The 144,179-nt window shown below is 34.9% G+C and overlaps 2 pseudogenes; one reads left to right on the forward strand and one right to left on the reverse strand.

Annotated features, from left to right (window-relative positions):
* Positions 1–30,856: 30,856 nt before the first annotated feature.
* On the reverse strand, positions 30,857–33,822 carry LOC115513007 (annotated as a pseudogene).
* A 17,703-nt stretch (positions 33,823–51,525) lies between these two features.
* LOC115513008 lies at positions 51,526–112,389 on the forward strand (annotated as a pseudogene).
* The last annotated feature ends 31,790 nt before the right edge of the window (positions 112,390–144,179 follow it).

Below are 144,179 nucleotides of genomic sequence, written 5' to 3' on the forward strand. Positions count from 1 at the left end.
CAGAAGAAAGCATGATCATCCCGTGCTTGGTATTCGAGATCTTCCACTGTTTGGCCAAAACCTGGATTGGCTGTGATTCCAGATAAAATTTTGGTAGAACCCCAGATAAAATGAATTTCTCCCTTATCCTTCAATAATAACCTGGTTGTTTTCCTGTAGCTCTTTTTCAATCTGAATTTCATGACTTTACACATGACTGATCATTAGGGAATAAATCAAGGGCATAAATTGACTCAAAGTCACTGACTAATAAAGACTTTGCATGTAATAGATTCTCAACAATTTGTTTGCTGGTTAGATTTAGGAAAAATTGTAAAACTTTGGATGTATACTGCGTGATGACACTCATTCAATTAAAATTCCAATTCAATCAGGTAGTATGAATGTTCAGAAATATCTTACTTTCAATATTTGTCCCATATTTTTAGATCTCCACCGTTGTTTAGTGTTCTATATTAATGCAGTGGTAGGTCTTTATTTTTATACTTTATGTGCTTTGTTAGCCCCCTGTATAAATCTGAAATGTTGAAAAAACATGGAGCATATATTTCCTTTGCTTATGATTATGTATCTGTCACTGAAAGCAATTTGACATTATTTTTATGTAATAGACTATTGCTCTTGAGTTGCTTAGAAGGCATTAATTATGACTAGGTCAAACATGAAAAGTAAAACCTTCCCTAAACTCTGAGTCTACAAGTAGCCTTATGAGCAATGCCTTTTGTAAATTTAGGTGTGTAGTTTCAAAAGCAAATAATAATAATTATAATAAACAAATAATTATAGACAAATAATAAACAAATAATTAGACTGGATGGATACTTGAAAAAAAAGTTTCTTACAGTTTACTTGTATTTTAACTTTAGATATTGACTTTTAAAAAATGATAGGGTTTGGCACACCGGAATGGCTCAGTTGGTTAATTGTCTGACTCTTAATTTCAGCTCAAGTCATGATATCTCATGGTTCATGAGATCGAGCCCCACATTGGCTCTGTGCTGACAGTGCGGAGCTTGCTTGGATTCTCTCTCTGCCTCTCTCTCTGCCCCTCTCCTGCTCACACTCACACACTTCCACTCTCTCTCTCAAAATAAAAATAATAAATAAATAAAATAAATAAATAGATAAATAAATAAGTAGGGTTTTGCTGACCCTTGTTGTTTCCCCCAAAATGAATTTTGACACCACATATTTGCTCAAGGAAAACACATTCTCATCTTAAATTTTTATTTCAAGAAAAATAAGTCAAGGAATGGGGTGAACAATATACATTATTATGTTTTTTGCTAATCAGCAGTGGGGAACAATAAATTATTCTTTGTTTATGTCTGATCTCAGTTGTTCTACACCTGACAGTATCTGAAAAAAAAAGTATATGCTAATGATTCTAATCATAAAAATATAGCGAAAGATAAAGTGAAAATGAGGGGAGGAAATAATGTGGAAGACGCTTCTGATAGTTTATAAAGATTAAAGTATTTATTTCTGCCATATGTATGTATTTACTTACTGAAGAATAAAACATGTATCACTTGAATAAATAATATGCCCAGTGAAAATAAAATATAGTGTTTGTCATTTCACTTCTCTCCCTATTCTTAAAAATCTAGGGTTTTAGGGGCACCTGTATGGCTCAGTCAGTTGAGCAGCCAACTTCGGCTCAGGTCATCATCTCACAGTTTGTGAGTTCGAGCCCCACGTGGGACTCTGTGCTGACAGTTCAGAGCTTGGAGCCTGCTTTGGATTCTGTGTCTCCCTCTCTCTCTGCCCATCCCCCACTCACACTCTGTCTCTAACTCTCAAAAATAAATTTCAAAAAAATCTACGATTTTATAAATTTATTATATAGTTGCATTTCCAGATTTTTATAAAACGTGCAAGATCTGTTTTATGTAGAAGCTTTATGAAGTGTAATTAAGAATTCTCTGCATAAAACTCTGGGTTATTCATCACAAACCGGATTTTATTTTGATTACATAATGTCAGAATCCTTCCATCTTGAGGGAAATTAGAGCTTTTCTTAACACCTCTATTAATGTATGCTTGCATTGAGCAAGCACCCCCCTATCCCTACCTTCAATAAGCAACATGGGAATGTGAATCAGAATAATTATTCCATGTTTTATTCTGAAATTCTACCCATGAATCAGTTAATTTATATGGAGATCTGCTAAGCTTATGGTGCCATTTGTATTTCTTAATCCTTCTTTTATTAGCTATACTTATGAGAAAATTATACCATTATTTTCCTACAAGCCTCAAGCCTCAACTAATTTGCGTAGTCAAAAATATTTTCAAGTGGCCTTTCCTTCCAACCTAAGAATTATTCATACTGTGTGTCTCAGTTTGACTGAATATGTCTCATTATTCATACATGTGCACTTTACTCTGCTGGTAAGAATAAGCACTCAGGAAGCATAGTATTAACAGTACTTGAGGCTTGTACTAGTCAGTTGTTCTTGGCCTTTATTTATCTGTCATTGCTATGGCCTTTCTCCGTTTGTGTGTTTGTGGTTTTGTTTCTTTTTTTGTTTGTTTTGCTTTGTTTGTGCTAGTCATTCATTAACATTATTTTTATAAAGACAGTGTTGATTTATGAGTAAGGGGAGACAGACACTTTCTCTTCTAAACTCTGGGATTCTGGCAACTGATCTGACAGTTGCAGAAGTTTTCCAGCATTATATGGTAACAATAGAGAGGGTATTTGGAAAACAAAATTATGCCCATCAATTATTAATCTACATGCTTTCTTTCCCCCTACACAATGAGTCTCTAACATTAAAATTTCATTTCCTTCAATATTTGTGAAAGGTAAAATTTACAGAGTTTTGTTATTTCAACTCTTCTCCTTGAATTCTAATTTTATAAAACCCCAAGCTTCAAATAACACTTAAAACAGCATTTTATTATTTCATTGAAGTTGTTAAGTCATAGCTTTGAAGATATTCAAATTCTGAGTCTCAGTAAAGCTGCAGACGCATACACTTTTAAGGAGGTCTGAATGTGAAAAGTGGATATTCATGACAGGATTGTCAAATGGAATCTGTAGATCTCCAGGGGAAAATTCCAGGCAAAGGCATGCCCATTCAGCTCAAGAAGATGTTGCCTGTGATGAGGAAGAACACAAGGAAGAAGAGAATAATAGAAATTGAAGGCAAAATGGTTAACTGGGATCCAATTTTTGAAAGCTTTTTAGAGTATTGCAGGATCATTTGGCTTTAATAAATCATACAGGAAGATGTTAACAAGTTTTTAGGATGCACTAAATTATGTACTACCAGCATCCTTATAGGTTGTGAACGCTGTGATGTTGGTCGACTCTAGACCAAGCAAAATATTGCTTTAAGATATGGCAATAGTCCAGGTGAGATGATGGTGGCTTTTAGTGTAGAGGTGATGAGAAGCGGTTGGGTTCTTGTTAGTTTTGAAAGATTTGCTGATAGATTTTCTGTGAAATATGAAAAAAAAGAAGTATCAAGGATGAATTTAAGAATGTTGCCCTGATGAACCAGAAGAATGAAATTGCCATTTGTGTAACAGGAAAGGCAGTAAGACCAGATTGCATCTGGTAAAGGTGAGAAGTTCAGTTTGGAACGTGTTAAATTTAATTGGCCTGTTACTTAACTATGAAAGTATGTAGGTATAAATGTTGGCATATATGTTTATATATATATATATATATTCAGGAAAAAAGTCTGTGGTAGAGTTATAAATTTTGAAGTTATCTGCATAGATATGCCATTTAACTGGAGCTGGACGATATCACTCAAGAAGACTATATATATATATATATATACACTATATATATGGTATATATATATAGTGTATATATATATAGTGTGTATATATATATAGTATATATATATATACACTCTATATATATAGTGTGTGTATATATATATAGTATATACTATATATACTGTATATGTATATACTATATATATATATACACACACTATATATATAGTGTGTATATATATATATATAAAGTGTATATACTATATATAGTGTATATATATATAAAGTGTATGTGTGTGTATATATATATATATATATATATACTATATATATAGTGAGAGAGAGTATCTGCGTGTAAGAATTGAGTCCTTGAACATTCCAATATTAACTGGTAGGAAAGACTAGAGACCGAAAGGAGTGGCTGGTGATGTTGGAGGAAACTGAGGACAGTAGTGTGATTGGAAGTGATCAAAAACAGTTAAGTCAAGGAAGGGTTTAAAGAAGAATGGAGTAATCTCTGGGATGAAACAATGTATACACATTAAATAGGTTGGTGACAGAAAATAAATTACTATTAGACTTAGCAATATTGACTGATGACTTGTAAAGAAGTCACACACACACACACACACACACACACACACAAGAATTTTGGTGAACATATGGCTAATAGAAGCTATTAGAATGGTCTCAAAAGAAAACAAGAGAAGAGCAAGTCACATGGAGACAGTATAAGTGACACTTCATAGGAAGTTGACATAAAGGGAAAGGAGAAAGTGATGTCAAGGGATTTTTTTTTAATCTAGAAGAGAAATAATAAATAATAATGACATGTCTGAACGTTCATGAGAATTACTCATAGAGAGGTAAAAAAGAAGCATGAATCACTGTTCTTATATAACAAGATAAGGTGGAATCCAGAGGACACAAGAGTATTAGGAGCACAGAGTTCATCCATATCCACAGGACGGTGATCAGAATTTTGTGGACCCCACTTCTGGCACATGGGTATATAAAGTGATGCAATTTAGTGGCGATTTTTTTCATCTGCTTTCATTTTATTAGCACATGAAAAAGTGTGTTCCTATATATATTAGGAATATATAATGTGTACAATGTGTATAATAAGTTGAGCTCTTGCTTATGTTATTATATAGGCAATAAATATCTGGAAAGAGTTTAACCTCATTTAAAAATAAATATATTCAGTAAAGAAGGAGCTCTTCCATCAGCGTTGCTGACAGAAAGAACTGGTACAGGGGTGGACTCACAGTGAAGTTAATAAAGTTTGAACTTTAGGAATCTTTTCTTGTCATGGGCCCTACTGTGGGAGTGGCCCTATTAATTTTGTATTTGCAGTTTTATTTATTTTCCTTAAAGAAAAGTTTACTTACAAGAAGATTTGAACATCCTTTTGCCCATTTATCATCCTTTAACTGACTTGGGAAAACAATCCTCTAAGCCTTTTCTGTCTTACAAATCTCAAGAAAAATCTCTTGTTGACTGATTCCAACCTGGAATCTGGAACTATACAGAGAAAGAGATTCTGGGAAATGTAGTTCTTTTGCCTTTGAAGAGGCTACGGATGATGCTGGTTTGACAGGAGACTATCCAAGCATATCACGCTAAGGAAGAAAATGCAATTAATTGATTAGGAGATTAAGGAGACTTTAAGCCATTCAAGGGACTAGAGCTTAAACTAGGAGAGCATTTGTATATTAACACATCTGAAAGTGGATAACCGTGAAATAATCGAATCGTGGTTGATGCTAAAAGGACACAGAAGGATAACAGTTAGTTTGCAATAAAAAGGCAAAGGAAAAAAAGAACAAAGGATTTTCAGGATGTCTCCAGAAATGTTCAGGGAAGAGGGTACTCTGATTGTAAGGCTTGTTTGGCATTCACTAATAACGTATTCAACGCATTTATTAATAATTCATATTAGATACTATCATTTAAAACAAGACATGAGTCGGGGCGCATGGGTGGCTCCGTTGGTTAAGCGTTGACTTCAGCTCAAGTCATGATCTCACAGTTTGTGAGTTAGAGCCCCACATCAGGCTCTGTGCTGACAGCTCAGAGCCTGGAGCCTGCTTTGGATTCTGTGTCTCCCTCTCTCTCTGCCCCTCCCCTACTCATTCTCTCTCTCTCACTCTCTCTAAAATGAATAAACGTTTAAAAAAAATTAAAACAAGACTGGAGTGGACCCTCTCTTTAAAGGGCATATAGTCTAGACCATCACTGTCCAGTTGAAATAGAATTCCAGCCCTAAATGTGAGCCGCATATGTAATTTCAAAATTTCTAGCAGCCATAACAATAAAGTAAAAAGAAGCATAAAATTAATTGTAATAATTTTCCTTGACCTGATATATCTAAAATATGTATTATCATTTCAATGTTTAATCAATATAAAATTATTAATGATATACATTTTACATTCTATTTCTTTTCTGGTACTTTCTTCAACTTCTGCTGTGTATTTTACACTTACAGAATACCCCAGTGTGGACTTGCCACATTGGAAGTGCTCAGTGTGGTTAATGGCTACAGCATTGACCTGCACTAGTCTTCTAGACAATTGGAAGTTTATCCTGAACAATACTTCAGGAGTCCGTTATGAAAATGTCCTGTACTTGCAATCTGGACCACACAACAGTCTGTGGTGATCCCTCAATATAATGCTACCTGTTAGGCTGGCTTGAGCTTCCTTTATGACATAAGAAATTCAGAATTTCTTAATTCTGAAAATTACGACAGTGTGTCCTTTAATTCTCTAATGTATTGTGATAATTGGGGACAGGGTGCTTTTCAAAATCAGTGAACACTGGTGTGTCTTATGTTCTAACATCATCAACTAAATATGCCACAATTGGAAATAAAGTGATAACTTGATTGGTAAATAAGCTAACTTACAATATCCAATACAATTTATAATTTACAATATTTACAATATTTACAATATCACCTTAAGCCGCCATTGCCTTTGCAAATGTACAATAGTTTTTAATCTTAATATATACTGGCATACCAAACTAAAAATATAAGCCTCCTTCCTTTCTGTTAAGGCAAATATGAGTTGGGTGGGAAATTAACTATGACTCAGCCCTTCCCTATGAGAAGCTGGATTGGGGGTTCAGAAAACGCTGCATTTCTGCACCTAAAGTTATTAAGGGTAGGGCAAAAGCAATTATTGAGAAGTTTAAAAAGCAAATTTAAAAAACCTTGACTAATTCAGCAATTTGTTGATTTCATATAAAAGTTCCACCTTCTGAAAAAAAAGTAAATAAATAAAAATAATGTGAAATTGGTTCTGATGAAACAATTATTGAGATTTTGGAATGGCTAAATCTATCTTACATCTTTATAAAATCAATTGCTAAAAATTCCTTTAAAATCTCAAAATATACAAAGTGTCTGGGCATTATTTCGTTTAATTGTCTAATTTATTGTGATAATTGAGGACAGGGTGCTTTTCAAAATCTGTGGAACACTGGTGTGTGTTGTGTTTTACCATCATCAACTAAACATGCCACAACTGGAAATAAAGTGAAAGCTAGTTTTGAAAAAACTATCTGTCATCTCAGGCACAAAAGAAAATGGGGTGAATACATAGAAAAAGAATCTAAACTTAAACGTAATTCAATTTTATTTTATCTATAGTTGTCTATCTATCATCTACCTATTTACTGATCTCTTCCCCACCCTCTCCTGGTCTTTTGTTAGAAATTTAAAACTCCGGATATTTCAACTAGCATGATTTAGGCATGTGTGTGCGTGAAGTGGTTGATGTAGCTAATTGGTCTTCTCAAATCATTTATTTTCTGTAGTAAACTGAAGAAATTATATTTAAATTTCTTTGTGGGTGCATATTTATAAAGATTGCAAGGTTACAGCTAACTGCCACTTGCATTTGCTTAGTAATGCTCACGATTTAGGATAGAAACTCCATCTGTTTTAGTATGTCAAGGGCATAGACAAATACAAGTGTTTATAAATTAAAAGAAGAAATGAGAGCCAGAAGTCTGGGAAATTGTAGAAAGATTAATAATATCATTGGAAATCCAATTTGCCTGAACAGAAAATCATATTTTCTGGGAGAAATATTAATACCAGAGATGTCTAAGTGGGTTATTTAAAGATTAGATTTCAAAGGATGGGGGAGTAAGAACATAAACAAGGTCAAACAAATAAGGACTAATATTGTAGAAACTTGAGATCTTACTGAGGATTGATTGCCACCTATTTAAATACCTTTTGATGGTGGTAAGATACAAAAATTTGAAAGCATTTGTGGAGATCATTAAGTATATTTTGTTCAAATTAGGCCAGAGATGTTTAAGATACCATATGGTGTCAGATAATGGGCAAGTATTAGAATAGAATGGTATGTGAACTTCACATACAGTTTCTCAAATCCTGGCTCTACAAGAACAACAGTGGAGGAGTTCATTGCTACAGAAAAGACAAATGAATAAAACCATCTACCATTTCGTGGGATTTCATTCTTCTTAAAATGTTAGCATATTTTCAGGAAAATTTATGCAGATATTAGATGAAATCTTTCTCAATGTTCCCATATATTGTAAATATATAAATATGGCATCAACATTCATGTTAAGACAACTCTGCAGCAAATTTTAAACACTGGGCAGATTATGTTTTTCTTTTTATAACTTCTAAGTTGTTAAAGAAACTCCATCTCTCCTCAAATATATATTTTCAGGAACTGTGTTCATGATCAGCTTATTTTAAATGTAAGGTGGAACTTCATTTTGTAAGTATTAGTGTGATCTTTCATTTTTCTGATCCGTGTCATCTAAGTATACCAAAACAATTCATGAGACCTTGTTGAAAAGTTATCCAGAAGTTCCTCTGCTTTCAAATCTGCTCAAAAATAGAATGGTAAAGATACTATTCCATAGATAAACAGCATGGGGGGCTGGTTTTTCTACCATATCTTAGTACATATGGCATTCTTTTCCAGGAAAGTCTTTGATTATTATACCCACGCAACTTCTACCTATATTTTAAGGCCAATATCAAAACCTTTGCTAATTGCATCAGATTTAATTAGAATGAGCTTCCACTTAGTAGCTCTTATTTCTTATCCTTATTCACTCTTTTTGTGGTGGTGGTGGTGGTGTTTTTTGAAAATTCTATTCTATTTGTAGTTTAGTATATTTGGATTTTTTTGTCTCTTTACCTAGATTTTAAACTCCTTGTATCTAAGAACTACGTTTTCACATTGTATTTTTCTTACAGTTTCCAATAGCTAGAGTCAATTGATTAGCTATCAGGTTTTTATTTTTTATTTTTTTATTAAAAATTTTTTTAACATTTTTATTTATTTTTGAGAGACACAGAGAGACAGAGCACAAGTGGGGGAGGGGCAGAGAGAGAGGGAGACACAGAATCCGAAGCAGGCTCCAGGCTCTGAGCTGTCAGCACAGAGCCCGATGCGGGGCTCGAACTCACAAACTGTGAGATCATGACCTGAGCTGAAGTCGGACGCTCAACCGACTGAGCCACCCAGGCGCCCCAAGGTTTTTAATTAATATTTGTTAAAAAATTAAGGCTTTGTATCAACAGGTATGTGTGAGGGGATAATGAACTGTATGTGATTAGTTTTGCTAGTATGGAGAAAATGAAATAAGATACTGCAATTACAAAATAACATTTTTAGTATAGTTGATGCATAATGTTACATTTGTTTCAGATGTACAACAAAATGATTAATCTACACTGCATTAATCTGTTACCAAACAAGGCTATTCCAATGCAACTGACTATATTCCTTATGCTGTACTTTTTATTCCTATGATTTATTCGTTCCATAACTGGAAGCCTGTATTTCCCACTCCATTTCACCCATTTGGCCCACCTACCTCCCCACTCCCTTTGACAACCATCAGTTTGTTCTCTGTATTTACAAGTCCTACTCTGCTCTTTATTTGTTTATTCATTTGTTTTTTAGATTCCATATACAAGTGAAATCATACGGTATTTGTCTCTCTCTGTCTTACTTATTTCACCTAGTATAATCCTATAGGTCCATCCATATTGTTGCAAATGGCAAGATCTCATCGCTTTTCATAGCTGAATAATAGTCGTGTGTGTGTGTGTGTGTGTGTGTATGTGTGTGTGTGTATCATCTCTTCTATATCCATTTATCTATTGGTGGATATTTGGGTTCCTTCCATAACTTGGCTATTCTAAATAATACTGCAATAAACATGGGGGGGTGCATATATCTGTTTGAATCAATGTTTGTTTTCTTTGGGTAAATACCCAGTAGTGGAATTATTGAATCATATGGCGGTTCTATTTTAGGTTTTTGAGGAATCTCCATACTGTTTTACACAATGATTGCACCAATTTACATTCCTACCAGCAGAGCACAATGGTTCTTTTTTCTCCACATCCATGCCACCCCTCGCTATTTCTTGCCATTTTTAGTATAGCCATTCTTACAAGTATAAGGTGATAATCCATTGTGGTTTTGATTTGCAAAATAAAAAAATAAAAAAATAAAAGCACATTTTTATGAGGATTTAATAAATGTAGTAAATAAGGAAATGTAGTAATTAAGGAGAGTTACCAGTAAAATGATTTCCAGAGTGTTTTTGGGTTTGGAACCTGGAAGAATAGTGATATTGCTAACTTAAATGATTTGTGGATGAAAATTATTTTATTATTTTTGTCTGTTGAGTTTTTGGTGCATCAAAAGGATCAGAATTGATTTTAAGGTTAGTAATCACCAGCAAGAAGGACATGTTAAAGTTTATATTAAGTCACAGCAACATGTGGAGAGAAATGAGAGATAAAAGCTACTGGAAAGGATTATGAAGCTCGCCTATGGTATGAGGCCAGGTTCCAATCTCCTCATTTGAGATCTCATTCTTTTTATTAAAATAGTTGTAAAGTCATCTACTGAGAATCCACAATACCATCATGAGAATAGGAAGAAAAGAGAGATTATGACAATCATTTATATTACAAATATGAAGCTTAATTATAAATACCAAATACAAAACACTACCATCATCAACACAGTATTATTAAAATTAACATTTATTACCTGTCATTCTGCTAAGATTTATTTTATTTCATTCTCACAGTGTAATCAAGTAGGTATTGTTGTTTTCCCCATTTTATAGATGACACGACTAGGAAACAGACTACTGGAGAAGTTGCCAAATGTCTCACAAAAAGCAAGGGATAAATTTTTTATTTGAATTTCAGTTAAACTCATGCCTTCACTTTTAATATCCATAAAATATTGATATAACACAGTTTACAAATATTATCAGTTTTTTCCCACATTTTAACTGTTTTTTTACTCTGTACCCTAAATTGTGAATGTTGATTATTATTTCCTGCAACCAAAAAAGATAAGTTAAATAAATATAGACGTTCCACCTCTCCCTCCCTCCCACCCTCTCACTCTCCCTCTTTCTTTCTCTCTCTCTTTCTCTCTTTTTCTACCCCTGTCCCTCTCCCTCACTCCAAATCTCTCGAATGGCATAAAAGGAAAGGAAATTAGGTAAAAGTGTTTAAAAGCACAGTGCAAATGTCTCTTTGGGAATACCTAAACAACATTATAGGTATACTTTGATTATTTACCTTAGACATTCCATTGAACACAAGAAAATTTTATGTATATTATATGTGTTTCTGTGACATGTCTTCTTGACTAAGAAGTAAAAATGTAAGAAATAAATGAATGCTACTTTAATATTTATATCTAGGCAGAGAGAAGTCTATATTTAACAGCACAGTGTAATTTAACCATTCTATCAGAGATGCTAGTGATGTAGAAACTTCTGAAGTTTTATTTTTACTGTTATTTTTGTTTGTTTGTTTTGCTCTGGTCTAAGCACATGAACTTGGAAAAATGTTTCCTTTAGACGATACAACGGGTTGATCCATTTCTTCTTGTAACTTGTGTTAGGGTTTATGTACTTGAAAGATTGTAGTTTTTAAGGGTTAAGAGTGCAGGTTTTGAAGACAAATTGAATGGGTTGGAATTTCATCAGCATCATTTACTTAGAAAACCTTAAGAAAATGTCTTAGCATCTACTACCTTAGTTTCCTCACTTTTAGTTTTTAATGTTTTATTCTATTTTTTAATTTATTTATCTTAGAGAGAGAGAGAGAGAGAGAGAGATTGAGGCAGAGAGAGAGGGAGACAGAGAATCCCAAGCAGGCTTCTCGCCGTAAGCACAGAGCCCAACTTGGGGCTCAAACTCATGAACTGTGAGATCATGACCTGAGCAGAAACCAAGAGTCAGACACTTAACCAACTGAGCTACCCAGGCACCCCATTTTCCTTATTTTCAAAATGTAGCTATTAATGATGCTACTTACTCTACACATTGCTATAAGGATTAAGTGAGCTAATATAGGTGTTATACGAGTGTCTGGCAGATACTAAGCTTTAAATAATCAAAGGAATATTTGGTCATAAATAATGGATGTGATCAAAATAGAAAATAATGCTATACTAAAGGTCCTGAATAGTACGTCCCAATAAAGCAGCCCTTTATCCCAGCTTTGGTAAATCTCCTATGGACTGAGATTCTTTCTTATTACTACATCAAAATGTTCTGTTTGCTTTCTGCTGGCATATACGCCCAAGTGATAGATATGCTGTGCTTTGCAAGCCACACAAAGTGGTATAACCTTTCTCATGAACCAGATTCCTAGGGAGGAGGGGCCAGCCAACTTGACATATGTTAATGAGACACAGCAAAATAAAATTTAGGCTTTGAAGGGGAGTCTCTATTTTTCTCAGGATTTCAGTCACAGTGGCAGATGCTAATTTATACACAAGTCTCACATTCTGATGCCATGAGATTTTATTTCAGGAAGATAGGAGGGTGTTGAAAGGGTAGGTCATCTTTCAGTATGGGAATCAGCACCCATGTTGCATTCTGTGATATTTATGCAAGAATATGGTATTTGTTTGTCTTTCCCATCCTAAAGCACCTAATAAGATAAACAAATAGTATTTGTTGACTTGAATTCATCTTTGTATACTGTATCTAATCTTAAAAAGAATAACGAAATGCTATTATACTTTTAGAAACACTTAAGGTAGCGGAAACAATTCCAGACTAGGGACACCTGAGATAATGACACGAAGAAGGCAAGATCTTTCTTGTATAGATTAACAAAATAATAGGTAATTTTTTTTCTTCTGGAATCTTTTTGGCTTTTCTTACATTCTTGTTATTTCTCTTCCAGTATATGAGGGTGAGGCCAAACCATGAGTGAAGAACTTGTCTGAGTTCATTGGAGAGCCGTAGTTCTGTCGACACACTGTTGTGCTTGTTTTAGAAAAGTTGATGGTATGCAAGGATGGCAGTGAGTGAAAAAGTGATGTGCAGAGACCTCTAGAGACTGGAACGCTTAACTACACTTAATACTCTGCAGACATGGTTCAATGCTATACAGTAATTGAATTACTAGGGGAGCTATAACACAGCTATAAAGAGAACAAGGTACTCTTCTATTCCTAGTGATGTGGTTAAAATCATTGTTCTCCAAAGCCTTATGCTTTTGGCTATTTTCCCCTTAATGAGTTAATTAAGGTAAAATATGCTTTGCATTTGCTCTACTGTAAAAACAATGATTAAACAACAGATGTTCATACCCCCCAAAATATAAATTATCAATGTGTGCAGAATATTTATTTTTAGAAAAACATAGTCAGCATTTACCTGCTGCCATGACATAAGGGTATTTTATTTACCTTACTGTTTATTTGTTTTGAAAAAAAAAACTGGTGTGACTCACATTTATTTTCCTTTCCTGATGTATTGGACTGTCCCTTTTCATACCTTTGACTTTGGCTGGAAAATTTCTTTAAATGCCTATTACTAGTCCTATAAAATTTATTAAAATGAACATTCCAGGTTACAATATTATAAACACACTTTATAATCAGTTGTGTCCTCCTGTTAACTGTTTTTCCTCTGTAGAGTAAGTTGTGAATGGTGGCTATTTCTTATTACAAAGAAATAGATCAATTAAACAAGTATAGCTTCTCCATAGTTCATTCTCATTCTGTCTCTCTCTTCCTCCCTCCCTCAATCTCTCCCCTCTCCCAGCAGATTTCTGTGTACTAGTGTATTAGTTATAGTCCAAAAAATCAGAATCAGTAGGAAATGTATGTGTGTGTCTAAATGCATCACACACACACACACACACACACACACACACACACACGTGTGTGTGTGTTTGTACTCATGTGTGAGAGAATAAGTGAGAGACTGATCGATTGACTAATTAATTTTAAGGGATTGGCTTACTTTATTATGGGGCTAGCATGTCCAAAGTTTGTTGGACAGACTGACAGACTGAAGGCCCAGGAAAGAGTTGATGCTTTAATCTCTAATCCAAAAGCAGTCTGGAGACAGAATTGCTTTTTCTCTTAAATCTTTAAGTCTTTTTTTCTCTAAAGGCATTCAACTGATTAGATAAGAACTGTCCACATTATGGAAGGCAATATGCTTTATATAAAGTGTGCCAATTTCTTACATCTAAAAATATCCTTCCAGCAACATCTAGCCTGGTATTTGACAGGTATTAAGTTGACACATAAAACTGACCATCATACTGCATAATTCTATAATTATTTTATGCAATTTGACTACTCTAAATAAACCAAAACAAGCCAGAGCGGTCAAAACATGAACACAAACATACACACAGACACATACAATTGTGTAATGAGTAGTGATTTTTTAGTTTATTTGTATTATAAATTCTATATAGTTACAATAAAATGTTTCTCACGATGAAGTGCAGAATTGAGGAAATATCTTACAGTTAAAGTTTGCCGGTACTTGATGCTCAGTCCACCCCAGTGAAAATATTCTCTTACAACTGATTTCACTAAAAATAAATCAGAACTAGGGGCGCCTGGGTGGCGCAGTCGGTTAAGCGTCCGACTTCAGCCAGGTCACGATCTCGCGGTCCGTGAGTTCGAGCCCCGCGTCGGGCTCTGGGCCGATGGCTCAGAGCCTGGAGCCTGTTTCCGATTCTGTGTCTCCCTCTCTCTCTGCCCCTCCCCCATTCATGCTCTGTCTCTCTCTGTCCCAAAAATAAATAAAAACGTTGAAAAAAAATTAAAAAAAAAGAATTTAAAATTCAATTATTGTTATAATTCATACACAAGTGCTGTTTTTTTTTCAACATTTATTTATTTTTGGGACAGAGAGAGACACAGCATGAACAGGGGAGGGGCAGAGAGAGAGGGAGACACAGAATCGGAAACAGGCTCCAGGCTCTGAGCCATCGGCCCAGAGCCCGACGCGGGGCTCGAACTCACGGACCGCGAGATCGTGACCTGGCTGAAGTCGGACGCTTAACCGACTGCGCCACCCAGGCGCCCCACAAGTGCTGGTTTTTGAAACAAGACATTTTTCATTGGTTACCGTTTCCCCCCACCTTGTGGAAATGTAGATTGAAGTATATTTCCTCTATATTTTAAATATGGTTTGAAAGATACCAAATGGCAAATATGTCACTTATTACTGAGTAGGTAAAATAAGAATAAGAAATTTGCTAACACGTTTTTTTTAAACCTAATTAATATAACAAGAATTTTTCTTTTATTGATACTAAACATGGTGTCCTTTTAGAGATTAGATTTTAGTTGATATCAACTGTGGAAAATACTTAAACTATATAAAGAGCTGTCTCCAGCCACCAACATTTATTTATTTATTTATTTATTTATTTATTTATTTAATGTTTTTTATTTATTTTTGAGACAGAGAGAGACAAACAGAGCATGAGCAGGGGAGGGGCAGAGAGAGAGGGAGACGTAGAATCGGAAGCAGGCTCCAGGCTCTGAGCTGTCAGCACAGAGCCCTACGCGGGCTCGAACTCATGGACTGTGAGATGGTGACCTGAGCTGAAGTCAGATGCTTAACCGACTGAGCCACCCAGGTGCCCCTACCAACATATATTTAAATATGAGCATAATATAGACTACTCACTGACTTTGGCTTTTAAAGTTTGTTAACACTATTTGTAAATCAAAGTATAGCATATTTCTAGAGTACTTTCACTAGCATTCGCTTTTGGAGGGACATTTGCATTCTCTTCATATGAAATGAATAGGATATTACTGCTGAGTCACTTGGCTAATTAAAAATTATTTTTTTCATACACAGGAAGTAGTTTATACAAGGTCATAGCAATTTAATGGCACAACCAGAGATAAAATCTACTTTCACCAGTTTCCAATACAATGTTATATAATCACTTGAAATTTACTAAATAAGGATCAGATAACTGGGGAAAAAAGTTTATATAATTTAATTTCACAAAGACTTAAGAAAATGGCAATACAATCTTTAACTATATATTGTTGACACTAATGTATTAGAATCTATATAGATATTTGATACAGCTTATTTAATATATCTAGAAAAACCCATAAGATAAACATCTGAACAACAGTTCTTTGTTTCATTTTGTTTAAAAACAATGTAGATTAGTTAAAGGGTGAATTGGATTCATGATATATGGTTAATAGTCTGAGTTTTCTTTCTTTCTGAATCTAAATGTAGTAATATCTGAATGAGAAGTACTTAAATGGAAAATAAGCAGGGAATCAGCATTAGATGGCCGGATTAATCTGAATACACAAAAATGTTAATTTAGAAACTAAAACAAAAAAATACATAGAAGAGAGCACAGTGAAGATAAAAGCAATAATAAAAATTATTGAGGCACTACAATTTGTCAACGTGACAAAGTAGACGATCAGGAAATAGACCAGTTGTGAGGGATTAAGATCCAACAAAATGACAGTAACAAAGACTCTTTCTCTTTCATACAAAAATAAGATGTATTAAATTAGCTTATGGAGTATATGCCCAGAGTAACTGATAATTGGAATAAAGGATCATCAGGAGAAACAGTTTGCAATAATCACATGTTTTATGATAACTTAAATCTGTTTGGCATTGCTTAGGCAAAAAATACTGAATTTGAAAGAGTTCATCTTGATATAAATTCAGACAAAGGTATAAATGATAAAGAAAAATTCATTTCTGAAATCGGACACATGAGAGAACACAAAGAGGTCTTCCAAGGAATGAGGGACCTACAGGTGGTTCCTGATGGTAGAAATAAGAAAAACTTTCTTTACTAACCATGTTGCTTAAGCTTTCCCTTCCTCAGAGTGACATGCTGCTCCCTTTCAGGGAAGATCCTCAGATGTCTTATTTGCATTCAAACAATTTGTTTGATTTTCGTATCTGGTACAGAGGGGGAAAAATTAAAAAAAAAGAAGCAGGAAGAAATTTATTTTGAGAGATATTAGCCAGATTCTAAGTACACACATATACATATTTTGGAGAAATCGTAACTATGGTTCTCATATGCTGACATCTCCAGAAAACTCCCATGCTGCTGGAAACACACAGAACAATTCTGACCCTCCAAAGTAAACATTTTTATGTGACGCCACTGACTAGTTTTCACTCTTCTTGCATTACGAATTAAAGATGCAATAATGTTCCAGTTTCTATTCATTTATCAGCTTCAGAGGTATTCAGCAACTATAATGTATAACAACCAACCAACCAAAACAAACAAACAAAAACTAGAATAACTAAAAGGGGTGCTTCTCAAGTTTATACTATCAGAAGAAAACAAGGAGGCATGATCAGGAGAATAAGGGCTATCACAAAAATAGAAAGTCATGGTTTCTTGTTGTGTTTCCAGATCTGAAGAAGTTTTGGTACCATTATCCACTAATTTATTTATTTATTTAAAAAATTATTTTAATGTTTATTTATCTTTTTGAGAGAGATTGACAGAGTGTGAGCAGGGGAGGGGAAGAGAGATAGAGGAAGACACAGAATCTGAAGCAGGTCCAGGCTCTGAGCTGTCAGCACAGAGCCTGATGCTGGGCTCAGGCCCATGAACCCATGAACCGTGAGATCATGACCTGAGCTGAAGTCGGACACTCAACCGACTGAGCCACCCAGGCGCCCCTCATTATCCACTAATTTAAAGAGAGAATAGATTCCCAGGAGAAAGAACCTACAACACCATAGCATACATGCACAATAATGATTCCCCCAGTTGTTCCCCAAAGGTGCCTGTGTTAATTTACTTGAATAAATACACACTGAATGAAAGGGACTACTCAAATATTTTGAAGACTATGGATTACAGGGTCAGAGTTGACATTGATACTCAGCTACTCCAAGAATTGTCATGACCCGTTGGTTAGAGTAAGAGCATATGAGAGGCAGGTAATAAATGGAGTCCAGGTGAATCCTGGTGGCAGCATTGAATCTACAAATTACCTGACCCCTGAATGAATAATAGGTACAGACATGCTTTGATGTTGGTACAACTCTCACATTCATTCTTTGGCCTGTGGGGTAGGAGCTATCATAGTAGGCTAAGTGGTAGCCTTGGGAATCAACTTCTCTATCTCCAGCTAGAAGAGTAATTCATAAATAACATCACCTTTCATAGTAGGGTGTATTATAGAAATTAAGGCCACCTTTAAAGACATAAAAAAAGACTGGCAAGGGTGATAATCCCTATCATGTCTCCATTTAATTTCCTAGTCTGACTCCCGCCAAAACAAGAGAGATCTTGAAAGATTTTAGACTTTATGCAAACTTTGTGATTGCAAACTCTAGGTGTAGGCTCTGTGGCAGTTACCATGTTGGATGCAGCAGTATCTTTGCTAAAGCAGGTAAATAAAACCACAAGTATATAATATGCATCCATTGAAGTGGCAAATAATCTTTTAAAATTTCTGTCTGAAAAAAGTCTCTGAAATAATTGGCTTTAATATGAAATACACATGGTTTGCATTAATGTTTTTTTCCAAGGTTATGTGAAATCTCCTATTATGTCATAATATGGTTCAAAGAGGTTTGGATCTCTGAACATCCTGTAGACTTTCATATTTGTCCACTACATTGATTACATAATATAATCAGGATGGATAAGCAGGAATTACCTAGTATTTGGAAGCCTTGAAAAGACACCATACATTTTGGTTAGTAGGAGACCCAAAGAGGATTTAGGAACCTTCCATATCAATAACTTTGTAGAGGTCTAGTTGTTAGGAGCACACTTAACTTATTATCCAAAGTAAAACTATACCATTTTCCACCAAATCATGAAGCATAACTCTTATTAAGCTTATCTGGTTTCTAGGGACAGCATATTCTATCATATTGTTCTTGATCATAAACCAGGTTAGTAAAAGGCTACAAGCTTTCAGTGGGACCCAGAGTAGGAAAATTTCTGCATCAGATTCATGTTGCAAAGTCAAGAGCCCTTCAACTAGGTCCCTAGAACTTCACAGACTCTACTGTATTAGAGATATTAGTGGTTGATAAAGTTGCCATAGAGAATCTATGACCTGCCCCAGCACAGAAATCACAATGCTTTGGGAACAATGGAATGCCACTTGAAGTAGAGAATTATACATGTTTTGAAAACAACTTCTGTTTTTCGACTAGGCTTCTTGAAATTTAGAACACTTGGTCATGGGATACAGATTTACTATGGTTCTGGGATTGTCCATCATGAAATGGGTTCTGTCAGCTCCATCAAGTCTAGGTGGGCCCAAGAATAATACATTGAAAAGTGGGAGATCTACATCTAACTTTGAGTATGAGCAAGACCGGAAGGCCCAAGCAAACTGCATGTGTAGGAAGCCCAGACTCTGCATGTAATCTACCCCTATTTCCTTAGCTTATACCTACCTGTGGCCAAACAAAAGGCACATCATAACCAGTTGACTGAGGAGGAAAATGATCCATCTTGTTTTATACACGAATTAGCTGAAATGTGGGAGCAAGGTAAAAATAATCAGCAACTTCACTACAAGCTCATTCAGGGTTGGCCTTGAAAGACAGAAGCAAGGGAAGTATATCCAAATGGGTAGAGATTTAGGCTGCACATGCAGTCATTCATTTAGTGTGGAAGTGTTTAAAGGTTAGAATATATACTAACTCATTATTAGTAGCAGATAGTCTGGCGGGGGCCTGGAAAGAGAGCAGTTAGGTCAGAAGCAAAGTTGTTTTGTTTTTTGTTTTTTAAATATTTATTTTGGGGAGAGAGAGAAAGAGAGAGAGTGAGCATGGACGGGCAGAGAGAGAGGGAGACAGAGAATCCCAAGCAGGCTCCACACTGTCAGTGCAGAGCCGATCACTGGGTTCAATCTCACAGATAATGAAATCATGACCTGAGCCAAAATCAAGAGTCAGATGCTTACCTGAGTCACCCAGGTGCTCCAGGGATACAGCTGTTTAAGGCAAAGTCATGTAGATGGACATATGGGGGTAGAAAATAAATGTGAAGATGCTTGTATATTATACTTAAATGGAGTCAGTCAGCTTTTGTCATCAGCAATCCTATGTCTGACATGACATGGTAAACACATTTTAAAAAGTGGTCACAGTGGCAGATATGGAGATGATACTCAAACCTAACAGCATGGGCCCTCACCTGCCAAGACTGTTCTAGCTACTGCCACCCCAAATGTTTAGCCTTTCAGCAACAGAGAGCAATACTAAAATCCTATAATAGCATCATTCTTTGAGGAGGTCAATAAGCCATTTTGTGCCAAGTTGACATTTGGGGTTACTTCCAACCTGGAAGCTCAGAAATTTATTCCAATAGGAATAGATACAATTTCCAGATATGATTTTGCCTTCTCTATACTCAGTTTTTCAACTACCAACAGTATTTGAAGACTCATGAAGTATTTGATTCACCTGCATGGGATCCCCCATATCATTGGGTTTATCCAGAGAAGTCACTGTAGAGTGAAGAATATGGTGAATTACCCCACAATAACGGAATCCCCTGGCTTTATTATATATCACACCAGCTGAAAGTTGCCACATTGATAGAGCATTAAGAAAGCATGCTGAAGTCACAGCTGAGTTGTCACCTCTGAAATGATTATTTAAAAGGAAAGAAAGTCAGGGGCTTCTGGGTGGCTCAGTTGGTTGAGCGTCTGACTTTGGCTTAGGTCACTATCTCGTGGTCTGTGAGTTCAAGCCCCATGGCGGGCTCTGTGCTGACAGCTCAGAGCCTGGAGCCTGCTTTGGATTCTGTGTCTCCCTCTCTCTCTGCCCCTCCCCCGCTCATGCGCTGTCTCTCTCTCTCTCTCTCTCTCTCTCTCTCTCTCTCTCTCTCTGTCAAAAATAAACAAACATTAAAAAAATAATAAAATAAATAAAAGGACAGAGAGTCATTCTTCAGGATGCAATATACCTTCTCACAAAGACCTTTATGTAGTTCTTAGACCAAATAGGAAGATTATACAGGCTTCCATATTAAGTAATGAAAACAGTAGTAACCCTAATTATAATCAGTATAAGCAGTCCTAATAACTTTCTTAACGAATTTGTCTTCTTGTCTTCACAGCATTAAAGGTCCTAGTTTCCAAAGGAGGGACATTTTTGCCTGGAACACAACAAAATTCCATTGAGCTGTGGCTACCACTTGAACAGAGGCTCATTTTTGTCCACAAGTCATCAGGCACCAAGAAGAATGACCATTTTCCCAGGTGTTTGATTGTGATACTTAAGAGAAGAAGAATTGCTAGAAATCAATGGAGTCAGGGAGAAGTATGTCTGTACCCAGACAATCTGCTTGTGTACTGCTTAATATCCCTTCTCTAATTTTGATAGTAAATGTACAATTATCATGAGGATGACATGGTGGCCAGAGTCCCAGACCCCTCAGGGATGAAGATCTGGTTCAGCCCATCAGCTAAGCCATCAGCGGTGGTAATGGAAGGTAAAGGGATGGTAGAGTAGGGCGAAAATAAGTATCACCATGCCCCTGAAATGAGCTGTCGTCATGCGGAATGTGGTTCATCCTCCTTACTTGTCTAAGTTCCCTTCAAGAAGAAAGACTCAACAGTCTTAGAGAACTGCTTCCTGAATGTATATGTAGAATTGGATCTGAGTGGAGTAAACCATGGAGGACACACGGATATACTACCCAAGATCCCCCTTCAAGGAAGGGTTTGTTGCCACAGCTTCAGGGAGTGTTGGCAGCAGAAGGCTGTTAGCTACAGTCTGTTCAGGAATTACTTCAGTTGTAGAGAACGATTTTACCCTGTCATGATCGGAGGTGGTAGCCCAGACCCATCGAGTAGTGGAGGTGGGAGTATAAAGAATACCTTAATAGGGACAACTATTAAATGCTATTTCAACTTCATAACCTCTCCCCTGCTCCCATGGTACTGGCTGAAGCTGTAAGGCCTGAATCTAACTTGACTTCTTTGCCTTTTTCAGCTTTTTCTTCCTTCCTTCTAGGGTCTTCCTTAACAAATATTCTAAACATGAAATTATTTCAGAATCTGCTTTGCATCGAACAAAACCTGCAACAAATCCTATTCTTTGATCCATACACTTTTGCCTCATATATTTTCAGGTTATGTTATTTAACCTCAATTTTATGAATAGTATATACTTAATGGGAATTATAAATTTTATCCTTGTTAAATGGACATCTTTATTCTCTCTGGTGATTTTATCTTAAGTTGTGCTTTGGCTGAGATTAATTTTACTACCTATGCTTATTCTTGTTTATGCGTATTTATCCTTTTCTTTTTGAATACACATCTCTGTTTTTTTTTATTATTTTATTTATTTTGAGAGAGACAGAGAGAGTGCCAATGGGGGAGGGGCAAAGAGAGGGGTGGGTACAAAGAATCCAAAGTAGGCTCTGTGCTGGCAACAGAGACCCCATGTAGGGCTCAAACTCACAAACCATGAGATCATGACCTGAGTCGAAGCCAGACACTTAACCAGCTAAGCCACCCAGGAGCCCCTTACCTCCATTGTTTTAGGTGTATATTTTGTAGGCAGCATATATTTAGATCTTTACAAAATCCAATGTAATAGTGCCATTTTAAAGGGGGAGTTGATTTTTTTCTTTATTTTTACAGTTGTAATTTACATACTTGGTATTAGTGACTTTATAATTGTGTTTCTTAGGGCACTTGGGTGGCTCAGTCAGTTAAGTGTCTGACTTGGGCTCAGGTCATGATCTCGCAGTGTGTGGGTTGGAGCTCCGCGTTGAGCTTTGTGCTGACAGCTCAGAGTCTGGAGCCTACTTTGGATTCTCTCTCTCTGTCCCTCCCCCGCTTGCACTCTGTCTCTGTCTCTCTCTCTCCAAAATAAATACATAAATAAATAAATAAATAAATAAATGTGTTTCTCTTATTTATTCCTTTTTATTCTTGGATTTTTTTTTCTTCTATCTCTTGCTATGTGACTTATGTTTAAATTTTGTTCATCTTCTCCAGTGCTTTGAGAGGCATATGCCACTCTTATATTTGGCATCAGTTAACATAAAGTTTAAAGTAGGCACCTCTGCTTTTCAAAGTCTGGCAGACAATATGTGGGGAAAATAACTTCATAACCAAAAGAGCATAAGCATTATATCTCTGGTGCATTTTAATTTACACTTGATCCTAAGAAACTCATTAGAGGAAATGAGTTTTTAACAGTTCTTTCTCAGCAACATAAGGCAATGAGGAATTTAGATACACAAGAACATTTTACATTTTTGGATCCAAATTCTGTGATTTTAGAATTTTTTGTTTACATTTTAAAAATGGCTAACACTGAACTAACTCAAATGTAGTTTGATGTTGAAAGGAATTTAGTTCAGTTTGTGAGTATTTATGCAGAATCCCTCTTGAAACCAAAATAATTTCACTGAAATCAACCATAGTTTACTTAACAACACATTTAGAAAATACTGTGTATGTTTTCCCAGCAAACAAACCATTCAGAACCCACAAATTTGATGTTTCTGCTAACCTTTTCATCAAAAGCTGTTTCAAAGAAGATGTGAGAAGATTAGCAAATGATTAGTTTAAACTTTCTATTTTAGTGTAATCAAATAGTTCACATTTCTAGATTCCTTTTTTTTTAATAGAGCAGTATTATTTTCTTACTCAGCCCAGATGTTTTTGACAGACAGAATAGTGCAATTTGGGAAGAAGTGGCAAGGGAAGTTTATAATCCGACTACAGAGATGGAAAATTACCTCCAGTACCAAATACGTGGGGAATCTACAAAATAGAGGTGAAGTGATATGCCAAAATTCCCAGCAGTGGCATGTAAGAACTGGACATGGGGAGCACCTGAGTGTTTGCTTTGACTCTATCACGTAGTGCATTCTAATTCATTTTTGAATTAAGAATTTGAAGTTTGCAAGTATATTATACAATATAACATGTGTTTCTGGCATTATCAACTAAAGACTTATGTCTACCTATTCCATAAGTCTAGTCAATATCATTTCTGTTTTTATTACTCTGAACATTACAATAATCATTTGATATGCTCTAGTCCAAGTCATTAATAACAAAAATGGTCAGACATGGAAATAATTGACTCAAAGCTATCATCAGTTATTATTTCTCTAAATTTTTATAGTATTTTATTAAAATATGTCTGATTATATGTTTTCTATTTATTTTCATATGGAAGTCAAGCATAAAGTCATGCATAGAATTATATTGAAATCTATTTTTCTGTTCCATCAATAAGTAGAAATAATTGCTACTAATAATTGCTAGTAATAATGCTAATTTTAGGGTCATTATTGACAATTCCATCCAAATCTCATTTCCTGCCAAAATGTTTTTCAACAGTTAGATGTGGAGTTCCATATTTATACACAAATCAATATATGATTTTTCAATTATTTTATTGTGGTGAAATACACTAACATAGCATTTATGATCATACCATTTATAACTGTATAGTTCAGTGGTATGAAGTACGTTCATATCGCTCTGCGACCATCACCACCATCCATTTCCAGAAACATTTTATCTTACAAACCTAAAATGCTGTATCCATTAAGCAACTCCCCATTCTCCCAATGCCCCAGCTGATGGCCACCACCTCCACTTTCTGTCTCTGTGATTTGACTGCTCTAATTACATCATGTACGTATTTAGATCAGGCCATATTTGTCTTTTTGTGACTGGCTTAGTTAACTTAGCATTTTCAAGGTTAACCCATGTTGTAGTTGAACATGAGTGCATAAATATCTTTTTTGAGACCCAGTTTTCAATCTTTTGGTATATAACCAGAAGCAGAATTGCTGGATCATATAATAATAATTCTATTTTTACTTTTTTTTTTTTTGAGGACCCACCACACTGTTTTCTGCAAAGGTTTTGCCATTTTACATTCCCACTAATAGTGAACAAGGATTCCAATTTTTTCACTTCATAACCAACAGATTATGTTGAAAAGACTATCCAATCCTCAAGGAATGGCCTCGGCATTCCTGTCAAAGTAATTTGACTATATACGCAAGGGTTCTTTTCTGGGATTTATTTTCTATTCCATTAGTCTATATATCTATCTTTAGGACAGTAGTATTTGTTTTGATTATTAAAGAGAAATGTCTAAGTCCTTTGCTTATTTTTGAATAGGTTATTTGTTTTTTTGCTGTGGAGTTTTAGGTGTTCTCTATTCTGAATATTAATATCTTATCAGATATATGATTTGTAAAAATTTTCTCCCATTCTATGGTCTCCTTTTCATGCTGTTGATAGTGTCCGTTGATGCACAAAAGTTTTTTAATGATTATGAGGCCCAATTTCTCTATATTTTCTTTCGTTGAAAGTTACTTTGATATCATCTCTAAAAAATTATTGCCAAATCCAATGTTATGAGAATTTGCCTTATGTTTTCTTCTAATAATTTTATAATATTAGGTGCTACATTTAGATCATGGACTAATTTTGAGTTAGTTACTGTATATTGTGTTAGATAATGATTCAATTTCATTGTTTTCTGTGTAGATATCCAGATTGCCCCAGATCATTTGTTGAAAAGACTAATCCTATCCCCAGTGAATGGTCTTGGCATTCTTCTCAAATATCATTTGACCATATATGTGAAAGTTTATTTCTGGGCCTCCTATTCCATCCCATTGGTCTATATGTCTATCTTTATAACAGTACTACACATTGTTTTGATTATTGCAGGTTTGTAGCAAATTTTGAAATCAGGAAGTATGAAGCTTCTAGCTTCGTTCTTTTTCAGGATTGTCTGGCAATTCAAGGTCTCTTGAGATTCCATGTGAATTATAGGATGAGTTTTTCTATCTCTGAAAAATATTTCGTTGGGATTTTGATTGAGATTGTACTGATCTTTGGACAATATTGACATCTTAGCAATGTTAAGTTGTACAATGCACATACATGGCTTTTTTTTCATTTCTTTATGTCTTTAATTTCTTTCAGTAATGTATTTTAAATTATGCATCTCTTACCTCTTTGGCTAATTCCTGTTTTATTCTCTTTAATACTATTGTAAATGGAATTGCCTTTCTAAATTCATTCACAGATTGTTCATTGTTAGTAAGTAACAATGGAACTGATTTTTATGTGTTGACTTTGTATCATGATACTTCACTGAATTTTTAGTTTTAAATTCTGTGTGTGTGTATGTGTGTGTGTGTGTGTGTGTGTGTGTTTGTAAACCCTAGGATTTTGTGTGTATAAGACATATCATCTGCAAACAAATAATTTACTGTTTCCTTTTTAATTTGGACAATTTTATTTCTCATCTTAGACTAATTGGCCTGGCTAGAACTTTCAGGGTTATGATGAATAGTGGTAAAAGCTGAAATCCTTCTCTTGTTCCTGATCCTAGAGGAAAAAAATTCAATTGCTTAGCATTGAGTATCATGTTTGCTTTGCGTTTTTCATATTTGGCTTTTATTGTGTTCAGTTAGTATCCTTTTAATCCCAATTGGTTGAGTATTATTATCATGAAATAGTGTTGAATTTTATCAAATGCTTTTTCTGCGTCAGTTGAGATGATCACTTCTTTTCTTCATTCTGTTTCATATGGTATAGTTAATTGATCAATTGTTTGATAAAGTATCGTATCAAACTTTTACTATGTACAGTAGACTAATCAATCAGCAAGAACTTATATTAGCTAATTCTATGGAGACAGTAACTAGAGAAAGAGGATTTTGAGTATATATTGTGAAAAAGTGATTCACTATTGACAGCAAAATAGGAATGAAAACAAGATAAAAGGACATTTTTGAGGGCCTTACAATATTTAATAAGTTTTGACCCTACGAAGTATTTTTTTAAATGTTTACTTACTTGTTTTGAGAGGGGAGAGGGGCAGAGAGAGAATCCCAAACAGGCTCTGCACGTTCAGTGCAAAGCCCAATGTGAGGCTCGATGTCATGAGGTGTGAGATCATGAAACTATGAAATCAAGAGTTGGATGCTTTAACCAACTGAGCCACCCAGGTGCCCCAGCCGATATAATATTCTTAAATTTTATTCTTTTTCTTCTTTGCATTTGCCAATAACTGACATGCTAATATATTTGTTTATTTTATTCTCCCTAACTAGAACAAGAGGTCTGCAAGGAAAGGATTTTTCTCTCATTCACTATTGCATCTCCATGGATTAGGTTCTGGGAAGATATTTTCAATGCATGAATCTAAAACAGGTACACTTACTCAATTCAGTGTGTTTATACACACACACACACACACACACACAGATATATGTATATGTATATATATATATATATATATGAAATTTAACTATTATTTTCTGTTATAAAGTTAATATTTTGTTGACAGTGGGAGAGAACCAAAATTCATAAATCATTTTTTTCTACCCTAGATTTTTTTTCCATTTTATTATTATGCTTATTGAATATATTTCGCTTACATTTATGTTAAAAGAAACACTGTTTTCATGAACTAGGTTTAAATAAGGGAAAGGATGTACCAATAAAACAAGTGACACCGGTAGAGAACTTTCCCTATTTTTCTTATCCCATGAAGACTGAAATGTCTAACAGGCAATTTCTCATTCAATATAGAGGATTACCACAATTTGATAAATGTCATATCCTCAGAGGTTATATAAGAGTTTTTAATAGTATGAAAATTAATTATTAATTTAAAATATATTAAAGATTAAGAAAATGCAGTGTTTTATTCCACTTATAGAAGTAAGAGGTTGTATTTTAGGTCTCTTATATCATGCAGAATTGAAATCATGTTTATTTCTTCATTAGGCACCAAATGCTACAATTTCTTCTTTAGAAAAAGAGAAATTAAGGGAGCCTGAGTGGCTCCATCGGTTAAGTGTCTGACTCTTGATTTCAGCTCAGGTCATGATCTCATGGTTCGTGAGTTCAAAGCCCCACATCAGGCTTTGTGCTGACAGTATGCCAAGCTTGCTTGGAATTCTCTCTCTTCTCTCTCTCTCTCAAAATAAATAAATACATAAAAGAAAAATGAAATTATTAGTGTTATATACAGAGGTCATATTAATAAAAGCATTTTCAGAGTATACTGGGATAATTAATATAATTATCTAGCATACTGGAAAAGATTGAGACAGATTGCACTTTGATGAACATCCAGAAACTCAATTCAAAATCAAAGTGTGAACATGCACTGAGAATGTCCTTTGAAAAGAAATATACTAAAGAATTGTGTAAGACTCATATATGGTTATTATACTGTTTTCCACCAATTGCAAAAGAATCACTATTTTATTTCATTCTCCCCCGCTGAAGCTCTATTTAATGTCTTTCAATTAAAGAAATACATAACAGTGGAAGACTAAAGAGACAGGGTACTTTCAGATTTTACATTACCCCTTACTGAGTAACATCATATTTGAACAAATTTTTATATCTCTCCACTTGTGGGAAAACTAGCTCATGCATGTATTAGTGACAGAAAGGAAGGTGTCATACTGAGGACAAATAATTTCGTGTGAGACTCACAAAAAAATAATTTATTTAATGAAGAATTTAAAGGTCACCTGTAAGTTTGAGGTTTTTGGAAACTTAAAAGTAATTGCAGTATGTAGCATTTATATTTATTTGATTATTTGAATATGTAGAAAAACCTTTATGTTGGTTTTATAGTACAAAATCACATCTACTACAAGTCAGACTCTGCTTTAGAAAAAAAATAACTAGTATAAATGATAAAAATGATTTGGAGGTTAGCAAAATAAAAATACATATACACATGGTCGATGACTTATGATGGTTCAACTTACATTTTTTTTTTACTTTATTATGGTGAAAAAATGATACACGTTCAGTAGAAATTATCCTTCAAATTTTAAATTTTGATATTTTTGTGGGCTAGTAACATTTGGTTCTTTCTCATGATGCTGGGCAGTGGCAATGAAGTTCAAGACCCAGCCAGCCATGTGATCATGATGGTAAGCAACCAGGACACTTAGAAGCTTCCATACCCACTGCGTGTTTCACTTTCAGTATGGTATTTAACAGATTACATGAGATATTCAACACTTAATTATTTTTTTAATTTTTTAATGTTTATTTTTGACAGAGAGAGAGAGAGCGCGCGCGCATGAGTGGGGGAGGGGCAGAGAGAGAGAGAGACAGACAGAATCTGAAGCAGGCTCCAGTCTCCAAGCTGTCAGCACAGAGCCCAATGAAGGGCTCGAACTCACTGACTACGAGATCATGACCTGAGCCGAGGTTAGATGCTCAACGACCTGAGCCACCCAGGCGCACCAACATTTGATAAAATAAGTTTTGCATTAGATTATTTTGCCTAACTATAGGTGAATGCTAACTGTTCTAAGCACAATTTAAAGTAGATTAGGCTCAGTATGGTGTTCAATAGGTAAGGTATAATAAATACATTTTTGACTTTCGGTACTTTCACTTACTATGTATGTATGGGTTTCTTGGGATATAACCCTAATGTAAGTTGAGGAAGATCTATATACAATTTTATTTTTGGTATTTCATAGGCTCATGGAACTGAAAGGAACAATAAAGGTTACCAAATTCAAAATTCTAAATTTTCAAATAATAATCAGAAAAGTTTATATAAATACTAGAAAATGTGCTCACTGGGGCATCTGGGTGTCTCAGTCAGTTAAGTGTCTGACTCTTGATTTTGGCTCAGGTCATGATCTCTCCCAGGTTGTGAGTTCGAGCCCTGCATCAGGCTCAGTACTGACAATTCAGAGACTGCTTAGGATTCTCTCTCTCTCTCTCTCTCTCCTTCTCTCTCTGCCCCTCCTCTGCTTGTGCTCTCTCTCCCTCAAAATAAATAAAATAAATAATTATCAATTCATAATCATAATCATAATAAAAAATTTGCTCACTGATGGAAGCCATATCCATAATAACTTAAATACAAGCAAAATTTGTGGTAAATTTGTAGTTTGTGAAGTATGTTTTAATTTGTGTGTTTTTCTACTATAGGTATTTTTTTTTATTTTAACAGAGTTTTTCATCTAGTTTTTGTTTTTAAGCCTCATGCTGTCTGCTGTGTGGAAACGTTCTTCTTCATTGCCCATGTAATTCTTATTTCTCATTGGAGGACCAACTCCTATGTGTCATTCCTGCCTACCATAGGGAGTTAATTGCTTCCTGCTCTGGGTTGCCATGGAACTGTGCTTAAAACCATAGAATGATGCATGCTATTTTTTTTTAATAGAATGAACAAAATTTCATATTTTTTTGTTTTAGATAATGCTTATATATTACAAAAGCTAAAATTTTTAAATTTTAACTATGTTGGCTGAGTTTTTATATACTTTATATTTACACAATAAAAGAAAATTAAAGGACACCTCAGTGTCTCAGTTGGTTAAGCTCCTGACTCTTGATTTCAGATAGGGTCATACTCTCATGGTTGCAAGATCGACCCCGAGTTGGGCTCATGCTGTGTGTGGAGACTGCTTAAGATGCTCTCTGTCTCTCTCTCGCTTTGCCACTCACCTGCTCTCTCTCTCTTTCTCTTTTTCTCAAAAAAAAAAAAAAAAAAAAAAGGCGGGTCCCTGGGTGGCTTGGTCGGTTAAGCCTCCGACTTCGGCTCAGGTCATGATCTTACGGTCCGTGAGTTCGAGCCCGGAGTCGGGCTCTGTGCTGACAGCTCAGAGCCTGGAGCCTGTTTCGGATTCTGTGTCTCCCTCTCTCTCTGCCCCTCCCCTGTTCACGCTCTGTCTCTCTCTGTCTCAAAAATAAATAAACGTTAAAAAAAATTAAAAAAAAAAACAAGAAAAGAAAAAAGGAATTTATGACTCAAGGATTTTAAATCCTAATGTTATAGGCAAAGCCTCATTTTTATGGAAAATAAAACACTCTTTTTCTTCCACTTCTAGTAGCTCATTAAGAGAAGCCACTACTAAATCCTGTTCCTGCTGCATTTCTTTGTAGCAGGACACAGCTCTCACAATCCTTCCTAAACACTGTTCAGGAGTGATGGAGTGATGAGCTTCATGTCTTGTACTTCTGGCATTGCACTTATTCTAGGGATCAGGACAATCTGTAATGTGATCCCAGGATGACTGTCCTGTTCTGCCGTGGTTATTTGGGAAGTTGCTGTAAACTGTTCTCTTTTAGAGAAAGACAAGACTTTTCAGATTCTGTCTTATTGGCCAGCTACTCTACTGATGTTGTATTTGTTTTAGTAACTAAAGAGTCAAAGGTAACTTCTTCAGTGATTCTGTTTGGGCTTTACAAAATATTAAGAACAAATTCTCATGACTCTTGTATAGTTGTTGCCCTATTTCTAATGCCCTCTTTGTACGGCCCAATAAAATCAAAGGTATCATTATTTGCCAACAACTTGGTTTTGCAGATCCAGAATTTAGCAAATTTTTTGGCCTCAGGAATACTGGACAATATGGTAAGTATATCATTAGAAAGTACACTCCCTTCAGTGAACTGCAGACATAATGTTAGAGTGTTGTTAATTTTATAGGATCATTCAAGTTGTGCTTTCTTTTCTTCATCTTCTCTTTCCACACTCTTCCAAAATGAAATATTCATTTCCTCTATTATTTCTATTTTTAAGTTCCAAAGGATGCTATTTATAGATTTTCCCCTTAGATTTCAGACATGCTTCCAGTTGTTTCCTTTCATTCTCTGCTGTGTTCTTCTTAATAAATGGATTAGTTTGGGACTTTTCTTTCATTTATGGTTTTGTCACCAGCCTGAGTTTGGGAAGGTATCATATTGAGAAAGTGGTTCTGGGAAAGAGTCTTTTTCAACTTGGAGTCCAAAGTCTGTGCATTTTCTTGATAGCTGTTGCTGCATTTATTCCCATTGGTTCCATTTACTGTTATGTTAGGGTGCTTGGAATGACTGAATTCAAACTACGAAGTGTCAAGTTGGGCCTTTGGATCATGGGTTTTGCCTTTGGCAGTGCACCTGATGTCTGACGTCTAAAACAAGGTTGAGTGGATTTCTGATCTTGCTTAATGTTTGGATGTCTGTTGTTACAGCCTCCCAGAAGCACACTGGGGCATGTCCAGGGTTTGGTTTGTTCTACTTTCTGTTCAGTACCAGTGGGTGATTGTAACTTAGTTTCATTTGGTCTTTCATATTTATCCTTATTAACCCTTATAACCTTTATGTCCTTGACGACAGGTTTCTTTGATGCTTCAGTCCTACTAAGGTTCTGAACTAGTGAGAGGGAACTGCCCTTGGGAGTTTTTCTCCTGGTCTTGAAAGATGTGTTCCTCTAGAAAGTGGCTGTGACTTTACTGGTGGAATCTTAATTTGTGTTTCTCCAACAAATTGTTTATTAAGTCTGTCTTTCAGAACAGCACTATTCCCTGAACTTTTGCCCAAGGTTTCTTTAGGAGTCAAACTGCTTTAGGTTTGATTATAAGAATTAGTCTTTGACTTACCTATTGTCCACAATTCAGAATTCAGCTTCCTTTCAGAGTCTGGTAAAGTTTGGGGCAAATTTTCCTTGTTCATCAGTTTCAGAAAGCTACCCAAGTATTCATTTCAAACACGATTACTGTCTACAGGGTCGGTGCATTTAGCATTTCCTTGATCTGCTACCTGTTGCTTTGCAGTTTTCAGTTCTTGTATATTAAGTGACCCCACAGTTTTTCTAGACAGTTCTTTGGTTATATATGATCCAGCTTCATGCTTTTGCTGACTGTTGCTGGAAGGCTTACTCTTTGAGTTAGAAGAAATACCTCCTGAAGTCAGCCTTTTGCCTAGAAGTTTTGGTGGCTCCAACTCTGGCTTCTGGGATCCTGTGATATTGGCAGGCGTGGGCCGGAGTTTAATGCTGATGGGTCTTGTTGTTGATACCAAGCAACATGATTGGTAACATCCTTTCTGGGCACAATAGTAGATTTAGAAGGTCCAGGATTCAGACAATTACTCTTGACTTTTAGATAAGGCTTAGTGTTTTGACACTTCAGTTTTCGCTTGACTGCTAAGTAGTCCTGGAACTTTCTCTGCCACTCTTTACGGCTTCGAACCACTCTTCAGTGGTAGCACCATGAATTTTCCATGACAGTTTTTCTTCCACTATTTTTTTAAAAAAATTAATTATGTAGTGTATCCTCCATGGTACCATCAGAAGGATCTTCCTGAAAAACATTTGATCCTTACTTTAAGAACCAATTTTCTTAATTTTTTTTTAGACAGAATAAATTTAAAAGGGAAACCTGAACTGAACCTGTTTAAAAACCTGTTTTTGGTGCCCAGCATCCTATAAAACAAACTTGTAAATCTTTGTATGTTATCAAATATTCCATATCTGTTCCATCTTGGTTTCTGATTTTTCTTGTACAGAAATCCTGTTCCTCACATTCCATCTAGTCATGTCTTGATAACTTTGACATGTTATTTCCTCTCAACTCTGCCTACATTCCTTTCTCTAGAGATTGTGGTGAATGGGCTTTTACTAACACTTCCAGGCCCAGATGAAATGTGTCTTCCTTGTTGAGAGTGACCTCATACACTCAGGTAAAGTCACAGTTTTGTTCCTCATATTTCCTGTTACACTTTTAGTGAAAGTCAAAATCTTTATAATGGTCAATGGGACCCTACATTATTTACAATTTTCCTGTCTTCTCCACACCTTTGACCTCATGATCTTATCTTAAAGCTTTTCCTCTAGTTATCCCTCCATCTTCAGTGACCTTAATGCAAATAGTCACTTGGCTATCTTCACATCCTTTGAAGGTTGTTTAAATAACATCTTCTCAATGAGGCCTGCCATGACTGCCATGTTTCAAATTGCAATTGCCCTACCAATCAGCTTTATGCTATATATATATTCTTTGTGGTATTTATCATCTTATAAAAAATTATAAACTTTATTTATTTGACTTATTTTTTTTTAATTACTATACCCACTGAATGGAATGCAAGTCCCCATGATGGCAAAATTTTTTATTTTGTTTTGTGTTTCCATTCATATGTACCAAACATCTAGAATAGTGCCTCCATAATAAATATTTATTAACTCAGTGAAAAATAAATCTTGAGCAAGTCACTTTGCCTCTTTAGCCTCTACTTTCTTTTTTGTAAAAAACAGAGGTCATAAGAATTCCTAAATGAGAAAGCTATTGTGATTAATAAATGAGATGATGCATGCAAAACAGTTAGCATAATGCCTTACTCATCATGCTCAATTAATAATGTCAACTCCCATTATTAATTGTTTTATTATTTTCTGGGTTTTTAAGATTCAAAAGCTGAACTGTTATAACTATTAAGTTTACAGAAGTGAAAAAGAAAAGTTCTGGAAAAGAACCCAGGAAGAGAGGCACCAGGTGGCTCAGTCAGTTAACTGTCCGACTTCACGCAGGTCATGAGCTTGCGGTTTGTGAGTTCAAGCCCCTTGTTAGGCTCTGTGCCGACAACTGGGAGCCTGGAGCCTGCTTCCGATTCTGTTTCCCTCTTTCTCTGCCCCTCCCCTGCTCAGGCTCTGTCTCTCTCTGTCTCTCAAAAATAAATAAATGTTAAAAAAAATTTTTTAAAAGAACCCAAGAAGAATGTTTGTAGGTGGACTTTATTATATAGTTATATATTTTTTAACTTCAGAAAAATGATAAATTACATTTTATAATATAGAAATAACCTGAAATATTAAAACATTAACATAAGTATTTTCTAGATATCTTAATTATTCTCTTCTGAAAGCAATATAATGAAATTTATCAATTTTTAAATATTCAGAACTGTTAGTTTAACACCATTTTTACCGAATCTCATCTAAAATAAATAGAGTGCCATTAAAAGTTAGGTCATTTTTTTTTTTTTTTTGGACAGAGAGAGACAGAGCATGAACAGGGGAGGGGCAGAGAGAGAGGGAGACACAGAATCGGAAACAGGCTCCAGGCTCCGAGCCATCAGCCCAGAGCCTGACGCGGGGCTCCAACTCACGGACCGCGAGATCGTGACCTGGCTGAAGTCGGACGCTTAACCGACTGCGCCACCCAGGCGCCCCAGGTCATTTTTTTTAAAACTTATCAAAAATAGATCAAAGTGATACACATAGTTTTAAAATAAATAAATAAATAAATAAATAAATAAATGCAAATGGTATTGATGGAGTTAAGACAAAAACTCAGCAATATCTTACCCTGACCTTCTGCATGCCCAACTGTACTCACTAAGACTTTAATGATTCCTGTTTAGAGCTTTTCTGGTGCTTGCCTTTAGTCATTTAACATACATGTGTGTACTGCCATTTTTTAACTCGTCAAATGTAGATTTTTAAATTGTCTTTTAGATATGATATATCAGCTATTAACTTATTTCTCCACCTCCAACTCTCTCACCCTTTTCCTTCTTCCGATTCTTGGTAGTTCTAAGACTTTAAAACTTTTCAATTGATTGTTCTTGTTCGTTGTTTTAAGTATTGAAATTTCTAATTTCAATGTAAATATTATCTTTGGAATTTCCCTTTTGTAAGATGAGCATGTCATTACCTCTATGCTTCCTTACCTTTACTTTCTTTCTTTTTATGTTTCAATTTTTTATTTAAATTCTAGTTAGTTAACATGTAGTGTAATATTAGTTTCAGGAGTAGAATTTAGTGATTCATCATCTCCGTGTAACACCCAGTGCTCATTGCAATAAGTGCCCTCCTTATTGCCCATCACCCATTTATCCATCTCCTGCCCACCTCTCCTCCAGGAAATCTTACTTTGTTCCTCTTTTATGGTTTGACTCCTCCTCTTCCTCTTTTTTTTTTTCTTCCCCAAATGTTCACTTTTTTTTAATTGCACATATGATTGAAGTCATATGGTATTTGTCGTTTCTGGTTGATTTATTTCACTTAGAATAATACATGAGAGCTCTATCCACATTGTTGTAAATGGCAATATTTCATTCATTTTGAAGGCTGAGTAATAGCCATTACTCATTATATTATATATATATCAGTAATCATATATATTATATATAATTTTATGGATACATATACCACCATTCATTAACCATTTATCAGTCAATGGACATTGGGGCTCTTTCCATAATTGGACTATTGTTGATAATACAGCTATAAACATTGGGGTGCACGTGCTCCTTTAAATCAGTATTTTTGTATCTTTTGGGTAAATACCTAGTAGTGCAATTGCTGGGTCATAAGGTAGTTCTATTTTTACTTTTCGAGGCACCTTCCACTGCTTTCTGGAGTGGCTGCATTCCCACCAACAGTGTAAGACAGTTCTGCTTTCTCTGCATCCTTAGGAACATCTGTTGTTCTTGTTTTGCTAATTTTAGCCATTCTGACAGGTGAGAGGTGGTATCTCATCATAGCTTTGATTTGTATTTCCCTGGTGATGAGTGATGTTGTTTCATGTATTTGTTAGCCATCTGTATGTCTTCTTTGGAAAAATATATTTTCATGTCTCTTTCCCATTTGTTAGCTGGATTATTTGTTTTTTGGGTGTTGAGTTTTATAAGTTCTTTATATATTTCAGATACTATTCTTTATGCAGAAATGTCATTTGCAAATATCTTCTCCCATCACAAATGTTGTTTTTTAGTTTTGTTGATTGTTTACTTCACTGTGCAGAAGGTTTTTATCTTGATGAAGTTCCAATAGTTCATTTTTGCTTTTGTTTCCTTTGCCTCAGGAGACATGTCAAGTACAAAGTTGCTGCAGCCAAGGTCAAAGAGGTGGTGCCTGTTTTTTCCTCTAGGATTGTGATTGTTTTCTGTCTCACATTTAGGTCCTTCACCCATTTTGAATTTATTTTTGTGGACAGTGTAAGAAATAGCTCCAGGTTCATTCTTCTGCATGTTGCTGTCCAGTTTTCCCAATACCATTTGCTGTCATTTTTCCATTAGTTACTCCTTCCTGCTTTGTCAAAGATTAGTTGGCCATACATTTGTGGGTCTATTTCTGGGTTTTCTATTCTATTCCATTGGTATATGTGTCTGTTTCTATACCAGTACTCTACTGTCTTGATGACTACGGCTTTGTAAATATGGCTTGGCGTCTGAAATTGTGATGCATCCAGCTTTGTTTTCCTTTTTCAAGATTGCTTTGGCTGTTTAAGGTCTTTTGTAGGTCCCTTCAAATTTTAGGATTATTTGTTCTAGATCTGTGAAAAATGCTTGTGGTATTTTGATAGGGATTGCATTAAATGTGTACATTGATTTAGGTAGTATACACATTTTAACAATATTTGTTGTTCCACTCCATGAGCTTAGAATGTTTTTTATTTCTTTGTGTCATCTTCAATTTATTTCATCAGTACAGCTCTTTTACCTCATGGTTAAGTTTATTCCGAGGTATTTTATGGTTTTGGGTGCAATTATAAATGGAATTGATTCCTTGATTTCTCCTTCTGCTTCTTCATTACACGTGCACAAAAATGCAACAGATTCCTGTACATTGATATTGTATCCTGAGATTTTACTGAATTTGTGTATCATTTCTAGCAACTTTTAGGTGGAGTCATTCAGGTTTTCTAGAGTATCATGTCATCTACAAATAGTGAAATCTAACTTCTTCCTTGGTGATTTGGATGGCTTTTATTTCATTTTGTTGTCTAATTGCCGAGGCTAAGACTTCTAGTACCATGTTAAATGACAATGATGAAAGTGGACATCGCTGCTTTGTTCCTGACCATACAGGAAAAGTTCTCAGTTTTTCCCAGTTAAGGATGATATTTGTTTATCATATATGGTCTTTATGATGCTAAGGTATGTTCTCTTTATCCCTACTTTGTTAAGGTTTATAAATCATGGAAGCTGTATTTTGTCAAAGACTTTTTCTGCATCTACTGAGAAGATTATATGATTCTTATGCTTTTTTTTTATTAATGTGGGGTATCACATTGATTTGTGTACATTGAACCACACTTTCATCCCAGAAATAAATCCCACTTGATAATGCTATATGATTCTTTTAATATACTGCTGAATTTTTTCTGCTAGTATTTTGTTGAGAACTTTTGCATCCATGTTCATCAAGGATATTGGCCTTAATTCACCTTTTTAGTGGGGTCTTCGTCTGGTTTTGCAATCAGGGTAATGCTGGCTTCATATAATGAGTCTGGAAGTTTTCCTTCCATTTTTAGTTTTTGGAATAGTTTGAGAAGAATAGGTATTAAATCTTCATTATATGTTTGGTAGAATTCCCCTGGGAAACCATCTGGCCTTGGACTTTTGTTTGTTCAGAATTTTTAGATTACTTATTCAATTTCTTGCTAGTAATGGGTCTGTTCAAATTTTCTAATTCTTCTTATTTCAGTTTTGGTACATTATATATCTAGGAAATTATCTTTATTATTTCCCTCTTTCTGCTGGCTTTAGGCTTCATTTACTTTTCTTTTTCTAGTTCCTTTAGTATAAGGCTAGGTTGTGTATTTGAGAATTTCTTGCTTGTTGAGGTAGCATGTATTGCTATATACTTCCTTCTTATGACCACTTTTGCTGCATCTCAAAGGTTTTGAAACATGTTTTCATTTTTATTTTTTCTATGTATTTTTAAATTTCTTCTTTAATTTCCAGGTTAACATATTCATTATTTTTAAATGTTTATTTATTTATTTTGAGAGATAAAGAGAAAGCATGAATGGGGATGGAAAGAGAGAGAAGGAGAGAGAAAATCCGAAGCAGGCTCCACACTGTTATCATGGAGCCTGACATGAGGCTCGATCTCATGAGCCTTGAGATCATGATCTGAGCCAAAATCAAGAGTCAAAACCTTAACCAACTGAGCCACCCAGGCACTCCTAACCCATTCATTTTTTAGTTGGATGTTATTTAACTTCCACATATTTGTGGTCTTTGCAATTTTTTTTCTTGTGATTGAATTCAAATTTCATAGCATTGTCGTTATAAAATGTACATGGTGTGACATTAATCTTTTTGTATTTGTTGAGGCCTGATTCATGACCCAGTATATATGATCTATTTTTGAGAATGCCCAATGCTTATGTGAAAATAGTACATATTCTGCTTCTTTAGGTTGAAATGGTCTGAATATATCTGTTAAGTCCATCTGGTCCAGTGTACCACTCAAAGCTATTGTTTCCTTGTTGATTTTCTGATAAGATAATCTGTCCATTGTTGTCAGTGGGGTGCTAAAGTCCCCTACTATTATTGTATTATTATCAATAAGTTTATGTTTTTATTATTGTTTTATATATTTGGGTTAATTCAAATTGGGGGCACAAATACTGACAATTGTTAGATCTTCATGTTGGATAGACCCCTTAATTACGATATCATGTCCAATATCCTGTTATAGTCTCTTTGGTTTGAAATCTATTTTGTCTGCTATAAATATGGTTACCCCAGCTTTCTTTGATATCCATTGGCATGATAAATGGTTCTTTATCCCCTCACTGTCAATCTTCAGGTGTCTTTAGGTCTAAAATGAATCTCTTGTAGGCAGAATATAGAAGGGTCTTGTTTTTTTGTCCATTATGATACAGTAAGTCTTTTGATTGGAGCTTTTAGTACATTTACATTCAGAGTGATTTTTGATAGATATGAATTTAGTGTCATTTTATATACTATTAAGTTGTTTCTGGAGATTTTCTCTGTTCTCTTCTAGTCTTTGTCACTTTTGGTCTTTCTTCCCCCACTCAAAGAGTCTCCTATAATATTTCTTGTAGGGTTGGTTTGTGGTCATGAACTCTTTTAATTTTTGATTGTCCAGGAAAATCTTTATCTCTCCTTCTATTCTGAATGACAGCCTTGATGGATAAAGTATTTTTGGCTGCAGCTTTTTCCCATTCAGCATGTTGAATATATCATGCCATCACCTTCTGGCTTGCCATCTTTCTTTGGAGAGGCCTGCTGTTAACCTTATTTGTCTTTCCTTGCAAGTTAAGAATTTCTTTTCCTCTGCTGCTTTTAGGATTTTTTCCTTATCTCTATATTTCAAACTTTACGGTGATATGTCTTGTTGTTGGCCTTCTTTTATTGATGTTGATGGGAGTTCTCTGTGACTCTTGGATTTGGATGTCTGTTTCCTTCCCTAGATTAGGGAAGTTTTCAGCTCTAATTTCCTAAAATAAAGTCTGTTCTTTATTCCCTATCTTTTTTTTCATGGATTCCTATGATACAAATATTATTATGCTTTATGGAGTCACTGAGTTCCCTAAGTCTACATTAGTGATCCAATGTTTTTCTTTTCTTCTTCTTTTCAGTTTCATTAGTTTCCATATTTTTTTCTATATAATTTATTCATCCTTCTGCTTCTTCCATCCTTGTCATTACATCTACACAGTTTCACATCTTGATTATATTCAGCCTCGCTAGTTTTTAGGTCTTTTATCTCTGGAAATTGATTCCCTGGTGTCTTCTATGCTTTTCTCAAGCCCAGTTAGTATTCTTATAATTGTTGTTTTAAATTATGCATCAAGTATATTACTTATATACGTTTTTATTAGATCCATGGCCATATCTTTTCTTGTTCTTTCTTTTGGAATGAACTCCTCTATCTGGACATTTTGTCTAAGTCTGTGTCTTCTTTTGTGTGTTAGGAAAGCCTGTTATGTTTCCTTCTCCTGAGACTAATGGTTTTGTTTAGAAGAGATCACATACTTTCCAGGGCCTAGTGCTTCATTAAGTGATTCTGATGTATGCTGTGTGCAGTCTGCTGCTGTGTTTTGGCTGCTCTTTCCCTCAAGTCAGTCTTGTCACAGTTTCTCCTTTCCTGCAGTAGGGGGTGTTTGGGCCTTGTCTAGAGTTGGCAAGTTTTAACTAGGTGTTCTCTGGTCTGCTTGTTAATAGACATTAGATCCCATTTCCCTTATAGTTGAAGACTTGCAGCATTCTATAGTCAGTAGACTTGATGAGTGCAGTGTGAGGGGTATTCTGTTGGTTGGTTGAGGGAGAAGCCTGCTGCCCTGGTTCTCGGGCACATTTAGGCACCTGCAGAGCACAGGGTGGGGTGGGGTGGAACTTGGTGTAAGCTGTTCAGACGTCCAGTGTGGGGGCTGTGCTGCTCACTGAAGTCAGTCTGTGCTGATGGGCAAGGGAGAAATATGATGTCAATAGTGAAGCCCTCATGGGAAAAAAACAGTCTCCTCTAATGTAGTCCTGGGTATCCTTCATATCCTTGCCTTCAGCCTGTCTCTTCCAGACCATCTGCCTGGCTGGCAATGCAGCGCACCTGTGTTTTATCTAAGGAACATAGGCTGAATTTTAAAACTCCAAAATTTAGGGACCCAGCATGGCATGGACTGGTGCTTGTCCCCTGAGGGAAGGTCATTAAGCTGGGGCTGGTGCAAGTTAGTCCCAGATTGGCAGTCACAGAAATGCACAAGGATTTGGAGTTTATAGTAAAGCACGGCAAAAAGGCTGAGTCTGGGTTAGCCACCCACAGCAGGTGTCTTTGCTCCTATGCTCAAGGGGAGAGGGAGTATAATGCCATCTGCCAGCTCTTTAGTCCCCTGAGAGATAATGCCACCTCTCACAGATGTATTCCAAGAACAGGGAAACCTCTCTCCCAGTATATCCCAAGGGATCTTCAGATTATGCAGCTCACTCCTGGGCCTGTGCCTTCCTTCTCCATAGTACTATGGCACCTGCTAGGGTCTTTATCATCCATGACTTGGAACTCTAAAACTCCAGTCTTTGAGCTCAACTGGTTGTAAATATTCAAGATAATCAGCCCCTTTCATTTTCCTAACCAATGGCTTTCTACAAGAGATTTCCTTGTGAGATCCCTTGTGCATTGCTGTCCTCCCTCCTTCTCTCTCTTTCTCCTCTCTGAGGTCAGGACTCCCTCCTGTCTATAACACCGATGATCTTTTTCTCCCCCAAATCATGTCTCTCCATCTCCTGCTCTCCATGATGTGGCCTTTTCTCTCCCTCCAGTCGTGCAGCTTGTTTTGTCAGTCCTCAGATAGATTTCTTGTGTGTCCAGAATGATGTGATATTGATCTAGCTGTGTTTGAGTGATGAGGTAAGCATAAGGTCCTCCTACTAGTCTGTCATCTTAACTCCTCTTGACTTTTATTTTAAAACTGAAAATATTGTATTCTATTGTGTCACACATAATTAAATGCTTTGTATTTTCTCTGTAGCTTGAATGGTAACGTTGAAAATTGACAAATATTAATTATTATGATTGTGTAACTGTTGTTCAATGCAGAACATTAGTATGTGTAGTTGCATTTCTTCTTCAGTCACAGCAGCAATGCCATTCAAAACTGGATATTCGTAGTGTCAACAGCAAATGTATTTTTCATTTTTTAACATTGTTCTAACTTTTGAAATCATGCTGATGTTGTGTTTACATCTTTTGTGGTAATGGCTATATTTTGCAACATTATAATCAACAACCAATATTTTTGGATTGAATTTGATTTTGCTTATTGATAAAACTGTATGTTCTAATATATATTTTATATGACAAGAAAGTCATTTCCTAGAAGTCGATTTACCATATAGTTTTAATTGACAGAATTTCAATTTGTCCCCATGGCATTTTTTTTAAAGTAAACTGCCCACTTCCACAGCTTCCTAGTGCTGCTATAGGATAACTACTGGTGAAGAAAAGTTGAAAATTAAGACCATAAGAAAATAATTCAGGGGCGTCTGGGTGGCTCAGTTGGTTAAATATCCAACTTTGGCTCAGGTCATGATCTCACGGTTTGTGAGTTTGAGCCCATCAGGCTCTGAGCTGGCAGAGCGTTGCCTGCTTTGAATCCTCTGTTTCTCTCTTTCTATGCACCTCCCCTGCTTACACCCTCTCTCAAAAATGAATAAACATTTAAACAATTGTCAAAGAAAAAAAAGACAAAAAAACCTTTCACAGTTGTTGTTTTTTATTCTCACTTTCTGGAGCCAATATATAGATAATTTCCTTGAGAAGATATTTTCATGCAAGTAGATGTTCAGTGATTTTCCATGAATAAAAATTGTTTCATAATTTCATGTGATATAGGAATCTAGATTTTATCACATTTTTTTCTTTCCTGCTTTTATACCTTTCACCAGACTTTCTTAACATCTGTGCTCTGGTGAAAAGTATGATGTTATTCTGATGCTTGTGTCTTGGGGATCCAATTGTCTTTGTTGTTTTATTATTTTCTGTCTGAAGGGAAGGTTTAAACATTCTTCTTGCCTTTAAAGTGTAACATTCTAAATTAATTTGACTATATGTGAATTTTTTATTTCACTTAATGTCCAGTGAGTTTCTTGCCCTTTTACAGAATTTGCTTCCCTTCTGTTGCAGACACTTTTGTGTCAACCATGGTGTTTAGTTTTTCAAAAGCACTTTCTTAACTCTCCCTCATTCCCAATTCTGTGTCTTAGTGTCAGCAAGTTAGAACTTCAATATTGAACATATTGAGACTCTCTGAAGATACTTAATCACATACAAACACACACACACACACACACACACACACACACACAGAAGCTGTATGTTACTAGACAGAACTTGGCAACTGATAGCCCTTTCAATAGTGTCAGGTGTTAGGGTGTTATAATAAAAAGGACTCTGATATGAGATGGGCATATGCACATTAACTGTTCTCTGTATCATGAGAAGGTATTTTCATTTTAAGGAAGATTTTGTGTTAGGATGGAGGGCCTTAGTGGACTTTCTGTACATGTATGTAGTGTATTGGTATGTACACATGGTTTTGGGTGACAGAATTTAATTAATCCTAAATTTTAGGACCATATTTTACCTTTGTTTTTGTTTATAGGTTCATAATGAATGTTCTAAATCGGTAATCTCTGTATTCATTTGTCCTCTTCTGTAGATCTCTAGAAGAAGGAGATTTCATTTACTTGTGAGTGTGTGTGAGACAGAGAGAGAGAGAGAGAGCGTGAAAGAGGGAAAGAGAGAGAGAGATCTCCAGAGAAGGGCATATCTGTGTGTTATTAATAATCTCCCTTCAACAGCACCATTAGTCTTCTTTTTCTGGAACTGTTAAAATAAATTTTGAATATTTGATAACACAGTTAAACACAGTGGTTTCTCATTAGATGCTACAGAAAGTCTACAGTGACATAGGAAGATTTTTGAAAATTTACAGACAGCTCGTATAATCACATTTAATGCAAAGAAGAAATTATCTGTCACATTTTGCCTACAATTATGTTGAATTGCCAAGAGTGTTTCTAATTAAACAAAGATCATGGAAACAGCAACACCCCAATCTATTATTTATGCAAACATTTGTAGAGCAGAAAATTGTAAATTAACATATAAAGTTTTATAAATATTGTCTAACCCGTGTTTACATAGCAGCAGTAGATTTTGTGAGAATATTGTTAGCACATATAATTAAAGATCAGATTTACTACTTGGCCTGGGAAGTAAAAATAAACATACAGTAGTAAGTTATTCTTTGTAATTGCCTTTTTTAAAATTTTTCATTAGAAAGAAATTGTTCAGGTGAGTGCAATTCAAGTGTTAAAACATGGTAATTAATTTTAATGACTTCTGATAAAAAATATTTGAGACTGACTACTTTGAATTGTCATATTTCCTTTTGAAATGTATGTTTCAAGTTATAGTTCAACTTTTAAATTATGGAATTATTAAACTGTTTTACATTAATTGGAAGTGTATATAGAATATTTTTTCTTAGAAATTGTTTGATGAGCTAGCCTGAAAATTGTTTGTAACACAAATCTATATTTTTTACAGCTGAAATATTGCTTTCCTGATAATCAAAAGGAGTGTCATGAGTAAATATTCTATAGTACTTTAAGTATAATCTGAGTAATACCTAATCTCTGTATATCAAGGTCTAAAGAACTTTGAAAAGATACCTAATAAACTGTTTTGGTACTTGAGCTAATTTGGGTGTGGGATTTATTTGTCAAATATTAAAGGATATTAATTTCTCCTCTTTCCATGTCTTAAATTAATTAAAATATTAGAAGCAATGACCCAAAGTTTCAGAACTCCAAGAGGCCAAAATAATTCATCACATTATTAAAAATAAATAGCTATTTATTTTTTCCTCAAGCTAAAAGTAAGACATTATTCAATATTACTTGCATTTTGTTTTATTTCTTCCATAGTGAGCTTTTACTCTTTCATTTCAACAATCTAAATAATAGAAGCACCCTTCTGCCATCTTAGAAAAGCTCACTAAAAGTTCAGGTAGAGTCACCTTGTTGTCTTCCAAGATGGAAGTGACCTGGTCCCAATAACGTTCATGAAATACAGATGCAAAATCTTCAACAAAATTTTAGCAAATAAAATGTAACTTTTATATATTTCTATCAGTATAATTTTTCAAAACTTTTAACTTTGAAAAAAATTTAAATATGTTTATATAAATAAATTTATTTTTTTATTTAAAGTTTATTTATTTTGAGAGAAAGAGTGAGAGTGTGTGCGAGAGACGGGGAGGGACAGAGAGAGAGGGAGAGAGAAAATCCCAAGTAGGCTTTGTGCTGTCAGTGCAGAGCCCAAAGCAGGGCTTGAACCCACAAACCATGAGATCATGACCTAAGTCAAAATCAAGAGATGGACGCTTAATCAACTGATCCACCCAATCTCCTGTAAATATATATTTTTTTAAATATGACAAAACACCATTATGAGTGACACTGATTTTGGGTATAAAAAGGTGGCTCAGTATTTGAAAATCAATCAATGTAGTGCACCATATAAATAGACTGATAAGGAAATAGCATGATATCAATTGATATAGAAAAAACATTTGACAAAATTCAATATCCATTCATAATTAAAAAAATAAAACTTCTAGTGCACTATGAATAGAGGAGATCCTCCTCAATATCATAAAAAAAAGGAAAAAAATTACAGCTAACTTCACACTTAATGATGAAAGACTGAATGTTCCCTCTCTAAAATCAGGATCTGGGCAAGGATGTTTTCTTTCAACACTTTTATTTACATAATTCCAAAATTTCTAGTCACTGCAATAAGACAAAAAAAAAAAAAGAAATACAAGGAAAAGATTGGAAAAGGAGGAAAAGGGAGGAAAAAGACTGTTTGCAGATAACATGATTGTGTATGTAGAATATCCTAAAGAATATACAGAAAAACAAAAACAAAAACAAATTCCTAGGCCTAATGAGTCATTAGATTCAAGATCAGCACACAAAAGTCAATTGAATTTCTACACACTGACAATAAACAGTTGGAAAACAAAATAAAAAATGTCACATCATTTCCAATTGCACCAAAGAAAATAAAATAAGTATGTGTAAATCCAACAGAACGTGTACTGGGATTGTATGCTAAAAGCTATCAAAAGATGATGAAAGAAATGAAAGACAATATTTGAAGAGACTTCCATTTCCAGTCTACCATAATCAAGACTGTGTGGTATTGCTAAAAGGGAAGACATATAGACCAATATAATCAAATAGAAAACTCAAAAATAGATCCAAATATGCTGACTTAGCCTTTGATAAAGGAACAAAAATAACTAAATGAAGGAAGAGTCCCTTATCAAAAAATGGTGCTAGAGAAATTGTACATCTATAGACAAAAAATGAATCTTCCAAAATTTGCAACCGAACTTTATTTTCTCTAAAACACTTTTGTACTTAGAATTGTGTTTTTGTATTTTGTTGTTCTCAAAAATGCCTCTCGCCCAGCTCTGCTCCATAATTAGAATATAAGCTCATGAAGTCTGTGTTTATGTTGATATATACATCCATATATATATATATATATATATATATATATATATAATTTCCCTCCAAGGGGCAATACAAACATACAAATACAACACTATAAATAATTAATTATATAAATGTATCCTTAAAATAGATTAATAAAATAACTGACATGTGAACATTGTGACTCAATTATGCCTCAAATGTAAACTCTGAGTACATGCTTCTCTTCATAAAAAGAGACAATAAATGGAATCTGAATTATAGTTGCAGAGTATTACATGTTTTATTAAGATAAAAACTAAAAACAATATAAGAGGTGAAATAGGGGACAATACTTTATTTCTTATACTGTGATTTCAAAGTTCCAGTTGTTTGCTGAGAAATGGTAATAAAAATAGATTTTATATAACAAAATGGAACTAGTCAACAAAAATGAAAGATATTTTGGTGCTTCTATCTTTATTCCCTCTCTTTTTGCTCTGCAGTCTTTGTAGTCATTTCCCCAGGCTGATAAAGTGCTGCATTTTCCCTTCAGTTTCCTCATTTTCTTGGGATCTTGAATTACCTCACTTTCGCGTAAGTTTACCCAACAGAGCCTGCAGAAATACTCTGTAAGATATTATTTTTAGAATGTTGATTATATACAATTTAATAAATCGCAATTTTAGTTTACCAGTTTTTGATTCTTATGACTTTGATATTTCCCTTAATGCCATTTTAATTTCATTATGTTTGTTATATTTTGGCTGTCTTTATTGCTTGTTTTATATCCTATGTTAATTACTTTGTTTCTCCTCTAAACTAATTTTCTCCTTCACTACTCAAGGGAATTTTCTCTTTTATACAGTACAAGGAAAATCAACAACTTCTCCAAAATATAAACTCTGGCTTCAAGGAAGAATAATTCAATTCACTACAAAAATATATGTTTGTTAATCATTACATATTTACAAAGCAACATACAAGGTACGGCACTCAGTTTCAAAAAACAAATAAGGGATAGTTACCGACCTTCTTTCTGAGGCTCACAGTCAAGTGAAATGCATAAGAAGTGCATATTTAATTGTATTTCAAAGTAAAATAAAGGGAATAGCAAAGTCTTAGAGGCATAATGTTCAGAAGACAGAAGGCAGATGAAGAAAGAACTAAAAAAAAAAAATGTTTAGGTACCTATGAAGGATTTTGTATAATCTACCATTTAAATAGGTCTAAAACAAATTAAGATTCTAACAGATAGCATAGTTTTCCCAAAGACAGCCTCTGTCCTCAAACATTTTTAGTTCTTAAGAGGGTTATTCTACCTTCTTAAACTTTCGTTGAAAATGAGTCATAAAGACCACCTATCTTATAAAGCTGTTATAAAATTTAAATGAGATAAATGTAAAACATATTGAAGATTTTATACATTGTGTGTTCCAAATTGTTCTTCCTTTGTTCTTTACCATTTTTTTTTTTTTTTGCAGAAAATCTGGTATGGTCATCGTAAGATTAACACCAGTATGAAAAAGGCAAACATCCTACAAATTTTGGCAAAATAAACCAAGCAATATATAGATATAATGTATTGTGATCAAGTAGGTTTCATCCCAGGCAGGCAAGGATAGATAAACTTATTAGAGAATCTACCTATACAATTTTCCTTAGTTAAATTAAAGGAGAGAAAAAGCTATGATTAGGTATGTTGTGGAAAATGCCTTTACTGACAATCAATACCCATTTATCATAAAAACATAAGGGTAGCAGAAAATTTTATTAACTTCTCAAAGTTAATAAAGAACAACATAATATTTAATGGTAAAATCTTGGAAGTATATTCTTTATGAGCAAAGAATGAGAAAAAATGTCTATTCCTACCACATTCATGCAACATTATATCTGAGGCCTTAGCCAATTCAGGAACACAACGATAAGAAATAATATAGGGACTGGAAAGAAGGAACAATGATAATATACTAACACATTAATAGAGTAGATAAGATTTTAAGTAGGTTTCTTGGCTACAAAATCATTTTGCCATTAATTACATCCCTATTCACTGGATAGAATAAGAAAATACTACTTTTAAAGGATAAAACTTACAATATGATGCTTATAGAAATGCATTCAACAACAGATGTCTGAGTCCTTTATAGAGAAAAAAAAATTAAACTTTATTAATGCTATAAAAGATGGCATCAACAAATGAATAGACATATACTATATACGAAAATATGTATACATAAAAAAGATTTATTATGACAAAAATGTCAATCGTCTTCAAGTTAAGGTATAAAGCCATTGTAAAAAATTTCAATTTTCTTGGTAGAACTTGACAAAGCTGATAAGAAAATACATATGAACTAGTAAAGACCCAATGACAGACAAGAGCAGAGTCAGTTGATGCAGTGACACATGTTAAAACGTACTGTAAAGTAATGTGATTGAGACACTGGAATTGTGCTGTGGTGAAGACAATGCCACAGAAGAAAGAACCCAGACATGGAACCATGTATCTCTGAACACTTTATACATGACAGATTATAAATCAGTGAAGAAAGAAGAAGTTAACAAGTAATGCTAAAAAATAGTTTTCCATTTAAACAAGTGAATCTTTGGAGCACCTGGGTGGCTCAGTCGATTGGGCAGCCAACTTGGGCTCGGGTCACGATCTTGCAGTTCGTGGGTTTGAGACCCACATCGGGCTCTGTGATGACAGCTCAGAGCCTGAAGCCTGTTTTGGATTCTTTATCTCCATCTCTCTCTTTCTGTTCCTCCCCCATTTGCCCCCTGTCTCTCTCTTGCAACGTTAAATAAAGATTAAAAATAATAATAATAATGGGGTGCTTGGGTGGCTCAGTCAGGTAAGCGTCCGACTTTGGCTCAGGTCATGATGTTGGGTTTCATGAGTTCAAGCCCCGCATCGGGCTCTGTGATGACAGCTCAGAACCTGGAGCCTGCTTCTGATTCTGTGTCTCCCCCTCTCTCTGCCCCTCCCCTGCTTGTGCTCTCTCTCTATCTCTCAAAAAATGAATACATGTTAAATTTTTTTAAATAATAATAAAAATTAAAAAAAGTGAATCTTTGTTTCACATCATATACAAAATTCCTGAGTATTAAATTATCCTGGGTAAGTAAACAGAAACAATTAGTAGAAAACATGAATATTTTTCATGACTGAAGGTATTTATTGATATAACTGAAAATGGGGCACCTAGCTGGCTCAGTCGGTTGGGCGACCGACTTCGGCTCAGGTCATGATCTCGCGGTCCGTAAGTTCGAGCCCCGTGTCGGCCTCTGTGCTGACAGCTCAGAGCCTGGAGTCTGTTTCAGATTCTGTGTCTCCCTCTCTCTCTGACCTTCCCCCATTCATGCTCTGTCTCTCTCTGTCTCTAAAATGAATAAACGTTAAAAAAATTTAAAAAAATATATCTGAAAACAGAAAACATTGAAAAAAGTATGATAATTTGATTATATTAAAATTACTTTTTCTGAAAAAAATAGCTTTAAAAATAGTTAAATTCAAGTTCTAGGCTGGAAGAGTATGTTTGAAATGCATATAACTGGCAGAGAATTAGTGCCTGGACTTCAAAAGACCCTCCTACAAATAATTTAAAAAAAGATGGAAATTGATAAATTATTAAAGTAGCAAAATATGTAAACTCATTTTCTTGAGGGGGCTGTAACTTGTAAATATACGAAAAGTATTTCAACTTCATCAGAAGATATGCAAAACTATGCCCCTAAACTAGACAGTAATTTCAACGTTTGCCAATAACAGTGTTGGTAATGCTGTAGAGAAATAGGACATCCAACATATTGCTGCTGGTGGAAGTAAAGTTTTTATAGCTATTTTGGGGAGCAATCTGGAAATCCCTATTAAGGTAAATATGTGCATACCCTTATAACCACCATACCCTACGGCTCAAAGTACAAAACATAAACTCTTTCACAAGTGTATAAGAAAAAATATATAGAAATAATATTTGTGTCATATTTTTTGCTAGAAGAAAACAACATTAACAATAATAAAATCCCAAAACAAGATAAATAATGAAACCAGTGCATTTGGTATAGTCATCCAGTGGAAAGCTACCTAATAGTGAAAATGGTGAACTTGATTTGCATTTATTAAATTGGGTAAATCTAAAGTATATGAAGTTGAAATAAAGGAAAATTGTGCACAAGATTATTTAGAGACAAGAATATAAGTAGCAAATTTGTAACATATATGTGAATAATAAAAATGGAATTAAGGATTATAGTTGGCTCTGGCAGGAGGGGGCAGTAAGAGGTAAAAGTGACCTAAAACTGTGCTTTTAGAGGTTTATTTCTTAGTCTGGGTGGTGGCTGCCCATTGTTTATATTGTTATAAGAGAATATATATCATAATATGTATAACATATATAATATATAATAACACATATCATGTATAACAATATTATTTATAATTCCGTTTTACATGTCTGAAATATTTCAAAATAAATAATATACAACACTTAAAGAAGGTAGGAGGCAATGATGGAGGGTATTGCTAAAGAGTAAACCACAGATTAAGGTAATTTGAAATGATGTAGCTGACAACAAATTTGAAATGCACACTAAGGTGATAACCGGCCAATCCTATAGCACTTAAATGGTGTGTTTGAGCCATAGGTCAAATCATTTTCATTCTGCTTCCTATGCCTTTTTAGTACCTTGCCCATTCCATAGGATGTTTGTTTGTTTGTTTGTTTGTTTGTTTTAATCAGGCAAAGCCCAAGGAATTTTGAAGATTCCAGAGATAATTGCGTCTGACATTGCTCCCCAAGGGGTCACATAGTAGTTGTAATAAAACTGTTTTGCCTCTCAAATGATCGTTTAGATCTTCTTTAAATGTCCAGCATTTGTGCCCATGAGAATGTATACCATGTGCCATGTCACTTTATCCCCAGGTAAATCATTTCAGATTGGAGAAGAGTAGCACTTGGTTCTTCAGCCCTGCACTGCCCCAAGGTTGACTCTGCCAACTTTGCCTTTCTTAACAATGTAAAGGCATCACTTAATGGTGTTGTGATTTCTCTTACCTTAGAGAGTGACTAGCTCTAGTCTGACTTTTCTGTTGTATAGGATTTTGCTAAACACAATACAAAACAGCCAATATGCGCCAATACTCTGAATCTTTTCTTAATTCATCTTAGCGTTATAGTCTTGATAACTCAGTCTACTATTCAAAAAAAGAAAGGTACCTTCTCCAGAGACCGTGTCCATAGGCATTCTGAGTGGTCCAGTGTTTGACATATCATCGTGGGCTGTCCTACAATACAACCTCTAACAAAACTAGGATGCCCCGAACCCCTGGTAATAGAATCGTTTCCTTTATACCAAAAAGGTTAGGAAAGCACCAAAAATCTGCATGTGGCGTGAGCCCAGGCCGACTTTGAGGAGTTTATGCTATGAAACCTACCGTTCTTATGAGATTGTCTAAAACAAACCACACGTCAGCAAGGCCCATAGTTGTTCCATGTGTGCTAAATGTGTTGGTGACAGGATCAAGCACGCTTTCCTTATCAAGGAACAGTAAATCATAGTGAAAGTGTTGAAGGCATAAGAACAAAGTCAGAAAGCTAAAAAAAAAAAAAGGAACTTTTTCTGAGTAATAAAAAAATCAAAAGGTAAAAATAAAAGGAAGGTGAAAGTTTGACCAAATCATCTACCAATGCATTACAAGGGTCACTGGGTTTCCACGCTGAAATTTCCAATTGATATTTGTTAGTCCTCATTATTTACCTCCCAGACTCTCTGTTCATCAGTTCCACATTTATGCAGCATTATAGCTTTAGGTACCAAATTCTGTATCACTTAGGGAACAGAAAACGTAAATATTACCAGTTTAAATTATTTTTCTGTCATATAGCACTATTTGAAAAATTGGCAGTTCAGACCCAGTTGTGGAGAAAGGAGGATCACAGCTGGCCTGACACCCCCATAGTCCTTCTGGGACCAAGGCATCTTCTATCTTTTCCCTCTGCCATGATTAGCATGACGTTCTAATTTCAGAGTCACAAGAAATCATCTATAATTCCGTCTATAATACCCACATTCCAAGTAGAAGAAAGGAGGTCAGTAAACAGGCTGTTTGTCTTCCATTTAAGGAATTTCCAGAAGTCTCAGTACCCTTTACCTACATCTATATGACTACTTTCAGCTGAAAGGGAAGCAGAGACCTGTAATAATTTAGCTGGGCTGCCTAGAATAAAGTAGAATTTCTGCTCTTCTGATATTTACTAAAGATTTAACTCCTTATCAGGGTTGTTTTTCTGTTATTGATTGACCCTCACAGATGTCTACTGTGTTTGAAGAACAGCTTAAGTGTCATCATAGTGGTTGAAGAGGGACAGTTCATCCTTTTGGTAACCTTGAGTCTTTTACTCACCTCTATCTACATCCCTCATACACCTGGCCAAAGAGCTTCCCGTAGATGTTTGCTATAGAAGTGTTCTATGCTCCGGTTGCTGTCAAAGTTCTGGAGTTTGCCTTCAAATGACTTAGCACCATCTTGGTTCTTTCTGAAGCTTGACTGTCTCTTCATTTAGTTCCTAGTAAATCAGTTCAACCTGCCACCATCTGTAGGAGCACATGGCAGGCGTATGCAGGAATAGGTGTATCCTTTCAAAGTGATGTGAGAGCTGAGAAATAGAAACTCTGGCCTCTTCTTATCTAAAAATGTGTTGCTGTATTTTTGAATGTCCTGCAGTTAAACTGATGTTTTTGACTTAGGAGCAATCTCCTGTCAAAGGAGAAAATGCATAGCAGTATACAACATCCATTAGTTCATGAATTCCTTCTTGCATCCTATAGGAGCTTTTCTTCACTGACTACTCACCTTCCTTTCTTTCAGCCTCGAGGACAACAGCAAAAGGATTTGTTATACTTTTCTTTTCCCTGTACCCTCTACTTTTTCTATCTAACTTCTGGAAATAAAGGTGTTATCTACTTTTCCTTCCTGTTAATTGGGAACTTGTCAACAATGTATTTGAATTATTTTTCACTGTACTTGCAATTGACTTCTCCTATGCAACAAGTCACATAGCTTAAACTTAGTGAAAGAAGGATAGCAAATAGATTTATTTTATGGAGAAAAAAATGCATCTGTTCAACTAATATTTTGTAATATCTCGTATTAGTGACCCTCAGTCTTTGCAAGTTGTCCTGTATACATAGACATTCATTCATCTCCAAAGTCACCATTCTGTCAGATCTGATAAGAAGAAATGATATAAGTCCAGACTGCTCAGATCCTCATTCAATCTTATAAATTTTGCTGACTCAGGAGTCCACACAATGCCAGTGTATTTTTTCAGCCTGATTTGTTGCCTGCAAAAGGGAAGAGTGAACTTTGTTTTCAATGTCTACTGCTTCTTCAAGGGACAATAAATGAGTGAAATTTTGGACAATGGATGGAAGGAAGCAATAGAAAGGTGATTACTTTCTGAGTGGCAAATGGTTCTTTTATATAACATCTTAAAAGACATATCTTTTGCTATACCAAACAATATGAACCTTTCCATCTATTTCCTGTCAACTAATGGCAATTTCTTCTTATTCTAAGAGAAAATGTAATCTCCTGGCTTTCAGTTCAGTCATTCCTTATATGGACCAACAGTGAATGACAATTTTTCTAAATTGCTTCTCTAGTGAGTTCTTGTTTTGGTCTCAGTCATCAAAGGAGTATGTCAGGGTGGAAATTGTATTAAACTAATGCACATCACTCTTTTATTAGCTTTTCAGCTTAAAATCTTATCCTTACGTAATAGTTAATGCTTAGAAAGCATTTGTAACGAGAAGATACTGTTCTTTTCGTCTTATTTGTATTTATCCCATGTAATACTTACAACAACCCTGGTAATATCCTTATCTTCTAGAGTGTAAGACTGAGAACAGTGAGGTTAAGTAACTTGTTTAAGGCCTCATGGTTAGAAACTGATAACTAACCATCTAACCAGGATTCAATCTAAGCAGCCTGGCCCAGAATCAGTGCCTTAAACAAAATACTATACTGGGATTCTCAGGCTGATTACTGAATCTGATAAATTATATTGCCTACTCAAATAAAGTTTCTGAATCTGAAAATTGGCATTTAAGACCCTAGAAGGATGCATTTGTAAGTAAGTTCTACTCTAGAATGGGAAGAATAATTTTGGATGGTTTACTTCAAACAACAAACCTCTGTATTTCCATGCACTACTGGATTTTTCTTTAAAAATACAGGGGCGCCTGGGTGGCTCAGTCGGTTAAAAGTCCAACTTCAGCTCAGGTCACGATCTCGCGGTCCGTGAGTTCGAGCCCCGCGTCGAGCTCTGGGCTGATGGCTCAGAGCCTGGTGCCTGCTTCCGATTCTGTGTCTCCCTCTCTCTCTGCCCCTCCCCTGTTCATGCTCTGTCTCTCTCTGTCTCAAAAATAAGTAAAAAATGTTAAAAAAAATTTAAAAAAATAAATAAAAATAAATTACAGGGATAGGTTCAGAAAACCTAGAAATGTATTTATCAGTCCTGACAACATCACGGTGATAGTTGGCCTGTGAGCAGATTCTAGGAAGTGATATAACTAAAATCAATATTCCACCATATGACATCACCCCACCGTCCTCTAGCCCTTGCAAGGGGTGACAGTATTAGGTGAAGATGTAGAATTGGAAATCTCACATATGGAAATATAAATTGGTACAACCATCCAGTCAAAGTAGCTGAATGTAAAATCTATAATTCATTTCATTATCTCAGATGTATAACCAACAAAATTTGGTTGGTTTTGTTCATATCTTGACCAAAATACAAAAATTTATAATGTTTATATTTTAGAATATCCTTCTGTCTAGAGTATCCAAATGTCTACAATGTAAGATAAAGGAAAAATAAATGTGGTTTTATCATACAATGGAATTCTATATAGCAAAGACAGTTATGACCGTGTGGATAAATCTTACAAAATATATTGAGTGAAATAAACCACATATTATATTTATATATATATATATATATATATATATATATATATATATATATGTTTATATATATATGTTTATATATATATATAGTTTTTTTTTCTATGATTCCACTTAAATGAAGGAAATAAGTATCATTTGTAGTGTTAGAAGTCAGGATAGTGTGACTCTTAAGGGGAAAAGACTTTGATAATGACTACAATGGACGTGAGTAATGTTTCATGGGGTATTAATAGAGTTCTGTTTTATGATCTTGCATATATGCTGGATTCATGTATATATTCATATATATTTATATATAAATTATACATATATTCATATATATAAATTATACATATAATTTATTGCTTTAGGAGGTATTTGGTCTCTCATACCAGTATTTTGATAAGCAGAAGTTTCCAAATGACCAAATTTGCCAAACTTTTCTTAATGGTAAGCATCTTTGTCCTCTGTTTAGAGAAGTTTTGCTTATTCCATGGTCTCCTGACCATGTATATTCTCATATATATTCCTCTACAAGATTTTTAAAATACCTTCTACCTTACAATCTGTAATACTTCTGAGCGTATGCATGCATATGTGCATAGATATGACAGAGGTCAAAATGTATTTTTAACAAGTGTCACATGTCATAAGTCAGGGGTGGATCTGCTTCTGTACATATTTTGTTTTTCTTTGTGTCAATACCACACTATCATTTTAACACAAGGCTAAAAAGTTGTGACTATTTGGTGTAATAATTCCTTCAGCTATACTCCTCTCCAAGTTTAACTTGTCTTCTCTCGGCCCTTTAAAGAAGTTTAAAATCTTTAAAATTTTGGGGCGCCTGGGTGGCTCAGTTGGTTAAGCGTTCGACTTCAGCTCAGGCCATGATCTCACAGTTTGTGGGATCGAGCACCGCATCGGGCTCTGTGCTGACAGCTCAGAGCCTGGAGCCTGCTTCTGCTTCTGTGTCTCCCTCTCTCTCTGCCCCTTCTGCTCACGCTGTCTCTCAAAAATAAATAAATGTAAAAAAAAATTTTTTTAAATCTTTAAAATTTTATTGTAAATTTTCATTTTTAGAGCTTGAATAAATTTTGATTATTGATTTGACTCTATATTTTGGAAAATTAAAATCTATAAAATATTGTATTTAGTTCTTTCATTTGTCTTAGTAATGTTTTATACATAGCAGTGTTGAGATCTTATACAATTTTAGATTTATTCCTAAGAATTTATGATATGTAATGATATTTTGAATATTATTTAAACCCTGATTTTCATATTATTTGTTCCTGGTTTACAGAAATTCTATTGATTTTGTATACTGAATTTGTATCCAATATTTATGTCTTTTACATATATTTCTTACATGAATACAGTGATGAGGATCTCTACTACACTATTGATAAATGTAGGAATTTTTGTCTCATTCTCAAACTCAAAGAAAATATTTACTATTTCATCATGTTTGCCATTTATTGATATAAATTATTTAACAGATTAAAGAATTATCTTCTACGTTTGGCTCACTAAATAAATTTTTAAAATCATGCATAGAGTTTGAATTTTGTCAAAAGTCTGATTTACAACTATGATGAAAATCATATGGGTTTTCTGCTTTTCTGAATTAATACAGTAAAGCATATTGGCTGAGCTTTGAGTAATGAGCTAGCCTTGCATTTCTGAAACAACCCTAGTTTGATTATGATTTATTATATTTTTATGTATATCTTGATTTTAGTTAGTTATATCTTTATATGGTTTGTTTGGTTGTTTGGTGAGTGCACACTTGCACAGGCACTTACCAGTTTGACATCCATCGGATTTGTAGTGATGACTCTCTTTCGCTTCTCTTTTTCTTAGGTGACCTGGCTAGAAGCTTATTGACCTTCTCGACAATCCAAATTTAGGTTTTATTGACATTTTCTCATTGATTTCTTACGTTCAATTGCAATGATTTCTGCTTTACTTATTATTTCTTTTTTTCTGCCTACTTTGTTTTTAATTTGCTCATCTTTTCTAGTTTTCTAACGTGGAAGCTTAGATTACTCACATTAGGTCTTTCTTCTCCTCTAACATATGGATTCAGTCCTATAAATTTCCCTGTAAGCACTGCTGTCAGTGCATTTCACAAATTTTATTTATTTGTATTTCATTTTCATTTAGATCATAATATTAAACATTTTCTCAAATTTCTTTTTTAACTTGTTTTTTTTCAAAAATATGTTGTTTTAATTTCCAAGTACTTGGGGATTTTCCATCTATTTCTCTGATTGATTTCTAGTTTAATGCCACTGTAGCCTATGAATAGACAATGTATCATTTCTATTCTTTTGAGTTTTTTAAGGTGTGTTTTATATCTTAGGACTTTGTCTTATGATATTTGGTCACAGGTAGGCTGGTGTGTAATTTTCTTCTCTTATATCCCTTTTTAGGATTTAATATTCAGGTTATTGGGAATCATAAAATATGCTAAGAAACTTATTTTTCTACTCTGTGGAACATTACTATTATTTTTTTGTCCCTGTAAATGATTTGGAAAAATTGACTGATAAAATATCTGGGTCTGTTTTCTTTGTGACAGTGATTTATAACAAGATATTCAATATCATTAATGTTCAGATTTTTCTATATTTTCTACAGCCAACTTTGTAGGATTTTTTTAAGTTTATTTATTTATTGAGAGAGAGAGAGAGAGAGAGAGAGAGAGAGAGAGACTGTACTTGTGAATGGGGAAGGGGCAGAGAAAGAAGGAGACAGAGAATCCCAAGCAAGCTCTGTGTTATCAGTGTGGACCCTGACATGAGGTTTGATCCCACTAACTGTGAGATCATGACCTGAGTCAAAATCAAGAGTTGGACGCTTAACTGACTGAGCCACCCTGGCACCCCAAGTTGTAGGATATTTTTAAAGCATTCTTTTTTTTTTTATGAAATTTACTTAAAGGATTTATTTTCTTTTGGTAGCTATAAAATCTGTACTAATGTCTCCATTTTTATTTTTGATAAGAGTAAGTATTCTTTCTCTTTCTCTCATATTTCTCTCACTCACTTTACCTAGTCTTTTTAAAGGTTCATCATGTTTTGTTAATCTTTTAAAGGATCAGCTTTTAATTTGTAGGTATTCCTTATTGTATATTTATTTTCTCTTCATTTGTGTATGCTTTTATTTGTGTTACGTCCTTCCTTGTAGTTGTATTGCTTATTTTTCTTTTAGAGAATATTTCATGTGTCCCTTATACCTTAATCATTTCCCCTTTCTTCTGTTTCTGTGCTTTAATTTTGACATTTTTACTGACCTGTTGTTCATTTTACTTTTAGTTGGTACTGCTGAATCTAACATGTCAATAATCCATTTATTAATTTAATTTCAAATACTTTTATTTTCACTTCTATAATATTTATTTGATCTTTTCTGTACATTCAAATCTTTTACTATAATCTTATTTTTGTCTATTTTGTCCACTTTTTCTCTATTATTTTAATCATATAGATCATATTATTTTAAAGTCCTTGTTTGAAAAGCTCTAATTCTTAGAACACCTCAGGATCTACATATTTGACATGGTTTTATCTTGAACGTTATGCAGATTGTACATTGAAGATTTTACATAAATTAGCTATAGACTATGACATTAGGCTTCTTCAAAAACCATTCATTATTTCCTATAATACAATTTGAGGCTGATCACCTCAGTCTTGCCAGAAAGGAAACTAGACCTCAGTTGAATTACCATTTAGCAAGATTACTACATCTGGTTCATCTTTAGGATGTGACCCTCCAACAATTTCAATTGAAACCCTTTTAAAGATTCCTTTCTTTAGTCCTGAAAGACCATGGGCAATTAATCCCAACTCTTTATAATGCTTTCAGCAAAGCTCTTTAGCTTTCTTTCCCATGCAGATTCAAAATTTTGTACTAATTTTGAGAGGAACAGCTGTGTTTGAGACTGCTCCATTTCCTAATAATGTCACTTCAACCCAGAGTGGAGTTCTAAAAAATCTACTCATTTCAGGGTAACCCAGCATAAGCATCTGCCAGGGGTCCAGTCTGTTTTCTGAGGCTTTTTTGTTGGATCTATAATGTAATCACTATAGCCATATTCCATCAGTATTGCTTTTTTTTTTTTTTAATGTTTATTTTTGAGAGAGATAGCATGAACGGGGGAGGGGCAGAGAGAGAGGAAAACACAGAATCCAAAGCAGGTTCCAGGCTCAGAGCTGTCAGCACAGAGCCTGACACAGGCAGGGCTTGAACTCACAAACTGCGAGATCATGATCTGAGCCGAAGGCGGACGCTTAACTGATTGAGCCACCCAGGCTCTCCTCCATCAGTATTACTTTATTCTTCCTCTCTAGAGCTTTCATCTCTTGCATATTTGACTGTAATGGACAATACTGTTATTTAACAGTTGATATTTTCAAAGAGATTTTAATATATAAAATAATTCATGTCTTATAGCAATGTTTTCCTGTGGATTATAGATATGCATCCTCTGTTTTATGTCTTTGATGTTTAATTAGAACATACTTTGTGAAACAATCTATTTGCAGTAGCATTGCAAAATAAAATAATTTGATAAAACTTTATGTAATCTATGAAAAAAAACTTATTAGGAGTAATAGATATCTGGAGTTAATATACAATTTCTTGCATAAGCAAGAAATAAGCATTTCATACACATTATGAAGATGTCATTTTATTAAAATATTAATTTAAATTTTAGTTTACAAAATAATTTATAGATTATTGGAATGGTGCCTTAAATTCCTAGCTCTAAACATATACACATTTTAGTTTAACATGGGCTTATTCTAACAGCCTGATAATCTTACTATTGAATAATGTGGGATCTGCAAAATTGAACACTGAGTTATGTCATTGAATGACTGAGTAAAGTTATGTCTTAAGAAGTTCCAAATGACTGACACATTCCAGATATGTGGGGCAAAAGGTGGGTATTCTTTCAGCTTTTTAAATGAATACTCAATTGCCATATTTTGCTCTTAAGTAGATAAATGAGGATAGAATTTAGAAAGCAAGTAGAAGGGTTGTACATTGTAGTTATAAAGGAAGTTTGCTCAGTACTAGGAGAAAAGGAAGTAGAATAGCTCAAGTTAGATGGGTATATGTGGAGATGAGAGCTTATTGTGAAACTTCTTTTTCAATTTTCTTGGAGAAATATACAAAATTATCAGTTGGCCTCAGTTACAGAAACTTCTTACTAGACATGTCTCTGATGCAAGAGAAACAAAAGCAAAAATGAACTATTGGGACCTCATCAAGATATAAACTGCACAGTGAACAATCAACAAAACTAAAAGGCAACTTTCAGAATGGGAGAAGATATTTGCAAATGACATATCTGATAAAGGGTTAGTATCCTAAATCTATAAAGAACTTATAAACTCAACAAGAAAAAAAATACATAATCCAGCAAAAGACATGAATAGACACTTTTCCAAAGAAGACATCCAGAGGGCTAACAGACACATGAAAAGATGCTCAACATCACTCATCAAGAGGGAAATACAAATCAAAACCATGATGAAATACCACCTCATATCTGTCAGAATGACTAAAATTAAGAACTCAGGAAATAACAGATGTTGATGAGGATGAGGAAGAAGGGGGTCCCTCTTATACTGAAATGATTATTACTATTTTTTGCTAATATTGAAAGGGTTTTTGCATCAATCTTCATATTTAACTGTTTTAAACTCTACTCCTTAGAGGCTAAAGTCTCTCCTTGGTTGAGCCTGTGTTGCTACAGGAGAAGTGAAGGAGAAATTCAGTGAATATCCCCTTGTGCTCTTCACCCTTCATTTAACAAGAGAAACTCCACTTAAATCTGTTTCATGTGGAAGTTTTACATATTTGTATTATAATATTATGTTGTTCACTGTCTTTTAGTGGCATTTGTTTTCATTTCCTTTACCTCTAGTGCTGTATGTTTAGTGATAGATATAAGTGTCAAACTCTTGGATTTATCATAAATAAAGGACCATGTTTTGGCTGTTTATTCTAATGTTGTTGGTTTATTGCCTATGGATTCTAAGAACTTGGTACATTTGATTTAAAATAGATGTAATTCATAAGATAAATGTATTTTTTCATAAATGTGAAGAGTTATCTTGTCGAACTTGAAGTGGATTTACTCTGACTCTGAAGACATTAGAATTACATTTAGCAAGTAGAAGCTGTAATGTCAGAAGCCTGATTTTAGCTCTATATAACAAATGGTGTGTGTATGTGTGTGTTTTAATATGATACTGAATTTAAAAAAAAATGGAATACTTTCTTTGATAGAGAGTTTTAGATACTATATCTATTCTGCAGGTATGTATGGGGACTTTACTGAATTCATGGATAGAGTAGAAAATTTTGATAATTTCTCCTGAGTCTAAGACTGTCTTGAGTTGTTGTCATCTAAGTTAGACTATTTAATTACTTGTATAGTGAATTTAATACATTTAATTAGGTTTCATATATTATATAAATAAAGCCCATCTGTTTATCTGATAAAAAGTCTAAACCTTTATTTTGGTTACCAAGATGGTTAATTTTATTACATACGCCTAGTTTGTTTGCCCACATTTTATTAGTGAAATGGTAGACTTAAAAAATTAACACTTTCAGTAGGCAATAATGTTTGCTCATTTTAAAGGAATAAACCTCTATTTGTATGCAAATTAAATATTATTCTTAAAATTCATATTTTGCTTCAAATGTTCTTTTTAAATGAAAATGTCTTTTAAAAATTGCTTCAATTACCAAAATAGGTCTTAAGAAAGAGTACAATAAATCCAGAGTAAGAAAAATTATTTTGCTCCTGTCATGCTACTTCTTTGACATGTTAAGTGACTTTCTTGTAAAGGGATTGAACTTCTTACATGCCCACTGCGTGCTATGAAGTCAGAAACCAAAGAACTATTACTGCGTCTGAGATGGAAATATATAGACATAATCATATTGTTTAGGTTGACACACCTCACAATAGTCGAGCATTCTGTGAATCAGTGTCACCAAATCTCTATACTTTTGACTCCTATGTTTAAGTAATAAGCCATGTTTCTTTCTAAGAGCTAAGGCTTGACAGAAATCCTAGGTATAAGATCATTGGCCTCCAAGAGGCTGCTTAAGGAAATATTCAAGAGATTTGATGAATGCACACAGCTCATTGATGATGAGAAAGTTGAGATCTCACCAGTGGTGTATTTTTGCAAGTTTTTATGGTCGAAGTATCTTGCAGAAGATAAAAGCAGTAAAATATACTGTTTGGGATTAAAATCACTCATTTTTAATCTCTGCCAGGATTATTTCCTTTTGAAAGCATATTATTTGAATTTTCAGACTCCAATACACCAAAGGATAGTACAGATGCCAAAACATTCAAAAAGATAAGTTTTCCAGTGTCAGAAAGGTATGCAATTTTTGGATATTATCAGCTTCAGCAGACAGCCAGTCTGAGAAAGAAATGTGTGATCTCCACATACATAAATGCTTCACAGAAGCAAAAATAGTAAATTGATTACAGAAGTTACATTTTGGAATGATAGCAATACAATTTATCCTGTCAATGAATGTTAAAGAATATCTCCCCTAAATGAACACATTCTGTTTTTAATTATTTTTCATATGAAAATAATATACATTTTACATTAAAAATGTATTATAATTTGTTTTAGGCCAGACATGTTTACAATAGAATGATTAAAATATTGTAATGCTTTTAGCTATTATTGAGTTGTTTTAATATATCTGAGTGCTTCTGCAGGCATTTTCGTATTAATTTATGTATAGTCCATGATTTATTAATTCATGTATTAATTATTTAAAGCATATTTTAGCTAATTGGTTTATGTATTTATGTATCATTTATTCAATAGATTTATTTAATAATCCAGTATATATCAGGCATGAGCTTAGACTACAAGATAAATGTGGTTGGAGTTTTGAGCAAAGGAAAAAAAAAAAGTCATTAGCATATTAACTAAGAAAGTCATAAAATAATTTGAACTTTTTTCAGTTAGATCGAATGATTTATTTCATTTGTACAGTAAATTCTACTGAAAGATATATATTAAAAATTTTTCATGTTTATTTTATTTTTGAGAGAGACAGAGACAGAAGGCGAGTCGGTTGGGGCAGAGAGAGAGGGAGACACAGAACCAGAAGTAGGCTCCAGGCTTGGAGCTGTCAGCACAGAGCCTGACACGGGGCTTGAACTCACAAGCTGTGAGATCATGACGTGAGCTGAAGTCGATGCTCAACCGACTGAGCCACAAAGGAGCCCCTGAAAGATACATATTTAAACTTAGTTATTCTATCTAAATTTCCAACTTAGCGCGAGGTTGACAATCTAGGACAGTAATTAGACCTTTCTCTACCTTTATTTCAGACTTGATTTCTTTAGCATGGATATTTCAGACATATTAGAAGAGCCAGATAGATGATATCATAATGAAATATGAAACTTCTGAAGAAAAGTGATTCTTTTCAATTGCATGATTAATTCTAGATACTTAAAGACATTTTCTTATAACTTTTATTTCCATCATTGAGCTCACTTGTGTCAAAACCATTTTAATCATCTGTGTTAAGTCAGTCATTCTCTCTAAATAGATTGATAGATAAATACTAACTCTGGCCCAAAACATGGGGAAGGAATGCAAAGTCAAGTGGCAAAGGATTTGGAGTGCTAAGGAGGAAAAAAAGAAAAAGAATTGAGGACAGTCATTTCTCTCTACCACACACCTATAAAATCCTTCTAGTGATTATTTTACATTTCAGGGATAAGCATTTCCAGGGTTAAGTGAACGTGATTTATTTCTCTGAATAAAAACATGAATTTTTAAAACACAAAAAGAAATTGGTGAAAATCTCCTTGAGAATTTTAATCGAGGGGCGCCTGGGTGGCTCAGTCGGTTAATCATCAGACTTCAGCTCAGGTCATGACCTTATGGTTCATGGGTTTGTGCCCCACGTTGGGCTCTGCGCTGACAGCTCAGAGCCTGGAACCTTCTTCAGATTCTGTGTCTCCCTCTCTCTCTGCCCCTCCCCTGCTTGTTCTCTCTCTCTGTCTGTCTCTCTCTCTCTCTCTCTCTCTCTCAAATATAAATATACATTTTTGAAAATTTTAATTAAAAAAAAAGAATTTTAATTGAGCATGATCCTTTCCAACTAGCTTTACCACATATTGAAAAAGTCCCAGGTATTATACACAATGAGTATGGTCAAATATTAATTGCTTGCACTCAAGATAGGGAATCTAGCAGTGATTAAATAAGAGTTATATTGCTTTCCTTGATTCCAAGAAAGTATACTGCTTAATTTTACTACAGGAAATTAGATTTTAGTAAATATTCTTCAATAATAGAAAAACGTTCCAATTTATTTTTTAAGTGAGCATTTAACATGTATGAGGCCCTTTGTATTCATTGTAACAGTTCATCAGTATAAAGATCCCATAAGAATATGTTGTTGTTGTTGTTGTTTTATTTCCTGATAAGGGTAAAAGAAACACAGCTGAGATAAATTACTTTTCTCAGGTCAAAGTTCTACTAATGCATTGATATAAAAGTCTAGATAGCAAAATATAATTAAAGCTATAGAACAACTTTAGATCTATGTAGTAGTAATTTATCATAATTAAAATTTTGATAATAGTAAAATATGGAAAAGTAGTCACTACCATATGGCAACCTGGCATTATTTATTAAATTGAATATGTATATACTTTTTCCTACAGCAGTTTATCCAGTAGACATTTTTTCATGTATTTACTACTAATTGTATCAAAAGAGGTTCATTGGGCCACCTCAGGTCATGATCTCACTGTTCATGGGTTCCAGCCCCTTGTTGGGCTCTGTGCTGACAGCTCAGAGCCTGGGGCCTGCTTGGGAATCTGTCTCTCCCTGTTTCTCTGCCCCACCCTCTCTTGCACTCTGTCTCTGTCTCTGAAAAATGAATAAATGTTAAAAAAAATTTTTTAAAGATGCTCATTAATTTTCTTTAGAACACCATTTGTAATAATAACACATACAAAATGTAAATAACACAAACATGTAGCAGAGGGCTAATTAAATTATTAATAACCAATACAAATTTTAAATGACTATACTCCAGTATTGTATAACAAAATCTTTAGGATATATTGTTAACTAATTTAAAAAGTAAGATACTGAAAATGTGGATAGTACATTCCCACCTTATAAAAATGAAACATATAATGTTTTAATATGTGCAAGAGTGATTTCGTGATTTAAAAGAAGGAAAAAGACAAAGACGAGGGCACAGTTGGTTAAACATTTGTCTATTAATTTTGGCTCAGGTCATTATCTCACAGTTTTTGGGATCGAGCCCCACATCGAGCGCTGTGCTGACAGTGCAGAGTCTGCTTGGGATTCTCTCTCTCTCTCTCTCTCTCTCTCTCTCTCTCTCTCCCTCTCTCTCTCTCTCTGCCCCACTCCTGCTTGTGCTCTCTCTCTCTCTTTCAAAATAATTAAATACACTTTTAAAAAAGAATAAAATAGTAATAATTTTAATAAAAACAGTTTAGTGTTACTATATGCTAAACGTTGTACTAGCACCTTATACTCAGTGTAATTTAATCCAACAACTCTGAGGAAGAAAACGTTATTACCCTTGTTGTAAAGAGGAAAAGAAATAGAAGAGCAAGAAGTTAAATAACTAAACACTAATTAAATAACCAGAAGTACGAGGTTGATAAGGTCAGGTACCTTATTGGGAATAAGGTACCTCATTCCCAAGTTTGTGCTTTTCGGCACTTCACTCAAATCTTACAAATCTGGGGCACCTGGGTGGCTCAGTCAGTTAAGTGTCCGACTTTGGCTCAGGTCATGATCTGGAGGTTCGTGAGTTCGAGCCCTGCATCCGGCTCTGTGCTGACAGCTCAGAGCCTGGAGCCTGTTTTGGATTCTGTGTCTCCCTCTCTCTCTGCTCTTCCCCCACTCGTGCTCTGTCTCTGTCTCTGTCTCTCTCAAACATAAACATCAAAAAAAAATTTTAAAAACTCACAAATCAAAATAATAACTAATGTGGAAGAGTAGAGTTATGTAACAAGCTCCTGACCTACTTTTCTTTTGCCCTTACTTGCCTTAACCATGGAAGGTACTAATGATTCTGTTTAATTAGAGATAAATCAGCATCCAGGGAAATTACGTAACTGTTTTTTTTTTGTTTGTTTGTTTTTTGTTTTTTGTTTTTTTATCTGTAGATCCAATCTGAGTATTCAGTTCTTTTAAGAGAGATGAAGAAGGACCCATATTGGGTTACAAATATGAGGCTCTCTCACTTCTGACATGATCTGTGAAGTGTCCTGCTTTGTATCCTCATTCTTTGCAATCCTAGTGCAAAGAGCTCAGTACATGTTGATCCTAAAACAAGTAATCATTTTAAATATAAATTATTTTTATTTTCTGTATAAAAGACAAACATTTTGACATATTCCTCTGTTCTTTAAAGCTCATCTTAGTAGTGGCAGCATCTGTGAAAAAAAGCCAAACAGCTGTGAATCTAAATATAGAACGGATTCCGTCTTTGCAGCATAAAGGTTGGAAGTGTGCCGCTGCTCAACACTGAGACCACAAATGACAGTGCTGTATGTTATAGAAATTGCAATTTCGGAAATTCAACTTACTGCGACTTTATCTCACGGGGAGATGTTTATTACTCAATAGTCACATATATTACACTATATTTTTCTAGGGTAAATATGTCCACGTGTGACTTATACCTCAATGGAAAAGCCAGTGAAAGATATATTTAGTTTTCATTTGTTTTCTTCTCTCAAGGCACAAAAATACAACTTTTTAAACGGCAAAAGAAGAGCAAAGTTTAAGGAAGTTTCAGCGAAAACAGTCCAATTAATGTGAACCTAAATCAAGCATTGTCTTTCCAAGAATTAAAAGATAAGAAAACAAATTTCCTGAAGAAAAATATTTTCAGTTTGTTTTCTAAAAATAGAGCTGTATCCATTTCTCAGCTTCTTTCATCGTCAACATAATCCATATGAATTAGATTTAGAGTTAGGATGGTGTGAAAAAAGAATTTACTTACATAAATGCAATTATATTTATTGTGTTATATTTGCTAAGATAGAAGAAGGTACTCAGATTTCAGCAATAGAGATTGAAATAACTTAAAACTGTATTAATCAACTAAAAAGTCATTAATCAAACACACTGTTTTTCCAATCATTCAGATGTTTTGGCATTTCTCTACAGAACTGATAATGAACATCTGGTTCTATATGGTTAATGAGTGTGAAATGATATTGAATTTATTTTTCCCTAGGGCTCCTGTGTCATTTTCCTATCCCCATTAGAGAAACAAATGCATAAAATATAGCTATTTGTAATGCAGATATGGATGTGAAATAGTCACAGTGCAACTTCTTAGTGTTGTTATTATTACTGGTGTATTTTTCAGAGTGTGGAATAATCTGTACAGACTTAATCCACGTGACTACCAAAAAAAGATGTTAAGATGAAATCCAGGGGCTTAGAATGGTCGAGTACTAATGTATTTTTTCCATTTTAAGTATAGAAATTGTGCTGAGAGAATCCGATAATAAAGTTATGAAAAAAATTGGGATTTTAATTCAAAATATTTGATTAAGCTTTTTCATAAAAGAGGAAGGCTATTGCAAATTTATCTTTTGGGTAACAAGGTTATGCAGGCAGTAAAGAAAAGACTGTAGAAGAAAGAAATTTCTTGAACACTCTGCTTTATATGCCTGAAAACATTTTTCCTAAGATCATTTGTTTTATATTTTACAATTTAAAAATAAGAAAATTTAGGTAACAAGTCGTTAACTGTCTTGCCCATGAACACATAAGTAATGAGGATTTGACCCAACTTTATTTAACTTCAAAGACCTTTTTTTGTTTGTTTCTTTTTATCGCTCATATTAAAACAGCAGAGATTCCAGGAAGAGAGATTACCACTAAAAACAAAAACCAAAAAAGTTTTAGAAACAGTGCCAAGCGCATGTTCCTATTTAAAATATAGTCAAAGTATTGTTTCACATTAGACAATAATTCCATAAATGCTTTGGTAAATTTAGCCAGCCCAATGTTTCCTTAAAGTATGGTTGAGACCCATAGGCAGAAGGACCACCAGGGGTGTTTTTTGTTTTTTAATTTTTGTTTTTCTAATGTTTATTTGTTTTTGGGAGAGAAGAAGACAGAGTACAAGTCGGGGGAGGACAGAGAGAGGCGGGGGGGTGGGAATCTGAAGCAGGCTCTAGGCTCTGAGCTGTCAGCACAGACCCCACACGGGGCTAGAACCCAAGAAATGTGAGATCATGACCTGAGCCGAAGTTGGACATCTAATTAACTGAGCCACCCAGGTGCCCCCAAGGGTGTTTCTTTTTTTTTTTTTTTATAAAATACAAGCTCAATTAATCAAAATCTTTGATATTGAAATGTGGTTAGTTAGAAATGATAAAAGTAACTTTTCTAAATCACTGTTTAAAAACAAACACACACAAATAAACAAGAACCAGTTGTCCATCAACACTAACAAATCATTAAAAATCATCAATTTTATAATTTGGGATATAATATAACAGTCTTGAAATGTTTTCGAGTGCAGAGATAATTACAATGAATTTGTAGTGAAAACCTACTTAAGTAAAAATGTCTGCGCGTGTTTGAGTATAAATTTGTTATATTTTATGTATGTATGTATGCATGTATGTATGTTGAATAAGAATGATTCATGAACGTAATAAACACATATTATATTCTTATCTTCTAATACTTATTCTGGTTGGGGTGATTTTCTCTGGCTCTGGATAAAAACAATAGAATATGGTCACTTAAAAATAGTCTCAAAACAGTCTCAATCAGAAACCCAGTCCAAGATATTAAGCAACACTTCTATCTACATTGAAAGATACATCTTTGGGCGCAGGAAGATGGCGGCGTAGGAGGACGCTGGGCTCACCGCGCGTCCTGCTGATCACTTAGATTCCACCTACACCTGCCTAAATAACCCAGAAAACCGCCAGAGGATTAGCAGAACGGAGTCACCGGACCCAAGTGCAGACGAGAGGCCCACGGAAGAGGGTAGGAAGGGCGGCGAGGCGGTGCCCGCTCCACGGACTGGCGGGAGGGAGCCGGGGCGGAGGGGCGGCTCGCCAGCCAAGCAGAGCCCTCGAGTCCGGCCTGCAAAAGCGGAGGGGCCTGACGGACTGTGTTCCGACAGCAAGCGCGACTTAGCGTCTGGGAGGTCATAAGTTAACAGCTCTGCTCAGAAAGCGGGAAGGCTGGAGGACAAAGGGAGGGTGAGCTGCGGAGCCCCCGGACGACAGAGCTCAGTTTGGCGGGGAACAAAGGCGCTCGCCAGCGCCATCTCCCCCGCCCATCCCCCAGCCAAAATCCCAAAGGGAACCGGTTCCGGTCAGGGAAATTGCTCGCTCCGCGCAAACACCCAACTCTGTGCTTCTGCGGAGCCAAACCTCCGGCAGCGGATCTGACTCCCTCCGGCTGCCACAGGGCCCCTCCTGAAGTGGATCACCTAAGGAGAAGCGAGCTAAGCCTGCCCCCCCTCCCGCCGTGCACCTTGCCTTCCCACCCCAGCTAATACGCCAGATCCCCAGCATCACAAGCCTGGCAGTGTGCAAGTAGCCCAGACGGGCCACGCCACCCCACAGGGAATCCCACCCCTAGGAGAGGGGAAGAGAAGGCACACACCAGTCTGACTGTGGCCCCAGCGGTGGGCTGGGGGCAGACATCAGGACTGACTGCGGCCCCGCCCACCAACTCCAGTTATACACCACAGCACAGGGGAAGTGCCCTGCAGGTCCTCACCACACCAGGGACTATCCAAAATGACCAAGCGGAAGAATTCCCCTCAGAAGAATCTCCAGGAAATAACAACAGCTAATGAGCTGATCAAAAAGGATTTAAATAATATAACAGAAAGTGAATTTAGAATAATAGTCATAAAATTAATCGCTGGGCTGGAAAACAGTATACAGGACAGCAGAGAATCTCTTGCTACAGAGATCAAGGGACTAAGGAACAGTCACGAGGAGCTGAAAAACTCTTTAAAGGAAATGCAAAACAAAATGCAAACCACCACGGCTCGGATGGAAGAGGCAGAGGAGAGAATAGGTGAACTAGAAGATAAAGTTATGGAAAAAGAGGAAGCTGAGAAAAAGAGAGATAAAAAAATCCAGGAGTATGAGGGGAAAATTAGAGAACTAAGTGATACACTAAAAAGAAATAATATACGCATAATTGGTATTCCAGAGGAGGAAGAGAGAGGGAAAGGTGCTGAAGGGGTACTTGAAGAAATAATAGCTGAGAACTTCCCTGAACTGGGGAAGGAAAAAGGCATTGAAATCCAAGAGGCACAGAGAACTCCCTTCAGACGTAACTTGAATCGATCTTCTGCACGACATATCATAGTGAAACTGGCAAAATACAAGGATAAAGAGAAAATTCTGAAAGCAGCAAGGGGTAAACGTGCCCTCACATATAAAGGGAGACCTATAAGACTCGTGACTGATCTCTCTTTTGAAACTTGGCAGGCCAGAAAGAATTGGCACAAGATTTTCAGGGTGCTAGACAGCAAAAATATGCAGCCGAGAATCCTTTATCCAGCAAGTCTGTCATTTAGAATAGAAGGAGAGATAAAGGTCTTCCCAAACAAACAAAAACTGAAGGAATTTGTCACCACTAAACCAGCCCTACAAGAGATCCTAAGGGGGACCCTGTGAGACAAAGTACCAGAGACATCACTACAAGCATAAAACATACAGACATCACAATGACTCTAAACCCGTATCTTTCTATAATAACACTGAATGTAAACGGATTAAATGCGCCAACCAAAAGACATAGGGTATCAGAATGGATAAAAAAACAAGACCCATCTATTTGCTGTCTACAAGAGACTCATTTTAGACCTGAGGACACCTTTAGATTCAGAGTGAGGGGATGGAGAACTATTTATCATGCTACTGGAAGCCAAAAGAAAGCTGGAGTAGCCATACTTATATCAGACAAACTAGACTTTAAATTAAAGGCTGTAACAAGAGATGAAGAAGGACATTATATAATAGTTACAGGGTCTATCCATCAGGAAGAGCTAACAATTATAAATGTCTATGCGCCGAATACCGGAGCCCCCAAGTATATAAAACAATTACTCATAAACAGAAGCAACCTTATTGATAAGAATGTGGTAATTGCAGGGGACTTTAACACCCCACTTACAGAAATGGATAGATCATCTAGACACACGGTCAATAAAGAAACAAGGGCCCTGAATGAGACATTGGATCAGATGGACTTGACAGATATATTTAGAACTCTGCATCCCAAAGCAACAGAATATACTTTCTTCTCGAGTGCACATGGAACATTCTCCAAGATAGATCATATACTGGGTCACAAAACAGCCCTTCATAAGTTTACAAGAATTGAAATTATACCATGCATACTTTCAGACCACAATGCTATGAAGCTTGAAATCAACCACAGGAAAAAGTCTGGAAAACCTCCAAAAGCGTGGAGGTTAAAGAACACCCTACTAACGAATGAGTGGGTCAACCAGGCAATTAGAGAAGAAATCAAAAAATATATGGAAACAAATGAAAATGAAAATACAACAATCCAAACGCTTTGGGACGCAGCGAAGGCAGTCCTGAGAGGAAAATACATTGCAATCCAGGCCTATCTCAAGAAACAAGAAAAATCCCAAATACAAAATCTAACAGCACACCTAAAGGAAATAGAAGCAGAACAGCAAAGGCAGCCTAAACCCAGCAGAAGAAGAGAAATCATAAAGATCAGAGCAGAAATAAACAATATAGAATCTAAAAAAACTGTAGAGCAGATCAACGAAACCAAGAGTTGGTTTTTTGAAAAAATAAACAAAATTGACAAACCTCTAGCCAGGCTTCTCAAAAAGAAAAGGGAGATGACCCAAATAGATAAAATCATGAATGAAAATGGAATGATTACAACCAATCCCTCAGAGATACAAACAATTATCAGGGAATACTATGAAAAATTATATGCCAACAAATTGGACAACCTGGAAGAAATGGACACATTCCTGAACACCCACACGCTTCCAAAACTCAATCAGGAGGAAATAGAAAGCTTGAACAGACTCATAACCAGTGAAGAAATTGAATCGGTTATCAAAAATCTCCCAACAAATAAGAGTCCAGGACCAGATGGCTTCCCAGGGGAGTTCTACCAGACGTTTAAAGCAGAGATAATACCTATCCTTCTCAAGCTATTCCAAGAAATAGAAAGGGAAGGAAAACTTCCAGACTCATTCTATGCAGCCAGTATTACTTTGATTCCTAAACCAGACAGAGACCCAGTAAAAAAAGAGAACTACAGGCCAATATCCCTGATGAATATGGATGCCAAAATTCTCAATAAGATACTAGCAAATCGAATTCAACAGCATATAAAAAGAATGATTCACCATGATCAAGTGGGATTCATTCCTGGGATGCAGGGCTGGTTCAACATTCGCAAATCAATCAACGTGATACATCACATTAACAAAAAAAAAGAGAAGAACCATATGATCCTGTCAATCGATGCAGAAAAGGCCTTTGACAAAATCCAGCACCCTTTCTTAATAAAAACCCTTGAGAAAGTCGGGATAGAAGGAACATACTTAAAGATCATAAAAGCCATTTATGAAAAGCCCACAGCTAACATCATCCTCAACGGGGAAAAACTGAGAGCTTTTTCCCTGAGATCAGGAACACGACAGGGATGCCCACTCTCACCGCTGTTGTTTAACATAGTGCTGGAAGTTCTAGCATCAGCAATCAGACAACAAAAGGAAATCAAAGGCATCAAAATTGGCAAAGATGAAGTCAAGCTTTCGCTTTTTGCAGATGACATGATATTATACATGGAAAATCCGATAGACTCCACCAAAAGTCTGCTAGAACTGATACATGAATTCAGCAAAGTTGCAGGATACAAAATCAATGTCCAGAAATCAGTTGCATTCTTATACACTAACAATGAAGCAACAGAAAGACAAATAAAGAAAATGATCCCATTCACAATTGCACCAAGAAGCATAAAATACCTAGGAATAAATCTAACCAAAGATGTAAAGGATCTGTATGCTGAAAACTATAGAAAGCTTATGAAGGTAATTGAAGAAGACTTAAAGAAATGGAAAGACATTCCCTGCTCATGGATTGGAAAAATAAATATTGTCAAAATGTCAATACTACCCAAAGCTATCTACACATTCAATGCAATCCCAATCAAAATTGCACCAGCATTCTTCTCGAAATTAGAACAAGCAATCCTAAAATTCATATGGAACCACAAAAGGCCCCGAATAGCCAAAGGAATTTTGAAGAAGAAGACCAAAGCAGGAGGCATCACAATCCCAGACTTTAGCCTCTACTACAAAGCTGTCATCATCAAGACAGCATGGTATTGGCACAAAAACAGACACACAGACCAATGGAATAGAATAGAAACCCCAGAACTAGACCCACAAACGTATGGCCAACTCATCTTTGACAAAGCAGGAAAGAACATCCAATGGAAAAAAGACAGCCTCTTTAACAAGTGGTGCTGGGAGAACTGGACAGCAACATGCAGAAGGTTGAAACTAGACCACTTTCTCACACCATTTACAAAAATAAACTCAAAATGGATAAAGGACCTAAATGTGAGACAGGAAACCATCAAAACCTTAGAGGAGAAAGCAGGAAAAGATCTCTCTGACCTCAGCCGTAGCAATCTCTTATTCGACACATCCCCAAAGGCAAGGGAATTAAAAGCAAAAGTGAATTACTGGGACCTTATGAAGATAAAAAGCTTCTGCACAGCAAAGGAAACAACCAACAAAACTAAAAGGCAACCAACGGAATGGGAAAAGATATTTGCAAATGACATATCGGACAAAGGGCTAGTATCTAAAATCTATAAAGAGCTCACCAAACTCCACACCCGAAAAACAAATAACCCAGTGAAGAAATGGGCAGAAAACATGAATAGAGACTTCTCTAAAGAAGACATCCAGATGGCCAACAGGCACATGAAAAGATGTTCAGCGTCGCTCCTTATCAGGGAAATACAAATCAAAACCACACTCAGGTATCACCTCACGCCAGGCAGAGTGGCCAAAATGAACAAATCAGGAGACTATAGATGCTGGAGAGGATGTGGAGAAACGGGAACCCTCTTGCACTGTTGGTGGGAATGCAAATTGGTGCAGCCGCTCTGGAAAGCAGTGTGGAGGTTCCTCAGAAAATTAAAAATAGACCTACCCTATGACCCAGCAATAGCACTGCTAGGAATTTATCCAAGGGATACAGGAGTACTGATGCATAGGGGCACTTGTACCCCAATGTTCATAGCAGCACTCTCAACAATAGCCAAATTATGGAAAGAGCCTAAATGTCCATCAACTGATGAATGGATAAAGAAATTGTGGTATATATACACGATGGAGTACTATGTGGCAATGAGAAAAAATGAAATATGGCCCTTTGTAGCAACGTGGATGGAACTGGAGAGTGTAATGCTAAGTGAAATAAGCCATACAGAGAAAGACAGATACCATATGGTTTCACTCTTATGTGGATCCTGAGAAACTTAACAGGAACCCATGGGGGAGGGGAAGGAAAAAAAAAAAAAGAGGTTAGAGTGGGAGAGAGCCAAAGCATAAGAGACTGTTAAAAACTGAGAACAAACTGAGGGTTGATGGGGGGTGGGAGGGAGGGGAGGGTGGGTGATGGGTATTGAGGAGGGCACCTTTTGGGATGAGCACTGGGTGTTGTATGGAAACCAATTTGTCAATAAATTTCATAAAAAAAAAAAAAAAAGAAAGATACATCTTTTCTCCCATCTGCAAGTAAAGCTGAAGTTGGAGAGAACCTGCAACTGGGGAAGAGGGATGTGATGGGTTCTTTCTTTTTTCCTCTGATGTGACTCATCTATTTCTAACAAGCATCACTGTCTTTAGAGCTTTCCTGTGGGAATGGAGAAACAAGAAGGGTAACAGGATTTTCTTATTTACTGATGAATTTCTGCTCTTTGGATCTGGCAGTATTTAAAGTTGACTTCTCCAATAACAAAATAAGTATAAGGTATGGGAAGGCCTTAAATGTAAGGGAGAACTGAGATACGAGATTTTCACCTTGGCGTAGAAAGAATTATATTGGTTAAAACTTAGCTTCTAGTTGATAACAAATAAGGAAATTCTTGCCTGCCATGTGAGAAGGGACACCTGCTTGGGTGACCAACCATCTCAGGTGGCCAGGCACTGAAGCATTTCCCAGGACTTGGGACTTTTAATGCTCAAACCAGAAGAGTCCCAGGCAAGCTGGGACAAGTTGGTCATGCTTATATTTAAGTCCAGAACATTTAATTATTGTAAGAATAAAATCATTTGTTTGGAAATTAAAGAAAATTAATAAATAAAATTGATTTCTCTCACTGTGTTTTTTGGGTTTATTAAATTCTTTTCTGCTCTACTCCTTTGGTCTGACCTCAGCCCTCATTGTCCATTTCACCAGTATTCCAGTTGTTAGAGTCGTCTGGCTCTAGTTCTGTTGGACAGTGCTGTTTTTACCCAACCTTTTCACTGACAAGTTTTAGAAATGTAGGGTCTTTGGCTTTCTCGAGCATGAGAAAAAAAATTGTCTTGTATGCTTTCAATCAAGTTCTCTAAGTGATGCCAAGGAAGCACCCCTTATGAGTCTTTGGAATTATAAACAGGTGAGAAAGAGGCATGAGGGAGGGAGTGGTGAGAAAAGGGAATGAGGTGGCAAGAAAGGGAATCATATCCCTGGCATCAGTTTTCTCAAGAAAAAAAAATCCCAGAATTCCTAATTTGTTTTCCAAATATTGATTTTTTAAAGAGAATTTTGAAGTTGCAAAATGGCCAAGTAACATAAAATCAATTTATTATTATTATTTATTCATCTAATTAATTAGTTAATAGTAATTCAATATATGGAAAACTGTCTTACACGTGAATTGGGGTATGATGTCTATAGAACTGATACATGAAAGAAATGATATTCACATTTTTACAACCTGATCTATATGTGTATAATTTTTTATGTATTTATTATGTATTTTCAGTTTATTTATTTTTGAGGGAGACAGAGACAGCATGAGTGGTGGAGGAGCAGAGAGAGAGCGAAAGAGAGAATCCTAAGTGGGCTTCATACTGTCAACACAGAACCAGATGTGGGGCTCCAACTCACAAAACGAAGAGATTATGACTTGAGCCAAAACTGAGTTAGATGCTTAACCAACTGAGCCACCAAGGAGCCCCAATTATGTGTGCATTTAATGAATATATTCAGAAAGAAAGGGAAAAGAAGGAAAAAAAGGAAAAAAGGAAGGGATGATTGTTTACTAATTCTCTAGTGATATTAAATATCACAATGCATTTTAAGTTTTAAAAAACATCTTTTTCTCATGTTCAATTTCAAATAATGGTGATTTTTTTAATTGAAATTGTGCTAATGGATCTTATACAAATGAAATACAGGCATACATCATTTGTATTTTGTTTTATTCTCCTTCCTTAGAAGTGCGTTTATTGAAGACATTTACCATATAAGTACACTTAGCCATTTCTCTGTGAAATATTTTAATAAATATGGAACATAATTATCCTTAATCAATATAATATGGCTATTTACAGAACCATGGTGTTTTCTCTTCCCCTCTTCTTTTCTATACAAATGTAATTATTTATGTGAAACTAACTCAATTACAAAAATTTTGCCTTATTGTCGTACAGCCTATATTCATTGGATTAGAATGCATATTTGATTATCCATGAAGATAATGTCCGGCTCACTAATGCAAAGTTATTAATCATGTCTATGAACAAGAACAACTTGTTACTGCAGTGGGCAAAAAGGGGAGGGTACAATGCTAATTATATGTAGGTGTTTATGTAATTTTAATATATAATTTAAGAATTAAAAGTTAAATCATCTTTGCTAAAAGTCCAGTTCAAACGTCTATTTGGCTGAAGCCAATTGTTATTATAACTTAGTATATTACAGTATTGAAAATTTTATGTTAAGATTCCATTTTCTCCTGACTTCACATAAAATTAAAGATGACCTCTATTTTCTTTACCTTTGTATATAAACTTATAGATTCAGAAGTAGTTGAAAAGAATAGCACTGAGTAGTCTTGGGTAACCTTTATTCAGTTTCCCGAAGTGGTAATAGTTTGCATTACTGTAATTCCAAAATCAAGCCAGTAACCTGGCCATAGCAAAATCCACAGATCTTATTTAGATTTCATCCATTTTACATGCACTCATATGTGTGTTTATGTTTGTGCAGCTCTATTCATGTATGTATTTGTATAACTATCACCAAAATCAATATGTAGAAGGGTTTTGACACCTAAAGATCCTTACTGTTAGCCTTTATAGACAATCACAATCCTTACCCCCTCCCAAACTCACTAAAATAACCCCACTAGACTTGAATATATAATGGATATATATGTATAATATAGTACTTAGAAAAAATACTAAAAAAAACTATAGAAAGAGATACCCTAAAAAATATTATGGAAAAAATGTAAATGGAATTCTAAAAAAATGTTTAATCTGCAGAAAGTCAGGAAACAATAAAACACATCGAAATGGGGAAAAAAGAGAGAGAACAAACAGAAAACATAAAAAGAAAATGGCAGACTTAACCCCTAATATAAATTATTACATTAAATGTGAAAAGTCTAAGTATATCACATAAAAGAAAGGGAATGGTAGAGTGAAAAAAAGAATAAACCAAACACAAAAAGCTATTAACCAATTATATGCTGTCTTTAAGAAGTTCCCTTCAAATACAACAATACACATCAATTGAAAAAAAAATGGTGCAAAATGGTATAACATAGAGGCATTAATAAAAGGAATATTAATCACAGATAGGGTGCATAAGTTAACAGGGACGGAAAATACATCAAATGGAGATAAAAATAAGACAATCCACCAAAAGACATGTACCAAAAACAAAGCTTCAGAATATTTGAAGCAAAACCTGGAAACTTAAAGGAGAAATAAACAAATCTATATTACAGTTGAGGAAAAACTGCTCACCCAGAAATTACTAAAACCACTAGACAGAAAACCATCAAGGGTTTAGAACTGAACAGCACCATCAACCAAGAGAATAACTGACCTTCATAAAAGATTCCAGTAAGTAGTAGTAAAATATACATTCCGTACAAGTTTCCATGAAATATTCAACAAGGTAAATCATATCAGATGTCATCAAACCTTACAAATTTAAAATAATTGAAAATATGCAGACTATATTTTCTTACCAAATTGGAAACAAATAAAAAATCAATAACAAGAATATAATTAATTTTTTTTCAAACACTGGGAAATTAAATAGCAAACTTCTAAATAATTTATGGATAAAAAAGGAAGCCTCAAGGTAAAAATTACAAAAAAATTACATCAAATAGTATGAAAGTGAAAATAGAACATATCAAAATTTGTGGTATATAGCTAAAGTAGTACTGAGAGGAAAAATGATAATATTTAATATTTATGTTAACTAATAAGAATAATATCAAATCAAGAATCTAAGCTTCCACCTCAAGGAAGTATAAAAAGGAAAGCAAAATAAAATCAAAGCAAAGCAAAGGAAGAAAAAGAGTAAGAAATCAGTGAACTTTAAGATTTAAAAATAGTTTTAAAAATCAATGAAGGGCCATCTGGGTGGCTCGGTCAGGTAAGTATCTGACTATTGATTTCAGCTCAGGTCATGATCTCCCAATTTGTGAGTTTGAGCCCTGCACCAGGCTCTGTGCTGACAGTGGAGAGCCTGCTTGGCATTCTCTCTTTCTCTTTCTCTCTATGCCCCTCCCCTGCATTCTCTCTCTCTCTCTCTCTCTCTCTCTCTCTGTGTGTGTGTCTCTCTCTCAAAAATGAATAAAATAACTTAAAACAATCAATGATACAAAAGCCAGTTTGTTGAAAATATCATTAAAATTGATCCAAATCTAGCAATATTGACATAGCTAAAAATAACCAATATACAGGAATGAAAGAGGGGACATTCTACAGACTCCATAGACGTCAAAGTACAAGGGAGAAATATGAACAAATTTATGCAATTTTGACAACTTAGATTAAATAGACCAATTCCATTTGAATTATATAATCAAAGTAATATTGTAACTATATAAAAATTACATTTGTAGCTTAAAATATCCCAAAAGAGAAATTAAAAATTAAAAATCTTGCCCTGTGAAATTTCCCGTTAAAAGGATGAAAACACAAGCCACAAACTGGAAGAACACATTAGCAAGTCACATAACTACCAAAATCCTTATATCCAGAATACATAAATAACTCTCAAAACTGAATGGTAAAATATAAACAATTATGAAAGATGGGCAAAAGACATGAACATGAACAGACATTTCACCAAAGAAAAAATACAGGTGGCAAACAAGTATAGAAAACAAAGTTTACATCATTAGCTTTTAGAACAATGCAAATAAATGCCTTGATTAGATACCACTACACATTTTTAGAAGTATATATATACATATATATGTACACATTACATATTACACATATACATACATAAGTACACAAACATGACAATACTAAATGCTGGTGAAAATATGAAGAAACTGTATCTTTCATATAGTGCTGTTAGGAATATAAAATAGAATAATAACTATGGAATACAATATGACTGATTCTTATAAAATTAAATGTAATCTTACCTCATGGCTCTGCAATCACAGTCTTGAACATCTACCCTATGTAATTGAAGATTATGTTTATGCAAAAACTTATACATGAATGATCAACGTAATTTCAATTTTGATGGCCCAAACCAGAAACCAATCCAAATGTCCTTCACAGTGAATGGGCAAACCGACTGAGATATAGCCATACAATGAAATACTATTCTGCAATAAAAAAGAATGAGCTATTAATATACATACCAATGTGGATGAATCTCAAAATCATTATGCTGAGTGAAAGACAGCATAAAAATCATACTTTATGCTTCATTTATGCTAAATTCTAGACAGAGAATGCAAACAAATCCATGCTTTTTGGTAAGTGTTATGAAGAATGGGAGAGAGATCATTAAGGCCATAAGAAAGCTTTCAGGGATGATTGATATATTCATTATCTTTATTGTGATGATGATTTCATGTGCATACATGTGTCAAAACTTACCAAAATGTACACTTTACACATGTGTAGTTTATTGTATTTCCATTATATACCTCAATAAAGCTGGTAAATCACAGAATATTGTCACACCTCTCTGACCTTGACCTGTCTCTTTAACATATTTATCAATATGTATATTTTAATTTTTTAAGTTTTTATTATTTATTTTGAGAGAGAGAGAACACGAACAGGGGAGGGGCATAAAGAGAGGGAGAAAGAGAGGAAGTGAGAGAATCTCAAGCAGGCTGCACAGCTCAATCTCATCAATGCTGAAATCATGACCTGAGCTGAAATCAAGAGTCAAACACCTAACCGAATAAGCCAACTAGATGCTCCTATTTATCAATATTTTTAATGAAAACACAGAAATCTTGTTTAGGAAAATATGATCTAAAAGTGGAAGTATATCTTTTTTTTTTAATTTTTTTTTCAACATTTATTTATTTTTGGGACAGAGAGAGACAGAGCATGAACAGGGGAGGGGCAGAGAGAGAGGGAGACACAGAATCGGAAACAGGCTCCAGGCTCTGAGCCATCAGCCCAGAGCCTGACGCGGGGCTCGAACTCACGGACCATGAGATCGTGACCTGGCTGAAGTCGGACGCTTAACCGACTGCGCCACCCATGCGCCCTGAAGTAGATCTTATATATAAGGTTTTTCAAAATTGCAGACAACACTGAGGTGCCTGGGTGGCTCATTTGGTTAAGCGTCTGACTTTGGCTCAGGTCATAATCTCACGGTTCATGGATTCAAGCCCTGTGTTGGGCTCTGTGCTGACAGCTCAGAGCCTGCAACCTGCTTCAGATTCTGTGTGTTTCTCCCTCTCTGACCCTCCCCCATTTTTTTTCTCTCTCTCTCAAAAATAAACAACCATTAAAAAAATTGCAAACAAAACAAGACAATGGCACAAAATGGTTATTAGCAATCCTAATATACTTCTCTATAGTTTCTTTTATTTTAATCCCAAGTGATGATCACTTATACCTTTCTTTCATACAAAATTTTACATATGTCCTCTATCCTCAGTCTTAGCAGATGATTTTGTTTCCTTTTGCATTTGAAAAATAGAAGCCACCAAAAATGTTCTCTTCCCCCTACCTGCAATCAATCAGTCAATCAATCAAAATTTCTTATGCTTGCACTCTACTTCTTTTGTCCTACTTTGTTACATCAGAGGAAGTCTGTCACTGTTCAATACCACTATGTGTGCTATAGATTCCATACTCTTCCACCATCTCAAGAATTTCACTATACCAATGACCTTCTCACTTTTAGTTTTCAGCTAGTTTCTTTTGTAATGTATCATTACCATTAGCATGACAATATGCCCTAGACACCCCTCCGCTAAAAAATACCAATGAGTCCTCAACCCCATACCCAGACACTGCTATATTTGTCTTTTCCCTTTTAGAACCAAGGAAGGGTTTTTTTTACACGTGGTGTCTCCTATTATAGATTGTCTCAAAACCCTTTTAATATTCATGTAAGCAATATCTGGCTTTTACTCCCCCCCTCGACATGTTATTTATTGGTATCAGGCTACAGTCTTTAATGCTGACAAATTTAATAGGTGTATTTCTGTCTTTTCTTTTCAGATCTTTTACCTACTTTCAAGCCTCTCAAAACCACGTTATAGTCTTGTCTTTCATGTTATCACTGTTAATTTTGCTCCCGCTTCACTGTTCCTCCATTTTCAGTTTCCTTTGCAAAATCATCTTTCCTTATCTGTATTTGTAATATTGAAATTCCTTAGCGTTTGTTCCTTGTCCCTGTCTTCCTCTTTCCATACACTCATTCCCTAGGAGATATCAATGTTTCATTGAGATTTAACTTCCATTTAATTGCTGATTAGTTCCTAGCATAAATTCTTTGCCTAGAACACTCATTGGATAGTACCACTATTCTAATACCCAGCTTTATGTCTGACTTCATTACTGAATGGATTAAATAAAGTCTAAATGGAACTCTTTTGAGTTCTCCTTTTCTAAAATGTGTTTTCCATGCCTGTTTTGCCCCTTAAATAAATGACATCTATTATTATTAATAAATGACCCTATCCAAAAATTCTCTGATTTCTTTCCTCTCTACCATCCCCAACATCCAATCTATGTGCAAAGTCAAGTGGCATAGACGTAATTTCAAAATGTTATCTCAAATGCAAAATTTTCCCTTAATTTCCTCTGCCATCATTATATCCATGCTATATCTATTTTATTTCACTAGACCACTACCACATCCTCCTAAACGTCCTCATATGATCACTCTTGTTTTTCTCCAACTTAGTCTGTGTCTAGCAGCTATTAGAAAGCTCTTCCATATGCATAAACATCAGTTGTTTCCCATAGCACTTGGAACAAATGCCAATAAATTTTCCCTGATTTTTAGGCCCTGTGTGATCTAACTCCTACCTGTCTCTTTTGCCTTATCTAACAATCCTTTCCTTTAGGTAAGCTCTAGCCCTACGGGCGGTCCATGAGCTTCTCAAATCGCCAAGGTGTTCTCAGTATGTGATTTGGATACCTATTATTTCCTCTTTGGTGAAAGCTCCATCCTCTACTTTTATTCTAGGTATCTATTACTGCATAATAAAATACCCCAACACTTAGTGGTTTAAAAGAGTAATCATTTATTACATCTCACAATTGTGTAGATCAGGATTTAGGCAGTACTCAGCTGGACAATCCTTTTGTTCCACCTTGCGTGCAATAGGGTTGCTCAGTGGCATATAGTTAGTGACTGATCTAGTCTAAAGTCTTCAAGATGCTTCATTTACAAGCCTGGTACCTTACTGAGGAAAGGGCTGGTCTCAGGTAGCCCATTTTTCCTCTTCATACAATTTCAGGGCTTTTCCAGTAGCAAGCTATTTTCACATGGCTACTCAGGGCTCCAACAGCGTTCAAAGAGATCAGAAGTAGAAGGTAGACTTTTAAAGCTAGTGTCTCAAAACCGGCAGATTCAGTTCTAACATATTGTATTGGTCAAGGCAGTTAGGATCTCCCAGATTCAAGATGAAGAAATATAAACACTTCATGATATTAAAAGTGTCAATGAATTTGTAGACATTTTTTTTTCTGCCACAACCTTAAAAGTCTCGTTTATATTCTAAGCAAAATATTGCTTCCTCGTAAGTCTTCTGTAAGCATCACATGTAAATTGAGTGTCTACTACTGATATTTCTCCCAGAGCATTGTTTGCTTATTTCTCAACATTTGTAATTTATTATGTTTTAATTAAAAATTATATGCTTCACCTGCTAAGAAGTAATTAACAATGAGACAAGAGCATTCATCTGTTTGTTTCTCCCTTTCTAGTGCCTAACATAGTACTGGTAATATAGCAGGTACTGAGTTGATATTAATTAACTTTTTTAAGGAATAAATGTAAGTTGATATTATTTTATTAAAACATTCTATATAAATGCAGAGTGCAGCAATTTCGAGAACAACTCTTGTGAAAACATGTGTAGAATCCAGTTGGATACAAGTTCAGGGTAAGCCACTATGGCTATTAAGGGATTGTAGAGGGAATATGGAAAAAAAAAAAAAACATGAAGAGGCATTAAAAGAAAATCAGTTAAACAGAGAAGTGATGTTCCAAACATGCTGGTCAGTCACATTTCAAGTGATACGCCCAGCTCTGAGAGTCATATTTTTAGAAAAATAGACAATAGCGATCTCACGGAGTCAAGTAAAAATGTGACACATGAAATACTTGAGGGGATTTGAAACGTTTAGCTTATAAAATCCTGTAGGACAAATGTAATTGATATCTTCCAATGTTTAGCAGCTGTCACATGTAAGATTTTTTTCTCTCTATTTTCCTCAGAACTCTGATTAATAATATGTCAAAGATGAACTTTACAATTAAAATGATACTTAAGCAACCCAGAATGATTACCCTGAGGGAAAAAAGAAAGATTTAACACGGGTCTGCCAGTATTTCTTCAGGCTGCCATAGTTACTTCATCCTCTCACACCTGGGATTAGATTTGAAGTTTTCTTGTCACCTTTGGTGTAGTAATTACGTTTATTTTCAGCATAAAATGTGGGTCACTTAAATCTGTTTTCTTTGTCATATTAATCATTTGCTTATTAAGGTACTAACTGTTTTAAGTACCTATACTGTGTACAATCTCATAAACATAGCCATGAGGAAATCATAGCAGTCTCTGTTGCAGTGATTTCTCTATTAGAGAATACACTGGACATGAGCTCTAGGTTAAGTGAACGAAAATAAAATTCAGTGAATTAATGAAAAATCAGTGTAAATTTTTAGAGCAGTGGTATTACCCTGTTCTGTCTACTTTCCATTCAATTGTGCTGTGAACCTGTGAATTGTGCTGTGAACTGCTCTAAGAAAAAGTCTTTAAATACCAGTTTAATGAATTATAAGTGTTCTAGGGCCCCTGGGTGGCTCAGTCGGTTAAGTGTCCGACTTCAGCTCAGGTCATGATCTTGCAGTTCGGGAGTTCAAGCCTGGCTTTGGGCTCTGTGCTGACAGCTCAGAGCCTGGAGCCTGCTTCGGATTCTCTGTCTCCCTCTCTGTCTACCCCTCCCGCACTCATGCTCTGTCTCTCTCTGTCTCTCAAAAATAAATAAACGTTAAAATTTTTTTTTTAATACATAAAGTATAAGTTTCCTAAATGTCTTATTTTCCAGATTTACTGAATTTACACACTGAACAAAAATTTATCTCTATAAACTGTTTTCAAATTTGTTACAACTCATCTTTGATATTTCATAGTTTTGACAGATTTGAAGATTATCACAAACTTTTGCCTGGGCAATTTATTACTATCTTTAGCATCTGTTATTGACAGAAGTGTCTATATATTTTTAAGAATTCTCAAATTGATTTCTTCAAGTTATTTTTCTGGTTTTCCAAATTTTTGTTATTCTTAAAATTGTGTCTACAAATTACTGGGAAGAAAATCAGTATCAGTAGCTAAATAATGTGGCCTATGGATAGTCCAGTTGAATCCAAACTCATTTCATGATGTACTTATTTTATACCTGTGTTATGCCTAGTTATACCTATGCCTTGATGTACCTATTTTTTTTTCTAAAGACAAAATTTAGCACAAATAACAAAATAAGAAAATCCTCCCTTTCTCTCTGCACAATAATTGAACTGTTTTCCAGAGTCTATTCCTAAACTTAGTGTGGGTATTCCCTTTTATACTTTGAAGTTTAAGTATAAGACTTTACTCCGGTAAAGTCTTAGTGTCTGTGAGTGCCAGAAGTTAGAGGAAACAAAAGTAAATGTACCCCAATGTTCATAGCAGCACTCTCAACAATAGCCAAATTATGGAAAGAGCCTAAATGTCCATCAACTGATGAATGGATAAAGAAATTGTGGTATATATACACAATGGAATACTATGTGGCAATGAGAAAAAATGAAATATGGCCTTTTGTAGCAACGTGGATGGAACTGGAGAGTGTAATGCTAAGTGAAATAAGCCATACAGAGAAAGACAGATACCATATGTTTTCACTCTTATGTGGATCCTGAGAAACTTAACAGGAACCCATGGGGGAGGGGAAGGAAAAAAAAAAAAAAAAGAGGTTAGAGTGGGAGAGAGCCAAAGCGTAAGAGACTGCTAAAAACTGAGAACATACTGAGGGTTGATGGGGGGTGAGAGGGAGGGGAGGGTGGGTGATGGGTATTGAGGAGGGCACCTTTTGGGATGAGCACTGGGTGTTGTATGGAAACCAATTTGTCAATAAATTTCATAAAAAAAAAAAAGAAAAAAAAAAAAGTAAAGACTTAGATCTTTTGGTCACTACTCTACTTATACATTGTGACCCTACTTAGGAATTAATTGGATTTTCAAGAATGAAGTCTGCCTCAGAGCACCTAGGTGGCTCAGTTGGTTGAGGGTCGGACTTCGGCTCAAGTTACGATCTCACGGTTCAGGTCATGATCTCATAGTTCATGGGTTGGAGCCCCGCATCAGGCTCTGTACTGACAGCTCAGAGTCTGGAGACTGCTTTGGATTCTGTCTCCCCCTCACTCTGTCTCTCTTGTGTGTGCGTGTGCTCTCTCTCTCGAAAATAAACTTAAAAAAAAAAAAAAAAAAGAACGAAGTGTGCTTCAATGTTAACCTTTAATAGTGTTAGATTTTGTTCAAAAAATCAACCCAACCCTTAAGCATTTTTCTTGAGGAAGTTGTAAAGTGTACATTTTTGAAAGAATCTTAGTATTTCATGATTAAAGCATAGCAAATATGTTGGCAGGCGCTGCACTGTGAAATGTGTCACTGCTATCACGTGTAAGGATGGTTAAGATACAGAACTCCTCATTTCTCATACTGTAGCTTCTCCCCCCAAGTAGTAGAAAGCACATTTACACAGACGCAGGTTTAGATAGCACTACGTTGGTGTTCTTTAAGAAACTTTTATGAAGATGATCATATGATGTGTTCACAATGACAGAACTCAAATTTGGCAGTGAAAATAACAAATGCATTGTATGGCATGTGTAATAAAATGCAAAGTGTATTAAAATATAAAGAATACACAGAATGGAATGCAAGATGAATTCACTGTCCATGTTTTCTTCACTAAAGAGCAGATAAAGATGTATAAATACTATCATTAGGCATTTTTTCTCATATGATCCTATTGTGTTTTGTTTATTTTACATTATTTGTTTTGTTTTGTTTTCTTCTAGTCTGGGAATTTTCCATATCACCTCATCCCATGCTGTGTGAGTTATATTTTTTCTTACTTCTTAATCTTATTACTAAATCTGAGAAAGTTCTTAATCTTTGCTCGTGTCCTTGATCAAATCCCTATCTTTCTGTAAAAAAGTCAATCATCAATTGATTTCTAGGAAACCTTTGCGTCTTTCCATGGTCATAAAATATTTGAATATCAGAAAAACAACATAGTCTAAAAATAAACAGTAATTACTTTTAATGCTAAATAGCTTCAGCTTTTCCAACTTGAGTACTTTGTTCACAAGTTTTCTGAAGAGGCTGAGTCTTTCTGACTCCCTCTGCATTAGCAAGGTGTGGAAATGGGTGGGCATGTTATTACACCTAACTTTCCCTCACTCACTAAGGCAGATTATTTTACACTTGATCTTAGCCAAAAGGCCGAGAAGCGACATAAGGCAGATTATTTTAAAGGAAATACAGACATCATGAAAATTTTACCTTTAAAAATCATGCATTTAAAAAAAATATTCACTTTTAAAAAATTACATGACCTGAATCCCATTATTAAATCTAAAAAGTAAAATACTTCTTTAATATCATCTAATATCCCTTTATTCACAAATATCCTTTTGTCTTACAATGGTATTTTTCAATAATTGTTTTTTTTCATATAAAGATCCAAAAAAAAGAACCACATATTTTGTTTATTTTGTATATCTTGGCCTCTTTTAATCTATAAGATCCCTTCATTTTTTGTCTTACCCTTTTTCGTTTGTTTGTTTCATTCATATTATTGAATTTTCCACATCTGGGATTTAGCTAATTGCATCCTTATATAATTTTAACATATTTCTCTATTTTTTGTGTTTCATATAAATTGATTAGACCAAATGGTTTAATCAAGCCCAATTTTGATTTCTTTTAATCGACAATATCTTATAAGGCTCAGGATACAGATATCTCTCATTTTGTAATCTCTCTGTTATAAAATTCTCTGTCAGCTTTTCACTTAATATATTAGCAGCCATTCAAGATCATTGGCAATACCCATTACTTAATTAAGGGCTGCAAAATTGTATGATTTCAATGTAAGTTTTTTTTTTTCTGGGTATATTAGCTGTAATTCTTCCATAAAAATTTACTTATCAACTATTTGGTTACCCTTAAATATATTTGTACACCAAAAGAAGGGTAAATGTTTCATTTTTTTCCTGTTACTTGTTTCCAGAGTAAGGAATTGTTCCCCTAACTACTTCCAGTGGTAATCAATGAAATTATTTTAATTATTATGAGTGCATGATTTTTAAAAATATGTTTCAAGTATTCATAGCAATCAGTATAGTTCTTGATGTTTAAATCATACTGTTTTCAATTGGTGGGACCTCCTTTACTTTAATACCCATTTCTTTCCAACGGACTCTAATAGCTTTTGATTGTGTGTGTGTGTGTGTGTGTGTGTGTGTGTGTTGCTTTTGGATCTGAAGATCCAGTTCTTAAAGAGTAAAATTTAAACTTTCTCAAAGAAGTTTTGACTTTACTAAGAAGTATTATTTAGAGACCATAGTCTGGGTTCTTTTTATCTGGTTTGATTGCTGGTTCTAGGCCTTTCAGTTTAATAGACAGAAAATAAATATATATTATATTGTGGAAGAGAATATAAACATATCAAGAGTTCATATTCCATTTATAATTAAAATTTAAAAGTACTGAGTTTTTACCAAATTTTCCTTTTATGTTTTACCTCTTTGTTCTTACTCATAATCTTATTTTCTAAAGACATAAATAGAATACTTGTTTTTGATTTATCATTTATGTATCTCTGTACCTATCTAAATATATATCTATCTGCACCTATAAACCTTAAAAGCAATAATGCCAATATATTACTGCAAATATGTTATCAAATACTATTTGGTATTTCTTTTCAGTTCTTTTTAATCTTGACATATCCCAGAAGGATGAACAGTTACATTACTGTTTTAAGGTCTACAAAACAATTATTGGATAGTTAAGCCATTAAATTGATATATAATTTAATTTTGTTTTCTACTTGTAGGTTTTTCATTAATTTATATTTAATTTTTTAACAATTATTTAAAAGCAATAGAAGGCTCTAAGGTGTAATCTGTAAAACAAGATACATTCAGAGAGCTGTACCTTCAATTTCTTTCCCCTTAAGCTTCTTTACCTCTACTCTTTGGATGGTAATTTTCATTAGTTTTTTGTTTCTACTTCCACTTATAAAATATAAGCATCTTTTATACATATGTATAGATGAATAGATTTACCTCTTTATATATATTCATCTTAACCCCTTCATTAATAAAAGGTAATACACTAATCACATTGTCGTTCACATTTAAAATATTTTTAGGGATTAACCTATAGATTATTTTTAGGAGTGCATAGTACTCCATTCCATGGATGCTCCTTCAGCTAGTCCCCTGTAGATGAACATTTTGATTATTTATAGTGTTTTTGTTTTGACAAATAGGACAACAATAAATAGCTTTGTGAATGTGCCATTTCAATTTTCATAGGATATCTTAGGGAAAGATTCCTAAAGAAGAGATTTCTGTTTAAAGGGATAAACCAGTAGGCAATTTTTTTAGATATTACCAAATTCCGTTTTATAGATGTTATATAAATATGTATTTCTACCAGTAATATATGAATGCGCATTTCCTTACACTATCTTCATAATATCTAGAGTATAAAATTAATGTTCCCATTGGACAAAATACACAAGACCACTTTTCCTGAAAAAATATTAAGTAAGTCTATTGTCTTTATACTTTCACTAGGCATGATTTTTTACAATAATAGTTACTTTTGAAATGGGCTTATCAAATCATTTAGACATCTTTATTCAAGTAAACACTCTCTGGGATTAGTGATAGCACTTGAAGCAATGAGGATAGCATATCAGTTTATTTGGTTTCAGAAAACCTACATATTTAAGGAAACTTTTAGGAATGGATCTTACATTCTACATGGTAGCCTTGATCCAGCATGAAGACCGTATCAGTCCTATTCTCTACGGTCCCAAAGTGGTATATCTTAGGCTAACTCCTAGGTACATCTATTTAAAGGGATAATCAGGAAATGGCCTTTTCCCAAAAGAAAATATATACAAGGCCCTGCAGAACTGTCATTTTTTTTTTGGAACATTATCTTTGGGCTCTAGTGGTGCCCTCAAAACCAGTAGGTACACATGTTATGCCTTACTCATCTCTTTCATGACCTGTTCCCCTAGGAAGCATCTCAGAACAACAATGTCACTGGAGAGTTAAAGAGTGTAGATGAGGGCAGTTAACCACCACAATGTACCTGTCAGATGTCCAGCTGGCTCACATATAACTGAACATAAGGCTCATTGGCTCTCTGCCCAGAGAAACCAGTGTATCCTGAAGGGTGTCATATTGACAATTACGGATATGCAAAATTGTTCACACATTCAAGGTTAACAGCAACTTATTCTGAGCTCATATCTTTATGCAATTTGTTTGATGGCATATGGGGTCATTTTGGAGCCTAGTCTCTAGAGGCAAGAATTGCTGCAGCAACTCATTTGTTCTAAATTATGGTTGCTGTTCAAATAGTTTAAAAATTAATTATCCTTTTAGGTTTTGACTATTGTTTTAAATGGTTACCCAGAGAAAATTGGGAAATAATGTAAATTAACACCTGAATAATAAAAAATAAATGTATTGATCAGAGCTGAGTGTGACAATGTTGGATGATGTCTGCTGAATATAAGTGTCTATTTCACAATGATATGTCATCAAATAGCATAACAGCAATAACTCAATAATTAAAATTGCCCTCCTGTGTACCTTGTAAGGGGATTCCCAGCAAAATAATTAACTTTTTTTTCGGGATTTCACATTAAAGATAAACGACTATAATGTACTTGATGTTTTGTAGTTTTTCACAGGCACTCTAGTTAAGGTCTTTATTCTGTATATTTATGATAAAACTTACATCTTATTCATTTGAAGATCACATAATCTGCTCCACTTTAGAGGGGCTATCAGAACATAATTATCCTCTGTGTCAAAAACGTCTGCATTTTGAGACAGTGCCAGAGTAGATTTATTAAGTGCATGAATCCTTTTTTGAAATAAAGACCAAATATTAATAGAAATATTTAGGTCCTATTTATGTTAGTAAAAGTCACATTTATTCTATACCTATAAAGTAAATATAATCTCAATCATTTCCCAGGTAAAATAGGGAATATATTAGTTGCATTAATTTTTGAAATTAGGCCTAAGTTTTCCAAATCAGTTGTCAACGTGTAATATTATGTTAATAATAATATTATGGCATAAATAAGTTTGAATGAAATTTTCAATGACTTTTCATTTTCTTTTTGAGTATCTTGTCATGATTGAAAGAAATTTTGTGCTTTTTCTATGAGCAACAATAAATTAACAGTATTTAAAATGACTCATAGTCTTTTGTTTTGTTTTTTAAGTCTCTTACAATAAGATCTTAGACTACAAAATTCCTTCAGTTTATTAGAGTTATAATGAGTTTAATAGTTAATGTTCTATTCCTATTTCTATTTATCTGTGTATTCTCCATATTCCCAACTAGGGAATTGGAGAACCATCACCTCTATATGTTGTAGTAAGGGCTTTTGTTCATTTGCCACTAGTTGCAAAGATGCTGCCTGGTGTTGATTTCAAGTAAATCCTTGATTATTCACTGAATCTTCTGTGACACCGACCTCTGGTAAACACTTAGAAAAAAATATGAGAAACTCCAAAATGAAGATATTTTCAAATAACTTATAAAAAAGAAGAAAAGGCATTTTTATGAATACATATTAAAATGTTTAGTTATATTTTTATTCATCTTAGTCTGGTAGAACCATACTTAACTAAACATATTTTAATTTTTGCTTGATATAAGACATTCAGTTTAGTGAACTAATCTACTTGCTTCTATTTGAACATGAGCTTTTTCTCACTGTCTAAAATTGGACTCCTTTTTCTTTGCTCTGATTCAATTCTTATTGTCTTTTAAAAATGCATTTTTTCTTTTTGCTTCTTTTTTTTTAATGTTTATTTATTTTTGAGAGAGACAGAGACAGAGTGAGAGTGGGAAGGGGCAGAGTGAGAGGGACACACAGAATCTGAAGCAGGCTCCAGGCTCTGAGCTGTCAACACAGAGCACTACAAGGAGTTCAAACTCATGAACCATGAAATCATGACCTGAGCTGAAGTTGGACACAACCGACTGAGCCACCCAGGCGCCCCCAAAATGCATTTTTCTAAAACAAAATTCTTAGTTCATGGCCCTCCGCTTGAATTTTCTTTTCATTTTACTACTTGTCAACATTTGGGTAATTTAATCCAACTTTGCTAATTTTGTACTGCTTATAAGAGTTTTAAATTTTGCTTGTATAAATAATTGTGCATCTTGAACCCAACTTCAATTTATTGAATTTTATATTACTCCCATGTCCTTAACTAATTATAAATGAGTCAAACATTCTAATTAACTACAATCATTTATAAAGTATTATTGATTATATGAGAGGCTTAATTTTTATGTATCTCAGAAAAAATATTGAGAAAAGTTATGTAAATCAATGAATGTAAGAGTGTCCATACGTTATTTTTTCTTCTTTGGACTAAAAAAATATTTAAAAGACATTAATTTTGAAAAATAGTTAATAACTGTGGTAAGGTAAAGAATTACCCCCAAAGTCTTCACCCCTAGTTGAATTCACATACTTAACATTGCCTTAACTGTAAGAGATTTTATTTCTTCACTCTTCTACTTTTCACTTGGGCTAATAGCATGAGGCAAAAGTTAACAGTGTGATGGAGTCAAGTTTAGGCCTAAAAAGACCTCATGTGCTTCTACCTTCTTGTGTCTTTTTCAATGCTGTGAGAATAACATAACCTGGCTAGCCTATTGGTCTAAGCCGAATCCACTTTATGGTGAATGAGCACATGACTTTATATTTCCAAGTCTACCATATCACAACACATTGCCCTGAAGCCACCAGACTAAGCTCAGGTTTTAGTCTGGGGATGAAATCCTGGAGGATTTCAAAACTTTTTGATCCAATGTCAGTCATATGGTGTTGTGTTGCTTTAGGTAGAATACATGTGTCTCCGAACCAGGGAATTGGAGAAGTCCTCTCCTGGAGAATTTCTGATTCTTATTTTCACAGTTTTAATTTCTGCTTGACTGGAAGTCCGCTTTTCTGTGGAAGAATAATTCTACTAATACATAGAATAAAGATTCCACTAACAAAAGCTAAGGCTGCCATGTGATCCCTTGTGTTCTTCATTCCAGCAGACCAGTAGACAAAGAAAGGAACCTCCATAATGTGACTAATTAATTCCTATTATCATGAGATGGCAGTTGTTACTACTTGTTGGGGGCAGAAAAATATATCTGGGACTTGCGAGATTTACTCTGAAACCATTTATTATTTCCATGATCATAACTGACTGGGAAGTTGCACCAATCATGCCTAGAAACAGCATGATAGCCAGGGGTTCACATCTCTTTGGGAATATAGATTTAGGTTACCTCACATGTCGAACAATACAAATCAGCAAATAATCCAGTCAAGAGTAAAGAGCTTCAAGAATTTTGACATAGGAAAAAATGATGAATATTAATTATTTTCCCAGGATTAACTGCTTCAGCATGGGTGTAGCTGGATACATAACTCTCATATAAATCCTTTCTTCAAATATTGTGACTGCTTACTACTTTTATGAAACACTTGCAGATCGAAGTGGTTATAATGTGTGCATCCATAGATCTCAGCTGTGAATGGGTCAACAGTAGAAACATTCAATGTTTCATCTTGATCCCCTCACTCTTATTATTTCTGTGCAAGTGGCCCAGCCGTCCATATGCCAGTACCTGCATCTGCCTCCCCTCAGGCCTGTTTTGCCATGTGCACAGCAGGATAGAAGTATGAGAGAATTAAGGTCCTTTTGGGAGGAGTCCTCAGTTAAGGATGAACAGCACAAAACACCCCAGATCTTTGGCCTTCTAAGCAGTATTGCAATGAGGCCTGTATACTTCAATGGTTTCCAAATTTCCCCAATAGAATTAATCTCAGATTCCCTACAGTGGTAAATTATTCAAAAATATGCCTTTATTTGGCTGCCTCCCATCCCTTTTCAACACCACCCCCTTCCCATTGTTGTCTCTTGGGATCATCTACTAATAAACTAATTGTACTCAAAATCTACACCTGTTAGGATAACTATTATAAAAAAATTTTTTTGGGGCAAGGATGTACACAAGAGGTAATCCTTGAACACTGTTGATGGGAATGTAAATTAATGAAATCACTCTGGAAAACACTGTGGAGGTTCCTCAAAAAATTGAAAACAAAGTTACCATATGGTCCAGCACTTTCTCTTCTGTATATATATCCAAGGGAAATGAAAATTAGTACCTTCACTCCCATGTTTATTACAGCATTATTCACAAAAGCCAATACATGGGTGCGACCTCAATCTCCATTGACCAATGAATGGATAAAGAAATTTTGGTATAGACATACAATTGAATATCATTCAGCCTTAAAAAAAAGAAAGAAATCCTACCATTTGTGACAACATATACGAGCCTAGAGAACATTATGGTAAGTGAAATAAGCCAGACACAGAATTACAAATGCTACGTGATATAACTTATATGAGAAACCTAAAAGGGTCAAACTTATAGAAGCAGAAAGTAGAATGGTGATAACTAGGATATAAGGGGAGAAGTAAACAGTGAAATACTAGAGAAAGGGTACAAAGTTTCAATTATACAAAATAAATAAGTCCTAGAGATTTATTACACAGCACAGTGCCTATTGTTAACAATACTGTATTGTATACTTAAAATATTGCTAAGAAGGTTGATTTCATGTTAAAGTGTTCTTATCCACCCCACCCCACCCCCCTTCAAAAAAAACAATAAAGAGGGCAGAAGAAACTTTTGGAGGTAATGGATATGTTTGTGATACAGATTTTGGTGATGGTGTTATAGGTGTATGCTTATCTCCAAATTTGTCAAGTTATACATTAAATATATACACCTTTTCATGTGTCAGTGGTGTGTCATTAAAATGTTTTTTTAAAAAAGATAGAAATTGTACTCTTAAAGATACTCTCAGGTTAAAACTAAACAAAATAAAACAAAGAGAAAACCTTGTCTCATTTCATAGGTCATTTTAACATAGATGTATATATAAATTATATTATATTCTTTCAACAACACTGAGATACCCTGATATTTACCAAAAGGGTAAAGAAACGAACTGTAAATTACATGTCTAACTACATAATCTAGTGTGAGAATGGTAGAGCTAGGATTAGAAATAAGTTTCTCTGATTCTTGCTACAGATTCTGTCAGTTATATAAAATTTATCCTCTTTGCCAGTTAATTTATTAATTAAAAATCTTGATGCTTACCCAAATATACTCATTTTGAGTATAAATGACAATATACAAATGACATTTATATATCTAAATGACAATATATGCCATATGTATCAGAAAAATTTCCAATCATACCAAAGCTATTCTGAGTGGAAAAGTTTTACTTGTATTATTTGAAAATGAAACTATTTCTGTTTAATAAAGACGTAGGTTGGGATATAGATGGATTTTAGTACATGAGGATTAAAATAAATTTATTGAGGTATTCAAATGAGTATCGTGAACAGTCTCCAATAGGGGAAAAACAATGAAAATATGTAATAATCATGCCTTATATTTACAGAAAACATTGTAAACTAGAAAGTATTTCTACTCAGTATCTCAAGCCTCACAATGACTCTTGAAGTGGGGATTATTGTGGCCATTTTATTTTATTTTATTTTTTTATTTTTGTTTGCAAAGACGTTTTATTTTTTTTTTATTTTTTTTTATGAAATTTATTGACAAATTGGTTTCCATACAACACCCAGTGCTCATCCCAAAAGGTGCCCTCCTCAATACCCATCACCCACCCTCCCCTCCCTCCCACCCCCCATCAACCCTCAGTTTGTTCTCAGTTTTTAACAGTCTCTTATGCTTTGGCTCTCTCCCACTCTAACCTCTTTTTTTTTTTTTTTCCTTCCCCCCCCCCATGGGTTCCTGTTAAGTTTCTCTGGATCCACATAAGAGTGAAACCATATGGTATCTGTCTTTCTCTGTATGGCTTATTTCACTTAGCATTACACTCTCCAGTTCCATCCACGTTGCTACAAAGGGCCATATTTCATTTTTTCTCATTGCCACATAGTACTCCATTGTGTATATATATATTGTGGCCATTTTATAGAGTAAGCAATTGAGACTCTGAACTGTCAAGTGGATTGTTCATTGTTAAATGCATTTATAAGTGCTAAAGTCAATACTACTAATGAACTTACAATTAAAATAGAATATTTGTTATAAAACAACATTATGTGTAAATAAACCATGAATTATAAGTAAACCTAGGCCTTTATATTTAATTCCCGCCTCTCCACCCACTCTTTTCCTCAATTAGAAAGTCTCTTGAAGAAGTTGGATCAATCGAAAAATAAACAAACTTGTTTGGTATATTGAATTAACACTAATTCAATTTCCATTTGTATTGCAAATACCTCTTTACATGCAAGTAAATATATGAAAGTAGTTATTATCCTGTCTTCTCATAATTAGTTCCCCAAAACAGAGTAAAGGGGAATCTCATGCTAATTGATATCAGTGAAACATATCTGGAAAAGAAAAATAAATAAATTTCAACTAATATCAGTTCTACCATTTAAAATTAGTCAACCAATTATTAATCCTAATAATCCATATAGTGTACAATTACTAATTTGGGAGAGAGGTTAAAATTAAAATGGATTAATTATTTTGTAGATTCCTGAATGACTAACACAAAACTTCTAAAGTTTGAGGGTGACATCACAGAAATAATCATGTCTTTGGTCTATTAGAGTCAAAATACAGGCTAGGAAATAGACCACTTTAAAACCCAGTATGCTAATTAAAACTTACAGGAGAAATTGCTCTCACTGATCAGTACAAAGGAACACTTGTCTTCCCCTGATGACTTAAATGCTCTCATCTGAATAGCACCATGACTAAACTAAAATCTAGACAGAGGCCTACAAAGAGAAACAAGATGCTAGCATTAGTTTGCCTATAAGCTATAGACTACTGTTTAAGCTAGGAAAAAGAATAGAGATTTTTAGTGAAGAGCTAAAATCAGACTATGACCTAGGGTGAGAGTTTAAAATCATTAACAATTACAAATAGGCTAAGAAGTTCAAGTCCCCTTTCAGGCTCTTCTCCAAGTACTCCTCAGGAGTCTACAGGGAAGATCAGGAAGAATTCAGAGAAATCCTTCCTGCCATCATGCTACCTGGATAAGAGAAACAGTGCTAAAAATCAACACAGACCCATCTACACTATGATGTTTACCTATAGGTCTGTTCTTGGTATCTATTAATCAATTTTTCTCCTATTTTGGGGTATGGATTTCCTTTTTTTTCTTCTATTTTTGCTAACTTCTTGATTTGACTCAATGAAAGGAAATGAGGATTTTATTTTTTTGTAAGCTGGATATTTTTGCACTCATAAATATTCTTGAACTTTCTTTCTGAGACATATTTAAGTTATTAGTAAAAGTTTAATCCTTTTGTGGCTTATGTTTAGGATTAGTAGGGCACATCCAGAATAGTGCATAGTCTTGGCCTAGTTTTTTCCACCCAAGTGAGGCAAGAGGATCTGTGTTCTCTGCACGTTGTTCCATGAATCCTGAGGTTTCCCAATTTAATAGTAGAATAGGAGTTATTACCAGTGTTGTGTATGTGTGCCAGGCACTGTAACCTCTAATCTTTTTGTGTTGTTCTTTCTTTGCTAAGGGTTTTTTCCCCATAGACATGTGCACCTGACTATTCCAGAACAACCTCTGTAGTTCTCCCTCTGTAAAGATCTCTCCTCTCATTCTTTGTCCTACAAACTCTGGCCTCCTTGTTCTCTACAGATTCTCTGCTCCATATCAACCCATGACGTTGGTCAGGCTTTTCCTTGATCTGTCTTCCCTATGCAACAGAATAGAAACTCTCTTAAGGAAATAAATTGAACTAATTGTAGGGATACCCTCATTTGTTTCCCATCTCTCAGCGATCAATATGCTTTGTTGCCTGATTTCCAATGTCTTCACAAGACCTTGTTTTATTTTGTTCATTTTCTGGTTGTTTCAGGCATGAGGGTCAGTCCCCACACTGTTAATCCATGCTGGCCAGAAGCAGATAATTCCATTATTAGTAGTATTCTCTTGGAATGAGATAATCTTCGGAGAAACCAATACATAAAATAGCATAATTTGAGAAGCTTACAAATGAAAGCATACAGAAATATTTAGGGGCACCTGGTGGCTCAGTCAGTTAACTCTCCAACTCTTGATTTCAGCTCAGGTCTTGATCTCATGGTCGTGAGATCGAGCTCTGCATTTGGCTCTATGCTGGGCATGGAGCCTGCTTAGGATTCCCTGTCTCCCTCTTCCTCTGTGCCTCCCCCACTCTCACTCTTATGTCCTCTCTCAAAAGAAAAAAAAATATTTACACATAAAAATGGTTAATATAGTACACCTTAGAGAATTCAGTTAGCTAACATAGTATACAAATTACAATATACAAGAATAAAAAAAAAAAAAAAACAGTACCTAAAACATGTGCAAATCCTAGGCTATTCAGAGCACCTTCTATAGTCTATATTCCCAGGACTTGTAACACAAATACATAGGGATACAAACAATGCAATGAGAAATTACTATGGTTCAATCCTTTCTTTGGGAACACATCTTCGACTTTCTTGTGACCTCCTAATGTAAGCTTGCTTATTTATTCCCTAAACTGCTCCCACCTAAGCAAAGTAACATATCTCTAATTTTGGTTGATCAGCATCTAGAGTTGATGCCCTTGATTTCTGAAAATTGGCATTTCAAAGGTTTCCCAAAGGCATGCCTTATCTTTGAATTAGAACAGGGAAGTTATTCCCTGGAAATACAATATGAATCCACCAATTTGTGGTCCCATTTGATAAACTTTCTTGCATTTCTGGAATTTCTGTGATTTATGTGATTTTTCTGTGCTCTTGCATATGCTTCACTTGAGTAAGCAGGTTGAATGTCAAAACTAGGCTATTCAAGTTTACCTTTCTTACAGCAATTACTACTTCCATTCTTACTATATTTTGAAATGACATATATTGATGACAATTGCTTTTTGAAATCAATTTGCATACATATATTTCCATGTATGTGTTGTATGTGTGTATGTTTTGAGTTGCAAATATTTAAATAAGATTACCAATGTGTATTATTGTGAGAGAAATTGAATGATGTAACTACTGTCTCTGTATCTAGTCATGCAAATTTACACAGTTGAAACTGAAGATATCCTGATTTATTATTGCTCTTTAGCAAATATACTTAACTTGGCCATATTAGTTATGTTCTCTAAATTAAAATACATAGAATTATTTGTATTTCTACTCTTAACTTGCCTTCTTCATTCACTCAACCCTGTCATATTAGTTTTACCCACAATATAAACAAATCATAAACCAAATAGTAGATTATATGAACTTTAAGTTTCATGTGAGGATAATAAGTATCTGCCTTACTTCAAATTGTAATTTATTGCCACCTATCTCTTCAGTTAATCCCAGAGTTTTGTAACTTCCATATCAATAGCCTTATTGACATATCTAATTTTTATCCACATTATTCCATTGTCTCACATTTTAGAAACATATGTTCTATTCACTAGTCTATATATCCTTTTTATATTCACATTCACATACACACAGATGCACTCACACAAATGCACACAGAGAAAACAAAATTAAGGCAAAATATTACATATCATTTGGCAAATTTTTCTAGCTAACCCAGATCCAACAAAAATATCTTGGCATCTACACATAACCCACTTTATGCTTGTTAGAATATTGTATTTAACAGTATGTACCTAGAGTCCTAGAGTCCCTTTTTTTCCTGTTAATTCCTATTCTATATCTGTCTTTCTATACCCATTATCTCTTTCTATATATGTCAGTCTTCCCAAACAGACCTTAGGAAGGTTTGGAGACAGAAAAAAATAAAACAACATATATTGATCCCTTAATATGTGTTAATATTTTACATTATTAAGAAAAATCCAACTTTTCTATGACTTAAAAGTTGTTTGCACAATGTTATTATTGATAAAACTTAGGTTCAAGAAGATTGATTTTCAAAGTTGAAATATGTGGCATAGGAAGAACTTGGTTCTCATATAACGGGTTAAGTTACATATCTATTTGCTCTTATCATGTCATCCAGGTCTCATTTATTATAGCACCTCCATACTTATTTTGATTGAATGAATATCCCCCCCCATGTTTTCTCCCTTATTGGTTTATCCATTTGTTTACCTTTGTGTTTATTTCTGATTCCAATCACATTTTTAGTTCTTTACTCAAAAGATCTTAAAATGTTTGGCACATACATGGCAGGGATTAACAAATGTTTATTCATGACGATTCATTTTAGGAAATACATGCTTATTACTTTCTTTTAATGAATGAAATTAATTCAAGCTTTGTGATTGCCAGGCTAAAGATAGACAATCATATGGAATCCTAGAAAAAGGAGCTGCTCAAAACAGGAAAGGAAAAAACATATCTATTTTTTTTTATCTGTAAGACATATTGGAGTTACTAAGCATTTTCAATAAATAGCATCCCTCTAAATTGTCCAACTGAGTTCTGAGAAACAAAAAAAGTAGTAGATGGAAAACAAAATATTCCATGACAGTTTCTAAACAGTAGGTTGGAAAACTAAATTATGTATAAAACAAACAGTGATTTTGTATCCTGCAACCTTACTGAATCCATGTATTAGTTCTAGCAAATTTTTGGTAGCGTCCTTTAGGTTTTCTATATACAGCATCATGCCATCTGAAAAATAGTAAAATTTGAATTCTTCATTGTTAATTTGTATGACTTTTTGTGTGTGTGTTGTCTGATTTCTCTGCTTAGGACTCACCAGTAGTGAAGCACCTGAAAGATAAACCAAGCAATCAATCTCATTTATAATTGCATCAAAATCATAAAATACCTAAGTATAAATCTAACCAAAGAGGTAAAAGATCTGTACTCTGGAAACTATAGAGCACTGTTGAAAGAAATTGAGGATGACATAAAGAAATGGAAAAACATTCCATGCTCATGAAGTAAAAGAACAAATATTGTTAAAATGTCTATACCACCCAAAGCAATCTACACATGTAATTCAATCCCTATCAAAATAACACTGGCATTTTTCATAGAGCTAAAACAAACAATTCTAAAATTTGTATGGAACTACAAAAGAGCCTAACAGCCAAAGCAATCTTGAAAAAGAAAAGCAAAGCTGAAGGCATCACAATACCAGACTTCAAGTTATATTACAAAACTGTCAAGATCAAGACCGTATGGTACTGGCACATAAGCAGACACATAGATCAATGGAACAGAATAGAAAACCCAGAAATGGGGGTGACTGGGTGGCTCAGTTGGTTAAGCTTCTGACTTCACCTCAGGTCATATCTCACAGTTTGTGGGATTGAGCCCCACGTTGGGCTCTGCACTGACAACTCAGAGCCTGGAGCCTACTTTGGATTATGTGTCTCCCTCTCTCTGCCCCTCCCCTGCTCACGCCCTGTCTTTCTTTCTTAAAAATAAATAAAAACATTTAAAACAAACTCCCAATGTTCCTCTTTAAAAAAAAGAAAAAGAAAATAAAAAAAGAAAACCCATAAATGAACCCACAACTATTGGGTCAACTAATCTTACAAAGCAGAAAAGAATATCCAATGGGAAAAAAAAGAATCTTTTCAACAAATGGTGTTGGAAAAAGTGGACAGTAATATGCCTAAGAATGAAACTGGACCACTTTCATACACCACCCACAAAAATACATTCAAAATGAATGAAAAGCTTAAATGTGAAACAGGAAACCATTAAAATCCTAGAGGAGAATGCAGGCAGCAATCTCTTTGATATTGGCTATAGCAAACTTGTATTGAACCTGTCTTCTTAGGCAAGGAAAACAAAAGCAAACATAAACTATTGGGACTTCATCAAAATAAAAAGCTTCTGCATAGTGAAGGAAACAATCAACAAAACTAAAAGGCAATGTATAGAATGGGATAATATATTTGCAAATGACGTATCTGATAAAGGATTAGTATCCAAAATCTATAAAGAACTTATAAAGCTCAACACCCAAAATACACATAATACAACTAAAAAATGGGCAGAAGAATAGACATTTTTTCCCAAAGAAGACATACAGATGGCCAACAGAGATATGAAAAGATGCTCAACATCACTCATCAACAGGGAAATACAAATCCAAATCACAATGAGATACCACCTCACACCAGTCAGAATGGCTAAACTTAACCACACCAGATACAACAGGTATAGGCATGATGCAGAGAAAGGGGAACACTTTTACATTTTTGGTGGCAGTGGAAATTGGTGCAACCACTCTGGAAAATAGTATGGAGGTTCCTCAAAAAGTTAGACATAGAACTACCCTATTACACAGCAATTTCACTACTAGGTATTTACCCAGGGATACAAAAATACTGATTTGAAGGGATTCCATACACAATGGAATATTACTCAGACATTAAAAGAATGAAATGTTGCCATTTGAAATGACATGGATGGAGCTAGAGGGTATTACGCTAAATAAAATAAGTCAGTCAGACAAAGACAAATACCATATGATTCCACTCATGTGTGGAATTTAAGAAACAAAACAAACGACCATGGTGGGGATGAGAATAGATGAAGACCAAGAAACAAACTCTGACTATAGAGAACAAATTGATGATTACCAGAGTGGAGGTGGGTGGAGAGATGGTTTAAATAGGTGACAGGTATTAAGGAGGACACTTGTGATGAGCAATGGGTATTATATGTAAGTGTCAAATCTCTAAATCCTATGCCTGAAACTAATATTACACTCTATGTTAACTAACTGGAATTTAATAAAAACTTGGAAGAAAATACAAATTCTCAGATAAAAAACAACCAATAATCAGATTCTTAATATCATATACCATAACTAATAGTTACCAACCCAGTCACAATGGCATAGAGTAGACCTACCCCTGAAGAAATAGCAGAGAATGGATTATATCTGTAGACTTGCTTACTGCCAAGATAAAGACAGAGACTATGAAAGATGCCTGGTTGATTATTTCCAAATATACCAATCATATAAATTACTCCAACTCCCATGGGTAGAATGAATAAAGAGAGAGAGGTTAGGAATTAAGGTAATCAGAACCCTTCTCACAGAATAAATCTCCACACAGAGAAAAATCTTCCTCCAATACTTTGTAAATTCAGTTAATATTTATGATCATTGACTGAAAGGAAACGTTATGGAAACAAGTTCATTCTTGATTTAAGAGTGGTGATTATTAACCATATTTTACTAAAACAAAAATTATATTTGCAAAGATTCTAATACTCATTAAGAATATTAGAAAATAGAACTATTTTGATATTCCTAAATTTCCTTCCACAATAATGCCCAATAGTCAAACTAGTTGAAAGATAGGGAAACCATTTTCAGTGCATCTGCCACGCTATTTCAATTTGATTTTTTAAGTAGTAAGGTCTGAAAACAGAAACTGTTGAAAGCTACCTGACCTGAATTTATTCCACAAAATTTTATTCCCATGTAAAAGTGTGCCTGTGATTTATTCTCTGTCACTGCTGTATCTACACTAATGCCCCATTATGCATAGCTGATGTTTCAGATGTATAACCATCACTCTTCCTGAAGCCAGAACTTTATGATTACGTCAGACATTGTCTGGCATAATCTATTTAGCTAGTTGATCTTACTTCCATAGTTTCTGATGAATCTGGAATAATTACTTAAATATTTACTCTTCTATGTTTAAAATTTGTTAGAACAAAGAGATTATGCATGCAGAGTGTGCAGGGGGGTTGAAGATAACAAATGATACATTGAGCACAGCCTAATGTGGCTTTACTGGAGTAGAAACAGTGGTAATAAATCACCTGCCAATGTTGATAATAAAATACTGCATTGGCCTCCATCAGCCACAAGAGAAAGGTTAAATGTTATTTCTCACAATAACCCTGTGGTCTTCATAGCTGACACCCCCAATATTAAATCTCATCATTATTTTCTATAGAAAAAATTTGATCTTTATTCCTAATGGAATATTTTTATAAATAACTGCTTCACAAATATCTAACATCCTTGAAATACCTTCATTCATTTTATGGTGATTTTACTCTATAAAAGTATCTCTTCTCTTTAGTATAAAACTATTTTTATGTAATGGGTAGCTTTGGGAGGCTGAAATTCATTCTGGTCAACATTAAGTGACCTTTTTAATGGTTGGATTCATATAAACTCAGTGTTGGGATAGGTTGGAAATTGAAATATTATCCCTGAATAAGCTCAGTGATTTATGTTCTAGTTTATTTACTCAATCATATCTCAATTTTGCTCATATTGCATTCCAAATTACTCTTATATGAAACACCAACCTCATCTCTTGACCTATCTATACAACAATTATTTCCCTAATATGCTTTCTGTAAACAATTAACTGTTATGGAGTGGGTTTGAAGTTATGTTAGTCTCAAAGGGAAGGCATGAACTGTATGTAGGGGGGTGTACACATGAGGCTTATATTTATGAAGGTATTGGTATATGTACACATAAGCTTGTATCTGCGAAGATATTGACATATACACACATAAACATGTTTGTGAAGATATTAACATATGGAAACAGAGCTAAATGACAGCGGATGCTTCCAGGTGTGGTCACCAATGAAATCACCCTAACTCTTCATGGCTTCACCTGCACCAGGACCACCTCCACTACCTACTGCAGTATTGCCCATTCTTCTTTCTAATGTCAAATTGGAAACCTAGTTATACTTCCCAAATAGTTTTCCAGCTGTGACAGTCATAGGATATCCTTCTTGTGCTTCCTTTGTTGAAGAGACCATTCTAAAGGAAACGTCCAGTCAGTGAACAGGAGGACACCATGGATCACTAAAATAGTTTTATCTCCTGACATTCCCCCAAACAACCATTCTTCAAGGTGTCAGAGCAGTCCTGGGTAATGTGCAGAATTGGAGAGAATGTCTTCCTGCATGCCTCCTTGCAGCGATTTGTTAACTGGGCAAATCAGTTAACAACATTTAGGTATCTATTCCTGGGTCTTAAGGTAGTTCTATTTTTAATTTTTTGAGGAACTTCCATACTGTTTTCCAGAGTGGCTACACCAGCTTGCATTCCCACCATCAGTGCAAAAGAGATCCTTTCTCCACATCCTCGCCAACATCTGTTGTTGCCTGAGTTGTTCATGTTAGCCATTCTGACAAGTGTAAGGTGGTATCTCATTGTGGTTTTGATTTGTATTTCCCTGATGATGAGTGATGTTGAGTGTTTTTTCCTGTGTCGGTTGGCCATCTGGATGTCTTCCTAGGAGAAGTGTCTATTCATGTCTTTTGCCCATTTCTTCAGTGGATTATTTGTGTTTTAGGTGTTTAGTTTGATAAGTTCTTTATAGATTTTGGATACTAACCCTTTATCTGATATGTCATTTGCAAATATCTTCTCCCATTCTGTCAGTTGCCTTTTAGTTTTTCTGATTGTTTCCTTCTCTGTGGAGAAGGTTTTTATTTTGATGAGGTCCCAGTAGTTCATTTTTGCTTTTGTTTCCCTTGCCTCCGGAGATGTGTTGAGTAAGAAGTTGCTGTGGCCAAGAATATAGAGGTTTTCGCCTTCTTTCTCCTCAAGGATTTTGATGGCTTCCTGTCTTACATTTAGGTCTTTTGCAGGAAGTCGAGCTATCCTAGCCTGAGTGGCAGGGCCCGGGCTGTGGACGGATTGGTGACTGCAGGGTGGTCCACCGACAGTGAAGCTTCTTGTACTCCCACTTTTAGGTAATTTGGCCTTAAAAGTACGTGGGGTATTGTCTGTTGGGGAATTGCCCTTGGCAGGCCCCCTGGGAAAAGAACAATTAGGGAAGAAAATAAGGTTCCACAAGAAATTGTGCGGCCTTACGTTTAGTCCTTGCCATTCCCTATGGAGACTCCTCTACTTGCAGGAAGGATAGCCTCATGCATTTGCCAGCAAAAGCGGCCAACGAAGGAGAGACATATGGATCCGAAAGCCCCACTCCGGTAACTAAGGAGTGTATCTATGGACACAGATCACTCTGACCCCCGGGCCCACTTGGCCCCCGGAGGCATTCCAGATGATGAAGAACCTAGTTGGTTAAGCTACAGAATGGTTCATTGGTTCCTAGGTGCATTGTCTCTCTGAGAATGTATAAGGCGTGGGTTTCTAAGGCCCTCTTGGCCCCCTTCCAGGCACCTCGGATCCAGGCGAACACTTTTGTTCTTCAAAACCACAAATGGTTCAGGGAAACAACTAAGAGGTCATGTCCCTGTAAGTGTTCCACTTGAGGTGTTGAGAGATAAATGACCTTTCGTGAAAACAGCAAAGCAAATACTGTATAAATTATAAACATAGATACATAATAAAAACAATAAAATAAATTAATCAATAAGCAAAGGGCAGGAGGGAACGTTATGACAAAACAATCATGTTATTCCTTATTGGGTGATTATACAAAGGAACAATTTTAAAATTGGGTAATGTTAAAAAAACATAGATGATGTATGTTACAAAAAAAAAAATCACTAGCATGTATAATGCCACGTTTACTGCAATAAATTGGCCAGTTCAACACACTGCTGTTGTCTGAGTCCATTTTTATTTTAGTTTTTTATTTTACCTTTTTATTTTAGTATTTTATTTTTATTTTTGTTTTAGTTTTGTTTTATTTTCACTTTTTCGCCGACGCTGTTCATCCTTCGGAAACCCCTGGACCTGCTGGAGCTGGACTCCGGAAGTCTTTCATTCATTTTGAGTTTATTTTTGTGTCTGGTGTAAAAAAAGGATCCAGGTTCTTTCTTCTGCATGTCACTGTCCAGTTTTCCCAGCACCACTTGCTGAAGAGACTGTCTTTATTCCATTGGATAGTCTTTCCTGCTTTGTCAAAGATTAGTTGGTCATACGTTTGTGGGTCCATTTCTGGGTTCCCTATTCTGTTCCATTGATCTGAGTGTCTGTTCTTGTGCCAGTACCATCCTGTCTTGATGATTACAGGGTTGTAGTATAGCTTGAAGTCTGGGATTGTGATGCCTCCTGCTCTGGTTTTCTTTTTCAAGATTGCTTTGGATATTCGGGGTCTTTTAAGGTTCCATACCAATTTTAGGATTATTTATTCTAGCTCTGTGAAGAATGCTGGTGTTACTTTGATAGGGATTGCATTTAATATGTTGATTGCCTTGGGTAGTATTGACATTTTAAGAATATTTGTTCTTCCTATCCAGGAGCATTAAATCTTTTTCCATTTTTTTGTGTCTTCTACAATTTGTTTCATAAGCTTTCTATAGTTTTCAGCATATGGATTTTTCACCTCTTTGGTTAGATTTACTCCCAGGTATCTTATGGTTTTTGTGCAACTGGAAATGGGATCGATTCCTTGATTTCTCTTTCTGTCACTTCATTGTTGGTGTATAGGAATGCAACCAATTTCTGTGCATTTATTTTATATCCTACAACTCTCCTGAATTCATGAATCAGTTCTAGCAGTTTTTGGGGGGAATATTTTGGTTTTTCCATGTAAAGTATCATGTCACCTGCAAAGACTGAAAGTTTGACCTCCTCCTGGCCGATTTGGATGCCTTTTATTTCTTTGTGTTGTCTGATGGCAGAGGCTAAGACTTCCAATACTATGTTGAATAACAGTGGGGAGAGTGGACATGCCTGTCTTGTTCCTGACCTTAGGGGGAAAGCTCTCAGTTTTTCCCCATTGAGGATGTGTCAACATTGGGTCTTTCATATATAGCTTTTATGATCTTGAGGTATGATCCTTCTATCCCCACTTTCTTGAGGGTTTTTATCAAGAAACAATGCTGTATTTTGTCAAATGGTTTCACTGCATCTATTGAGAGGATCATGGTTCTTGTACTTTCTTTTATTGATGTGATTAATAACATTGATTGTTTTGCGGATATTGAACCAGGTATAAATCCCAGGTATAAATCCCACTTGGTCATGGTGAATGATTCATTTAATGTATTGTTGGATCTGGTTGGCTAATATCTTGCTGAGGATTTTTGCATCCATGTTCATCAGGGAAATTGGTCTACAGTTCTTTTTAGTGGGGTCTCTATCTGGTTTTGGAATCAAGGTAATGCTGGCTTCATAGAAAGAGTTTGGAAATTTTCCTTCCATTTCTATTTTTTGGAACACCTTCAAGAGAATAGGCATTAACTCTTCCTTAAATGTTAGGTAGAATTCCCCTGCGAAGCCATCTGGCCCTGGACTCTTGAATTTTGACAGATTTTTGATTACGAATTCGATTTCCTTACTGTTATGGATCTGTTCAATTTTTTTATGTCTCCCTGTTTCAGTGTTGGTAGTGTATATGTTTCTAGGAATTTGTCCATTTCTTCCAGATTGCCCTTTTTATTGGCATATAATTGCTTATAATATTCTCTTATTATTGTTTTTATTTCTTCTGTGTTGGTTGTGATCTCTCCTCTTTCATTCTTGATTTTACTTATTTGGGTCCTTTCCTTTTTCTTTTTGATCAAACTGGCTAGTGGTATATCTATTTTGTTAATTCTTTCAAAGAACCAGCTTCTGGTTTCATTTTTTTGTTTTTTGTTTTTTGTATTTTTTTGTTTTTTTGGTTTCAATAGCATTAATTTCTGTCCTAATCTTTATTATTCCCTTTCCTCTGCTGGTTTTGGGTTTTATTTGCTGTTCTTTTTCCAGCTCCTTAAGGTGTAAGGTTAGGTTGTGTATCTGAGATCTTTCTTCCTTCTTTAGGACAGCCTGAATTGCTATATACTTTTCTCTTATGACCACCTTTGCTGCATCCCAGAGGTTTTGGGTTGTGGTGTCATTATTTTCATTGGCTTCCATGAACTTTTTAATATCCTCTTTAACTGCTTGGTTAGCCCATTCATTCTTCAGTAGGATGGTCTTCAGTCTCCAAGTGTTTATTACCTTTCCAAATTTTTTCTTGTGGTTGATTTCAAGTATCATATGCTGTAGTCTGAAAATATGCATTGTATTATCTCAATCTTTTTGTACTTACTTAGGCCTGATTTGTGTCCCAGTATATGGTCTATTCTGGAGAACGTTCCATGTGCACTGGAGAAGAATGTATATTCTGGAGCTTTAGGATGAAATGTTCTGAATATATCTGTGAAGTCCGTCTGGTCCAGTGTGTCATTCAAAGCCATTGTTTCCTTGTTGATTTTCTGTTTAGATGATCTGCCCATTGTTGTGAGTGGGGTGTTCAAGTCTCCTACTACTATGGTATTACTATCAATGAGTTTCTTTATGTTTGTGATTTATTGATTCATAATTTGGGTACTGACACATTTGGTACATAAATGTTTACAATTGTTAGGTCTTCTTGGTGAATAGACCCCTTGATTATGATATAATGCCCTTCTGCATCTCTTGATACAGTCTTTATTTTAAATTCTAGATTGTCTGATATAAGTATGGCTACTCCGGCTTTCTTTTGTTGACCATTAGTATGATAGATGGTTCTCCACCCCCTTATTTTTAATCTGAAGGTGTCTTTAGGTCTAAAGTGGGTCTCTTGTAAACAGCATATAGATGGATCTTGTTTTCTTATCCATTCTGGTACTCTATGTCTTTTGATTGGAGCATTGAGTCTATTGATGTTTGGAGTGAGTACTGAAAGATATGAATTTATTGCTATTATGGTGCTTGTAGAGTTGGAATTTCTGGTGATGTTCTCTCATCCTTTCTAACCTTTGTTCATATATATATATATATATATATATATATATATATATATATATTTTATCTTTTCTCCTCTTAGAGAGTCCCCCTTAAAATTTCTTGCAGGGCCGGTTTAGTGGTCACAAATTCCTTTAATTTTTGTTTGTCTGGGGAACCTTTTATCTCTCCTTCTATTTTGAATGACAGCCTTGCTGGGTAAAGAACACTTGGCTGCATATTTTTCTGATTCAGCACACTGAATATATCCTGCCACTCCTTTCTGGCCTGCCAAGTTTCTGTGGATAGGTCTTGTATAAACCTGATCTGTCTTCCCTTGTAGGTTAGGGACTTTTGTTCCCTTGCTGCTTTCATGATTCTCTCCTTGCCTGAGTATTTTGTGAATTTGACTATGATATGCCTTGTTGAAGGTTGGTTTTTGTTGAATTGAATGGGAGTCCTCTGTGCTCCCTGGATTTTGATGTCTGTGTCTTTTCCCAAGTTAGGGAAGTTTTCCTCTATGATTTGCTCACATAACCCTTCTACGTCTATTTCTCTCTCTTCCTCTTCTGGGACCCCTATGATTCTAATGTTGTCTCTTTTCATGAGTCACTGATTTCTCCAATTCTTATACAGTGCTCTTTTGCCTTCATGTCTATTTTTCTGCTTCATTATTGTCTATATGTTTGTCCTCTATATCATAATTCTCTGTTCTGTCTCATCCATCTTTGCTGCCGCGACATCCATGTGTGATTGCAGCTCAGTTATAACATTTTAATTTCATTCTGACTAGTTTTTACTTCTTTTATCTCTGCATAAAGGGATTCTGATCTATTTTCGACTCCTGCAAGTATTCTTAGTATCGTGATTCTAAATTCTGGTTCAGACATCTTGCTTGTATCTGTGTTAGTTAAATCCCTGGCTCTTGTTTCTTCGTGCTATTTATTTTGGGGTGAATTCCTTCATTTTGTCATCTTGAAGGGAGAAAAGGAATTAATGAGGTAGAAAAATTAAAATTAAAATAAATTAAAATTTAAAAAATATTAAAATTAAGAAATTAAAAACACACACACTCCAAAAAATTGAATACATGATGCTAGATCCTAGGTGTGTTTTGGTCTGGGTGTTGAAAGTGGTTTGACAGATTAGAGAAACAAAAGGGTGTGGGAGAAAAAAAAGGAAATCATTTGAGAATTTGAAAAAATGAATACACTGAAGTAGACTACATTGAGATGATGGAAGTAAAATAGAGTTTGAAAAAGTATACAGAAAAGTAAAGAATATAGTAGAAAAAAATTAAAGAAAAATATTTTTAATAAAAATTAAAAATAAATATGAGTTTTTTCTTTTTCTGTATTCAAGAAAAAGAAAAGAAATGAAAAAGAGAAAAAGAGAAAAAAAAGGAAATTTTTTGAAAACTTGAAAAAGTGAATAGACTGTAGTAGACTAAAAATAAAATGATGGAAGTAAAATAGAATTTGAAAAAATTTACATAAAAGGAAAAAACATAGTAAAAAATTAAAGAAAAATATTTTTATTATAAATTGAAAGTAAAAATGAAGTTTTTCTCTTTTTGCATTCAAGAAAAACAAAGGAAGCAAAAATGAGAAAAAAAACAAGAAAAAGGAAATTGTTTGAAAATTTGAAAAGGTGAATACACTGAAGTAGACTAAAATAAAATGATGGAAGTAAGATAGAATCTGAAAACATTTACACAAAAGTGAAAAATATAATAACAAATTTAAAGAAAAACATTTAATAAAAACTGAAAATAAGAATGATTTTTTTCTCTTTCTGTATTCAAGAAAAAGAAGTGAAAACGAAAAAAAAAATGAGAAGATGGATCTGCTAACAGATTGAAATATACTGGAATTACTTTGTTTTCCCATAGAAGCCAGACTATGAAGCGCTCTATAGTCCACAAACTAAGCAAGGGGTGAGACTTGTGTTCTTGAAGAACGAGGTTTGCCCAGCTGGGCGGGGATCAGTGAATGGCTCCGTTCGCCACTAGATGCCGCTGCCAGTCTACTGGGGCGGAGTGTTGCCGTGTTCATAGTTGCATATGCGCATGTGCAGGAGCAGTGAAAATGGCACCACCCAGCTACCCAGTCTGCAGCATGAGAACTCTGTTCTCCTGATCAGCAATCGCACACCCGTCCTCCGTCCTCAGCTTTCAACCACTCCCCACTTTTTCACTGTCCGAGTCCAGGCCCTGGGAAGAACCTCTCTCCTGAGTCCTGTCTCAGATTCGGCTGTTTTCCCCGGCTCCTTTCTTCTGAAGTACCGCAGCTTTGACCCATTCCACCCTTCTGTGGGAGGATTTCACTGAGCAATGGCTGAATATCGGCTGCACCCTGGAACGCTTGTTGGACTCTGCTGCTGCTGGTGCCCCAAGACTGCGGCCAGGTGCCAGCCCGCCCCAGAAAAAGTTCGTAAGACAATGTAGCAGCAGCTTTTCAGGGATTATGGAAAATCACAACACACATCTGGCACCAGGCTTCACCTTTAATGACCCTGTTCCAGCACCAGCGAATGTAGCTATTCTCTGGGGTCTGCTGGGACCAGGTGGCTTCAACAGTCTCTACCAAATGTCTTTCCAGCAGTGGAACTGCTTTTCTCCGTGTGGCCTGAGAACCTCCCAGACCCCACTCTGTTCTGGGGATTCGCCCTTCCCACCAGAGCACCGCCAGGTATTGAGCTGCGGAGTTGCAGCCTTTGCACTCCCCTTGTTTACTGTCTTAATGGAATTTAAACGCTCTCCTTTCTCCTTTCTCCGTTTTTTAGTCCCTGCAGCTGTTTCCAATTTTCCACTTTCTCTCCAGCTGCTTTTGGGGAGGGGTGCTTTTCCCATATTACTCCCACCCCCGTCTCCATCCTCTTTCTGCCTGCAAAAGCACTCCCTTCCCGTGGCTTCTTGCTCCCACAGTTCACCTTTCCATGCCACGTACCTGCTGAATTCTGTGGTTCAGGTTGTATAGAATGTTGTGTTAATTTTCCAATCAGTTTTCTAGGTGTGTAGGATGGTTTAGTGTTGGTCTGGCTGTATTTCATGGACGCGAGACACACAAAAATCTTCCATGCTGTTCCGCCATCTTGGCTTCTCCCCTAAAACAGTATTTTATTTCACATTACTTAGCATTGTTCATACGTTTCTACATAACCAGGAATTTCTCTTTCTAGCCACACATAATCCTAACAGAAAAATATGATTTAATTATCACGTTCAAGTTTGCTTCCATATGTTGTACAATTTCAAAAGCCAAGTTCTATAGGTAAATAATTTCATTTATAAATATTCACAGTACATTATTTTATTCAGACACAATGTTATGTATTAAATTACACACCAATCTTTGACTTCATTATCCCCTGACATTATTACCATTACTGATTCCATGTCACATATTGTTTTGCTGTGTAAAATAGGAATGTCCACTTCAACACCTTTAATTGAAGTAATTCTTTAAAGTCAAAATAAGTCTCTTCTTTTTAGTGATGTACATCAATCTGATTTTAACTTCCTTTAATTCCAGATACACATTGTTGTGTCTTTTGGGGGGGGAAATAAAACCAAATTTCATTAATATCTGATAAGATTTCTAATTTCTTAATTAATATTCAACATTTTTCATTAAAAAAACAAAAGTATTTAGGGGTGCCCGGTTGGCTCAGTCAGTTAAGTGTCTGACTCTTGATTTAAACTCAGATTCAGGTCTCATGGTTTGTGAGATCAAGCCCCGAGTTGGGCTCTGTGCTGACACTTTGGAGCCTGCTTGAAATTTTCTCTTTCCCTCACTCTTTGCCTCTCCCCCACTCATGCTCACTCTCTTTCTCTCTCAAAAATAAAAAAAAATAAGCTTAAAAATAAAATAAAAAAAGTATTTAAAAAATAAAAATAGTCAAAATGGAAAGAAAAATACCTTCTGAGGGAAAAATCTAGAGTATCTCTAAATTAATGGAAAGTGAGTATTTCCAGATACCTTAAGGTTAATAATAATAGTAATTATTTTTAATGTAATGACATAAATAATAGTAAAGAAAAAAATTAAACAAAGCTTTAAAAATTTGAGAGGAAAATTATTTTGAAACCAGAATTGTATTCCCAGGTAAATCATATCCACTATGTGGGTAAAATAAAGACATCTTCAATTATAGAAAGACTTAGAAATTTATCTCCCAGAACCTTTGCTAAATAAAAACATCAGAGCAGCAGCAGCAGAAGAAGCAAAGTATGTATTTCTTAATTGGTGCTTCACAGATGATGCAGTTAAGAAATTTTAGGGGCACCTGGGTGGCTCAGTCGGTTAAGCGTCTGACTTCGGCTCAGGTCATGATCTCGCGGTCCGTGAGTTCATGCCCATGTCAGGCTCTGTGCTGACCCCTCAGAGCCTGGAGCCTGTTTCAGATTCTGTGTCTCCCTCTCTTTCTGACCCTCCCCCCGTTCATGCTCTGTCTCTCTCTGTCTCAAAAATAAATAAACGTTAAAAAAATTAAAAAAAAAGAAATTATTTTAAATGTCCCATGTTTAAATGTTCCATGTCTCTACAGTTTTCTTCTTTGTTTTTACTAAAATTCTGGTAACTGTTATTTTATTTTAAAATTAATATAGAATAACATAACTTATTTATATGTGTTAGGAAAACAAAAATGTGGAAAATAGGGGACTGAATAATGTTATCGCACAGATACATGAATGAAACAAAATGGTAATGTATAATTTTACATACAAAATTATGTATATGTTTTCACAAGCTATTACATTTTTAGAAATCTATAAGGAAACAGATATACCTCATTTTTAACATATCTATCACAATATATATAAACGTGTATACATAAAGATATATATATATATACATATATATATGTGTATATATATATATATATATATATATATATATATACTTTTTTGTAAGAACATTTGAGGTCTACTCTCTTAGTTAATTCCAAGTATATAATACAATTTTATCAACTATAGTCATCATATTTTACATTAGATTCTCAGACCTTATTTATCTTTTTTTTAAGAGAGAGAGAAAACAAGAGTGCCAGCAAAGGAGGGGCAGAGGAAAATGGAGAGAGGGAATCCCAAGTAGGTTCGACATCAAGTGTGGAGTCTGAAGCAGGTCTTGATCTTACAACCTTGACCTAAGCTGAAATCAAGAGTAGGATGCCTAACCAACTGAACCACTCAGGCACCCTTCAGACCTTATTTATCTTATAACTGAGAGTTTGTACTCTTTACCAACCTGTCCCTGTCTCCTGCAGCCCCAGATCCTGGCAATCAGCTTTCTACTCTTTACTCTCTGTTTCTGTGAGTTTGATGATGATGACCTCCTTCTTCTTCCTCCTCCTCCTCCTCCTTTTTCTTCTTTTTCTAATCTTTTCTTTCTTTCTTTCTTTTGTTCGTCTTTCTTTCTTTCTTTCTTTCTTCTTTCTTTCTTTCTTTCTTCTCTTTCTCCTCTTCCTCCTCTTTTGCTTCTTCCTCCTCCTCCCCCATCTTCTTCTTCTTTCAGATTGTACATATAGGTGATACCATGAAGTATGCAGTATTGATCTTTCTCTCTTTGGGTTATTTCACTTGGCATAATGCCCTCAAAATCCATTTATATTGTTGCAAATGGCAGAGTTTCCATGTTCTCAAGGTTGGGTAATTCTACATATCATATGACACACATTTTCTTCATACATTCATTTATCCATTGACAGAGGGTTTGTATCCATATCTTGGCTATTGTCATTAATGCTTCAGTGAACATGGGAGAACAGATATATCATTATTCTATTTTATTTTTTCTTAAGTTTTATTTAAAGTCCAGTTAGTTCACCTACAGTATAAGTTTCAGGTGAAACTTATAGTGATTTAAAACTGCCATACAACACCTGGTGCTCATCACAACAAAGGCCCTCCTTAATCCCCATCACCTATTTTACCCATCCCTCCCCCTCCCCCTCTAGTAACCACCAATTTGTTCTCTATAGTTAGAAGTCTGTTTCTTGGTTTGCATCTCTTTCTCTTTTTGTTTTCTCTTTGTTGTTTTGTTTCTTAAATTCCACATATGAGTGAAACCACATGGTATTTGTCTTTTTCTGAGTAACTTACTTCACTTAGCATAATACTTTCCAGCTCTATCCATGTCATTGCAAATGACAAGATTTCATTCTTTTTATGGGTAATATTCCATCATATATTTATGTATGTAAAATATACATATAATTCAAGTATATATACTTAAAGTAGGATACTGGATGATATGGTGTTCTTTTAATTTTTCTGAGGAAGATCTGTATTGTTTTCCATAGAAGTTGTACCAATTTACATTCCCACCAATGGTGCATGAGGGTTCCCTTCTCTCTATACCCATGCCAACACTTTTACCTTTTTTATCATGATAACTATTGTAATGGGTGTTATCTCATTAAGGTTTTGATTTGTGTTGATAATTAGTGATTACTTTTTAAGTACCTGATTGCCATTTGTATGTCATCTTTGCAAATATGTCTATTCAATTCTTGAGCCCAATTTTAAATCAGATTGTATTTTTTGTTTTTGTTTGCTGTTGAGTTGTATGAGTTCTTTATATGTTTTTGATATTAACCCCTTATCTGATATTTGATTTGCAAATATTTTCTTCTATGCGTTAGATTGCCTTTTCATTTTGTTCATGGTTCCCCTTGTTGTTCAGAAGTTTTTAGTTTGATGTCACTTTGTTTTTGATTTTACTGCAATTGTTTGCAGTGTCACATCCAAAAAAATCATTGTTAAGAATGATGTGAAAGATCTTTCTACCTCTGTTTTCTTCTAGGCATTTTACAGTTTCAGGTCTTAAATTTAAGTGTTTAATCTATTTTGAGTTGATTTTGGTTATTGGGTAAGATAGGGGTCCAGTTTCATTCTTTTTCATGAGGCTGTTTGGTTCTGTCAATACTGTTTATTGAAGAGATTATACCTTCCCTATTGTTTATTCTTCATTCTTTTATAATAAATTAATTGACCATATATAAATGGGATTATTTCTGGGCTCTTGATTTTGTTTCATTGAAGTATATGTCTGTTTTTATTCCAAACATCATAGTGTTTGTTTACTATGGCTTTGCATTATAATTTGAAATCAGGACATGTGATGACTCTAGCTTTGTTTCTCTCAAGATTGTTTTGGTTATTTGGGGTCTTTTGTGGTTCCAGACAAATTTCAGGATTGTTTTTCTATTTCTGTGAAAAACTCATTTGGAGTTTGTTAGAGATTGCATTGAATCTGTAAATTGCTTCAATTAATATGGATATTTTAACAGTGTTAATTCTATCAATCCATGATCATGGAATATCTTTCCATGTGTCTTTATTTGTGTCTTCTCCAATTGATTTTATAAATGTATTATAGAATTCTGTATATACATCTTTCAGTTCTTGGGCTATTTCTAAATATTTTACTTCTTTAATTTCTTTTTTTTAATGTTTGTTTGTTTATTTTTTAATGTAATTTATTGTCATGTTAGCTAACATGCAGTGTATAGAGTGTGCTCTTGGCTTCAGGAGGAGATTCCTGTGATTCATCACTTACATACAACGCCCAGTGCTGATCCCAGTAAGTGCCCTCCTCAGTGCCCATCATCTATTTTCCCCACCACCCGCCCCCGTTAACCCTCAGTTTATTCTCTGTATTTAAGAGTCTCTTATGGTTTGCCTCCCTCTCTGTTACTATTTTTTTCTTTTCATTCCCCCCCCCCATGATCTTCTGTTAAGTTTCTCAACTTCCACATATGAGTGAAAACATGTCTTTCTTTCTCTGACTTTTATCACTTAGCATAATACCCTCCAGCTCTACCCATGTTGTTGCAAATAGCAAGATTTCATTCTATGTTTATAGAAGCACTATCAACAATAGCCAAATTATGGAAAGAGCCCAAATGTCTATCAACTGATGAAAGGATAAAGAAGATGTGGTATATATATTTAGTGGAATACTACTCAGCAATCTAAATATTTTATTTTTGATGAAATTTTATTTGAAGTTGCTTTCTTAATATCTACTTCTCAGAGTTCTTTGTTAGTGTACAAAAGTACAACTGATTTTTTACATTGATTTTTGTATCTTACAACTTTAATGAATTTGTTTGTTCTAGCATTTTTTTTTTTTGGTGGAGTCTTCAGAAATTTTTCTATACAATACATATCATTTACTAAGAGAGAAATTTTACTTCTCCCTTTCCAATTTGGAGGACTTTTATTTCTTTCCTTCTCTTTCCTTTTCTTTTTATTTATTATTTATTTATTTTTTTAATCCTGATCACTCTGGCTAGGACTTCCAATACCACGTTGAACAAAAGCAGCAAAGGTGGATATCCTTGTCTTGTTCCTGATCTTAGAGAAAAAGGTTTCTGCCTTTCACGATTGAATATAATGTTAACTATGGGCATATTGTATATGGCCTTTATTATCTTGAGATATGTTCCCTCTTTATCCAGTTAATTGTGAATTTTTATCATTAAAGGATGTGTGTTTTGCCAAATGCTTTTTCTGTATCTATTGATATAATTATATCATTCTTATCTTTCATTTTGTTGATATAGTGTATCACATAGATTGATTTGCGGATGTTGAAACAACTTTGAATCCCTGGAATAAATTCTACGTGATCATGATGCATGATCCTTTCAATGTAATATTGAATTCAGTTTGCTATTATTTTGTTAAGAATTTTTGCAATGATGCTTATGATGGATATTGACCTGTAATATTCCTTCTTTGTAGTATCCTCATCTGGTTTTGATATCAGGGTAATGCTGGCCTTGTAAAACGAGTTTGGAAGTGTTTATTTTTTCAGAAGAGTTTGAAAAGGTTTGGCCTTCATTATTTTTTAGTGATTGATAGACTTTCTGATTCTGGGCTTTCCTGTGGTAAGAGGATTTGATTGCTTATTCAATCCCTTTACTCAAACTTTAGCCCATTTATAGTTTGAAATTTCAACTGAAAATTCACTGACTATTTTACATAAATTAGGCTTCATGTTCCTTAAATTTTATGATATTTGCAAACGTTCTATTCCTACTGTGCTCCAACTGACAAAAAGCCATGTGAAGTTTAATCATGAGAAAAACATCAGATAAACTTCAGTAAAGAGACATTCTGCCAAGTACTTGACCAGTATTCCTCAAAACTCAAGGCCATCGAAAACAAGGGAAGTCTGAGAAACTGTGGCAATCAAGAAGAGCCTAAGGAGATGTGACAACTAAAAGTAATGTGGGATCCTGCATAGGATCTTCAAACAGAAAAAGGATATTAGTACAAGGACACCTGTGTGGTTGATAGGTAAAGCATCCAAGTCTTGATCTCAGCTCAGGTCCTGATCTCACGTTTTGTAGGATTGAGCCCTGTATCGGGCTCTGCACTGACAGCATGGAGACTGGTTGGGGTTCTGTTTCTTCCTCTCTCTCTTCCCCTTCCCTCCCCCTGCTCTTTTTTTTCTCACTCTCTAAATAAATAAATAAGTAAACTAAAAGAAAAAAGGATACCAGCACAAAGTAAGCAAATCTGAATAAAATATGAACGTTACTTAATAATAATAGGTGAATATTGGTTTATTGGTTGTTACAATTTTTTTATATTAATATATTAACAGTAGGAGAAAATAGTTGTGGGTCATTAGGAACCCTCTGCATCACCTTTGCTACTTACATAATCTATATGAGGTTTTGTTTTATTCTCTGGAAATCTAAAATTTTTCTAAATAAAATATTTATTTACAAAAGAAAAAAATAGGGAAGTCTGAAACTGCTTTTAGTGCACTTTGTGAGCATGTCCCTATTTCTATGCCGCCAGAATTCTCTCAAAACCTCCTGAAGCCTCCAAGCCTGAGGGGTGCGTGGTGGGGCTACTCTATATAACGCAGCGCTGTGACTTTTGCTTCAACTCTATGCATTCTTTTGTAACATAGGTTCAAAAGCAGCTTTGCTTCTGCCCCAAATCCTGAAAAAAGACATTTACAACTGTTTTTGTTTTTTCAGGTTTTGGTCCTTGCAGGATAGAGAAGGATGCAAAGTGAATCAAAAGGGGGCAAGGAAAGAGTCTTCAACACACCTAAAGTATGTATTCTGAAAGTACTTTGTCTTTCTGCACTGTATTTATGATCACAGATTTAAAATGAACCAAGTTTTATATGATATCAAAAAATCCAATATTAAGTATTAAGAAATGAAATAATAGCAATCATCTCTAGCATCTTAATGTGTTAATATGTACTTTTGATTTACATTTAAATCCATGGCATTTGTCGTGTGTTTGCATTAATAAAATTACAGACTTTTCATTAAATGGTTTGTCTTTTGAAAAATTGTGCAGTAATGTTGGGCAGAAGATTTGGTTCTGAAAATGATTTAGAAATTCATAAAACTCCATGAATCAAATAACAGCATCAAATGAATTTACCAATTTTTATGTTTTATTTTTTGCTACCTACTTTTAAATGCCACATTTCGCTTAGCAAAAGCAATAATACTTTTTAAATGGTGAAAAAAGCTCAAATATTTTAGTATAAATTCACCTATTTTTATATTTTCAACTACCAATCAATTTTATTTAACCTGAAACATAGGTGCTTTTCTCTATGTAAAAAGAAGCATTCTGACATATAAATATTCTTTTTAAATTTGTTTCATATTTTAAAAATACAACACAACTTCAAATAGAAAAGAAATGGCCAATTATTTAATGCAATGAAAATTACTTTGAGATTGCTATGCACATTTCTTCCTGTAGTGTTAGAATATCATCATTATGTGTACATATACACATACACACATATACACATCCAGACGTGTAACACCTTGACAGGGTCACAGAGTACCTAGATATTTGGTCAAACATTATCATTATCTAGGTGTTTCTTTGAGATTGTTTTCAGATGAGATTAACATTTAAATTGGTAGACAGAGTTAAAAAGATCTTTCTCCCTACTGTGGGTGGAACCTATCCAATTATTTGAAGCCCTGAACAGAACAAAATAAGACCCTACCCAAATAAGAAAGAAATCTTCTTTCATGACTTCCTTTAAGCTGTGACAGTGGCTTTTTCCTGCCTTTCCACTGAAACTGAAATTTTAGCTCTTCCTGAATCTCGAGCCTGCCAGACATCTGACTGGAACTACACCACTGGCTTTTTGGTTAGCCAGTTAACTCTGTAGATCTTGGGATGTGTCAGCCTCAAATAAAGTGTGAACCAATTATTTATTATTATTATTATTTATTATTATTATTATTATTATTATCTCTCATCTATAGACAGAAACAGACACAAAGAGAAAGAGAAATCAGAACCAATAGGCTGTACAAATACAGGTTTACTTACTCTGGAGAACCCTAAACAATAAGCACTGCATTTTATAATATGACTAGCCAGTAACTTTATGACCTATAAGTAATTTTTTAGGGAGTCATAGGTATTTAACACCTTTTTAGCTGAGAAAAGAAGGTATGGAAATGTTACTGGATCTTTGATTTCAGGTAATCTACATGAATTCTGGAAGTTTGAGATATCAGCTAAGGCTGATTGTACCAGGAGTGGAAAAAAATACTGTAACTAGAATTTGAAAAGTTTAGTATAAGAGTCTATATTTCAATTCTAAAAACATGCTTTCAAGGTCAATTTACATCTAGAAAGTTCCAGTCATAAGCTTCCCATCAATGGTTCCACACTGTGGAAAACTAAGTATCTATTTAACATCGATTTTGGCCAAACTTCGGAAGAAATAGAACAAGAATTTATAAATAAAGTAAATTATGGTCAACTGTCATATTTATTGCAGGAGAAAGTCTACGTTGTGTCTAAAGTAGTACAGTATCCCATGGAATAAGTTGTGCTTTTATGCCTAAAAATACACATTAACAGTATTTTACAATTGCCAAGCCCAGGGAGAACCACAGCAGCAAATGAAGCATCCCAGAGGGGATTCCAACAGGACTTTGTATGGAATATTTAGCTGTTGGGACTGTAAAAGGCTGGGTAGGGGCACGGAGCAGGCTAGATTTTTCACCTTCAAGAGAAGCACCAGACACCCAAGGGAACACTAACTAGTTCGTGTTCTGAGGTGGCAAAAGAGTGAAAAATGAATGTGAACTAGGTAGTGCAATGAAGTGGGGAGAGTTTGGCTTTTTTGGCAGGAATGGCCTTTCCTCAAACTTAAACATGGTCGTAGAAACAGTAGGTCAATTTCTCTAGCTTGTTGGGGCATTGTACTTACATGTTTTTTTATTACCTGAACTTTGTGTGACCGAGTCAGGTTTTTATACATAGAAATACCAGGAGGATTTTTTTTTTCCTTTTTTGAGTCATGACATTACGAAGCTTTAAAAACTTCATTCTGAATGCTTGAACTGAACTCCTAATGAGCCTAACTATACATTTTTTAATTCATCATATTTATATGTAGGAAACTCAGGTGGATCTTCAGTGGATTGTAATATTGATTTCCATGATTATCCAAAGTTAGGAGATGGTGCATATTTCAAGTATACATAAGGGAAGAGTTATGAGCCTGATGAAATGTTTCTTTCAAGGCTTAGTGGTCACCCGAGCATTCCCTGGTTCATTTTACTTCTTACTTGCTACTTGGCCTTGCTACTTGCCATCAATATATTACATCTGCTCTTAAATCAAGGCTCATAATTAGATGAGATGGAACTTAGTATATTCCATCTCTGGTTTTAGTAATTGAAACTTTATAAATTGATTTTTCCAGAAAGTTTTGCTAATATAATTTTTAGGTTGGTAATGGTATCCTTATCATATTGGCGTTATTTGAAATTCTGTGAGTATAAGAGATATCTTTTAAAAATTAAGCTCCCCCAAAAGAGTCATTTTGATTAGATTCTTAGGTAAAAAAAAAGTTCCTTATAACACAGAAATAATATTGCCAATATGCCTACTGTGCAATCTCATTTAATTTTCTCTCTTCTACTCACCTCACTAATTCAAAAATTGTTCCTGTTCAGTTGTTTTCTGCCTGCTGACACATAAACCCTACCTAAATGTCCTCCAAAATATGGCTTCATGGTGCAGTTGGGGTAAGAAGCAGATAGTTATCATCAACAACACAACAATAACAACAAAAATATTTAGGGAATGCCATATCATTGTTTTTGTTTTCTTTAATTTAGCCTCTATCATCTTCTTTTCATAAATAAAACACTATTTAATATTAAAACATGTAAGATAGAACCTCAGAATTTTTTAAATGAAAGAATCCATTTTAATTATATAATATTATGTATCTTCCCTTTAATTCTCTTGATGAAGTCCTAATCATTAAGTGATTTTCAAGACTCTATTGGGAATCACTGGCTTAAAGAAAAACATTGACATTCAGAATCTTGACATTCTCACAGACATTGAAAATTAAAATATACTTGTGTTATTCCTAGCAGTTCTTGTCCACCCTAAAACTACTCTGCTAAATTTAGAGAGAAATGGCTCAGTGGACTTTCACGGAACCAACTTATGGCCAAACCTCATCTATGGCTTTAATTAATGTTACATGATTTCATATATACATAATGTAGTTTAAGATTGCCGTCAGTAGTTAAAGAATGGAAATACAGGGTTTCTAGGAAAATATTTTCACAATTGCTACATGTTAGAACAAGGATATACTTAAACATTCATTAATTTAAAAGTTTTAAAATTAGATTTTAAAAATGAAATTACATCTTCTATTGTCTTGAGATTTTGTGTGTGTGTGTCTGTGTGTAATTTTGTAGTTACAATATGTCACATGGTTGATGTTCACTAAATAATATCTCATACTCTCTTCTCTGAACCTGATGCTTTAAATGATTTATTAGCAAGATTCCATTGTCTGTAATTAAATTTAATTCATACAGCTTGTTCATTGCATATATTTCAGTTGACTACATTGTTCAAATTAGGTTAGTCTGAAAAATTACTGTTTCAAACAATATTCCTTGAAAGGAAGCTGTCTCCACAAATATCTCAGTGAGATATATATTCTCAATGACTGAAGGAGCTTCTTAAAGTTTTAGCAAATGAAGCTTGTAGTTTAGTACTATTTGTAAATTCAGTAATAATTTGTTTTTACCATGAGCTGAATTAAAAGACTTGCTTCCTTTTGAGGATCTTAGCTCTGTTTTTATGCTGGACAGTGGTACTAGTATTATAAGACAATGGCCATCAATGCACGTGATTAATATATAATATTAATAATATATTACAATATAATATAATATAATATAATATAATATAATATAATTATATAATAATATAATTTCTTCTATGAATCAGATGACTCCTTACATAAAATAATGAGCAATAAAATAAATGAACAAGCAAATAAATGGAATAATCAAAATATTACCAACCTTGAAAAATATCAATTTAGGGAAATATATATTCTTTCTGCTACACAAATGTACCCTGAAATTTTTTATATTGGTATATAGGCTTGCTGTCTCAAATAATATAGTTAATAAGTTAATGCTCACTAGATGCTATGATATAGCATCTAATATAGATGCTGTCTAATATAGAAGTCTAATTATAGATGCTGTCTATTTGCTGTCTCAAATAATATAGTTAATAAGTTAATGCTCATTAATGCTCCCCCCCCCCACCCACGTTCCTCAAGCTTCCCGGAGTTTTGATTGCTGAAGCGTCAAAACTGAGCTCATCTCTAGAAACTTCATAATATTGTACTCATGTCCTGGGAACAGCTAACTTCTAATGACTGATCAATTTGTAGAAAGCCCCATCCCCTTTACCTCAAGTCTTGATATATTTGAAGAATTATCCCAATTTTAGATTTCTCTATGGGGTAAACTGAGACCTGTGTTGCAACCACATCTCAGTTCAACTCGCCTCTCTGCTCCATCTTACCTGTTTTACTCACTTATAAAATTGGCAAACAATAGTGATAATATGTGATAAATAACACATAGCTAATATAAGTAAACCTTGGTAGGACACATACACTGGAGTGTGAGAAATAAATCTTCTGATGTTTCAAGGCTTGGAACAATGAATATTTTAGAGATCCAGGTGACTGTGGTGTTCTGGTACATTTCTTTAAACACAAAAACAAATTATGGCTTTTAAAATCTCCTATTATAAAGAAATAAACACAATTCCTAGTAGACATCTTTGGTTTTGGAGGCAAAATATTCCATACTTCAGAATACTATTCTTACCCATTCACTGAATAATATGAAAAACTTCCATCTTTTAGTAGGTCAACATAAGGAGTGACCCTGCAGCAAATTCAGACTGCAATGCAAGTGGTCTTATTGCCTAGACCCTCAAGACTAGTAGATACTGAAGAATTAGAAATATTCGTGATATAAAAGCATACACATACAACAGAGAATTATACACTATTCACAAAATGGAAGCTCATGCTGCTCAGCCATAAGAAAAATACTCACCGTAGGACATCAAACAAACATGCAGCCATACGTTTGAGCTGGTTTCATTGAGACCTACCAAATCATGTGGTATCATAGATCCTATTTCATGACTGAGTATATTTGGAATTAGGCAGGAGCAGGTTTAGGATCATAAGAAATCATGTAAGTGGCTCAGACTTCCAGTCTATCTGCCAGTGTTGCACTGATAACCTGTCCTCAGCTCACCCTTATGGCTGCATGGGAGTCCATCATGGACAGCTAATGTTGAAGGTAAAAGGCCAAGGAAACTATCACAGTGTGTAGGCTGTTGGGTAAAAAATGAAAGTGGAGTAATTTTATAGTATAAAAGAAGCCTTTAGTAAGTCCCATGAGAAATAAATACTCCAGTGTTTCAGCACCACATCAATGAAGTTTTTAGGCTTCGAGTGGTCTGGGATACTCTGGTATGTCCCCTCAAACATAAAAACAAATTATGGTGTATCACACTTCCCACCATAAAGAAAGCACCATGGCCTAGCAGACCTCTTTAGTTCTGAACAGGTAGCTCTTAGTGATAAGAAGAAATTCTCTGAATGTGTAGAGCTTTGAGGATTGTGCCTCATTCACATTGTGCAATAAGAAAAATATCCTTAGAAGAGAATATATATGAACTCATTGAGTAAAGAATGACTCAGCTTGTTTATTAGGGGCCTGGAAGTGGAAAGATTGGAAAATCAAGGACAGGGAAGCTTAGGGTAAAGTAGGTGAATAACTAGGCACAAAGAGTGAAGACCTTTCTGTCACATTATAATACTGTATTAATCAGTGCTCTCCAGGAAATAGAACCAATGAGATGTGTGTGCGACACACACACACACACACACACACACACATATATGAAACAATTTATTTTAAGGAATTGACTCACAGAATTACGGAGGCTGGCAAGTCCAAAATTCCAAAATTTGCAGTGTAGGCCAGCAAGATGAAGACCAGTTTTTTTGCCTCAGTTTGCAACATTTCTGAGGGGCCATAGCAGCGTTACAGCTCTCCTTGATGTCAGCTGAAGTCTCTGTTGCAACTAAGTCATGGTTTAATTTCTTTTTCTGCTTAGTTACATTTTTATGTCCCTCCTTATAGGTACTATCCCTAAAACCACTTCCAATACATCTTTATTTCATTGTCTATTTCCCAGGTAACCTGACCAAAAAAAAAATTTGGTTTCGGGGTGCCTGGGTGGCTCAGTCCTTTAAGTGCTGAGTCTTGGTTTAGGCTCAGGTCATGATCTCAAGGCTGGTGAGTTTGAGCCCCACATGGGGCTTCGTGCTGACAGTGTGGAGCCTGCTTGGGATTCTCTCTCTCCCTCTGTCTCTGCCCTCCCTCGCTCACCCTCTCTGTCTCTCTCAAAATAAATAAATTTTTTTAATTAAAAAAAATAGAAAAATTGGCTTAGAAAAACTGACAATAAAATATCAATAATTAAATATGTAAACAAATTTTTTGGCTTAGTTGTATCCATGGCTTACTAGTTATTTTTTACAGGGGAAGTTCAGGTTTCTTTACATTGAAAATTTTTATACTTCTCATAATGACACTTGTTTTTTATTCTGATGGTACAAAGAATTAAGGCAGACTCTGATTAAATACTAAAATATATATCAGGGGCTCCTGGATGGCTCAGTAGGTTAAGCATCCAACTCTTGATTTTGGCTCAAGTCATGATCTCACAGTTCATGAGATCAAGTCTGACATCAGTCTCTGCACTGTCAGCACAAGGACTGCTTGGGATTCTCTCTCTCCTTCTTTCTCTGCCTATCCCCTACTTGCATGTTCTCTCTTTCTTTCTCTCCCAGAATAAATTAATAAACATAAAAAAAGAAAAATATATATTTCAAAACAGGGCAACTAGTAAAAAATTAAAACACACGTAGTAAATCAATAGTGTAGATAAAACATAACTATATAAAATGTTCAATGAACCTAGAGAAGGCATAAATGGTGGGAAAAAAGACAACCTGAAAAAAATGAAAGAAATAGAAAACAAGAACATAATAGATTTTAATCTAATTATATTAATAATCACATTAGGTATATTAAAAGACACCAAATAATAGCAAATTTTGAAAGATTGCATAAGAAAAGAAAGAACCAATTATATGCTATCTAAAAGAAACTCACTTTAAATACCTGGGCATGGGGATGTTAAAAGGAAAATATTATGCTATCTATACACCAATCAAAAGAAAGCTAATTAGTTATACTAATATCTGATAGAATAGATTCAGAACGAGAAACGTTCCAGGAAATAAAAAGGGACATTACACAATGATAAAGGTGTCCATTCTCTAAGAAGACCGCTAACAATTTTGTATGTGCATGCACCTAATGACAGAGCTATTAATTATATGAAGCAAAAACTGATGAAACTGAAAGGAGAAACAGAATTACATAACCAATTATATAAATAATTATAGCTGGAGACTATAACATTCCTCTTCTATCTGTAATTGATAGAAGTAGCAGCCAATCAGTAAGGATTTAAAAAAACTGAACACCACCACTGAATGAAATTGACATTTATGGAACTTTTACATAATGTCAACAGGCTATTCATTCTTTTCAAATGAATATGGAACATTGACCAAGGCAGAGCATATTCTTAACTTAGCATAAACCACACAAACAAAAATAACAGAAGTAATAAAAAATGATTTTCTGATCATAACAGAATTAATTTTAAAATTAATAACAGGGTTATTTGGAGGCTCCTGGTGGCTCAGTCAGTTAAGCATCTGACTCTTGATTTAAGCTCAGGTCATGATCTCACAGTTTGTGGGTTTGAGCCCCACGTTGGGCTCTGCGTTGACAGTGCAGAGCCTGTTTGGGATTCTCACTCTCCCTCTCTCTCTGCCTCTCACGGTGCTCTCCTTCTCTCTCTTTCCCTCAAAATAAATAAATAAACTTAAAAAAATAATGATTATTTGGAAATTTTCCAAATATTTGGAAATGAATCAATACACTTCTAAATATCCCATGGGTTAAAGAGCAAGTTTGAAAGGATACTAAAAAAAAATTTGAACTAACCGAAAATGAAATAGAACATATCAAATGTTTGTGTAATCCAGAGCTAAAATAATGTTCACAGTGGAATTTATAACATTAAACTCATTTTAAACACAACGAACTACCTAAAATTCTATCTTAAAAATACACACATTAATAAAAAGAAGAGCAAATGAGATTCAAAGCAACCAGAAGGAATCATAAAGAATAAAGCAAAAATCAATGATACAGAAACCAAAGAAAATAGACAAACTCAATATAATGAAAAGTTGGCTCTCTGAAATGAGTCATAAAACCAACTGAATTTTATAGATGAGAAAATGAAGACTCAAAAAGGTTAGTTCATTTGTCCAAAGTTTTATAGAAAAGCAGAGAGAGAATACAAATCTCTTTTGAAATCTAAAAGCTCCTAATCACTACTATGAGAAGTCACATAGTTTGTGAAACAAGACTTGCAGATTCTTCTTTGAAATAAGATATTTGACAGTGTTTTTGTTTGATTCTTCCATGTGTAGATCAGACATGCCAAACCCATTTGATCAAAGAATCACAATGATATATGCCTTTAAGAAATCAGAGATGCCAAATTAAAGGTTACTACCACAAAATGTAATTAATTAAGACAATCCATGATTAAGAGTTTAGTTACACAAGATTGAAGAACATTCTCAAAGGTTTGGGTGTCACACAACATTTACTGGATAGAAAAATACATATAAGGACACTATTTTTATATTACTCAGAGTACTAAATGTTTCTTTTTTATCTGTGAGGAAATGGAAGACACTTGATCCTTCTAATTTTGCTGAGATTTCTTTCACGCACATTTAGAAGAGCTTGCTGTTTCAGACCCTTAACCACAAAGAGTAAAGAGCTCTCCACGTCTCTGTTTGCAATTTCTCAAAGTTCAAACTTTATGTCCTGAGTCATCATTAATTGTTTGCTTATATTGATGACTGCAGCCCAGCTTCACAAGATGCTAGATTTTTGTTTTGCCAAGTTGCACTTTACGAAATGATGATTACAATTGCATTTTATGCCTGTAAGAGACTCTCTTAAAAGTGCTGTCTGTTATATCCTGTGATAAAATTTGGGTGGTGGGTGTTAAAAGCCACAATGGCTTTTAGTGGAAAGGGCAGATTCGTCATGGAGTCTGGCCTCAAAATGATCTTTCTGTGCATATGTTCACGAACTTTATACTACTAGCTGAACATTTCCTGACTTGAGGCTCCTATTTTTATCTTCTGTCTCATGCCTCATATATAGGATAAGTTATAGTATTGTATAGGGTGGCTTCCACAGAAAGGAATAAGAAAACTCAACAAAACTAGCATTAAAAAGAGGTCTTATTTGTTCACATACTGAGGAACACAGAAGTAGAATTAACTGAAGGTGGAATTTGAATTCATATTCTTAATGTCAACAGATCTCTGGGGCTTTTATTTTTCATCTTTTCTCTCCTATTTATCTAATCTAGGAAGGCTTAATTCACAGCTTAACGTTTCCAATAGGAAAGGCTTAATGGTTTCCAATAACAATATGGCTACATTATTACAGCTTCAAATCAGGCAGAACAGCAACAACAACAACAAAAAAGGAGTATATCTTTTAGCCTATGCCCGTATATGCCTAATTTTTCACATTAATGAAACCAGTTTGAGACACAGGCTTATCCCAGAACCAGTGAGAGTGGTCAAGAGTTGAAATCATATTGTTTGCCTCTTTCTGCATTTCATTTTTGCCCCCACACCCAGTGTCATCTAAATCACGTGAGATGAGAGCGGGGGAAGATTTTTGTTCTTTCTCTTTGTTTGCTTGCCTCAAGGAAATTTGAAGTCCCAAGGGAAAAGAATAGCTGTTAAAGAGGCACAATAATTATACAGTATAACTACATATATGAAAAAGATAGCTGAATAATTTGCGAGAATTGTTTTCTTCTTTCATCTCAAATCCAGCAGCACAACTGGCTACATGAAGCAACCCTCACGGTGGCACATTTCATAATGATATGCCACTTAGCACTGCTGTACTGATTAGCTTGGGAGGAAGTTATGATCAGAACAATTCTGGGAGCTACTCTACTTCTGTGTTTGCTGACAGGAATTCAGAGAAGCCTTGCTTGCCTGATGGGAAGACAAATGTCTTAAGAATTAAGTGGAACTTTATATTCATGTCTTAGAGATGAGTGCGGGTTGCTTGCTTAAAGAGGTTAAAATGGAAGAGCTGCCACTCAGTGACAACTGAAAGAGTGTTTGAACTTGGAATGCTCTGTGCTTCAACTGAGGAAACAGAGAAAGGCTTGCCAAGAAAATGGGCTGCCCTTTGGGTATCTCAACCCAAATTCAACATTTCTATTAAAAAACCAAGGTCTTAAATCAATAAGTCTTCCAATCCAGCAGAAATTGTATCTACAATTTCCTCACAGTTTTCTTCCAACACCCATATGGGCAATGCTGAATTTAATGTGACCTGTGGCATGGATACCTTTTCTATCCTTACTTATCTTCCTTAAACAATTATAATTGCTCCCTCAGGGAATCATTCATGATATTCTTCAACAATTCACCCGTATAAATGATAGACTATTTTCAAACTCAAGTCTAACACAATAAAATGCATTATAATGTGTAGTCACAAAAGACTTTCTGAGGAAGGAAACATATTGTTTAATGGAAAACTATAAACCTAGATTTTCATCTTTACTATCTTTAGGAACTCAAATCTCTATGAAAGTTTCCTAAATGCACTTTTGGTCCTACTTTATTCTCATTTTTATAAGTAACAAAACCCCATTTATTATTACAAACACCTCAAAGAAAGACTGCTGACTTTCTCCTTTTGGCATTTCAATGGCAGTTATTTATTTGGTCATTGTCAGTGTCTATACCCCACAATGGTTCCCTTCATCTTGTTGATGCAGCAGGTGAAATGTTATCACTGAAATTTTTAATGGTTTGTTCTTTTAATATTCCATCTTTTCGACTGCAAATATAATTATTTTGGAAATAATTGAAAAGCTGAGTTCTCAAATCCATGCAACTCTCCCATGTCCATTTGTTATATCTTATTCCTTCTACCTAGTTAAAGTGGATAAGGCAATGCCCCAAGAGAAAAGTAAAATACTCAAAAGTATAAAATGGGTTTAATGTAAGGATAGAAATCCTTCTACATTTATAAACTTTACATCTCTACTTATGTTAGAAGCTGAAAGATGTTTAGGTTTCGATACTGTCTGACTGTTGTTTGAGATTCTAATATAGTTTCTGCAATCCTGGTACAGCATTGAATATCTTGGAAACCAAAGAAAAATCCTTGATATTTGAAAGTAGCATGTTGTTGCAAGTTAGGGATGGGTGGTGTGGGGATTCTGATATGAGGATAGATTAAAAAGTTTTCCTTTACTCATGGTTCTATGATTTAAAAAGCAAATAATGCCTTAGTGACTTGGGAGCACAGACAAGAAAGTGGAGATATGTGGCCTGCCAAAATACGCAGAAGGTAACTTTAAATATGCTATAAAACATTAAATAAAAATTGTCTACATTACATAAATATGCAACAGTCAGGTATTACAACCCCAAACTAAAATCTAGAAAAAAATTATCAATTTTCTTATCAATTCCTATCAATAACCAATGTTCTTTTTCTCCAAGGTATTGGAAAACTCTCTCTATAAAATTAGTGGTGTTAATCTCTTCTCTTTTATTTATTTATTTATTTTTTCAAGTTTATTTATTTATTTTGAGAGAGACAGACACAGCGTGAGTAGGGGAGGGGCAAAGAAAGAGGGAGAAAAAGAGACAGAACTCGAAGCAGACTCGCACCATCAGCGCACAGATGGATGTGGGGCTTGAACTCATGAAACCACAAGATCATGACCTGAGCTGAAACTGAGAGCCAGATGCTTAATGGACTGAGCCACCCAGGCGCCCCTCTTCTCTCTTTTCTGAAACTCACACAAAATCCAAGAAAACCCATAAAATTGGAAAGACCTCTAACAGTTTTTAAAGTCAATGCCAATGTCTTAAACTAACGAACACAAGAAATGAAGTTCTGCTCTTGCACAAGAAAACACACACCACAACTTAAAGATTGGGAAGGCACTGTCGTTTTTATTTTGATTAAGATTTAGCATATATTTTGCTACTAATCCCATGATACTAATTTAGCATATATTTTGCTAGCTAATCCCATGAAAGCTAATTTAACATGGAAACTTCTTAAATGCAACATAATATCAGCCTTATTTTCTTTTCTTTTTTTTTTTTTAATTTTTTTTTCAACGTTTATTTATTTTTGGGACAGAGAGAGACAGAGCATGAACAGGGGAGGGGCAGAGAGAGAGGGAGACACAGAATCGGAAACAGGCTCCAGGCTCTGAGCCATCAGCCCAGAGCCTGACGCGGGGCTCGAACTCACGGACCGCGAGATCGTGACCTGGCTGAAGTCGGACGCTTAACCGACTGCGCCACCCAGGCGCCCCAGCCTTATTTTATTTTCATGTAATATTCAAATCTCAGAGTTTTACTAAATTACTTAAGCATACGTTTTTCCAAATAATTGAAAAATCTGCATCAGGGGTGCCTGGGTGGCTCAGTCCATTAAGCATTTGACTTCAGTTCAGGTCATGATCTACCGTGAATTCAAGCCCCATGGTGGGCTTTGTGTTGACAGCTCAGAGCCTGGAGCCTGCTTCAGATTTTGTGTCTCTCTCTCTCTCTCTGCCCCTCCCCCCCCTCAAAAATAAATAAACATTTTAAAAATTTAAATTTCTGCATCAGATGTTTATCTAGTATATATTAATCTGAAGGACACAAAAATGTTTAGCAAATTAATACTGGGATATTGAGCCAATCAATATGTTTTATTGCTATTTAAGCTCAAATACCTATGATTATGCATCATTTGGTAATTATATAAATACATCCTCTTTTTGGTTGACCCAGATTATCTTAAACAGGGGATTCTTTTAGTATGGAATTGCTACATTATTTTTGTTGTTAATATATACATATTTAATACCATAAACATCATTTCAAGTCTAAAGTCATCTCTTCATTGATAAGAAAATTACTTATTCCCACTACTTAAATATATGTATACATATGTGTATATATATATATACATATACTACTATATATACGTATACTACTATATATATACGTATACTACCTGTATATATATGTATACTACGTATACTACATATATATATATATATACGTATACTATATATATATATATATATACGTAGTATACGTAGTATACGTATATATACGTATATACGTATACTACGTATATATATATATATATATATATATACGTATACTACTTAAATATATGTATACATATGTGTATATATATATGTATATATACATATACATATATATATATATTAGCACTTTCTTTTAGTTTCCTCTTGAGGGAGTTTTTCTATATTAGACTTTGTTATTTGAAATTGTCACTTTGAAAAAAGCTGTAATGTTCAAAATGTTCTCTATTAGAAGTAAATATCATTATTGCTTATTTCAAATCATAGAAAAATAACAATTTTCTAAATTGAACCCAATGATGGTTAACTAGTCCTCTCTTCTTTCCACAAAAAGCATATTTATTAAATCTCAAAGCATTCAAGACAAAAGAAAGTTGTGCCTGAGCATATCTTGGCAGCAAAGTATGCAATTTACTTAAATGTTAAGGATATTTTAGTATTGGGTCTCATCAGTGATTCCATGCTATCGTTAGAGATGCCTGCCTGCGGGGCTGCTGTCACCATGGCCAACAAAAAAGAAAAATAGAAAATGTCATGCATTTCTACTATTCATCTGACTAATTCTTTTCTTATGTCTACTTTTGTTTCTTTTCCTGCATTTCCCCGTAATTATATATTTTTTGAATCCCTAGTCATCTGTCCTGTTGTCACTTTTGTTTCTGTATTTTTTTGCTCAAAAACCTGAGTGAAATCTCTGAAATATTTTCCCTCCAAATACATGATTGTCTTGTTTCAAATATTTATTATTTATTTCATTTATCTTTGTTTTTATTTTTTTGGGGGGGGGAGAGAGACAGAATGCAAGCAGGGGAGGGGTACAGAGAGAGGGGTACACAGAATCCATAGCAGGCTCCAGGCTCTGTGCTGCCAGTACAGAGCCCAACGTGGGGCTCGAACTCACGAACCATGAGATCATGACCTGAGCTGAAGTCAGACCCTTAACTGACTGAGCCACCCAGGCGCCCCCAAATATTTGATTTTCAACTGTATACTCACTGCTTGCTCAAGACTCACACTTCAGTTTTCTTTACATTATCATTTAAAATGTGCATTAGTACTTTATTAATGGTTTTAATTTCTTGACAATCCATCTCGATATTATTGGACCTTCAGGCATATTGCATTTTCTTCTGTTAAATGAAAAATGTAATAAATAATCTTTTACAGAAAAATGTTGTATAAGGCAAAGTTTTTTCCTGTGAACATTTTAAAGTTTTTGATTTATATTACAAATTGCCTGTGTGGAATTTCAGTCAAATTACAACTCACTTAACATAGATTAAAATTTATACAATTTCTATGCCTGGAAATTTGTTCAACAAAGCAAAAGTGATATAGTTTCAATTTGCATTTTTAAAAAAATACTACTGGTTTGAATAGTTTCCCTTACATTTTGTATGCATAGGACAGCCAAAACGTCTGCCATTTTTAGGACAGAGAATAAAAGCAGGGTCAGGGTGCACAGTTATGAATTATACTTAAACCAATGCTAATTATGAGTTAATTTCTGCTTCATGGACCTCTTAACTTACTAAAATACTTTATTTATATTAATGTGATATTGTGTTCTGCCAAAATGTTAATTGTTGTAATCTTCTGATTTTGCTTGGCAATTTCATATTTCCTGTTTCCAATTATTTGAATTGGTAACATAATATATTGTTTGTTCTATATTCTTTTTTTAATTTTTTTAATGTTTATTTATTTTTGAGACAGAGAGAGAGAGAGAGAGAGTGTGTGTGTGTGTGTGTGTGTGTGTGTGTGTGAGTGCGGGAGGGGCAGAGAGAGAGGGAGATACAGAATCAGAAGCAGACTCCAGGCTCTGAGCTGTCAGCACAGAGCCTGATGCGGGGCTCGAACTTACGAACCATGAGATCATGACCTGAGCCAAAGTCAGATGCTCAACCGACTGAGCCACCCAGGCACTCCTGTTTTATATTCCTGAAGAGAACAAAACCTAAAAGATGTACAGTTGATCATCTCAATATCCATTTCTTCATTACTAAGACACAGTTCATCATAGACTCTGCCGTGTAAAGCATAGAAAACTTAGCAGCAGATCCAGGACCCTGTCCCACCCCGCCAAATCCAAGCAGACATGACAAGATTCCCACCTCCACTCCAGGACTCAGCTTCAGCTTTGTGCTCTGGGGATCAGGCTTCCTTGATGGTGACCTGAGGGATACTGTAAAGCCTGTCCTGAGTTGCAGTGATCCCTCACTTGTAGTGACTTGTGCATTCTCACAGAGCTATAGTAGACTCAGTACTGGACTACCTAGAGGTTTCTTCCCTCTCTTTCCTAATTCACTTTCCCTCCTTCTATATCTCTTGCTACTTTGAGTTCATATTCCCAATTGGTTTTAAGGTTTACAGAGTCTATTTTTAAAGGTCCTTGTGCTACAGTACTTGGTCACATCATAATTACTCCTTTGCATATTCCTCAATTCTTTTTCTTAAGATCATCACCCTAAATTGACAAAATTACAACCCCAGTTAGATCCAATTCTATGTATTCTAAATCTGCACTTGTGCCATTGAATATGGTGAATAAATGTAGTAAACAAACTAATTTTTAATTGAAAATTTAAATTTAATTGCAAATATATGCCCGTGAACCTCATTAGGAGTCACAAACCTTATCTTTGGATCTGTTACCACCAGTTAGTAGGATGGCCCTGTCTAAATTCCATCCCCCACATATATACCAAATCCCACCCTATTAATTTACTTACTTATAGACATTGCTTCAGCAAACCTCTCTTTATTTCCTACATTATCATTGTTTTTTCATGTCTCTTCTGATGTTTTACATCAGCATGCAAACTTAATACTTTAAGGTCTTACATTAAAGCAATAGACATAAAAAATACTTATCTGACCCTGTTTACTCTCTAGATATGATCTTGTTTTCTTCTCTTTCAATGGGAAAGTCTCAAAATAACTATCTCAAGTTCCTCTTCTTCCATACTTTCTTTTATACATTCCAATCAGGGTGTATCCTTCACCATTTAACTGAAACTGGTCTTGACTAGATCAGGGATGACTTGAAATTGCTAACTCTAGTAAGTAAGCAGTTATATATCATCATCTTTCTTGATTTAAGAACAGCAGTGGCTTCCTTATTCTTGATATGGTGTTTTTTTTTTTTTTTTGTTTTTCTTTTTGTTTTTTAACTTGGTTTCCAGAACATCAAACTTGTTTTCATTCTAGCTCACTGACTGCTCCGCCTTAGTCTTTTTTGTTTCTTCCTTTACTCTATCCCTGCAAAGTCTAAGTTAATATCATAAATCCCAAAAACTCAGTCATTAATTCTTTTTTCTCTTTGAACTATACTCATTCATTTCCTTGATTTTTTTAATCTAGTCAATTGTTGCAATAAATTCTGTTTGGTGATGAAACTGCAATTTATAACCCCTCACGTTCCCTATTTGTTGATGTAACTTTCTCAACCATGTCCTGTTGGTCATCTGATAGATAACTCTACTCACTGTGTCCAAAATTGAACTCTTGTTCTTTACCTTGAAACCAGCTTCATCCATATCTATTGATGATAAGTCCATCAGTTCAGTTGTTTAATTCAAAAACCTTGGAGTCTTTCTTTTCTCTCCCTTTTTTACACCCCATATGAAGTGAGGCAAATTCTTGTTGATTCTTGTTATTCACAGTAATATGTTCTATAAATTTGCCCAAAACATCAGATTATCAAATACTGAACCATTGCTTCTAGAGTAAGTACAGAGTTAAGTTTCTGTAAGGCTCTGGTCCCAATAGTTTGGTCCACTGATCAATAAATAATCTTGTTTTATGTGCATTTTTGTTTAAAGGTATCTTTAGTATATGTTGTTGATTCATTAACATTGAACTCAGACTAACAACACACACACACACACACACACACACAATCATAACTGAACAAAGATAAGCTAACACTCCTCAAGGTAGATCACAGCCTTCTTACACTTAGGAACATTACACAGCACTTCAGTACTACGTGTGGGAGCCATTTTAACAGCAAGACCAGTAACAGAAGGCACAAAAATGTGCAAACCATAGCACTAAACAGACCTTGGAAAGGTTTGTTTATAGTATGATAGTTAAAGCAAGAGAGTGTCATTCTGTTTGACCTTAGCAGGAAACCTGCTCATTTGGCAACTCAAAATTTTCATGGTTCTGCCCATGTCCACAAATGATCTCAAAAGCACTTCCAGCATTGATTTGAAGGTTGCAAACAAATTTTGGTGAGTAGGCATATTTGTAAATATGTGATCTGTGAATTATGAAGATAGACTATATTTTGAAATGGCGCTTTCCCAAAGTAACTAGAATTTGAGTATTTATTGCCAGTCCAAATTATAATTATCCCCCTGTATTATTCAAATAGCATCCTTTGCTGTTCTCCCTGCTTCTATCCTTGTTTCTATGTTGTCTACTGTCATCACAGCCCTATTTGTAAAGTACCCCTAAGGAAGAAAGAAAGAAAGAAAGAAAGAAAGAAAGAGAAAGAAAGAGGGGGAGAAGAGAGGGAGGGAGAGAGGGAAGGAAAGATGGAAGGAAGGAAGGAACAAATGAAGGAATGAGGGAAATAAGGAATGAAGGAAGGGAAAGATCATTATAGCAGAGGATCTTAGATTATGAGTCACTTCAATTTCAGAGATGCTAAAAGTTGGGGAAAATGTGTTTCTTAAGAACTGATGAAATACAGTATATTCTACTTATTTATATGCTTAAATACAACAAAATCTAAAGAATATACAGTAGATAATATGAATGTGCAATGCATTTTTCATCAAGGTACCATTGTAATTCCTTTTGATCATTGTGACTAAAGAAAGCATGGCACTTCCCCCGTGGCATTGCCATATGATGTCCACATCTTGTTTTAATGCTCTGTGTACCAGCTGTCTGCTTTTTCTTATGTTCTTACCAGAGTGTAGAATATAGGTATTTATCAATTGCCTCCAGAAAAACAACTGTTTTTTTTCATCCATATGCTTTGAAATGCTGCTGTCTGTGCCTATGTCTGACTCTAGTTTTTATCTATCTGATGTAAGGATTCTGTGTCTTTTTTTTTCCCTTTACAGAAAGAATTCTATACAGAAAGAATTCTCTTTACAGAAAGAAATGTTGGTATCTATAAAATGTTTTTTTAAAACTCTTTTTTTTGAGGAAAAGTACTTGCTGCTTAATTAGGATTCAGTAGTGTGTATCACCAAAATAAAATTCTGTTTAATACCTTTTGTAACAGTAGGTTCTGGATTACATGCTGTCAAAAACTTCTTGGCCAAATATTGTATGTATTGTACCTTTACACTTCACTGCTAAGACTACCTGAGTTATGACAAAACTCATGTATATAATTTACATGTAATCATTTAATGAAACCAGATTTCATTTTTAGTGCCAGTTTATGTCAAGTCAAATATTACTTTCAATTTCATCCCCTAATCTCTATGAGGTTTGAGCTATGATTAACTCCAAATTGATATTTTTAATGAAGGCAAATTAGTCTTTAGAGGTTGACATGTATAGCCTCAAAAATGGGTTTCTACTGAATGCAAAAGGCAGAGGACAAATCGTGGTAATGATAAATCAATCCATAGAAATACAATTCCAAGTCTATTAAAATCAACAGTAACCTATTTAAATTTAAAGAGAGGTTAATAGACTTCTGGTCTAGAGATTACCTCTTTCAGAAAAAAATGCAATTTTATGGTGATTTTATGGCAGAAGTTGAATCTCACCTGACTGAATGTATTTTCTCTCTTTCTTTTGTTTTCTCCTTCCCTTTTTGCCCTCCTTTCTTTCTTCATTTCTTCCTTCCTTCTCTCTTATTTTTTGTTTGTTGTTTTTTTATACATAGTGATTAAACACACACACTCTAGAAACAGAGAACTTTGGTTACATTCTGCTATAAATACTTCCTATTTGATCTTGGACTAATTGTTAATTTTTCTGTACCTCAGTTTCCTAATATTCTGTTTAATAGTGACAATAATTTCTTCAAGAGTTTGTTAGGGGCAGCTGGGTGACACTCAGTCAGTTAAGTGTCTGACTTCAACTCAGGTCATGATCTTGTAGTTGGTGACTTTGAGTCCTGCGTTGGGCTCTGTGCTGACAGCTTGGAGCCTGGAACCTGCTTCAGATTCTGTCTCCCTCTCTTTCTCTGCCCTGCCTCTGCTCATGCTCTGTCTCTCTCTCTCTCTTTCAAAAATAAATATTTAAAAAATTAAAAGAAAGAGAATTTCCAGCATTAATGCAAGTAAAGAGCAGAGCACAATTCTTGGTACATAACAACTTTCCAGTTAATGGTAATTAAAACATTTATCACAATTAGATGGTATGTGGATATTTGCATACATTTTCTCAGTTGCTTGTTGACTATTTTAAGTGGTGTAGTAATTGCTATATATTAAACATCTCATTTTGCTTCAATATACTCAATGCCTTTTGTTTAAATTAAAAATATACATATTTAACTCAAATCTCCTCTAAAACTTATACTGAAAAAATGAAATAGGCAAAAGTAATATAGTTTTCAGTTTTATTGACTCATTATATATTAAAATAATAAAAAGTGTTAAATACTTCCTTTTTTAAAACATAATTTATTGTCAAGTTAGCTAACGTACGGTGTATACAGTGTGCTCTTGACTTCTGGAGTAGATTCCTATGATTCATAGCTTACATACAACACCCAGTGCTCATCCCAACAAGTGCCCTCCTCAATGCCCATCACCCATTTTCCCCTCTCCCCTGCACCCCCACATCAACCCTCAATTTGTTCTCTATATTTAAGTGTCTTTTACGGTTTATTTCCCTCTCTGTTTGAAACTATCTTTTCCCCCTTCCCTTCCCCCATGGCCTTCTGTTTAGTTTTTTGAATTCCACATATGAGTGAGAACATATGATATCTGTCTTTTCTCTGAACGACTTATTTTAGTTAGCATGATACCCTCCAGTTCCATCCACGTTGTTGCAAATGGCAAGATTTCATTCTTTTTCATTGCCAAGTAGTATTCCATTTTATATATAAACCACATCTTCTTTATCCATTCATCAATTGATGGACATTTAGGCTCTTTCCATAATTTGGCTATTGTTGAAAGTGGTGTTATAAACATTGGGGTACATATGCCCCTATGAATCAGCACTCCTGTATCCTCTGGATAAATTCCTAGTAGTGCTATTGCTAGGTCATAGGGTAATTCCATTTTTAATTTCTTTAGAAACCTCCATAGTGTTCTCTGGAGCTGCTGCACCAGTGTGCTTTCCCACCAACAGTGCAAGAGGATTCCTGTTTCTCCACATCCTCGCCAACATCTCTTGCTTCCTGAGTTGTTACTTTTAGCCACTCTGACTGGTGTGAGGTGGTATCTCAGAGGGGCTTTGATTTGTATTTCCCTGATGATGAGCAATGTTGAGCGTCTTTTCATGTGTCTGTTGGCCATCTGGATGCATTCTTTGGAAAAGTGTCTATTCATGTCTTCTGCCCATTTCTTCACAGGATTATTTGTTTTTTGGGTGTTGAGTTTGGTAAGTTCTTTATAGATTTTGGATACTAACCCTTTATTCCATATGTCATTAGCAAATATCTGCTCCCATTCTGCCTGTTGCCTTTTAGTTTTGTTGATTGTTTCCTTTGCAGTGTAGAAGGTTTTTATCTTGATTGATAAGTTCCCAATAGTTCATTTTTGCTTCTATTTCCCTTGCCTTCAGAGATGTGTCCAGTAAGAAGGTGCCGTGACTGAGGTCAGAGAGGTTGTTCCCCATTTTCTCCTCCAGGGTTTTGATGGTTTTGTGTCTCACATTTAGGTCTTTCATCCATTGAGTTTATTTTTATGTATGATCTAAGAAAGTAATCCAGGTTCATTCTTCTGCATGTTGCTGTCCAGTTCCAACAACCATTTGCTAGAGACTGTGTTTTTTCCATTGGATACTCTTTCCTGCTTTGTCAAAGATTAGTTGGGCAGAACATTTGTGGGTCCAGTTCTGGGTTCTCTAGTCTATTCCATTGGTCTATGTGTCTATTTTTTATTTTTTATTTTTATTTTTTAATATTTATTTATTTTTGAGAGAGAAAGAGAGACAGAGCATGAGCAGGAGAGGGCAGAGAGAGAGAGAGGGAGACACAGAATATGAAGCAGGCTCCAGACTCTGAGCTGTCAGTGCAGAGCCCAACACAGGGCTCAAACCCACAAACCATAAGGCTATGACCTGAGCTGAAGTCAGATCCTTAATGGACCGAGCCACCCAGGCTCCACTATGTGTCTATTTTTATTCATATTCCATACTATCTTAATGATTACGGCTTTGTAGTAGAGGCTGAAGTACAGGATTGTGATGCCTCCCTCTTTGGTTTTCTTTTTCAACATTACTTTGGCTATCCAGGGTCTTTTGTGATTCCATACAAACTTTAGGATTGTTTGTTCTAGCTCTGAGAAGAATGCCAGTGCAATTTTTATTGGGATTGCATTGAATGTGCAGATTGCTTTGGGTACTATTGACATGTTAATAATATTTATTCTTCCAAACCATGAACATGAAATATTTTTGCATTTCTTTGTGTCTTCAATTTCTTTCATAAGTTTTCTATAGTGTTTGGCATACAGATCTTTTACATCTTTGGTTAGGTTTATTCCTGGGTTTTTTATGATTCTTGGTGCAGTTTTAAATGGGATAAATTTCTTGATTTCTCTTTCTATTGCTTCATTATTGGTGTATAGAAATGCACCCAATTTCTACACATTGATTTTGTATCCTGCAACTTTGCTGAATTCATATATCAGTGCTAGCAGTTTTTCAGTGGAGTCTCTCAGGTTTTCCATGTAGAGAATCATGTCATCTGAGAAAAGTGAAAGTTTGACTTCTTTGCCAATTTTCATGCCTTTTATTTAATTTTGTTATTTGATTGCTGAGACTAGGTCTTCCAACACTGTGTTAAACAACAGTGGTGAGAATGGACATCCCTGCAATATTCCTGATCTCAGGGGGAAAGCTCTCAGTTTTTCCCCATTGAGGATGATATTAGCTGTGGGTTTTTCATATATGGCTTCTATGATGTTAAGGTATGTTCCTTCTATCCTGATTTTTTGAGCATTTATATTAAGAAAGGATGCTGTATTCTGTCAAATGCTCTTTCTGCCTCTATTAACAGGATAACATGGTTCTTATCCTTTATTCTATTAATGGGATGTACCACACTGATTGATTTGTGAATATTGAACCAGTCCTGCAGCCCAAGAATGAATCCCACTTGATCATGGAGAATAATCCTTTTAACATACTTTGAAATCGATCTGCTAGTATCTTGTTGAGAATTTTTGTACCTACTATTTCTTTTCTGGATTCTATATTATTTATTTCTACTCTAATTTTTATTATTCCTCTTCTGCTGCAGGCTTTGGAGTTTCTTTGCTGTTATGCCTCTTGCTCCTTTAGGTGTGAGGTTAGGTTTTATATTTGGGATTTTTCTTATTTCTTGAGATAGGCCTGGATTGCAATGCATTTTCCTCTTAGGACTGCCTTTGCTGCTTCCAAAAGGGTTTGGACTGCCATGTTTTCATTTTCATTTGCTTTCACGTATTTTTAAATTTCTTCTTTAATTGCCTGGTTGGCCCATTCATTCTGTAGTAGGATGTTCTTTAACCTTCATGCATTAGGAGTCTTTCAAAATGTTTTCTTGTGGTTGATTTCAAGTTTCACAGCATTGTGATCTGAAAATATGCACGGTATGCGTATTTATTTTTTATTTTTATTGAGGACTGTATTGTGACGCAGGATGTGGTCTATCTTGGAAAATGTTCCATGTGCACTGGAGAAGAATGTATATTCTGCTGCTTTTGGATGAAAAGTTCTGAATATATCTGTCAAGTCCATCTGGTCCAGTGTATCATTCAAGGCATTGTTTCTTTATTGAGTTTCTGCCTATATTATCTGTCCATTGCTGCAGTGGAGTATTAAAATCCCCCGCAGTTACCATATTCTTATCAATAAAATTCCTTATGTTTATGATTGATTTATATATTTGGGTCTCATCAAGTTGGGGACATAAATATTTACAATTTTTAGCTCTTCTTGAC

The sequence above is a fragment of the Lynx canadensis genome, chromosome B1 (assembly GCF_007474595.2).
Source record: "Lynx canadensis isolate LIC74 chromosome B1, mLynCan4.pri.v2, whole genome shotgun sequence".
Classification (NCBI taxonomy): domain Eukaryota; kingdom Metazoa; phylum Chordata; class Mammalia; order Carnivora; family Felidae; genus Lynx; species Lynx canadensis.